The 144179-nt window shown below is 40.1% G+C and overlaps 2 protein-coding genes across 4 annotated transcripts; one reads left to right on the forward strand and one right to left on the reverse strand.

Annotated features, from left to right (window-relative positions):
* Positions 1-30510: 30510 nt before the first annotated feature.
* LOC142140654 (uncharacterized) lies at positions 30511-105038 on the reverse strand. Of its 2 annotated transcripts, XM_075198399.1 has the most exons (21): positions 104989-105038; positions 102831-103099; positions 101340-101440; positions 90698-90767; positions 90092-90222; positions 88280-88368; positions 86886-86985; positions 81724-81767; positions 80110-80187; positions 76747-76943; positions 70088-70146; positions 69452-69558; positions 67768-67873; positions 65797-65896; positions 51654-51693; positions 50667-50718; positions 46281-46392; positions 44857-44940; positions 42938-43061; positions 42411-42501; positions 30511-33140 (listed from the first exon to the last, which is right to left on the reverse strand). In XM_075198399.1, exons 2-21 carry the CDS (start codon positions 103036-103038, stop codon positions 33066-33068), a joined length of 1968 nt encoding a protein of 655 aa, XP_075054500.1. In that variant the 5' UTR covers positions 103039-103099; positions 104989-105038; the 3' UTR covers positions 30511-33065. The 2 variants fall into 2 exon arrangements, with proteins under 2 accessions (XP_075054500.1, XP_075054510.1); XM_075198409.1 differs by lacking the exons at positions 86886-86985; positions 88280-88368.
* Positions 105039-132694: 27656 nt separating this feature from the next.
* On the forward strand, positions 132695-140061 carry FGG (fibrinogen gamma chain). 2 transcript variants are annotated; one of them, XM_075198431.1, is made up of 10 exons: positions 132695-132833; positions 133112-133159; positions 133242-133425; positions 133558-133645; positions 134178-134308; positions 135032-135165; positions 136400-136584; positions 137525-137802; positions 138241-138404; positions 139897-140061. In XM_075198431.1, exons 1-10 carry the CDS (start codon positions 132768-132770, stop codon positions 139909-139911), a joined length of 1293 nt encoding a protein of 430 aa, XP_075054532.1. In that variant the 5' UTR covers positions 132695-132767; the 3' UTR covers positions 139912-140061. The 2 variants fall into 2 exon arrangements, with proteins under 2 accessions (XP_075054532.1, XP_075054523.1); XM_075198422.1 differs by lacking the exon at positions 139897-140061 and having other exon boundaries at positions 138241-138583.
* Positions 140062-144179: the final 4118 nt, after the last annotated feature.

Consider the following 144179-nt stretch of genomic DNA (forward strand, 5'->3'; position numbering starts at 1 on the left):
CCACCAAACTTGGAGGTGTGTGTGTGTGTGTGTGTGTGTATGTGTGCGTGTAGTGTAGTTGTACGGAGGTGTATGTGTGTGTGTGTGGTGTAGATGTGCGGAGGTGTGTGTGTGTGTGTGTGTGGTGTAGATGAGCGGTAGTTTGTGTGAGTGTAGTGTAGATGTGCGAAGGTGTGTGTGGTGTAGCTGTGCAGAGGTGTGTGTGTGGTGTAGATGTGCAGAGGTGTGTGTGTGGTGTAGACATGCAGAGGTGTGTGTGTGGTGTAGCTGTGCAGAGGTGTGTGTGTGGTGTAGATGTGCAGAGGTGTGTGTGTGGTGTAGACGTGCAGAGGTGTGTGTGCGGTGTAGATGTGCAGAGGTGTGTGTGTGGTGTAGATGTGCAGAGGTGTGTGTGTGGTGTAGACATGCAGAGGTGTGTGTGCGGTGTAGATGTGCAGAGGTGTGTGTGTGGTGTAGACGTGCAGAGGTGTGTGTGCGGTGTAGATGTGCAGAGGTGTGTGTGCGTGTGTATGATGTAGATGTGTGGAGGTGTGTGTATGTGTGGTGTACATGTGCGGAGGTGTGTGTGGTGTAGGTGTGCGTAGATGTGTGTGTGTGTGGTGTAGATGTGTGTATGGTGTATGTCACGAATTGGGGTCTTAGCCCTGTTTACACCACTTGGCGGTACCATATCACCGTACATATCCATTTTGGTCGAAGGCAGCATTCTAACCTGGGACAAGTGTGACTTCTGTCTGCAGTACTGGAGGCTTTCATCTTGGGTGAGACATTTACTAAACATCCTGCTGAGTCTGAACACCTGATCTCATCCACCAATTAGCTTCCTTTGCAGACTATAAGAGTCTCCTCAAACACTCAGCAAATTGCCAGTGCAACACTTTCTTACTTTCAGACTACCACGGTTGCTGTTTGTTTGTCGCTTCATCCTGTCTGCTGTCTACAGATCTCAACCATCAACTCTTCGTGTGAATTCAGCTTCATCCTGTTTGCTGCTTCATTCAGCCTGCTGTATAAAGATTTCAACCATTTACCCTCTGAGTGAATTGAGCCTCATCCTGTTGCTAATATATGGACTTCAATCATTTACTCTCTAAGTGAGTTCAGTTTTATCCTGTTTGCTGTTGTATGGATTTCAAACAATTAACCCTTTGTATGAATTTACCTTCACCTTGTTACTGTTATATGGACTTTAAACCATTAACCCTTTGTATGACGTCAGCTCCACCTTGTTGCTGTTATATGGACTTTAAACCATTAACCCTTTCTATAAATTCAGCTTCATCCTGTTTGCTGCTTCATTCAGTCTGCTGTATAAAGATTTCAACCATTTACCCTCTGAGTGAATTGAGCCTCATCCTGTTGCTATCATATGGACTTCAATCATTTACTCTCCAAGTGAGTTCAGTTTTATCCTGTTTGCTGTTGTATGGATTTCAAACAATTAACCCTTTGTATGAATTCAGCTTCACCTTGTTACTGTTATCTGGACTTTAAACCATTAACACTTTGTATGACTTCAGCTCCACCTTGTTGCTGTTATATGGACTTTAAACCATTAACCCTTTCTGTGAATTCAGCTTCACTCTGCTTGCTATGATACAAACTTTAAACTATTACCCTTTGTGTGAATTCAGCTTCACTCTGCTTGCTGAAATAAAGACTTTGGCTATTTATTCCTTGTGTGGATTCACCTTCATTCTATCTGCTCGTGTACAGTTTCAAGCTGTTACCTTCTGTGTGGATTCTCCTCTCAGTAATCTATTCCTGCCTCTCCTACTGGCTATCTGGGGTAGTAGGTTGTTGTTCTGAGTCATCCAGTTTTTGGAGCCATATCTGTGTCTCGAGGTACCGACTTCCAGTTCCAGGCCTACCTCAGGTTCTGAGTTGTCCAGGGCCAGCTCCAGGCTTATTCTGTTCAGGAGGTTGCCACCCCTTGTATAGTCTCTGCCTGAGTTCTGAGACTTCCCAGTCCCAGTTGTGGTACTATATTCCTCTGAGTTTTTGGTGGTATTGAGTTTCTGGTCGTGGGCTCAGGTCCTTCCTGTTCCCACATCCAGGTTCCAGTCCATCAGGCCCAGATTCCATTTGTTTACTCCAGTATGGAGTCCAGTCCAGCATTCCTCCTCCTAACGTCTGGTATACAGAAGATGAGCAGCAGCGTTAACCTTTTATATAGATAGATAGTAACATCTAGTTACATCAAATTGTAACTGTCATAACCGCTGTGTTGTAGCTCTTTACTGCCACCTTGTGTTTCAACAAACACATAGAAAGGTGAGGAGCAGCGTCAGGCTTATGATATATATATCTATCTTCTATATATAGATATAGATATAGATATATATATAGAAGGACAAGGCGCACAATAGTGTAGTATTTAAGTAACACAGTAATACAATGCTGTGAGAATAAGTGTGTGTACCAAAATAGAGAAGGTGTATAGGTACATTCAAACACAAATTATCACCATCAAAAATAGTTAGTTGAACCAGGAAGAATATATACACCCAAAAAGTGTGTATTAAAAAATTGGCAGGCAGTGCACACCATTCCCCACTCATGTGTAGCATCGTACCAGATGTATGATCTTATGAGGCTTGTCAGTGTAATTAGGCTGTATCAAACAGGTTTCCTCCAAATCCAAGTGAAATCATAGAGAATGTATCTCAAAAGTAGTGAACCTTACACACCATCCCCACTTATGTATAGCTGCGTACCAGACATACAATCTTTAAAGCTTATCTGTATCAATAATCTGTATCCGGGAATCCTTCAGTCTCCAGACATATACCTTATAGAATTGATCAAGAAAAATCAGATAGTGTAGTATTGTGAACACAGCAGATTATATATATATATATATATATATATATATATATATATATATATATATATATTACATGACACAAATATTATTTTCCACAAAGTCTGCTGCCTCAGTTGTTATGATGGCAATTTTTGCATATACTCCAGAATGTCATGAAGATCGGTGCAATTAATTTTAAAGTCCCTCTTTGCCATGACACTAAACATTATCCCAAAAACAACATTTCCACTACATTTCAGTCCTGCCACAAAAGAACCAGCTGATATCAGATCAGTGATTCTCTCGTTAACACAGGTGAGAGTGTTGACAAGGACAAGGCTGGAGATCACTCTGTCATGCTGATTGAGTTATAATAACAGACTGGAAGCTTTAAAAGGAGGGTGGTGCTTGAAATCATTGTTCTTCCTTTGTTGACTATGGTTACCTGCAATGAAACATTTGCAGTCATCATTGCTTTGCACAAAAAGGGCTTCAAGGATATTGCTGCTAGTAAGATTACACCTAAATCAACAATTTATGGGATCATCAAGAACTTCAAGGAGAGAGGTTCAATAGTTGTGAAGAAGGCTTCAGAGCGCCTAAGAACACCCAGAAAGCACCAGGACCGTCTCCTGAAGTTGATTCAACTGTAGGATTGGGCACCACCTATGCAGTGCTTGCTCAGGAATGCAGTAGGCAGGTGTGAGTGCATCTGCACGCACAGTGAGGTGAAGACTTTTGGAGGATGGCCTGGTATCAAGAAGGCCAGCAAAGAAGGCACTTCTCCAACATTAGGGACAGACTGATATTCTGCAAAAGGTACAGAGTGTCAGGCGCCGTCCCTGTGCTGTGTCCGTCACAGAGGGACGGACGCCTGCTTCCTCTGATGAGCGCCTGGTTGCATAGCAACTTCCGGGCAGGCGGCGGCAGCGCGTCCCGTTGCCTAGCACGCTTCTCTCTGATTCCGGCGGTAGTGTTCCACGTCACCACCGCCAATAGGTAGGACTGCCTCCTCTCCCTATAAATGGTCAGCTCTGGCACCTAGTGGGTGCCAGAGTATTAGGTCCCTCTAATCTCCAGCATTCCTGTGTTTTCATATTCCTGTGTCTCCTGTGTATGACCCGGCTTGATCTTGACTACCCATTCTCAGTGCTCCTCGTGAATTGACCCAGGCTACGTTGACTATTCTTTATCTCCTGCGCTCCTGATACCTGACCCGGCTAGTTCCTGACCACGATTATGGATTCTCCTCTTGGCATCTCCTGATTTCTCGGTTTGACCTGGCTTGCCTGACACCTCTTCCATCCTATCGCTTCACTGCAGCAAAGATCTTCCTTCCTTGCGGGGGTCCCTGGCGAAGACCTGGGACACGTTGGACTCCGCACCTCTTTGGTGAGTAGTGCTGAAACCAGTAAGCAGAATACCCCTGAGTTTCGTGACACAGGGATTGGACTGCTGAGGACTGGAGTAAAGTCATTTTCTTTGATGAATCCTCTTTCAGATTGTTTGGGGCATCTGGAAAAATGCTTGTCTGGAGAAGGAAAAGTGAGCTGTGTCATGCCAACAGTAAAGCATCCTAAGACCATTCATGTGTGGGGTTGCTTCTCAGCCAAGGGAGTGGACACACTCACAATTTTGCCTAAGAACACAGCCATGAATGGTACCAAAGCATCCTCCAAGAGCAACTTCTCCCAACCATCCAAGAACAGTTTGGTGATGAACAATGTATTTTCCTGTATGAAGGAGCACCTTGTCATAAGGCAAAAGTGATAACTAAGTGGCTCGGGGATCAGAACATCAACATTTTGGGTCCATGGCCAGGAAACTACCCAGACCTTAATCCCCTTGAGAACTTGTGGTCAATCTTCAAGAGGTGGGTGGACAACCAAAAATCCACATATTCTGACAAACTCCAAGCATTGATTAAACAAGAATGGGCGGCCATCAGTCAGTATGTGACCCAGAAGTTGATTGACAGCATGCCAGGGCGAATTGCAGAGGTCTTTAAAAAGAAGGGTCAACACTGAAAATATTAACTCTTTGCATAAACTTAATGTAATTGTCAATAAAAGCCTTCAACACTTATGAAATGCTTGTAATTTTACTTCAGTATACCATAGCAACATCTGACAAAAAGGTCTAAAAACACTGAAACGGCAAAGTTTGTCAAAACCAATACTTGTGTCATTCTCAAAACTTTTAGCCATGACTGTCAGGCCCGGCGCTACCATTAGGCAGCGTTAGGCAGCTGCCTAGGGCGCTGGGCTCTAGAGGGCGCCACTGGTGTCCGGCTCTGCTCTGTTATCCTGTGCAGGGGCAGCTGAACTGAAGCTGCTACAGCCCCTGCACAGCTTCAGATCCATGGTGGGTGGGGCGAGTGATCGCGCCCCGCCCGCACTCTGCCGATGGGAGGCTGAGAAAGTCTTATCTCTCAGTTCCATTGACCCCCCTCCCCCTCACTGCCTGTAAGCGTGACTTTATCATGTCCCGACAGGGACAGTGAGAAATGCAGCATAGAGGAGCAGCTGTGAAGAAGAGATGACAGGTAAGTAAAGAATGCTAGGGGGGAGGGGCAGTGTGAAGGAGAGGGGACAGTTTGATACAAGGGGAGGCAGTGTGAAGCAGGAAGGGGAACAATGATGGAGGGGGGTGTGTGAGGCAGGAGGGGGAATGTAATTGATGGGGGACACTGATGAAGGGGGGGCAGTGTGCTGGATAGGGGAAATTTTGATGCAAGGGGGGTCAGTGTGCTCCAGAGGGGGACATGGTCATCAGGGGGCAGTGTGCTGCAGGGGGGGGGGACATGGTGCTGCAGGAAAGGAGGACATGTCAAGCAGGGGGGGAGGCAGTGTGCTGCGGGGATGAGGACCTGGTGCTGCAGGGGAGAGGCTATGGTACTGCAGGGGGGGGGGCAGTGTGCTGCAGGAGGGTACATGGTCAAGCAGGGGGGCAGTGTGCTGCAGGGGGGGTACATGGTCAAGCAGGGTGGGTAGTGTGCTTCAGGGGGGGACATGGTCAAGCAGGAGGGGCAGTGTGCTGCAGGGGGAACATGGTCAAGCAGGGGGCCAGTGTGCTGCAGGGGGTGACATGGTCAAGCGGGGGGGCAGTGTGCTGCAGGGGGGTACATGGTCAAGCAAGGGGGCAGTGTGCTGCAGGGGGTTACATGGTCAAGCAGGGTGGGTAGTGTGCTTCAGGGGGGAACATGGTCAAGCAGGGGGGCAGTGTGCTGCAGGGGGTGACATGGTCAAGCGGGAGGGGCAGTGTGCTGCAGGGGGGTACATGGTCAAGCAAGGGGGCAGTGTGCTGCAGGGGGTGACATGGTCAAGCAGGTGGCAATGTGCTGCAGGGGGGACATGGTCAAGCAGGGGGGCAGTGTGCTGCAGGGGGGACATGGTCAAGCAGGGGGGCAGTGTGCTGCAGGGGGGACATGGTCAAGCAGGGGGGCAGTGTGCTGCAGGGGGGACATGGTCAAGCAGGGGGGCAGTGTGCTGCAGGGGGGGGCAGTGTGCTGCAGTGGGGAGATGGTCAAGCAGGGGGGCAGTGTGCTGCAGGGGGGTACATGGTCAAGCAGAGGGCGTGGTGTGCTGGGAGGGGACATTGTCAAGGGACGGAGGGGCACTGTGGGGGGGCTTGGTCAAGCAGGGGGGGGGGGGCAGTGTGCTGCAGGGGGAGCAGTGTGATAGGTAATTCTCAAAAGTTTTTGATCCCACATCTAACACTTGGATACTTCCCCTCTAGAAATCCTGTGCCGCTGGACAGCAGTGGAGTCTGGACAGCATTCTACATAAAATATCACTGCATCCAGACTGCTGGAGGAGGTAAGGCTTATCTTTTTTTTTTTATAACAAAAGTGAAGTGTGTGAGGGTCTGGGAAGTGGGTATTTGGTGTGTCGTGGCAGGAGGGGGGAGGGGGGGTTAGTTTGAAATTTTGCCTAGGGTGCCGAGAAACCTTGCATCGGCCCCGATGACTGTAGATAGTGATAAGCACAGCAAACAGATGATGGTCACTCAGATTTGCTGAACTTTATTCAAGGATGGCAGGATAGTTTAGTCAGCCAGAGGTGTAGTTCCAGCATCAAACAAAAGTATGTACAGTTGGCTAAACACTCAGGGCCTGAGTCATTAAGAAAAGCAAAGCATAAAAAAGTAGTAACTTTGCACCTGGGTAAAACCATGTTGCATTGGAGGGGGAGGTAAATTTAAAATTTGGGGACAGATTTATATTTGGGGTAGGGCATGTCCTAGATAAACTTTAAAATTCAGTGTAAAAATAAAGCTATCAAGTATTTGTGTGCTACATGAGAAAACAGCCAGTATTTAACTTATGTGCAAAATAATATACTAATTTGCACCACTTATATTATAACATGGTTTGTCCCAGAGAACATTTACTCTTTTTTTTGCCTTACTTTCCTCAGTGACTCAGGCCCTCAGTCACCAACCAACTAGTTCAGCGTTGGTCCGTTGCACTAACTACCTACTAAACCAGAAAGGAATCGCATCCATGTGCTCCACCTGTGAACCTGTGTTCTGTGTGCAGAGAGGTGTGAAGGAGTAACCCTGTCTGCAGCATGAGCCTGAGGCGGTATCTTTCTTAACAATCCTGCCCTTTTTGCCTCAATATATCAGAGGCAAACACAGGATTTAGAAGGGGGGGTTTCTGCCCCCCGGCAAAAAAAAAAATATTGCGATTGGGAGCTGCTGTACAGTACCGTTGGTTCGCGGAGGGGAGGGGTTTCTGGAGAACCAGAAACCCCCCCTGCGTGCGCCACTGTGTGTATGTATGTATTAGGGATTTATGAAATCCGAGCGCACCCGAACGTTGCGGATCCGAGTCGGATCCGAGACAGATCCGGGTATTGGCGCCAAATTCAAAAGTGAAACTGAGGCTCTGACTCATAATCCCGTTGTCGGATCTCGCGATACTCGGATCCTATAAATTCCCCGCTAGTCGCCGCCATCTTCACTCGGGCATTGATCAGGGTAGAGGGAGGGTGTGTTAGGTGGTCCTCTGTGCTGTTTAGTTCTGTGCTGTTTAGTTCTGTGCTGTTTAGTTCTGTGCTGTTTAGTTCTGTGCTGTTTAGTTCTGTGCTGTGCTGTGCTGTGCTGTGCTGTGCTGTGTTCTGCAGTATCAGTCCAGTGGTGCTGTGTGCTGTGCTCTGTCCTTCTGAGGTCAGTGGTGCTGCTGGGTCCTGTGCTGTGTCCTGTTCAGTCCAGTGGTGCTGTGTCCTGTGCTCTGTGCTTCTAAGGGCATAGTTATTTCCCCAATATTCCCCTGTGTTTAAAAAAATAAAAAAAAGTTTTTTTAAAAAATACCAAAAACTACTTTAATATTTTTTAATTACCACAAAATTTGCACAACCAATCCTGCAGTATAAGCCCATTGGTACTGCAATATTACCAAGTTCACACATTCAGCAGTAAAAGTCCAGTGGTACTGCAATATTACAAAGTTTACACATTCTGCAGTATCAGTCCAGTGGTGCTGTGTCCTGTGCTCTGTCCTGCTGAGTTCCGTAGTGCTGCTGGGTCCTGTGCTGTGTCCTGTTCAGTCCAGTGGTGCTGTGTCCTGTGCTCTGTGCTTCTAAGGGCATAGTTATTTCCCCATTATTCCCAAGTTTTTAAAAAATAAAAAAAAAGTAAAAAAAAATAAAAAATTTAAAAAAAAAAAAAATATATAATAATTATAACCAAATTTGCAAAACCAATCCAGCATTATAAGTCCATTGGTACTGCAATATTACCAAGTTCACACATTCTGCAGTATCAGTCCAGTGGTGCTGTGTCCTGTGCTCTGTCCTGCTGAGTTCCGTAGTGCTGTTGGGTCCTGTGCCGTGTCCTGTTCAGTCCAGTGGTGCTGTGTCCTGTGCTCTGTGCTTCTAAGGGCATAGTTATTTCCCCACTATTCCCAAGTTTTTTAAAAATAAAAAAAAAGTAAAAAAAAATAAAAAATTTAAAAAAAAAAAAATATATAATAATTATAACCAAATTTGCAAAACCAATCCAGCATTATAAGTCCATTGGTACTGCAATATTACCAAGTTCACACATTCTGCAGTATCAGTCCAGTGGTGCTGTGTCCTGTGCTCTGTCCTGCTGAGTTCCGTAGTGCTGCTGGGTCCTGTGCCGTGTCCTGTTCAGTCCAGTGGTGCTGTGTCCTGTGCTCTGTGCTTCTAAGGGCATAGTTATTTCCCCACTATTCCCAAGTTTTTTAAAAATAAAAAAAAAGTAAAAAAAAATAAAAAATTTAAAAAAAAATAAAAATATAATAATTATAACCAAATTTGCAAAACCAATCCAGCAGTATAAGTCCATTGGTACTGCAATATTACCAAGTTCACACATTCTGCAGTATCTTGTGCTACATATAATGGAGACCAAAAATTTGGAGGATAAAGTAGGGAAAGATCAAGACCCACTTCCTCCTAATGCTGAAGCTGCTGCCACTAGTCATGACATAGACGATGAAATGCCATCAACGTCGTCTTCCAAGCCCGATGCCCAATCTCGTAGTACCGGGCATGTAAAATCCAAAAAGCCCAAGTTAAGAAAAAGTAGCAAAAAGAGAAACTTAAAATCATCTGAGGAGAAACGTAAAGTTGCCAATATGCCATTTACGACACGGAGTGGCAAGGAACGGCTTAGGCCCTGGCCCGTGTTCATGACTAGTGGTTCAGCTTCACCCACGGATCTTAGCCCTCCTCCTCCTCCCCCCCCCTACAAAAAATTGAAGAGAGTTATGCTGTCAGCAACAAAACAGCAAACAACTCTGCCTTCTAAAGAGAAATTATCACAAATCCCCAAGGCGAGTCCAAGGGTGTTGGTGGTTGTCAAGCCTGACCTTCCCATCACTGTACGGGAAGAGGTGGCTCGGGAGGAGGCTATTGATGATGTAGCTGGCGCTGTGGAGGAACTTGATGATGAGGATGGTGATGTGGTTATTGTAAATGAGGCACCAGGGGGGGAAACAGCTGATGTCCATGGGATGAAAAAGCCCATCGTCATGCCTGGTCAGAAGACCAAAAAATGCACCTCTTCGGTCTGGAGTTATTTTTATCCAAATCCAGACAACCAATGTATGGCAATATGTAGCTTATGTAAAGCTCAAATAAGCAGGGGTAAGGATCTTGCCCACCTAGGAACATCCTCCCTTATACGTCACCTGAATAACCTTCATAGTTCAGTGGTTAGTTCAGGAACTGGGGCTAGGACCCTCATCGGTACAGGGACACCTAAATCCCGTGGTCCAGTTGGATACACACCAGCAACACCCTCCTCGTCAACTTCCTCCACAATCTCCATCAGATTCAGTCCTGCAGCCCAAGTCAGCAGCCAGACTGAGTCCTCCTCAATACGGGATTCATCCGAGGAATCCTGCAGCGGTACGCCTACTACTGCCACTGCTGCTGTTGCTGCTGTTAGTCGGTCATCTTCCCAGAGGGGAAGTCGTAAGACCGCTAAGTCTTTCACAAAACAATTGACCGTCCAACAGTCGTTTGCCATGACCACCAAATACGATAGTAGTCACCCTATTGCAAAGCGTATAACTGCGGCTGTAACTGCAATGTTGGTGTTAGACGTGCGCCCGGTGTCCGCCATCAGTGGAGTGGGATTTAGAGGGTTGATGGAGGTATTGTGTCCCCGGTACCAAATCCCCTCGAGATTCCACTTCACTAGGCAGGCGATACCAAAAATGTACAGAGAAGTACGATCAAGTGTCCTCAGTGCTCTTAAAAATGCGGTTGTACCCACTGTCCACTTAACCACGGACATGTGGACAAGTGGTTCTGGGCAAACGAAGGACTATATGACTGTGACAGCCCACTGGGTAGATGCATCCCCTTCCGCAGCAACAGCAACAGCTGCATCAGTAGCAGCATCTACAAAATGGCTGCTCATGCAAAGGCAGGCAACATTGTGCATTACAGGCTTTAATAAGAGGCACAACGCTGACAACATATTAGAGAAAATGAGGGAAATTATCTCCCAGTGGCTTACCCCACTTAGACTCTCATGGGGATTTGTGGTGTCAGACAATGCCAGTAACATTGTGCGGGCATTAAATATGGGCAATTTCCAGCACGTCCCATGTTTTGCCCACACCATTAATTTGGTGGTGCAGCATTACCTCAAGAGTGACAGGGGTGTGCAGGAGATGCTTGCGGTGGCGCGCAAAATTGCTGGACACTTTCGGCATTCAGCCAGTGCCTACCGCAGACTAGAGGCACATCAAAAAAGCATGAACCTGCCCTGCCATCACCTCAAACAAGAGGTTGTGACGCGCTGGAACTCCACCCTCTATATGCTGCAGAGGATGGAGGAGCAGCAAAAGGCCATTCAGGCCTACACAGCCACCTACGACATAGGCAAAGGAGTGGGGATGCGCCTCAGTCAAGCGCAGTGGAGACTGATTTCCGTGTTGTGCAAGGTTCTGCAGCCATTTGAACTTGCCACACGAGAAGTCAGTTCCGACACTGCCAGCTTGAGTCAGGTCATTCCCCTGATCAGGCTGTTGCAGAAGCAGCTGGAGAAAGTGAGGGAGGAGCTGGTAAGCCATTGCGATTACACCAAGCATGTAGCTCTTGTGGATGTAGCCCTTCGTACGCTTTGCCAGGATCCGAGGGTGGTCACTCTTTTAAAGTCAGAGGAATACATTCTGGCCACCGTGCTCGATCCTCGGTTTAAAGCGTATGTTGTGTCTCTGTTTCCGGCGGACACAAGTCTACAGCGGTGCAAAGACCTGCTGGTCAGGAGATTGTCCTCTGAAGAGGACCGTGACATGCCAACAGCTCCACCCTCATTTTCTTCCACATCTATGGCTGCGAGGAAAAAGCTCAGTTTTCCCAAAAGAGGCACTGGCGGGGATGCTGATAACATCTGGTCCGGACTGAAGGACCTGCCAACCATTGCAGACATGTCTACTCTCGCTGCATTGGATGCTGTCACAATAGAAAAAATTGTGGATGATTACTTTGCTGACACCATCCAAGTAGACATGTCAGACAGTCCATATATATTTACTGGCAGGAAAAAAAGGCAGTTTGGAAGCCCCTGTACAAACTGGCTCTATTTTACCTGAGTTGTCCCCCCTCCAGTGTGTACTCGGAAAGAGTTTTTAGTGCAGCGGGGAACCTGGTCAGTGAGCGGCGAAGGAGGTTGCTTCCTCACAACGTTGAAAAAATGATGTTTATAAAAATGAATAATCAATTCCTCAATGAAGTACAGCACTGCCCTCCAGATACTACAGAGGGACCTGTGGTTGTGGAGTCCAGCGGGGACGAATTGATAATGTGTGATGAGGAGGAAGTACACACTGTAGGGGGAGAGGAATCAGAGGTTGAGGATGAGGACGACATCTTGCCTCAGTAGAGCCTGTTTAGTCTGTACAGGGAGAGATGAATAGCTTTTTTTGGTGTGGGGGCCCAAACAAACCAATCATTTCAGCCAAAGTTGTTTGGTAGGCCCTGTCGCTGAAATGATTGGTTTGTTAAAGTGTGCATGTCCTATTTAAACAACATAAGGGTGGGTGTGAGGGCCCAAGGACAATTCCATCTTGGACCTTTTTTTTTGGCATTATATGACCAATCAACAGTCGTTTGCCATGTTCAAAAAGTAAAACCAAATTTTAAAAAATTCAAGAAATTAAACCAAAAGTAAAATGCCGTGTCATAATTTAAAACAAGAGGTATTGACGTGCTCTAAAACTACTGTATTGTTGTTTATATTTTATAAACACTACACTTGAAAGCTTGAGTCTTTCAATAAAAAAGTAACTGTCCATTGCACGAATATTTGCAACAGGGACAATTTTAGGGTTAAGAAAGTCAACTAATAACACTTCGACGCTGTCTGTCTTTATAAACACTACACTTGGAAGTTGGAGGAGGTATTGTGGCCCCGGCACCAAATTTACTACCGGGGCCACTCCACTGTGCAGTCCATATTTAGGTGTATCAGATATTAAACAACGGTGACAGTTGATGCCCAATTTTTTAATTATATTGTGGCCTCGGTACCAAATTGTGTACCGGGGCCACCACACTACGCAGTCCAGATACTTGTTTGGTGAAATTCAGACCAGTTGAGAGTTTTATTATTATATTGTGTGGACCACTCTATCTATACCACACTACAACTCTATACCACTCTATTTCATACTTTAATTCTATTTCATACTTTAATTCTATTTCATACTTTAATTCTATTTCATACTTTAATTCTATTTCATACTTTAATTCTATTACTAATTACCATAAAGAGGAACAAAATAAACCAATTTTACCAAAAGTATAATATGACTTAGACTTACAAACACTACACTTGAAAGATCGTGCCTTTAAATGAAAAAGTCAGTCTTCATTGCACGACTATGTGCAACAGGGACAGTTTTTTGGGTTTACAAAGTCAAACAATAACACTTTGACCCTGTCTGTCTGGGATCTCAATGACGAATTGTCTGTACCATGTTTGGAGGAGGTATTGTGGCCCCGGTATCAAATTGGGTACCGGGGCCACCCCACTATGCAGTCCAGATACTTGTTTGGTGGAATTCTGACCAGTTGAGGGTTTTATTATTATATTGTGTGGACCACTCTATCTATACCACACTACAACTCTATACCACTCTATTTCCTACTTTAATTCTATTTCATACTTTAATTCTATTTCCTACTTTAATTCTATTACTAATTAATTACCATAAAGAGGAACAAAATAAACCAATTTTACCAAAAGTATAATATGACTTAGACTTACAAACACTACACTTTAAAGATCGTGCCTTTAAATGAAAAAGTCAGTCTTCATTGCACGACTATGTGCAACAGGGACATTTTTTTGGGTTTACAAAGTCAAACAATAACACTTCGACCCTGTCTGTCTGGGGTCTCTCAATGACGAATTGTCTGTACCATGTTTGGAGGAGGTATTGTGGCCCCGGTATCAAATTGGGTACCGGGGCCACCCCACTATGCAGTCCAGATACTTGTTTGGTGGAATTCAGACACGTGGAGGGTTTTTTAATTATATTGTGGCCTCGGTACCAAATTGTGTACCGGGGCCACCACACTACGCAGTCAAGATAGATAGATGCGTATTGCGTATCATAGATAAAGTACATTCAGTGGTGTGGGGCAAATTGAAAAATATTCAAAATGCACTGACATTATCAAAAACAAGAGGTTGTCACACGCTAAAACTCCAACATGTATATGATGGAGAGGATGGAGGAGCAGCCGTATGTGTAGTGTAATGCAGATCTGTTGAAGGTTTTTTATATATTTTATTGTGGTGCCCAGTGCCCACTCCTCTACGCAGTCCAGGTACAATTATTGGTGCGAATCATAAAAGTTCAGGGTTTTTAATATATTGTGGTGACCCACTCCTCTACGCAGTCCAGGTACAATTATTGGTGCGAATCATAAAAGTTCAGGGTTTTTAAGATATTGTGGTGACCCACTCCTCTACGCAGTCCAGGTACAATTATTGGTGCGAATCATAAAAGTTCAGGGTTTTTAATATATATTGTGGTGACCCACTCCTCTACGCAGTCCAGGTACAATTATTGGTGCGAATCATAAAAGTTCAGGGTTTTTAAGATATTGTGGTGACCCACTCCTCTACGCAGTCCAGGTACAATTATTGGTGCGAATCATAGAAGTTCAGGGTTTTTAATATATTGTGGTGACCCACTCCTCTACGCAGTCCAGGTACAATTATTGGTGCGAATCATAAAAGTTCAGGGTTTTTAAGATATTGTGGTGACCCACTCCTCTACGCAGTCCAGGTACAATTATTGGTGCGAATCATAAAAGTTCAGGGTTTTTAATATATATTGTGGTGACCCACTCCTCTACGCAGTCCAGGTACATTTATTGGTGCGATTCATAAAAGTTCAGGGTTTTTAATATATATTGTGGTGACCCACTCCTCTACGCAGTCCAGAAAGATACCTTGTTGCAACGTTTTGGACTAATAACTATATTGTGAGGTGTTCAGAATACACTGTAAATTAGTGGAAATGCTTGTTATTGAATGTTATTGAGGTTAATAATAGCCTAGGAGTGAAAATAAGCCCAAAAACTTGATTTTTAAACTTTTTATGTTTTTTTCAAAAAAAATCCGAATCCAATACCTTAAATCCGAACCGAGACCTTTCCTCAAGTGTTTTGCGAGACAAATCCGAACCTCAAAAATAACGAAAATCCGGATCCAAAACACAAAACACGAGACCTCAAAAGTCGCCGGTGCACATCCCTAGTATGTATATATATATATATATATATATATATATATATATATATATATATATATATAAAAGCACACATATATTTAAGCGCTATTTTTAAGATACTTATAGAGGGAATGCTAGGGGGAAGGGGTTGTTATTGCAGGGAAAGATTTTTTGCTATTACCTGCAGACTTCCTTTATGAACTGCTATAGAATGACTCCATCAGCAATCTCTTTCATTGAGTTACTGGTGTATACTAGAGAAAAATAGCTTACTTATCTGCATAGCACAGGAAAATACAATATATAATACAATACAAAGAGAAGTTTTACAGGTATAGGGCCTGATTCATTAAGGAAAGGAAAGCAAAAAAAAAAGGAGTGACTTTGCACCTTGGGAAACCCATGTTTCATTAGAGGGGAAATTAAATTTAAAATGTGGGGACAGATTTATAATTGGGTAGGACATGTCCTAGATCAGTGATGGGCAAAATTTTTCAAGAGCGGGCCAAAAAAAAGAAAAACTTTAGGCGGGCCAATATAATTTATTAAAAAACTCAAATATCGAAATATATAATAGAAATTTTTATATACCTAATGTGATGAATGAAGCTGTGACTGCATTTCTAGAAGTTCCTCGTATCTATTTTTTTTATTTAAATATAAAAACAAATAATTATATTTTAATTATTTTATGCATATTTTGATTAAATTTTTTAAAATATTGGCGGGCCGGATAGAACCTCTAAGTGGGCCGGATCTAGCTCGCGGGCCGTAGTTTGCCCATCACTGTCCTAGATCAACCTTAAATTTCAGTGTGAAAATAAGCTATCAAGTATGTGTGTGCTACATGAAAAAACAGATCGTATTTAACTTATGTGCAAAATAATAAACTAATTTGCACACCTTGTATTGTAACATGGTTTGTCCAGGACAAAACATACTCCTTTTTGCCGTGCTTTCCTTAATGAAGGCCTAATATGTCTATATTAAGTTTGGTGGAGATGTGCTGCATTATAACACAATATGCAGAAATCTTTTTAAACATCAAAGTGATAGGTAATTGATCTACTATATTGAAAATCAATTATGACACTTACACGCCTCTGCTGGGAATAAATTAAAAAATGTTGGGTTTAATGGGGCATATGCTACTTATAATAGTCACTTCCAAAATGAATGATATATGAAAAAGTGTTACGTTTACTGTCTGATACAGTTAAATTCACCTTCCCTAAAATAAAACACTGTTTTATTGAGAGTAGCCTGGAAAATCAGATTCCACTCTTCATTATCTGGCACACAAAAAAAGAATTCAATGTGAGAAGAACAAAGTTGAATAGAATTCTGTCTTAAGTTATGCAACTGCGCTTTTTATTCAAGCACATTCAATGAAGGATGTTCTTCAGCCTATTCATTTCTTCCAAGGATATCTGTAGAGCGCATTGCTAATGAGTGCAAGCAATTTTAAATACCTGATATGTCACGTGCATAGAAAATATGGGTAGATACTAGTAATAAGTACACTGATGTAGACATTCTTTTAGTGTACATGAAGACTACCTACCCAGCTCAGACAGTGCCTCCTAAGGTGTCATTCTTTGAATCAGAGTTGTACTGAGGTCCAAGGCAACATTAATCTTCTCAGGGGTCCTTTTGTCATATGGATATAACTACATGTTGGTATGGTAAGGGTGCAGCTCCCAGAAAGATGCTAAGTGAAAAGTTATGTACATTTTTCAAACCTTTGCTGATAGTAATGAGGAATTTAGTTTGTACAGTAATTTTTACACATGTTAGGTTTGGAATTTACTAACTTTCAATGATGGCACCTGCTTCCTTGGAGAAAATTAACAGCGAGCTGTAACTTGACTTTGAGATCACAGGTCATAGTGCTGTACAGGAATCCAGCGATAGGAGACAGTTGGTCCTCTGAATTACACCAAGCAATAAAAAATACGCTTGAATATATCCACATATACCTGTACAGTACTTGGGCTTAAACATTGTATATGTGGGCATCACGGTGGCGTAGTGGTTAGCACTTCTGCCTTACAGCACTGAGTTCAACTCCCGACCATGGCTTTATCTGTGTGGAGTTTGTATGTTCTCCCCGTGTTTGCGTGGGTTTCCTCCGCGTGCTCCGATTTCCTCCCACACTCCAAAAACTTACTGGTAGGTTAATTGGCTGCTAACAAAATTGACCCTAGTCTGTGTGTGTGTGTTAGGGAATTTAGACTGTAAGCCCCAATGGGGCAGGGACTGATATGAGTGAGTTCTCTGTACAGCACTGCGGAATTAGTGGCGCTATATAAATAAATGGAGATGATGATGATATTAGTAATTGACGTGAGATTAAAATTAAGTTTCAAAGTCTTATTATATGTTGGGGGGGGATTTAAAGGAGGAACTATGAATTTTGGTTAATTGATTTTAAAGTTTGAGGCCTCCCTGTATTTCTCCAATTCACTAAAAGCAACGTAATCAGTGATTTGATCAGAGAATGAGCAACTAACGCAATTTTATAGCTTGTGAAAAGGCACCCACTTAAATACCAACAGTACGGTTGAAGTACAAGAATCCTATCACCTCAAGTTCATGACTTCAAGGTGATTAGAGATGGTATATTATTGTGTTGGATAAAGTCTAAGGGCTAGGTTTACTAAACTGCAGGTTTGAAAAAGTGGAGATGTTGCCTATAGCAACCAATCAGATTCTAGCTGTCATTTATTTAGTACATTCTGCAAAATGACAGCTAGAATCTGATTGGTTGCTATAGGCAACATCTCCACTTTTTTAAACCCGCAGTTTAGTAAATATACCGCTAAGTGTCTAGTGTGCCACAAGTAGTGATAAAACCTACTTAGTGGACATGATCTTTCCCCTCCTTGGGTATCATCGTCACAATGGTGCCTAACATAGCTTTTAGAGAGTTCTCTCCATTTAAAACATAATCTAAAAACTAAGGTAAAAGACGATGTAAGAATATTTGAAGTATAGTTCAGTGAAGCCTTCAGGCGCAGGTGCTTTATGTGATAGCAGAGTTTTAAATCCTTCCTCTGATTCTTTAGTATCCGCTCTCAGCCTCATTGCATTTGAAATGTGTGAGAAAGTCTAGACTATATAGCTTGCTATAGGAATTTCCAAATCTAACACAGATATTACAGAAATGACAAACTATAATGCAAGGGATAAAAAATAATATAACTAAATATAACAACGTGAAAAATATAATAAGTAGTTTCTTTGATCTCTCTTCTGATGGTGTGTAATCTTCTTTATTTCTTCGGTATTACCCATACTTGCCAACTCCCGGATTCCGGATGGGTCTCTATGGCAGCCTCCCGAATCTGCCTTCTTCCTAGTGAAGTGGGCAGAATTAGATCTAAAATACAGTGATTCTCAGGGAATCGCCATAATGACATGATTTACTGAGCCCCACCCCCCGCACGCCCACCTCCTCCCTGCAGCTCCCGGACGCCAACGATAAGAAGTTGGCAAGTATGAGTGTTACCATGTAAAAGAAAGAATAAGATACAAAACATAGTGTTATCTGATTGCTGAACATACATCACAATGTGATTTAAGGCGCAGGTGAATTTAAGTTTTTAATTTTCTAACACAGATATTCTCAGGGCCATATCATCTCTCCCCCCTCCCTACACAAACCCAACAGAACCGACTGATGTTTGAGCTTATCCAGCTTGTAGGCCAATAATAAATCAACCTTTCTCGCTTTAGAGCAGTACCTCTGTTTTTTCCATTACATTTGACATTCAATCTTCTGGACCAGAAACTGATTACATTAGGTTTCCCTATGGAACCTTTATGAGCAAGCTCTAGCTTCTTTACTCTGAGAGTTGGCTGATTAGTTTAATTTAAATTCTGCCTCTTATGATATGTAGAAATGCTTATAAACTCCACCCCCAATAAATGCCTTATGCACCTCACAAAGTGTAGCTATGGAAACCTTATTTGTACTATTAGTGTTAATAGTTGGTATGCTTCTATCAGACTTTGTCAATCATGATTTGATTACAGAGTGGAAATTAATTTAGTCTCCTTCTAAGAGGTGCATGGTAAGGTCAAAATGTAAAGCAACTATAAGGCACATTCTGCATTCTTAGTCCTGTGTATAAGTCTCTGATGTAATACATGGTCAATTTGTAGATAGGAATTATGTATACTTGAAAAGAAGGAGTATTCTTGTGTATCGATGTACATATCTCTATGAATCTACTGTCCCCTGACTGTTACATAAATGCTTGACATGTTTAGAATGAGCTAATTCCCTGTCCGTGAGAGATGCAGGGGTTTCATTTGATCTATCTAGTAGGGGGTTTGAAAGCATATTAAAGTCGTCACCAGCTACAATAATAAAGCCCTTTTAAGGCATCATGAAGTGTTCCGATATATGATTCAGAAAGACGCCCTGATTAGAGTTAGACACCTGTATATTGACCAAAGCAACTAGGGTGCCCCTAGGAGACCAATAAGTGTCATATATTGATCTTCAACATCAATAAATTCTGAATCATAGTGAAACATCACATTTCTGTAAATCGATAGTAACTCCTTTTGTTCTATCAACCTTAGAAGAGTGAAATATCTGTGGATATTTGTTTTATATCCAAGGACATTGCTGCCTCTCTAGATCAATTTGGTTTCCTTTAGAAAGACCATCTGTCCCCACAAACATTGTAGACCATACAGTAATAATGCTCATTTGAGAAGTTTAACCACTTCAAATTATGTGTTACATTTTATGTTATATATAGGCATAGAGCATTCCAAGCAAGAAATCCTTTCCTTTTTTTCTTTATCAATCCCAGCGACAGAGTCAACTCCCTGAGCCTTAATGTGAGGATCCACTGTAATACCAGCTACAGACCACAGGTGTTAGTGCACCCTCAGCACTGACATATGCTCATTCTTTTTCACTTACTGCATTCAACTCTTTGCTAAAGGTCAAGTCAATTAGGAATAAGAGACCACACCTATATGCAGCCTTTATAGGCCATCACTGCTACTAATCTTTGTACAAGCAAAGTTGGAATTTTGTTTCTCTGCTGTTGCTTCATAAAGTCTTGTTTTGTTTGCCTATTTATCAAGTTGGGTTTTGTCCCACACAATTCTACCTTCTCCAACACATCGACTTCAGCTTTGTCACTGATGACCCTTCCTCTCAGGACTAAACGGTTTTGGTCAATCTGATAACTACCCCAACCAAGTGGTTCCATCCTGAGAGCAACAAGCACAAAGACACTTAGCAACACAAGGACCCCCCCTGCAGGGTCAGGCTCTGGAATATACATATAAGTACACATTCTTTGGTTATATTTATGTATTGTTCTGCATTTTTTAAGGCCTACCTTATATATGAGCACTTTGCCTTCTTCAGCATCCTGGATTGTAAGTTGCTTCTCGTTGTGCAATACTAACAGGTTGAAGGGGAAACCCAACTGTGACCGGAGGGGCTTACTTTGCCACCTGGTCTGTAGGGGGGAAGGAGGAACGGAGGGATGTCCTTCCTGCACAGTTTATTTTGGTTTCCTTCTCACTGTCAGTAACCAATTGTTACTGATTACTCCTATTGGTGTCACCTTGCCACCAGACATTTGCTGACTGCGAATTCCAACAGCGCAGTAGTTGTAGGAGAATTCAGCTGCCACCACTGGACTCCTTTGCGGCATCCAGAACCACTTACTTCTGGGGTATTTGGTATAGATGTTGTAATGCCTCTTTGCTGTGGGATTTTGGTACCTCCTGACTGCTTACTATGGGTTGTGGGCAGAATGTTGACACAGAGACACTGGGTTCAACACAGAACAGCCGGGAAACGGATTAGAGTCAAATCTCGTCTGTTGGTCACAGTATACAGCAGCTAATAGTCGCAGGCAGAATCTTCAAGCAGTGATGGCTTGTTGCTCAAGAGTCCTGACAAGAACTTTTACACACCAGTTTGTGGTACTAGTCTGTACTTGAGGGGACCTCTCCTTCTTATCACACCAAGATTTTGTTGCACATTCTGGTGTCCATATTAAGTAAACTGACCTATACTTGATACATGATATGTAAGCTCTTTAAGCTATTAAATATATAAGGATCTCCATAGAATTTGCAGAGTACTGATCTTTTCAGCCAACGGTTATGACAGAGGAAGAGCACAGGTCTGAGGGTAAATCTTGTGTGTACGTATGAATCGGCATGCTGATCAGGACTATTTTTTTTCTCTCGTTTGTATAATCATTGTAGATAACACATTGTTCGGAAAATTCTGTAGTGTGTACCTAGCCTTAGAGGCATCCACATTTGCATGTATGTTACTATGTATGTAAAATTTATCATGACATATTGCATGATCTTTTTTAATAATAGAAGAGAGAATACTATTATATTTTAACCTAAAGGTGGTCAGGTGAGATAGGTGATCTGGATTCAAGGTTTGTTTGTTTGAATTTTGTCTAAAATCAATTAAGCATCCCTCTCATGTTTCTATTACATTTACAAAAATCAACACTTTAATAATAGTCAACAAAAAATTATTTACACCGTTTGCTGGAGAATCCTTCTTCCAAACTGTGTCTCTGTAGAGGCTGAAACATCAGGCAGATAATGCTTAGAAAAAGTGTGCATCGACGACCATCCGGCTGCCTTACAGATGTCGGTTGCCGATGCATGGGTTCTATGCACCCAGGAGGTCGCTACCACCCTAATTGAATGCGCCTTCAGTATCTTTGGTACCTCACACCCTTTCCCCTTGTAGGCCTGTGCAATCATTTCTCTAATCCACTTCAGGATGTGGGTTTGGATGGTGCAAGCTCCTTGCGAGAACCTTCAGGAAGTACAAATAGTTGCTTTGTATTTCTAAACTTTTTCGTCTTGACAATGTAGGTAGATATGGCTCTCACCACATCTAGAGTACGGAGATGTCTTTCCTCACTATTAGTGGGATGAGGGTAGAGAGACGGTAGTACCAATTCTTGATTGATGTGGAAGGAAGAGACAACCTTGGGTAGATATTCTGGGTTTGTCCTCAAAATCACTTTATCTTCATAAATGTTCAGGAAGGGTTCTTCACACCATTATGCGTGTATGTCCCCTATCCAACGAGCCAAAGTGATTGCCACTAGAAAGAGCACTTTCCAAGTGAGCCATTTGAGAAAAATGTCCTGCAATTATTCGAAGGGGTCAGTGGTTAAGGTGTCCAGGACAATATTACGGTCCCAAGGGGCTAAGAATGGTTCCACTCTTGGTTGTAACCTCTTCAGTGCCTGAAAGAATTGGAAGACGAGATCCTGAGATGACAGTTTAATATCAAGAAAGATGTTAAGAGCAGACATTTGCACTTTCAATGTAGACTGAGCTAGTCCTTTCACAAAACCATCTTTAAGAATTTCTAAAACATCTGGAACACTAGCGGACATGGGATCCTTCGCCATGTTTTTCGCCCAATAAATTATTTCCAAATTCTGTAATAAGTGATAGAGGAATTCTTTTTCCTTGCCTGAATTAGAATGTCTATTACCTCGTCTGAAACACCTTTGAATTTCAATAGTCCCCGCTCAGTCTCCACGCCATCAAACCAAGGTAGCCCGGATTTGGATGCAGAATTGGCCCCTGATGTATGAGGTCTGGTCTGACCGGCAACGGCCATGGGCGTTTCAGCAGCATCCTCCGTGATACCGTGAACCAAGGGCGACGCAGCCAAGACGGGAGGACTGCTATCACCACTACCTTTTCCTTCCTTATCTTCCCGAGTACCTGGAGGATGACTGGAAAAGGAGGAAACACCTACCCCAGCTTGAAGTTCCACTGTATCGACAGAGCATCTGTTCCTAGGGCCCTGTTGTCTCTGGGACAGGAGTAGAAAAGGGGTACCTTGGCATTGCTTCCTGTGGCCATTAGGTCTACTTCTGGTGCTCCAAACCTGTGTCGTATGAAAGAACTCTTTGTGCAACTCCCTTTCTCCTGAGTGGACTTAGTGTCTGTTTAAATAGTCCGCCACCACGTTGTCTTTGCCTGCCACATGAAGGGCTGAGAGAGATCTCAGATTCGTCTCTGTCTATGCCATCAGAGTGGTTATTTCGGCGAGCACTGCTCTGCTCTTGGTGCCACCCTGCTTGTTTATAAAGGCTACTACAGTCCTGTTGCCGGAGAATACTCACAGATGTGTGTCTTATAAGTAGGACTGGAAGTACTGGACTGCACGCCAGACTGCTCTCATCTCCAGGATGTTCCCCTGGAGAAGTCTCTCTTCGTCTCGCCAGGTGCCCTGTGTGAACATCGCCTGCATATGAGAACTCCAACCGACTGAACTGGCGTCTGTGGTAAGAACAAACCAGTCCGGTATCGAGAGTGTCACACGTTGCTTCCTCAAGCCTTGTAGTTGCCACCAGTCGAAGGACTTGAGAGGTTGACTTTGGAATCTAGCAACCCCACTGTATGATCCCATTCTGAGAAGAGGTTTGGTTGAAGATCTCTCATATGCCATCTTGCCCATGGAAGAATTTCTATTGTTGAGGAAAACATCCTTAGGAGGCGAAGACACGTCTGTGCCGAAACTTGAGGTTGAACCTGAATTTGATGAGCTAAGGACTGGATTTTGTCCACTCTTTCTTGAGAAAGACCTTGTCTGTTCTTATATTTATTTGTACTCCTAGGAACACAAGCTGTTTTGACGGTCTCAGGTGGCTTTTGATACACTGATTAACCGTGCTGTTGTAGAAACTGGATTACCTGGGATGAAACCTCCAGGGCCGCTTCTTCTGACTTTGCCGCAATCAGGATATTGTCCAGATACGGCCACAGACCTACTCCTCTCTCCCTGAGTGCTGCTATGAGGACTATAAGGACTTTGGTAAATGTGGAAAGGCCAAACAGAAAACAAGTAAACTGGAAGTGGCGTTCTTGAATGCAAAACCTCAGGAATTGCTGGTGATGAATCGTGACTGGGATATGAAAATATGCATCTTTAAGTCTATCGCCGTCAGAAAATCTACTGTTTCTACTGCTTTGAAGATTGAGCTGATAGACTCCATCCGAAAGTGTTTTGCTTGCACATAGCAATTCAGAGCTCGTAAATCCAATACCGTTCTGAAGGCACCTGACGCTTACTGGACACGGAACAGTCTGGAATAGAACCCCATGTTTTCCTGATTTGTCGGTACTGGCACAATAGCTTTTGTTCTCAACAGGCCTTCTAGGCCTTCCTCCAATGCTTGCTGTTCTAAGAAGGACGTGGAACTTCTTGACTGGACAAATCTGTTGCCTTTTGACCAGGTATGGAATTCTATGGCATATCCTCTGGTGACTATCTCCTGGACCCACCTGTCTTCTGTGGTCTGATTCAAAATTTTTGCAAAGCGTGATATCCTGCCGCCGACTGGGGTCAGCGGAGACTGGATCTGCAGATAGTCATTGGGTTCTTTGCTGTCCTTGTTTCCCCCTTTTCGGTCTGAAGGGCCAAAAGGGAGAAACAATGTCTGGAAAATTGTCTGCCAGGCCTATAGGCACGGGCTTCTTTAAACTGTTGCCTTGAAGAGTAAAGCTGGGTACACACTACAGAAATTTCGACCAACTTTTTATGCAGAGCGTTCGTACATGCGATCGATGATCCGATTGCTCGGTCCATGGACTGCATACACACTAGCCTTGTTTAGGACGATAAAGGGAAGAGTGGACGTCCCTTTAGCGGCTTTTTACAGCCATATTGTCGTGAGCAATGACTGTAATTTCGTACTCACTGTTGTGGATCGGTCGGAAGTTTATACACACTGCACAGCGGAAACGAGATTTGGCCAAAAATATTAAACGGTACGACCAACCAAATGAGGCGATAATCGTCCATTTGGGCAGACTTTCGACCATCGTGTCACTGCACACACTGACCCGACTTTTGAACGAGTGGTCGTATGTCGGCTGTTTGAGCCGATTATTGGATGAAAACAGTGTAGTGTGTACCCAGCTTAAGTGAAGAAACGTCTCCCCTTTCTGTCCTGTGGTAAACGATTAGCACTACCACATGCTAGCCTCTGCATCAGATTATCCAGCTTTTCTCCAAACAAGAAATTACCTTCATATAGAAGCGTTGTCAGACGGCTTTTGGACTGATGATCTGCCGAGCATGGACGTAACCAAAACGCTCTTCTTGCAACAACTGCCAAGGCCATGCTTTTGGAAGAGAAAACAATCGTATCCATTGAAGCTTCACATAAGAAATCAATGCTCTTCTGCATAACCTCTATGAACTTTAGAAGGTGCAATCTATTTGTTCTATCTTCAATATCTGCATGTAACGTGCTAGCCCACAATCTAAGGGCTCTAGCTACCGAAGCCATGGCTATCCCAGACTTTAGAGTTATGCCTGAGGAGATGTTTAATTTCCTGAAGGAAGTCTCCATTCTCCTATCCATGGCGTCTTTCAATGGTCCCCCATCATCCCAAGGGAGAATGGTCCCTGAGGATAAGCCAGCTATGGCTGAATCCACGTTAGGTACCGAATGCCATCTTAGCATATCCCCATCCTGGAAAGGGTACATGCGGTTCAGTCTCCCCATGTTAGTGTAATAGAACAGACCTTATGGGCACTTCACTCAAGTATGCAGCCGTGTACCCACCCCAGAGTTTCCACCAAAAACTCAACAATAAATACACAGTAATACACAAATGGGTACTTACACTGGCGCTTCCGTCTTAAACTCACAGAGAACCTCTAAAAAAGAGGAATGTGTCTCCTCAATCCTCTCGTCATGCGAGGTACATAATGAAAGAAGAGACAAAGAAAAAACATGGCTTAATGACGTACAACACCAAATAAAGTCCACCACCACTATGGGGTATATGGTAATCCTCAAAAATAGGTGATGTCAATGAAAACTTCCAATAAGCACCCGTGGTTTTTTCTTCAATTCTCTCCCCCTTAGGGTATATGCTTACATAACAGGAGATCAATATGCGCCTGTAGGGTTGTGCTCTGCTCCCTTAACAGTATTGCAGTATATGTTCTCTCTCACTCCGCTCCAACATGTGGACATAAAAAGAAGAAGCAAAGCAACCACAATGGTGCATTATCTCAAAGCACATTTATTTTCCATAAAAAACAATCTGAATGATTAGAGTCAATAACATGGACCCGTACCAAGTGTAAAACATCAAAGCGCATGTATATAAATATTCACTGCTGTAGCTCAGTTCCAATTTTAAACAGCACTGTCACCTGTACACACGATCATCGGGTCACCAGCCGCCAACGCGTTTCAACCCACAGTCCAGGGTCTTTCTCAAGGCATGTTAGGATGACTTTTGTCTAAGGCTTGCCACTTAGATATCAAGTTTTTAATCACCTTATGGGTATGAAACACTCTAGATTTCACTTGGTGTTCCGAAAACAGTGCATCCTGAGGTTTGACCGGGACTGTAGGTTCCTCAATGACTAGAATTTTTTTTAATATGCTTAAGTATAATATTTATGGTATCCAAATTAAACATTCTGGGATTCTCTTTCACCTCAGCCTCACTATTTGACTCGGAATCCCAGTCCTGAAGGGAACTGAATGTTTTAGAGAATGGCCCTGGCCTCACATCCTCCGTCTCTTCTGCTATTGGAGTCCTTTCCCTCTTTGCCCCCTGCTGTGAGGCCTGAAAATCCTGCATGGCCTTCACCATCACGAAAAGAACTGTTTGAATTGTTCTGGGGGGCCAGGATCTTCTATCGTTTCAGGGGTACATGACACACATAACAGATTCATGCAATCTTTCGGCAATCGGCCATCACAAGCTGCACACACTCGATTCTTAACTTTACATTTTCTTTTTCCCTTCACAAGCTCCACAGAGGTAAAGTACATAAACACCTACTTCTAAGGGCATAACTTGGGGTGTCCTTCAGCTTTTTTGCGGGGTGGGATCCTGGTCCATAGTGCACTGTATCCAGATAGCTGCTAACTCCTGCAGCATACAACCACCTATAGCAAACAACGAGCCACATTTAAAGGGCGTCAGTTGCTTTAAAAAGGTGCTTGTCCTGACATCATTAGTGTGTCTATCGCAGGATAATGTTTTCCACCTGTAATGCTTTTCACCTGTCCCTTGACAGGTGTACAGATGAATGGGAGTAGTGTTGCACGGCAACCCGCATGCGTGGACGTTCTCCATGCGCGCGTGTCCTTCCAGTCTGTACGCCCAACTTGGAAGTCCAGGCAGCATCCAGACTTAAAACAGCCCAGCTGAGAAAAACTATGCAGTTCCAGCCCATGCCCCGCTGGACTGCACATACAGCGAGCCTCATGAGGAAAAGCCAGAAACCTCGGGTAAGCCCTCTCGATTAAATAATAAAACAAAACAAAAAATGCTACACTGCACTGGCCTATCTTGCTGAGACAGGAAAAGAAGACACTGAGGAAAAGGAGGAGCTTCCTTATATAGGGTCCAGGTGGGGCAAAATTCTTCCTGTCTACACTAGGCTTATCAGGGTATTAACCCATTGTTAGGGCTGCCATAGAGTTGGGAAAGGAAAAACTGTGTATCTGTGCTTTCTATATTGAAACAGGGGTCACATCTAATCCACTATTCTAAATTAATTTAGCAATCTTGTCCTTAAGTTGTTGTGTAACTAGTAAATCTTATAACTGTTTAATTTCCATGTCCATTCCCCCGTAACTGATTTCCACATTTGACATATGAGCAAAACCAGAGCATGTTCAGAACACAAAATGTTCAAATAGGTGCATACACAGAGACTGTCATTGGTGACGTTTCAGACCAGTATGAGTGAAGACTTTATGAGGGAGTGGGAAAATGTATAATCTTTCTCCAACAATATATCACGTGAAGATCATATTGCTTACATATAAATTTTTGCACCCAAATCAAGGGGATAGAGGATCCAAAAAGGGATCTAGGATAAAATGTTTTCCGCTTATAACAGTCCCATTCTAGAATCCCGAGACCTTAGACAAAATCTTGCAAAGGGATAGATGTTGTAGTTTATTGGAAGCATATAGATTGGTCTAAATATATGTGACATTATTGATCTGGCCTATACGAAATATCTCCCCTCCCCATCCCTCTGTATATCTATGAGTTTAAATGGAACATGCTGGGTAAACAGGAAAACCTGCACCTTTGTCTTTACTAAAGGAACAGTCGCTTCTAAAGAAACAGGATAATGAGAATTTCTGAATCTAGGGGCAACATTTTGATGTGAGAGTCCTCTAAGAAAGCAATATAAATCATTAGATTAAGATAAGGATTGGAGCATACAAGGGCAAATCCATCTAGAAACCTGAGGTGCGTTGCATAGAGAGCACCTTGCAGGAAACATTCATAAACTGCATAAATATAAAAATACCATAAGGTCAATGGCAAAACTATCCAGGTAAGAAATATATAAATCTGGAAACGATGACCACAAAACAAATGCTTCATAGAAAACAGTTAATCAGTGATCTAGATTAATTAATTAATGATTTTAGTAAGTCGAAATGAGATCCTGAAAGTGCCTGGATTTCTGAAATGTCCAAAAGGGAGGAAAATCAGCGAACCCGGTGCCTACGCATAGTAAAGTGATGAAACTGCGTAAAAGACTTCATAGGTGATCCTTCCTCCAAACTACCCCCTTACTGGTCCAGCCTCCCTATGCTCACGTTTTAACTGTGTCACCCCCTCTTGTCTCAGCCTCACTCCTCCCATTACATTGCAAGTTCTCAAGAGCAGGACCCACCTTCCTCCTGTCTGCTTCTACCTTGTCCATCTGTGCATCCTTGTATCTTGCCTCCTCCATGTGCACCCTATGCCTGACAAGTATAAATTTATGCATATGCTATTTTACTTAAATGAGAGATATTTGAATAATAGATGTTTATTTAGTGGTTATGAATGCTAGCGTGTTCATATAAATATCAGTTTATTTTAAAGCAATTAACAAAATAAGGGAAAAGGGTTAAGATGTATTTATATATGAACCATAGCCAGTGCTCATCTCTGCACAGCATACACATTTTTACTTAATTTTTTATTATGAATCTAATTCTTCTATGTATTTGAATTGTTTATTTTTATGATGCATCCTATCTATTTATCTGATGTTTTTTTTTTAGAGAGGGCTTTTGTGTTTGTATATACCTATGATGACTTCACCAAGGTGGTTCTTTGTTTGGATGTATTTAACTGGCTACTGTGACATAATTAGTGTAATTACTAATATTCTTGTAAAATACTATACATTTTAATCTGAATGTTCCCAAATGGGTTTGTATAAGAATTGATATTTATTTTAATAAGGAGCTAAACTTTTTAATTGATTGGTTGAATTAAATACCCCATAGATACAATAGAGAAATGCGTCCGCTTAGAAGGTGTTCAAGGATTCCTTTGACATTTACAAGAGTGACTCTATCATCATCATCATCATCATTTTATTCATATAGCGCCACTAATTCCGCAGCGCTGTACAGAGAACTCACTCACATCAGTCCCTGCCCCATTGGGGCTTACAGTCTAAATTCCCTAACACACACACACAGACAGACAGACAGACTAGGGTCAATTTGTTAGCAGCCAATTAACCTACCAGTATGTTGGTTTTTTTTGGAGTGTGGGAGGAAACCGGAGCACCCGGAGGAAACCCACGCAAACACGGGGAGAACATACAAACTCCTCACAGATAAGGCCATGGCATGGTTGGGAATTGAACTCATGACCCCAGTGCTGTAAGGCAGAGATGCTAACCACTACGCCACCGTGGTGACTCTACTAACATCCTGCGATCCACTCCTTCACGCTCTTCTCCACTCCAGTTGCATTACGGCCACTTGAAGATATGGTGGTAATATTACATCGAGCAGTGAGAGTTATTTTACAAAGACACTATTGTTACAACATAAAGTGATATTGATAATATACCATTTTAAACTAATGTTGATGGGGGAGGGGGGGGGGGGGGGAGTCCAAAATCTGAATCTTTTATGTGCTGAAGTATTGGAGATTATACTTAGATCTGTACAAGTGGAAATAATTACCGGCTGGCTATTCTGTTACCAACAGATAGGTCTGTGTAAATTTCCATTTGAAAGTTGCATTATTTGGCAGAGTTAGACACTGTTTTGTAGAATTCCTGATTTCTAGCTATTGAAATGTTAAATACTATGCCAAGTCAAATCTCCTATGGGCATCTGCAAAGCAATATATGTATATATTTTTATTTCTCACATTTCTATGTCGTTTCAGCGTCCGTGTGATATATTGGTATAAGACCAAGGTCATTTGACAGCCCAAAAATTCTTGTTTTGTTCATTTTTGAAGACAGAAATTTCCCTCTGAGAAAAAGATTACGCATAATGTGGGAACGCTGTACATTTTATCAGTGTATGTCCAGTACCTATATACAATGAAGCATGTTTACTTTACAACTAATCATATTGGTGTATTTAATAAAACAGATACTATAAAGTAGAGAGGATTCAGAAATTTATTTTGACTACAAAATAGTGATTCAAACTGTTAAACAAAATATAACAAATAGCATGCAAATTATTGTAAAAAAATATTTCAATGAAATTATAATGCTTATAAATTGATCATGCTACAATATAAACCGTAAGCTTGTGCAGCTAAATATTAGCATCAGTTACATATTTAATAGCTAAACTCTAGATTACCACATCATCTGAACCAAATACACAAAAAATAAAATGGTGAGAATGTAAAACACAGGACTGATACATATTGACATTTAGAGGGTACCTGCACTATGTAAGTGTGAATATTTAAAGTAGAAAGTAAAATTAGCTTTATAAGGTATATCATACGAGTGCTGTTCTGGTTCCTTTGTACAAACATTTTTTGTTGTTGGTAATTCCTGGACCTGTCACATACATTTATTTAAACAAACATTTACGAGAAAGTAGCCTATTCATACGCTAGAAACCCATAACTCATGCATATTAGTCAGGCCTGACAAGTACCAGTCAGGTAGCACCTCGGTAACTTCTCTTGTTCTTAGCATAACAATAGGCTGCATATTGGTTCAATCCACATAATGGGTGCATCCACTCTGTGTAAATGACTAAATCAACTTTAAGTGGTTATTTTTGTAATGACAGTGATCCTTGTAACTGACTTAATATACTTCTGTACATATTTGTGTGCCAAGCTGTTCAGCAGTTTCCATCTAATAAAAAATATCTTCTAAGTGGAAGAAGAGCTGCCTTAATTTCCATTATTATAATTGTGCAAACATTTCACTTTATCCAGCAGCCATTTAGAACTAGTCTATGGAAGCACCTAAGAGATCTGGGTGTTGCCATTTTAACATGGAATAATTAACATAGATGAGACAATCATCTTCAACATTAATTCCAAGATAATACCAGTACGTCACAAACCTTCACTAAAACTGGAAATAATGTTCATATGTGCACTACTCTAAACTGAGCCGCGCCTTTGTACCGCTTTTACTATTTTTGTTCACTTCTCCTAGTAGAATCCTTTACACTATAACCAAAAAACTATAAATCCTGATTTCTCTCAGCAGTAAATTTACAAATAGTTTCAAGAAAACTTTTTATGAGTATGTTTTTCCTATGAAGATGGTATTACAATAATATAATAAAGTGATATGTTTGTTTTGCAAGTATATACAATTGTAAAAACCACAGATTTAGTCAAAATGAAGGCATTTTCACAGAGAGTGATGTTGAATAAGGTGTCTTAGGTGTGGCCCAATTTAAGCTAAGCTTGTGATAGTAAAATGTTGTTATTCTCATGAAAACGTTTTCAATGTTTGTGAACATAATGGCATTCTATAGGAGCATATACTGAACACATCAGCGGTGGGCAACAGGCAGCCCGTGGGCCGCTAGTGGCCCACCAAACCTAACCTGCAACCCTAAAGCCGACTGCTTCTAATCTTATCAGACCGTGACAGACAACTTTCACGTCACATGACCTCTCTGCACAGTGCAGGGAGGTGACGTGCACAGTGCTCTCCCTCCTTCTTTTGTGTGGCCCCTTTGAATGCTGAAGGCCCTTCCGCTCCTTTCATGTTGCCTCTCACTGCTCTACATTATACTGTAGAGAAGTGCTAAACACTGTTAAAAGCCAGGACAAAGTACAAGGTCTTATCTCAGCTTTTAACATGCATTGTTTCTCAACACCAGGGTGTACAAGTTCCCCAAGGAATAATCTGTCAGGACTGTGGTTTCTTCCCATTGTGCAGAGGACATGTATCGAATAAAATGGTACTTCTGTAAAGGTAAATTATATAGAGCAGAACTGAAGACACTTCTGCTGCTACCAGTAGAGCACACTCACTAAATTTGCATATAGGTGCAAAATTATCAATAAACTATAGCAACTAAATAAATACTTCGTTTAATTGTCTAACTTGCATTAATCGGTAAAATCAAACTGCTGAATGGTTACTGTGTATTAGTGAACATATCGTATAACAATAAATTAGCCCTAGCCTCTTCTTAGCTCAGCTGGCTGGTCCCCTAACTACCCTTAGCGGGGCTCCCTGTGTTCTCATCTTCGTTTTCCCACTGCCAACCTAAGGAAACTTTATGTATTTGCAATAATGCAAATAAATAATGTGCCAGTACCATCTAGTAAAAATATTTCATGAGAACCTATGTTATTCTGCTTGTTTCCCTTGTAAATATTAACTGATTTGTCAACCCAAACAAACATTGCATATAGTTTCTGTATATTATACAAAGGCAGTTTTCTAGCAAGGAACAAGTCACAGAAAACATACAAAAAAAGTACACTTGTTTTATGCTGTGGTAGGAGCATATACTGGTATGTGGTTAGTAGAACTGGTGATTATCATTCTTAGTCTAATTGTACTCTCATATTGGTGCTGTTTCATCAATATCATATAAATTATAGCTGCATACACACTCTCTTTTCCTGGTAGTAAATGTAACCATGGTTATCTTTCTCTATAAATGCACTGTGGTAACACTGTTAGATGTATTAGACACTAGTAAACAATTTGGCACAAGCATAATTAATTGCTATCAATAATCAATCTATCAATGATTTTAAATCAGGGACATTTGTTATCTCGAGGTCAAGCAGCATTTGTCCAAACGCCTTTCCCTGGAAAAAAAAAAAGAAAAGAAATAGTGAAAATTAAATAACAAAAGGAGAACATTCATGATATAATACATTTAAAATGAAATGCCGCATCCAGATGCATTCATCTCAAGCTGCCACCACAATACAGGTATGGAATACTCTCGTCCGGAAACAAGAAAGGAATCCAGAACATTCCAAGAACCACAAAGAAGAAAAAGCTGCTGTTCAAATTGAAAGTCACATGCAGACAAGACCACCAAGTACTTTCTCTTATAGTCACTGTTAGGAGCACTGCTAAATATTTAAATAAGGGGAATACAAGCAGCAGCATGGCCCGGGGAAGACAGAGATATATATATATTATTTTTTTTTTTTAAAGAATGGTTTAAGTATTTTTCTCTAAATTCCAACAAAAATCTCATATCCAAAAACCCACATATCTGCACTTGTTTTATTCTCTGGTATGTGGTTAGTAGAACGTGGTGATTAACATTCTTAGTCTAATTGTACTCTCACATTGGTGGTGTTTCATGCTTCGGGCACCCATAACAAATTATAGCTGCTCTCGTCTAGTATATATCTTTATTACGTTTAAATGACAACAGGCTTATGTATGTGTTTCATACACTGATATATTATTGCGACACACCCTCTAGCTGCTGAGAGAAGTGCGCTGATGTAGAAGCTTCCAGCTGTGGCTATATCTCCAAGTACAGCTAGAACTCTTAAACAAAAAAAACAAATCAAATTGCGGACACGTACTTGCAGTTGCACAAGTACCTCCTATTTTTTGTGACAAATGTATGGTAAAATTTAATAATCAAAAACCATTACATAAAAACAATAATATAAAAAAAATAGTCCCCTATGTGAGGTGGATAATATGCAGTGTGTAGCCACAAAGTTACATTACAACATTAATGATTGTGCTTTACCTAAGAAATAACACAAACCTTACTTAGACAAATAATCAGGTTTTGATAAAAAAAAAAAAAAGGCAAAATATTTTATTCATTTATTTATTTCATGGTATTTGAGTGAAAAAATCCCCGATCCACCATTAGAGAAATATAAGAGGAATAAGTACGGGGAGCCTGGATTCTCCCTCTTACATGTTCTCACTTGCCATTACATTTCCCCGATGACTGGAGAACGCTGCAACTCTGACATGTAGAACAAACACTTTGTAACTTAAACGATACATTTAAGCTGCTTGGAAGCGCCTTTAGTTTCTGCTTTTGGCCACAAGCAAATCAATTAACTACTTTAAAACAGCTCAACTGTCAAGGATACTTTAAGACTATAATTAACCTGCTATTATCAGTATCAGTTGGTGTACAAGTGAATGCTTCTGTCAACACACCATTGTCCATTTTCCCAATAGAAAAGTGCTTTACCTTGGTGTTAGGTTTGTAATAAGGGTTTACATATTGTTTGGCACAACAGAGGGGAGTAGAAGAAATAATAGGATCACTGAGGAGAATGACAATAACAGGGACAGCTTCTGACAAATACATTCTTGAGTAAAGCATGGTAATTTCCTCACAAAAAGCCCAAACGCTCACTAATACATACTTCCCATCATGCCCCTGATCACCAGGTATTCAATGCACTATACCTATATTTTACCCCTTCGTTTCCTGATGCAGTGACTTGCTGTGAATTAATTTACTTGATAATTAACTTGTGAATTCAGTTTTACTTACTGTGATTGAAAAATAGTTTTGAAAGAAGGGGAACATATTCTCTATCAGGTAAAATGGACGGATGTGTTAAAAGTCTAACCTTTTTTACATTTATTAAAACTTTTTAAAGTAACGGTGATGTAGACCAACACAAAAAGACAAATGGCAATCACTAACCCAGCACATTCAAATATCTCCAACACAGGACCCAACATTGTGATTGCAGAGACTTAAAAGTCCAGTGCAAGGTGTGAAATCCATTTGTCTGGACCCCTATAGTAGAGGCACATGACTCATTAAATCTGTGAATCCTAAAGCAGGAGTGGGAGAATTTGACATCTCCTACAAATACAAATTATAACTTGTATTGCAAAGTACATTTTCTCAAAAAAGCAATACAGGATATGTGGGATAATATACCCCCTACTGTAAATTATAGGGGTATTAGAAGTCACTGATGATTTCTATAATCATATAAAAAGCACGAGGTTATAGGCTGAGTGCTTTTACATAGGACATGAAACCCTAAGGTGACTTCTAATCATCATCATCATCATCATTTATTTATATAGCGCCAACATATTCCGTAGCGCTTTACAATTGGGGACAAACATAATAAACTAATAAACAAACTGGGTAAAACAGACAAAGAGGTGAGACCAACGTACAATAGAGGTTACATTATAATACATTAGCTTACATTTTCTTTTTTAATGTTATTTAACACACAGATCTATACTGAAAGAGGCTCCTACCTAGGCCGATACACAGACACACAAGGAGTGAGACTAGCACCAGGACTAACCATCTTCCGAAGCATGCGGGGCAAATGGAATTTGTTTCTGAAAATACCTCCTGCTTCTGCATAAGCACATAAATACTGGCCAGATATATTTTTACACTGAAATTTAGAGTTGAACTAGGACCCGGTCCCTACGAATATCAGAATGTGGCAATTACGCAAATATTTGCAGAAATGTCAACGGACCATTGACATATATTAAAAAAAGGTTTCTTCTTTATATTTCCAATATGACAACTTATACTGTACAAGATTTCAGAATATGGGGAAGGAAGTTGGAGTTTGAGCTAGATTTGGGGTTAGGATTAGGGCTTGAATTAATATTAGGTCTGAGGAGAAACCATGAGTAGGTTCATGTGCAGGACTTGGCCAAATATTAAGGATTTATAAGGTTTATGATTAAGTCTATTAGGGTAAAGTTTAGCTTAGTATTCTTTTTACATTTTTGTTTTATTTGACCTGGGATCTCTTTGTCAAGCAACACAATCCTATAGGAGTCTTCCATTTAAAACCAAGGGTGTCTCTTGTCTTTTTGGCACACCAGGACATCAGATACTGGTAAGTGTAATGGTTTGCCCAAGTCATAATAGCCCCAATGCCATTATTAAAGCAGCCCTGCTCCTCTCAAGTCTCAGTTGTAGAACCACAGAATCTGATTTACACTTAGTGATTTTACTTGGGTGACAATGTGACCTCTGTACTGTGTTAAATAAATGTACAGTATTCTCTCAAATGTAAGTTTACAGTAGCCATAGAGCAAAACAAAAGCAATTGTTCCCAATACAAAATGAGTAACTGGGGCAGCACGGTGGCTAAGTGGTTAGCACTTCTGCTCACAGCGCTATAGTCATGAGTTCAATTCCCGATCATGGCCTTATCTGTGTGGAGTTTGTATGTTCTCCCTGTGTTTGCGTGGGTTTCCTCCAGGTGCTCCGGTTTCCTCCCACACTCCAAAAACATACTGGTAGGTTAATTGGCTGCCATCAAAATTGACCCTAGTCTCTCTCTGTCTGTGTGTGTGTGTGTTAGGGAATTTAGACTGTAAGCTCCAATGGGATGGGGGCAGGGACTGATGTGAGTGAGTTCTCTGTACAGCGCTGCAGAATCAGTGGCGCTATATAAATAAATGGTGATGATGATGATGATGGCTGATCTCAAAATGGGATCTTATTAATATTTATTCAATCTCCTCTCTGTGGGTCTAATGTAGAGTTGGACACAATTTACGCTTACAGTGTAATCGAAACGCTTTTTACATCCAACTCTGCATGACCCCCTGTATCTTTATGTATTTCTTATATTTATGTATTTTTATGTATTTTGGATTTGTAAACCTGTATATTTAATTTAATGTTTTTTACAAGTATATTTTCCTAAACTGGAATAAGTAAGTTTGCAATCTGTCAATTCAAATATTCCTTTCTTTCATTTCCAGGCTAATTTCAGTACAGAATGTACTGAAGTTACTTTCTTGCTTTAAGCTGTATTGATCTTGGCTTCTATATAACTACTATGGTAACTTACTTCACTGAACATATGTTCCTATTGCCATTAATACAGTAATTTTAACTCTTTCTGCTCGCTGCTCAGGGAGCCGCAAGCAAAAAGCTAGCATTGAAATTACCGTATTAACGGTAATTGGCCAATATCGGTAATAGTGCACAGTCCACGTAACTTTCGTCAGTAACGCGGCCAGTTGAATTCCCCCCTAAATATATCTTAAAAGTTCAAATCTACTGAGAACATTTACAGAATCAGGACTAAAAACATCAAGAAAGATCAAGTCACATGGGTAATTCCACTACTAGACATCTGCAAATTTAATGACACTGCAACAGTAACAAGAAATAATTGTCATTAACACCCTGCCCAGCCTCCTGTAACCCATGTAAGGTAATTCTGTACACAACTGGTCCTATTGCCTGTATTCAACAGGTGGTGGCGAACCTGAAGTGTGTGGGGGTGTGAGAACGTTGTTGTGGGGCGATTCAGCAAGTCTATAACCTGTAGGATAGGTAGAGAGAGAATTTAGTGCTGGAATCGCGTGTAACCTCATACAGTAAACACCCAAAGTCACGGAAGCTGGGAGCGTGTTCGTGGCAGGTGCTAATACTTCAATGTGGGGTTGAGTTTGGGGAGAAGAAGAGCTTTTTTTTGAAAATGATTTAACATCCGGGGTATTTAGGGATAGGCATAGGTTTATTTAATAAATGTAAATGCTATTAACTAAATGCTTGGGCAAGTTGAGGGGAAATATATGTATTCAATATATGTAATACAATAATTTAATGTCTAGGCTGATTGGGGGGAATTAGATATATTTATTAAATGTAAATGCTATACATTTTTATGTCAGGCCAAATTGTGGTACATGGGTTTATTTACCAAATGTTAAAGCTATTAATTTAATGTCAGGGCATGTTGAAAGGAGCTAGATTTATTTATAAAATGTGAATACTAAGTATTTAATGTCTGGGCTAGTTGGGGGGAAATAGGTTTACTTATTACTGTGAATACAATCAATTTAAATGTTGATGATAATGATTTAACGTTGGAGCTGGCTGAAGGGGGGATGGTAGTGTTCAACATTGCAAGGGTTTCCATATTTCTTGTAACTATTTTTTATTCAAACAGGGCCCCAATATTCCAGGATCCAGACAAACAGCTACTGAGCTTTGTGGGCTGACCATGCCCCCTCTAGAGGCTGGTCATGCTTCTCTGGTTCCTGCTCACACCCCCTCTGGTCCTGGCCATGCCCCCTCAGCAATGTGTCGGCGCACTATTTCATGGTCCCTACCATTGCATTTCCCCAGTGCGCCCTGCATACCCGAGTTCAACAATGGTGCATTATGTGTTGGTGATATATAAATAAAGGTTAATAATTACGTAATAACAGATCAGACACTCAAATATTTGATGAAAAAGACAATAAACTTTGTTTATTTAAGCCCCTTACCAGCACTTTCTCACAAATATTAAATTCTACAAATCCCCAAATAAATTTACTGAGCTGTGGCATTATTCTAAACTACTGTATCAGATGCAAGAGTGAAGTAAAACATAGCAACCAATGAGGTATATGTATCTATTATTCAAATCTGCACTACAGTGAGCAAAGCTAATCATAGACTACTTGCTATTGGCACTTGCATAAGTTAACACCAATGTTAGTGAATACCTCAATCGTTTCCTAAAAAGCTGGGTTGAAGGCTGTCAGTTACAAATTATTAGTTAAATTGTTGTAATATGGCTGTAAATTCACTTTACAACAAATAACAATAATGTTATTTTTGAAGATTAATTTATCCCTACATGTTTTATTGAGAATTTATAGACAAACAAACATACACCACTTGTAAGTAGGATATTTAGGATGTAAGACAAGACATTTCACTGATGTATCTATGGCTGAATAGAAAGTATGCTTTTGGTATAAAGCTGTTTATATGCTGCTTCCACCACAGCTCAAGATAAGGGATTATAATTCCGCCTTACAAGAAATGAATAAAATGTCCTAGAGCACTCGGGCAACAAAACACGCCAGCATCAATGATTCTGTAACATTACTTAGCAAGGTGTGAAGGTCTGGCAGCAGAACCACGTGGAGATAAAGCTACATTAATGCGCCTTTCAAATGCATAATGACTAATATGAAGAAAGAAAAGGGTGTTGTAAGCACAGAGGTCATAACAGCTGGAAACAGAGGTAAACACCCACATCTACAGTAAATATAATAACCTGGAAGCCAATGTTAAGGGGTAATCTAAATGATTCAGGCTTATAAACATATTGAAGACCACTGCCATTGTGGTCGAAAATCTAACACTAGAGCTAAGGGAGTGCCTGAATCTATTGAAAAAAAGAGATCAAATTAACTCTAACAAAATGTGTTAAAGCTATACTAAACAGACCTTAAAACACAGACACTTAATTGGACAAAGCACCTAGCGCCTTGAAGAACTGAGTTTCACTGGGGACGCTCTTTGCGGCTTGATCTGTTCATGAGCAATCACAAAATCTATTTATATTCAATGCACAGAGGTGTAACTACATCAGGACTTGAGCCCCTTACAAAAACTCTCTGAACCAATAACACCACATATTAATCGGGGTTCTCAGTTTCTATCACTGCCTTTTGAGATGGGACACCTGTGACACTTAGAAGCTCCAAAGATGTTGAAACCAAAGATGAAACTGCTCTTAGAATACAGTTTCTTATGCATTTATCAGTCCATCTTCAAGATCATGTCATCTTTCCATGGTGCAGTACTTCGGGACTAGAAGTTTAGGATAATCCATCTCTGTTTTTGTCCCAGCAGTTTGGTTAACATGTTAATTCCCCTTATACCCTAGACAAATATTTTGTTAACCAACAGGTTCTATACCAGGTTTGGTGAATAGTCGACAGTGATGATGTCTACACTAAACTAATTTCAACACAGTTTTAAGGTCGACAGTCATAAAGTCTACATGTTCAGAAGGTCCACACAGTTAAAAGTGTTGACATGTAAAATATGTACAGTGCTGTAGAGTCGGCAGTCAAATGTAAACATAAATCACTAGATTTAAATGTCAATACATAAAACAAAAAAAACATGGAAAAACATGTAAAAAAAAATACAAACAGCTTAACCCACCCTAATGATGCCAGCCTAGGCTGATACTAGATAAAACGGGGGAACAAACAAAAAAAAAAAACATGGGGTTCCCCCGATTTTATATTTTACCAGCCTGGGCTGGTGGCACTGTAGCAGGGAAACCCGCTGAGTGGAGTCCCCCTGCAATAATATCAAATCAGACCCAGACTGGTCAGGACAGGGCTAGATTCCCTAGGGAGATTGGGTATGCAAAAGAACAATAACCCCCTCCCCAAGGTTTACCCAGCCACGTGCTGACAGCAACAGCCCTGGGCGGTGGGTGTGAGGTAATCATCATTTTTAGATAGTACTTGATGTAGGGCCTGATTCATTAAGGATCTTAACTTGAAAAACTTCTTATTTCAGTCTCCTGGACAAAACCATGTTACAATGCAAGGGGTGCAAATTAGTATTTTGTTTTGCACATAACTTAAATACTGACTATTTTTTCATGTAGCACACAAATACTTGATAGCTTATTTGTACACTAAAATTTAAAGTTGATATTTCTGTGCTACATGAAAAAACAGTCAGTATTTAACTTATGTGCAAAACAGAAAACTAATTTGCACCCCTTGCATTGTAACATGGTTTTGTCCAGGAGACTGAAATAAGAAGTTTCTCAAGTTAAGATCCTTAATGAATCAGGCCCGTAGTTCTTAAGTTGATTGATGCAGTAGGTATATTTGTGGTATCACTAATCTCTTGAAGGTATTTGCCAGTGTAGATTAGTATTTTATGGAGCATCCTTTGCACAGTATAGGACTGAGAGAGCTTATTATATCCTATGTAATGACATTTTACCAATTTCCATGAGACAAAATAAAAGAAAATGGCACGCAAATAGTTAATTTTATTAAAGAATTAATCAAGAACCTGGACAGAACCAGGAAACTGACCCAAGCCTGGTAATCCCAGTCAAGCACAGTGTGCAATATATATTTATTGCTGGGTCTACTTGTGAGCAGTCACGTGTATATCACATATGAAATTGCTAAATGTCTTGTGGGTATTCCCCAAAATCCCTAATTTTCCTTGTGCATATTTATTTTATTTGTATCTTATTATTTTTGTCTCATTGAACCCCACCCTCACTTAATTTCTGTACACCTATAGAAACTTATTTTTATTTATAAAGCACCTACATATTATGTAGCACTTTAAAGAGAGAATATTTAATCATTCACATCAGTCCATGTCCCAGTTCAGTATCAAATAGCATGGACCATCATCTACAATCCTTGCACTGATAGATATGAGAACACTACACCATTTTCACCCAATAAAATATATGGTGTAGTGGTGTATTATTTTATTAATATTGTATAGATAATTCTATTAATATTTTAAAGCACTCTCAAAAATGCCTCTTCACAGGTGTCGACAGAAGATAAATTGTTCCACATGCACAGTGCACTTCAAAACCAATAGGTCAAGAACCCCTAAGTTTATACAGTATGCTGTCTCATTCCAGCATTGCATTCTTACATTTTTAAACAGCTAAACAACAATTAAAAAGTTATTGGAGAGGGTGGTGCTTCTCTACCTTGCATCACTAAGAAGAATGCTCTGTACAAATTGAAAATTAGTGGATGGCATGGCCACTGATATCACAGAATATCATGGACACAGGGCATGGCCACTGATATCACAGAAGGCAGGACTCACATGCCGTTGTAGTTTGAGCTTTTTTGTTCTATACCCACACCAATGATAAATTACACTTTACCTTTTAGCAGAGGTGAAATCGAAAAATCATGGAAAGAAAAATACATTGATTCTATTTTCAAATGGAGCTCTATATTTATATATATAAAATGTTGGTTTTAGTTAAGTCAGTATATATTTGCCAATTAGTCTTTCTGATTTCTGAACACATTGCACTTATTCATTTTATTGTTACTGATATTATTATGTTAATTTTAACATGCTGAAATACTTCTTAAATCTGGGATACACTAGAGGAGTTTGAATATTTGTAAATTTGGTCATGTATAACATTTTTAAAGTATCTTTTAAAAATGTTATTATAACACCGTGTATCTATAACCTAATAAATAGACTCTACTTTTGATGGCAAAGCAGCAGTCACTGCTGTACTAAAATCTTTACATCACTGCCAAAATACACTTGTATACTGGAAGGAAACTATCTTATAAGTACATACCTGTGGGTCACTCCTCAATGATGCAATGCCTCCACCCCCAAGGGAATTCTTCAGAAAAAAGTTTAATGCATGTATTCCAGGTAGCTCATATCTGCAGACAACAAGTTCCCCATATTTACCTACAGAATTTATTTTAACACATTTGATATACGTTTTAAATGCAATTATTATTTAACTTAAACCAGGGGTGGAAAATAATCATTTTCATTCCATGATGTAAGAAATAACATGTGGAAAATGCAAAATGCATGAATACTTTATATATTCCCTGTAACTAGAATATGATAATAGGAAATAGGATTCTAGACATGTGTGGGCATTTACAAAGTAAGTAAACAGTGTGGCACATTACATTTATTTCCTGCTCCTATTTTTACACCCTATATACAAATGCAGCGATAATATGTTCTACAATCACATTTGGATCACACATCTCATGGTTTCCTGTTTTTGCCCCAATGCAATGTTTTTCTAACTCTCATTTGGCTGTTCTGTAAATCATGGAGACCACACAATACAATACATACCTCGTCACTAGCTGCTCATCTTCCTGATCTCTCTGCAGTAAATGCTGGAAATATTCTTCTACAACTTGGGATGTAAGAGCTCGTTTAAGATACGGGTAGTACAAAGGGTGACGAGCTACAACACCTAAAACACAAAATGCATTCACTGTATAAAACAAATACAAACAAACAAGAGTATAGAAACACATTATATATTTAACCTAAAAAGTGGGGTTCTGATCCTCTTTCATTTTATGCCCATCAGCTTCTCTCTTATCGACTGTCCCCAACATTATCCCCATAATCTCTACCTCTATAATATTATATCTTCCCTCTCTGCTCAGAATTAATAAATAGTGACTATTTACTGATGCTATATAACAAACGTTCATTTTAAAGGCTTGATCTTAGAAATTACCGTAGTACATACCTCCCAACATGTCCGTCCCTGACAGCTAAACAGCGGGCGAGACAGAGCCCTAAATTCTCTAAAGTTGGGAGTTATGTTGAAGTAGGTTCACAGCAAATCTCACTAATCCCTATGGCAGCACCTTTTATGCACAACTGAACACACTAAAACAATGTAACGCAAGTTTAATTGGGGGGGAGCAGTTGTGCTAACAATATTGCACTTCCCCCACATGCTACTAAAAGCACAGAAATACGAGCCACTTACAGGAACCACATGTGGACATAATATTTATTCTACAAAATGAAAAAAAAGAAAAAAATCATACTTGGCTTTTAACTATTTCATTGTTGAAGAGGCATTCAGAAGTTCAGCCTATATTCTAAAATATAGGTCTTCAGGGGCGCAAGGAGGATTTTTTAGGGGGATTTCCTCCAACCCCGGAAAAAAAAAATCCTAGAGACCTGCCGCGCATGCTCCGTTTCGGCTGCACTGTAGTATACAGCAGCCGCGGGGCTGTCAAAGAAGCGTCCGCGGCGGTGCTGTATACAATACAGCACCGCCGCGGACGCTTCTTAGACAGCGCCGCGGCTGCTGTATACTACAGTGCCGATATGTAGGGCACTTTTTAGTAGAGGGGGGGATTTCTGGAGACCCAGAAACCCCCCTTGCGTGCGCCACTGGTCTTGTAATAAATATCACTAACAGCATATTTGCCAACTCTCCCAGAATGTCCAGTAGAATTCCGAATTCCCGGTAGGTCATCCGGGAGAGTAGGGAATCATCCCGCATTTGCCCACTTCCTAGTGAAGTGGGCAGCATTAGAGCTGCAATGACGTGATTCTTGAGTAATCGCTTAATTTTGCCCCCCTCGCTTTAAAATGACATGTACGCGTCTTTATGTCACGGTTGACATTTGACAAGCCCCACCCCTTCCGCCCATCTTCTCCCTAGGAACTCCTGGAGGAGCATCTCAAACTGTTGGCAAGTATGACTAATAGTGTACATGTGCCCTAATTCCCAAGGACAGCCCAATGTTTTAAAGATTTCCCTTTTTAAAGTACATGTTGTTTAATACTGATCAATTGGCCAATACAACTTCTGTTTTGTTTCTGTACATTTGCAATCCTACCTACATATAGTTATTTGCTAGACTTTTTAAATGAATATTTATTGAAAACAAATATTTAAAAATGCTCAATATACAGTATAACCAGATTCACTAACATATCACTATGGGTATTGTAGTGTATAGAAGTTCATCTGGACATACAGGATATGATGTGCTCGATGCAAGAGCTGCAATGTGTACAATACTGCTGTGTTATACTCATACATGTCTGGTGAAGAGGATGCAATTCCTATTGGAACAGACATTCATAAAGAAACAGATATTCACCTGTCCTACCCACCAAAATGGATAAGTAAAATACACAATATTTTCTTTTCAAATCATGTGAAACAAAATTGTATTGATCCACATGCAGAAACTATAAATGTGAATGCAAATCCAATTAGAAAGTATACAAACCTATGTTTGCATTATTTCCTTTGTCTCCACTTCTTGTATAGGCCAGTTCCCCAAGGCGGTAGGCATAAGGACCAGTTGGTAGATCTGCAAATATAGGAGACAATAACCCTCTGAAAACAACACATGGTTTAGGGAAAGTTGACAAAAGGTTTGATGACACACAAAACTATAGTTGTCCTAAATTCCTAATAATGTGCCAGCCCCCAACTTTTGCTCAGTGTGTGGACTTGTAAAATGGAGTTTTGGGTAGAGTGAAATGAGTTGAAAAAAACCTCCCAAAATGATACTAGCCTTGTATGCACAGAGCCACTCTGGTCTGCCAAGCCTCTCATGGCCCCATGTCACTCTGTTCTCCACTCTTAGCAATATGCCTGAAGGAAACGGGGCAGAGTGGTGTATATGCTCCTCCCCCCAGACTTACCATTTACATAATATCATTTACATAATTTGCATGGTTTAGAATGGGAAGTGCACAACGGGACGGCACTGACACCTGCTGAGCCTGCTTTAAACATTGTGAGTGGTAGTAGTAGAGAGCTAAGCAGTGTGGACCACTACAGACACTGGGGCACAGGCAGATCCAGCTAAGGGTGCATAAAATCTTTTAATTAATGTGTTTTATTGTATTGTATTGTTTTGTTAAGCTGTAATAAAAAATATATATAGAAGCCAAGAAACTAGAAACTGATAGTTTGTGAGATGGGTGTTGCTATAGTAAAAAAAAACAGCTAGTAAGATTTGTTCTGCAATAGAAAATATCTTTTTTAACTTCAACATGCCTGGACAAGGTCCTGAATTATCTGCTGCTAACAAATTTATAAACTATTTTAAGGTTTGAACTCCACTTGAAAACATTTTTTTTTAGTTCTTTGAGACCTACCTGTAGCTAAGAGTAGAAAACCTTCTCTATTTTAAGTATTTGTTTAGATAACATAAATAAATAAAACAGCTCAACTTACAACAATGTGTACCATATATTACAGGTTGTAGATTATTTAGTCCCCTTTCCACACCATTACCAGTATATTTTCTACACATACAAGTTTAGTCAGTACCATATTTCAATAAAATTATTATAACTCACTATAAATTCAAATGCTTTTGTGTTGTTTTTTTTTGTTTTAGCAGTTTCAGTCTATAAAATGCACATGAATAGTGCATCTTTCCGATTAAAATGGAGTAAAGGATAATACAAAGACAAATAACTGAAAATGTTGTCTAACAATGTTTTAGGGACAATTGTTTTTAGAAGTTCAATTACGCCATTTTATTATTCTAAAGGCTTTTAATCCTTCTATAGATTGCATGGCAAAACTAGTACTACTCTTTATATAAAAATGTGGGTAATCATTATACTATTTATTTAGCAGTACTATTAAAATCTAAAAACTAAGAAACAAATTAGTTCAATTACATGCACATACCTTTGGGCACTTCTGGTGTTGGAGGTTGTACAAAGGAAATATATTCATCCACAGTGAAAGAGTGATCATCCACAAAATTTTCTATGTGTTTTCCATTCATGTAAATGTCAATCTGAGAGGGAAAACAAACAAACAGCATTTTCAATATGATTCTGTCAATATACATGGAGTGGACAAAAAAAGTAATTTAATAGGGCACTGGGCCACTGGGTATGCTGTCCTATATGCGCCGTGGCATTTATCCATCCAATGTCTGGAACTGTGCAGGAGAGATGCAGCTGCATTTTTCCCACAAGAAAATCACTCAACTGGCAATTTGCTGATGGTGGGGGAAAAAGCAGCTCCAGCATCATTCAAGGGCAGAAAAAAAATGCTGCAACATATTGCAAGAATCAACACAAAGCACCAATAAGAAGCAATTAGCTTTGAATGTGCCTCCTAAGGGAATGACTAAGTAATGGCATAAAACCTCACAGCACACCACCACACTGGGAAACGGGGGATGAAACGACTATATGACAGGAGTCGACTATAAAAAGGCATCTGGAGGTAAGGGACTGCCCGCTACCCAGAAACTTGGGTAAAAGTGTGAGCAGACGACCAGGTAGCCGCCAGACACAGCTGCTCAGTGAATCCAAAGATACTCAGGAACAGGCTGCTCTGCTCCACCATAAGTCTGACGGATTAGTGGCGCTATATAAATAAATGGTGATGATGATCACTGAAATCCATTTAGCAATTGTAACTTAAGAGACTGGTCAGACCTTCGCGCATCATAGAAAACCAAAAGATCCTCAGTCTTGAGTCCTGCACACATAAGTTCTCAAATCTCTGACCATATCTAGTGAAAAAAAGAGCTTCGCTGTCTAAATACCTACTCTTGGATAGAGCTGGAATGACATTGTCCTGATTAATATGAAATCTGGACACCAATTTAGGTTGGATTGAAGGTTTGGTTATATCCTCATGAAAATTAGTATAGGGGACTTGCAGGATAAGGCTGCTATCTCCGAAAGTCTCCTAGCTGTAGAAATGGCAAAAATGAAAACAGTCTTTCATGAGAGGAATTTCAAATCAACAGAAGGGTTCAAAAGAAATATGCTGCAAAGTATTCAACACCAAGTTTAAATCCCAAGGAGCCACTTGTGGAACATAGGGAGGTTGTACATTAAGTACACCCTGCAAGAACGTCTGAACATCAGTCTAAAGCTAGTCTTCTTTGAAAGAGCGGACATCTGAACATTAATAGAGCTAAGGCACAAGCCAGCATTCAGTCCATTCTGTAAGATCATAGCTAAAATGGACAACAAAAAATAATAGGTAGGGAACCCCTTTGTTTCACACCAGGCAATATACGTCCTCCAAACTCAATGTTAATTTTTGGCCAAAACTTGCTTCCAAGCCTGAAGCACGGTTTGCACCACACAGAACTATCTGACACTGGGCAGTATTTTTCACTCCAGAATGCCTTAAAAGTTGTGAGATTTCATTGTGTGCTGCACAGATTCAAGCACCTAGTGCCAGGCGCAGCGAAGGAGCTCCAAAATATAACAGAGCCCCCTCCATGTTTCACAGTAGGTATGGTGTTCTCTCTTTCACAGCTTTCATTTTTTCATCTGTGGACATATAGCTGATGTGACTTACCAAAAGGCTCCAGTTTTGACTCATCTGTCCAAATGACTGATGAAACACCTCACTGGAAAGATTCAGGTGTGATCTGTACCATTTGGAGAGGCGTTCCAACTGAAACTTCCTCACGTTTAAATGGAGCAAACTCGACCACCTCTAAGGTAGATAACCGAAGTCTGTGACAGCCAACAGAGACTCTACCATCTTTTGGAAGGTCTGAATCTTGTCTGGTGGTAAGAACGCAGTCTGTTCGAGGGTATTAAAGAAGATACCCAAAATGATCATCCACTGAGAAAGGAATCAATTTGGAATTCTTGAAGTTCAGAACCCAACTGTGGCATTCCTGGGTCTGTGCCATCACTTGAACACGGGACAGAAGCACCGCTGCTGAGTCAGCGTCCTGATAGGGATTGATTGTCACTCCACTGAACCTCAACAGAGCCGCCATTATCTTGGTGAAGACCTATGGAGTTGTAGTAAGACTAAAATGAAGAGTCCTGAACTGGTAATGTCCTGACTGAACAGCAAACCTGAGAAGGAACTGATGACCCTCCCAGATGGCAACATGTAAATACATGTCCTTGATGTCCAAAGCCACCAAGTAGTAGTTCCGTTCCATGCTGTGAGTAACTTACTTCAAGGATTATATCTTGAATTTTGACAACAGCGTAGCAGGTGTTTCCACCTTAGGAGGCATTTCACATTTACTAACATCCACAGAGAGAAGATTATAACAGGACTGCAGACAACAGACTACTGGTCTGGCGAGGGCCAAGCCTCACACAATAAATAATCCAGCTGGGAAGATGAGGGAACATAAAGTCTCAGGGACTGCCATCTCTGGGATGTCTAAGACCTGGCGCACAGACCGTATTAGCTCCTCCAGTGCCTAACTGTCGAAGGAGGAGTTCTGTTCATCCGACTCAACAAGCACTTCGACCTACTCCTAAGAAAAGCAGTCAGAATATGACTAATTTCCAGGTTGGGGCGCCATTACAGTCCTGCGATTAAGTGAGGAAGATGGCGTCATGGATTCCAACATCCTCTCTAAATAGGAGGAAACTGGAAACTGACCCTGTACTGAAGTATGACCTAAGTGGGTTCCTCTGAGACCAACAGCATGGGACTTGCAGGACCACTGAGCACTGCCAATTTGGCTGCGGAGCATAGATATAAATGTAATAAAAAGAAAATAAAGTAAAAAAATAAAACCCAGTCAAAAAAATCAGAATCTGTCTCACTGGGGCACTAAATTAAACTGAGGACTTTACATCAAAGGGGTGAAGAGCTAGTGCCGCCCCACTGTTCTCTACATTATACCCTAATGCTTCAAATGCCCTCCAATGGATGCCTGAGAAATAGAACAAATCAAAATTCTAATTACTTCAGCATCACAGAATATACTGGGATTATCCCCATTTGTGTCAATCACAGTCAGTGTTAATTATGTGCCTATTTCAGCTGGTTTATTGATTATGAAAACATTAACACATTTTTATGCCGTTCACATAAAAGATAACAATTCACTTTTGAATCAAGCATAATATTAACGTCATCACATCTCATTTATGCTATATAAATATCCCAAACACTGCTCTACTCACTGAGCTTCCTACAATTCACTTAGGTGCACTAGGGATTATTTTTGTAGTTTCCCCACATACTTGTCAGTTTAATTAATTTGACCATATCACCTTCCTCCACGGCTCAGTAGAAAACTGCCTATGCTTCTTGCACACATTCACGTGTGATGAATGGTTTATGCAATGCAACCCAACTAGGATATCCTGCTCTGCCGAGTTCTTTTCAGACCATTTTGATGAAACCAGCCGCTCCCACCAAAAGGTGAAATTTGCTGTCAATTGATCCACAGATGCTTGCTTGTTTTACATTGCACTTTAAGTAAATGCTATCATGATAGAATATCATGATCCTGGGGTATTTTCACCCATTGTTTACTGATGATGTGTTTGCTTCAGAGTTCAATGCTTACATCACCTTATAGACTTGTGAAACATTAGAAAGTGGGGCTCTTTTGGTTACTGAAGTTCTAGCCAAACGAGCTCCAACAATCACCTTCCTTTTGCAGCCACGTTAGCCATAATTACAGACAACCAGGGCAATCCAGCATATTAATACATGACTCTAGACCAGTGTTGGTTAACCTGTGACACTCCAGATCTTGTGAACCTACAAGTCCCAGCATGCTTTGCCAATATATAGCAGCTTATTGCTGGAAGGGTATGATGGGACTTGTAGTGTCACAACACCTGGAATGTCACAGGTTAGCCAACACTGCTCTAGAACAAACTGGTAAGATATATATGCATGAGCCTCACCTGTGTTGAAGCCATTTCTTTCAATATGATTGGTGTACCTCCTTTACTGACACTTTTTGACCACTACCTGTGTAATATAATAATAAACCCTATTATCATAATGAAATAAATAGGGCAGCACAATGACATAGTTGTTAGCATTGCTGCCTCACAGCACTAAAGTCATGTGTTAGATGCTGACCATGGTACTATCTGTGTGGAGTTTGTATGTTCTCTCCATGTTTGTATGGGTTTTCTCCAACAATCTAAAAACATATTGATAAGTTTAATTAGTATTGATGTGATGACCTCAGAACACATTGATAATATACAATGACATCAGAGCACACAGTTTATAGAATTATTTACTGGGGCTTACACATATATCACTTTGTATTACTGTTTATAGTAAACAGTGCACTTGTAATAAACAGCTCACCGTGACATTTTTCCTGGGGTACAGGAAGAAAAATGGTTTCAGGACTGGAGATCTATGGGGACATAGAAATAGTAACAATTTTAGTTCAACTCCTGACATTGTACCAGTCAAATTTTAAATATGTAATTTTTTTCTAAACAAAGAGAAATTATTTAAAAAGGTATACTGAAGCTATATTAACCCCACACCTTTAATGACCCTCGCTCCATAATTCTCATTTATTTTTTTATTTACACTACTCATTACACATCCAGCACTACATTATCTGAATGGTAATCAGCTGATCAAACTGTGGGCAAATACTATACCCTGCTAACCGCTCAGCTCCCAGCATTCATAGCAATGAATGTGTCATGTGTTTAGACCTACGTTTTATGCCTCTCATACAGTGTAAAGTGTTGTTTTTGAAATCTAGCACTATAAAAAAAACACAAAACACTACAGTGTATAAGAGAGGGAGGAGAGCTGCATGGAAATACAGGTTTACAGACCTGCCAAATCAATTAGAATGCAGGCAGGGAGCAGGGAGATTTGTGCAATTAGTGTTTGTACAAAACTTGATCAATTGCCTGAGTAAGTGTAGGGATTTTTCTGTGTGTGTCACAATACGGTTATACATTTACTGGAGAACGCCTTAACAAAAAAAACAAGAAAAAAGATTGAAAATGTAAAAATAATAATTGGTTCTCATGTTTTGTTTTTTAAAGTATCTCCATATATTATGTTACAAAAATGTATTTTTAGCAAAAAATAATATGGCTAATTAGTTAAATCCATTTATTAAGTGGTTAAGATAATAGGCTGAGCGTTGATGCCTTATATACAAATAACGTTCTCTGATCACATCAAAAATTATGAGATAATATAAATTTATTATAACCCACATTTCAACTGTAAATTTCATAACAAGCAAAATCGCAAAACAACTACTAGATGTGGTCCCTAATCTAACATGCAAATACAAAAAACATTGGAATAAACACTTACACTCGGGGGCGCCCGCCAACAATTGCAGTAAGACCTGGAGCTAAGAAAATAAAAAACAAGCAAAAAAACAAAAATAATGTTAAGAACAATTTCATAGAAAACGTATTACATACTGTTAGGAATCATTTAAGGATAAAAGGGAGCATTACTTGTTTTATGTTGCATAGTTTACTGTCTAAAATTGTTAATTTAAATTTTGATATATAATCTTTGAACACTCAATGTAAATAGTTCCTAAGTACCAAGACAAGAAAAGGCTATATATATATTTAATTGTTGCAGGATAATCAATACTAGTATTAATAAAAAAAGATAGATGGGTGATTTAACTATGTAGATACAAAATGGGACAATGAAAAGGAAGATGATATTTATCCTTTTTCAAAAGACAATCACCCTTTGAAAGTGGTAAAAGAACAAAACATCGCTGAACACCTTTAGTAACATCAGAAGGTATACGCAACAAATCAAACCATAGATGTGCATAAATTAAGTTTTGTGTAATGATGTGAAATGACACAGGGAAAAAGTATTGAACACATGAAGAAAGGGAGGTGCAAAAAGACATGGAAAGCCAAGACACCAGCTGAAATCTATCAGTTATTAGAAAGCAATCCTGGCAGGTGGTTCAGCCACAACTGATGTCCTATAAAAAGGTGTCTCATTATGAAGGTGTCGCACAAGAAACATCTCATGATGGGTAAAAGCAAAGAGCTCTCTCAAGACCTCAATATTGCATCCACGAACACGCGATGCGGCCCGCGCCTGTTTGCATGTGCGGATTGCAAGGGCTGTTGCTGACATTTGGTGTAAATTTCATTAGAATAGCCACATTAAATATATATTTACTGAGAAAAATGTTGATGCGTTCAATACTTATTTCACCCGCTATATGTGTGTATATGTATAATATATATATATATATATATATATATATATATATATATATATATATATATATATATATATTATACAGACAATGAATTATGAGTTTGAAAATCTACAGGTTCGCAACAACAATACTGTCTGGAACAATCTGCGTGTGTGTGTGTGTGTGTGTGTGTATGTGTATGTGTATGTATATATATATATATATATATATATATATATATATATATATATATATAATGTGATAATGGGAGCGGTTTGCTACTGGCCTCTATGAGAAAAGTTAGGTATTCAGCTGACAGTCTGCGGACAGGGTTACACATTTGTACCTACAGGTGGAGGACATGTGTGTGAGAAAATAAAAGTATAGAGTGTGATTTAACTAACATGTTTTGAGGTAGTTTGGATGCATTTTTCTAACAGCAGCCGATAGGGTATGGCTGCAGTGAGACTCATCAAACAGAGCACCTGATTATACCTCCTCTATAAAGAGCAGGCAGGAGTGCCATATGTCCATCAAACTAAGGGGGAGGAGTGTAAAGTATATTGTGCGGTGTGACCAATGCTGATCTAATTGGCCGGTGACTAGGCAAGAGTTCTATGTCTAGCCAGAGCTAGTGTCATCCTGACAAGATTGTTCTGTATTACTGGGGATTTGTATAATAAAATCACTGTTATTCAAGAGATAGCAATTTAACTACCAGAATTTAACAAAGGATTGGATGTCTTTCTTTCATACAAGAAACCTTTATCTGTAACACAAATTAGTAGAGGACATAATGGGAGGTGATTAATTCAGGGAATTTTTGTAACTGCAATATCTTGCTTATTTAAAATAAATTATATAAAGAAGAAACAAAAAAGAAAGGTTATGCAGTTCTGTTTTGTTCCTCTGTGAGACTAAAGTAGCAACAGCCACTTAATTATCTCTGGATCACTGTAATTCAAATTTATGAAAAGTTGAATATAATGGGCCTGTATCTTTTTTTCAAACTTACTATGTATCTATGTTGTAAATACATTACAGTGAAAATTAATATCAGTGAGAGCACAATAGAGAATGCAGGCATGGCCAAAAGTTTTGAGAATGACGAAAGTATTGGTTTTCACAAAGTTTGCTGCTTCAGTGTTTTTAGACCTTTTTGTCAGATGTTGCTATCATCATCATTTATCATCATTTATTTATATAGCGCCACTGATTCCGCAGCGCTGTACAGAGAACTCATTCACATCAGTCCCTGCCCCATTGGGCTAAATTCCCTAACATACACACAGACAGACAGAGAGACTAGGGTCAATTTTTTTTTTTTTTTATAGTAGCCAATTAACCTACCAGTATGTTTTTGGAGTGTGGGAGGAAACCAGAGCACCCGGAGGAAACCCATGCAAACACAGGGAGAACATACAAACTCCACACAGATAAGGCCATGGTCGGGAATTGAACTCATGACCACAGCGCTGTGAGGCAGATGTGCTAACCACTTCGCCACCGTGCTGCTATGGTATACTGAAGTCAAATTACAAGCATCTCATAAGTGTCAAAAGCTTTTATTGAAAATTACATTAAGTTTATGCAAACAGTCAATATTTGCAGTGTTGATCCTTCTTTTTGAAGACCTCTGCAATTCATCCTGGCATGCTGTCAGTCAACTTCTGGGCCACATACTGAGTGATGGTCGCCTATTTTTGCCTAATCATTGCTTGGAGTTTGTCAGAATTTGTAGGCTTTTCTTTGTCCACCCACCTCTTAAGGATTGACCACAAGTTCTCAATGGGATTAAGGTGTGGGGAGTTTCCTGGCCATGGACCCAAAATCTCGATGTTTTGATCCCTGGGCCACTTAGTTATCACTTTTGCCTAATTGCAAGGTGCTCCATCATGGTGGAAAAGGCATTGTTTGTCACCAAACTGTTCTTGGATGGTTGGAAGAAGTTGCTCTTGGAGGATGCTTTGGTACCATTCATGGCTGTGTTCTTAGGCAAAATTGTGAGTGAGCCCACTCCCTTGGCTGAGAAGCAACCCCACATGAATGGTCTCAGGATGCTTTACTGTTGGCATGACACAGGACTGATGGTAGCGCTCACCTTTCCTTTTCCGGACAAGATTTTTTTACAGACATTCTGCAGTATATGCAAATTGCCATCATAAAAACGGAGGCAGCAGACTTTGTGAAAAATAATATTTGTGTCATTCTCAAAACTTTTGGCCATGACTATATATATTCAATGACTAATATAAGTTTAGAAACTATATAAAAAAAATCAGGGTCATATATATAGTCCAACCCACTCCCATCCACAGACGCAAAAAATAAATACATTCACCAAAATACTCATCTGAGTGGAAAAAGGCAAGTAAAAGTGATTAAAAAAAAGTAATCATTGGGAACATATGTCAAGAATTGGCTAGAGTAAAAAGCGGAGCACACTAGACAATAGTAGTTCGGACGCACACATTTTTGTAAACCTTTAGCCTTTAGCAGGGAACTTGTGCATACTTGCCGACTTTCCTGGAATACCCATGTGGCTCCCAAATGTTGAGTCCTCTCGGAACAGTAGGCACCCTCCAGGGTTCACATTAGGAAACAGGGTTGGCAAGTATGAGTTTGTATGTAAATTGCAGTCCTAAGTTTTATCTAAGGAATGACCAATTGTGTTACAGGGGAGAGGCATTGCTCACTCCCTACGTAACATGGTTACACTAAATACATGAGAATTTAAACAATCTATGGCATAACTGCAAAGTAAATTCTATGTGGGTCCAAATAAAATAAACAAAAATACTACACATATTACTGAACCTTACATATTACAAACAATCCAGAGTCCCTGTACCAAAAAAAAAACCCCCAAAAAACCACACTATGCCATACTTGCAGACCTTTCAAAACTCTTCTCCGGGAGATTTTGGAGGAGAGGTCATGTGGCACGGGGTAGGAGGAGGCGTGGTGACGTTCAGGCCCGGCGCTCCCATTAGGCAACCTTAGGCAGTTGCCTAGGGCGCCGGGACCTGCAGGGCGCCGCTGACTAGATTTTCTAATCAGCGGTTCGGGAGAGAAGTGCAGCGGCGGCGGGGTGCTGTTTTTCAATGTCCGCGGCGCATCTCAAACATGATCACTGTGATCATGTGATAGTCTGTCCGGCGGCGCCTCTGAAGTATCACATTGTCTGTCACTGACAGACAGTGTGAATAAAGTTCTTCCCGACGCCCCCCTTCCCTCCCCGCATGCATCGCGAGGAGCAGCTAGAGGAAGAAAAGGTATATAAAATCTAATTATTTTTTTATTTAGTACGTTCGGGGGGGCGGGGCGACGAAATTTTGCCTAGGGCGCCGCAAACCCTAGCACCGGCCCTGGTGACGTTACTGTGTAACCGTACCCCAAACTCCCTGCTAGGAAATGTCAAAATTTGTGGCATTTTACAGCAGGGGGTGTCGATTAATGATGCAAAATTGCGCAGTTAAGCCCTGCTTCCACCACATCTGGGAGGGCTCCCCAACCTCCCGAAAAGTCTGGGAGAGTAGGCAAGTATGCACTATGCAGATTGTGTCACCCATTCTCGTGACAGCTATGACACAATAAACTACATGCTTTGATACCTAAAAAACTTTTTATCCACAAATCTACACATCAAACATAAATCAATACTGTCTTAAATGCTACACAGTAAGTGGATCAATATTCAATAAAAATTGTTCAACTATCATGGTTTCCCCTACTTATATTTTAGGACCCTGCTCACCAGTCAATATCTTCTGTGCTAGTGATGCATGAAAATGTCAAACCGGGCTATTAAATTGGGCTATGGACCCTGACTTGAACTTGCAGCTCAAAATTTGTGGCTTGCATTTCAGATTCACAATTCAGGTTTGCTGATTACATTAAAATTAGTGTTTTTAAAAAAACAACAGCAATTTTTTTAAAGCACTATCAAAACAATATTTTTTTAATTAATATAAAAAGAATTTGAATAATTCTTGAAAACGCTATTGTGTTCACAACGAAAATAAATAAATCAAATTTGAAATTCAAAAACTCAGGCGTGTGCAAAGTGGCTCAAATATGTGCGAGCTGACTAGAACATAATTCAGGGTTTCTCTGGGATCCTTGCAATCTGCTTGGTTTGATGCTACCCTACTGGGAGGTGCGGAGTCCAACAAGGGCAACAATAATCTCTCTCCAGATCTATATTTATTTCACATATACAGTATATTCATCTTCTGTAAAGGATAAGAACTTCACAAGTATCCACTAACAATGCAACCTGAGTACTTTGTCTCCCAGTAAATATTCATGTTTACATTACCATTTTAATAAAATCAAAAATGTATTTTTCCTTTTTTAATTTCAAATTGGTTTCCAAAAAGAAAGGTTCTCCTTGTGGGTAAGCAAGCGAGACCTGTTGGAGATAGCAAAGGAATCTAGAAGCAAGCAGGTACAGGTGGTGAAGGTATGCTGGTGGAGGCGATCATCTGTAGGCTGAGGTTGTTCGGTTGTCCAGGTAAAGCTGGGAAGCTTGGAGCAGGACACCAGGTGGAGCGATAGTCTGCAGGCATAGGCAGCACTGAGGTCCAGGTAAGCTGGGAAGTTTGGAGCTGGATACCAGGTGGAGCGACAGTCAAGTCACAGGATATAGGGATGATCACTCCTGATCAGGCAGGCGGGCTTGAAGATCTGGCACCATTGGAGGCACTCAGGTGCCTTAAATAGTCTGGAAGGCCTAATTAATTAGCCTATGGCTGGACTGCAAAATGAATAAAAGACAGGTCTGCGCAGAATCCAATATGGTGGCCACCATGCAAGATGCGGCGCTCAGTGCCGGAGAGAAGGCGGCGGGGGCACACAGGTCAGTATGCTGGGCCCCGACTGAGTAGTCTGCGGGTCTGGTGTGTGACAAACATGTTCAAATTTATTAGACTTTATCGATTATTTAAGTGGGTATGAAATTTGAAGAATCCCGATGAATTTCCATAAAGCTTAGCAGAACCATACCAGTTTGAGCATCTCTATTATGTACATATTATAAACATATATTAATGTGGACTAAATTATTTCCTGGCATGGTTGTACTATATACAGAATCCATATGACAGCATGTCCCACTGTGATCGCAGTGTGAATCATACAGGGGATGTATCACCGAGACAAGAGGATTTCATGATGACTTGGGACACATCTATACGCACAGACAAGAAAAGAATAGGAAAAGAAGGAGGACAGATATTGGTACCTAGGGACATTTAACATTATTTACTAAGCAAATTTCAAATGACACTTTTGTTTAATAATGCTAACATTATGCTGGGTGAATAATAATGTGGAATGGTCTTCTGTTCTTCTTTAGCACATATTGTAATGCCAATATTATACTGTGGGAAAGTGAAAAGCTCAAGTTAGAATGAATTGATATCTGTTTTAGTCAACACTGTTATTTTGCGGACATGTGTGGGGCAATACAATGTCACCAAGCCATTGCCCTTGTTGGCTAGGAGAGGTCCTGACATTGTAAACTATTATCTATAAGAATGAGGTCAAACGGGGAGCAGGTCAAACTATTAAACTTATGACTCCTATTGCAAAGTGTCTTCAACTTGTTATGTACTTATTATCAGTCATAATATTTATAAATACAGAAGCACTTTGAAATCTCATGCTACAATAACCAGCTGCCATTGTGAAGTCAAATGGAGGTCAGTGCAATGTGAATCACAGGTCAGCCGTCCAAACAGTGACTGTATGCTATGAATGCTTGTAGATATAGACTTACTTCTAACACTTAAGAAACAAATAAACACAATTTTCATGCAAACATTATCAGTTCTGTTCTGATCCACAAAGACTATAATAATTTAATGATCATTTGTACCCATGTAAAAATATCTAAAACCTTTGCGATTACAACGATACAAGTCCCACGGCTGGCAGCGGACATGCACTCTGACTCGTCTCTCAGGCACCAGACTCTTCCTAGTTGCTATATCAAGCAAAAGCAGTAGATAAAACCACCCAACAAAAAGCAGATTTAAGAAAAAATTCCAATAGCTGCATTTCTGTGGAATCTCCACTATTCCTAAGCTGCAGACCAACAAAATGACTCTTTAGCTCACAGGACTTGGGGGTAATGAATGATACTGCAGGTACAGCTGCAACATTCCTTAATAATAATAAATATAATAACCCTAGATTACAGTTGTCCTGGATATTTTCGAGTATATTAATTTCCGAAAGGAAAGCACAGAGCAATGTTAACACAAGACATCTGCAACAGTTGCAAGTTTTAGGGTATGATTATATGGTTGCACTAACAGACCTTTAAACCATGACTAAAAAATGCAATCATTTTGCTCTGCTGCTAATTAGATTTTCAAATCAGTGTGTATAATTGTTGTTGCTGCATTATGATTGTAATGCAGATTTGAATGCTTTATCACTGCCACAACATTAAGGGGGGTTGATTTTTAGGGTAACATTAGTTAGAGATGGATTGGCTGCTTGTCAATGTCCGTTGTGCGTAAAGCTAGCAAACAGCACCAACAGCTATGCAGATGTTTTTAAAATAGCATTAATGAGTGCCATGACAAGGAAGGGGGTAACTGGTATCGCTATCTTGTGGGTGCAATTTGCGGGTTGGACGTCCAAAAGTCCCAGGTTATAAAATATACAACGGTTCTTCCCCGCTATAGACCCCCTTTTTTATTTAGAGTTTGAAATCACCATATGGCAGGATCAGATCTTGGGAATGAAAGAAGGGATAAGGCGGTGTTAAAGAAATAACAATCTGAGATTGGAATTTGGTGGCATGGAACTTGTATCCTGTAATAACCTCCCTGTGACACCAGCAGGCACCCAGGATATATTAAATAAGAGAGGAAGTAAAAAAACAAGTATAAGAGAGGAGTCAATGCAGACACTTTGCACTGATTTCTGCCAGTCAAGAAAACAGCTTTGCATCTGGTCCTAAACATGTATTCCTAATGTAAGTGGAGCTACAGTTTCATTAAAATGTGAGGGCAAAGCGATATTTGGCAAAATTAATCCCTGTAGTATGCTATTATGAGCTAAAGACAAAACAAAATAGCGGTGCTTTTCACTATACTGAGGCATACTATGTGGCTGCAAACAGTATTATACCTAAGGAGAATACCAGCAATAACAGTGCTATGGAGATCCCGCTAAATAGAAACCAGATAAAGTATTGTATGGCCTCCATAAATATGAACACTATTTAAAGTGTTGGCTTACTATTAGCTACATTGGCCAGAGCAGGGAAAGGGCAGTTATCAGCATAGTCATGAAATGGAGACAGGCAGTATGGGTCAGACTGACTAAACTGACTGAAAGGGGGGAATTCAATCTGCAGCGATGAGCCGAGAAGTGCCTCCGGAATGCTCAGTGTAGGCACTCTGCGGTAATGTATCTTCACATGTTTTTCCTCTCATCCCATAGAAGTACGCAGGGAAATGAGCGGCGATTCCTTACCGTAACCAGTGGTAATGTGTACAGCCGGTGATGTCCGGCGGCATATTGCCCAAAGTGTATGAGTGTGTTCAAGAACAGTTTTATATGAAGACCTGCTCCAAGCCAACGGATAATGAGCAGGTATTGATAGCATTGATATTTGAAACACCATCCAATACTAATGTTTAGTGGTTCCTTGTACACTACTGATCCGCAGGCTGCTGTTGCCTCTGACAAGTAGTAACAAAATAAAGAGAAGCGTCAGAAAGTAATACCGTTTGATATAGCCTATACCCAGCGCCGGTGCTAGGGTTCACGGCGCCCTAGGCAAAATAACGCCGCCGCTCGCTCCCCGCCCGTCCCCCGCTCACCGCACACCCCCCGTACACCAGATAAAAGAATAATTAATTAAATGTTACTTACCTTTTCTTCCTCTAGCTGCTCCTCGCGATGCATGCTGAGAGGGGAGGGGAGAACTCAGAGGCGCCGCCGGACAGTCTATCACATGATCACTGACGTCATGTGTGACTAGTGTGAGATGGAAATACAGCGGCGGCGGTGCCCTTCTCTCCTGAACCGCTGACTAGATTAGAAAATCTAGTCAGCGGCGCCCTGCAGATCCCGGCGCCCTAGGCAACTGCCTAAGGTTGCCTAATGGGAGCGCCGGGCCTGCCTATACCTAGCCAACAGATTAGGGCAAGGAAAGTCATTTTTACTGTTGAATAATTCTCAGGCTCTATAGATAATAACAATTTAATATGAAATAGCATGTAGTTGCCATTTAAAGACACATTAGTTTGTGAAGGGTTAAGTGGCAGTGTTTTCTGATGATATGTATTATAATTAGACACCACAGCTTAAACATTTGATGTCTTATCTACACTGTGGCTGCTATTCCAACATATTGCCTGTCAGGGCAATAACAGCAACATTATTGTTTAGGAGGTTAAGGTGTGATAGGAGGTGGATGTACTCTATCAAAGTTTAGTAAGACACATACTTGCCAACTCTCCCGGAATGTCCGGGAGACTCCCGAAATCCGGGCCAGTCTCCCTCACCCCCGGGAGAGCAGGCAAGTCTCCCTCATCCGGCAAATACCTGGCCAAAATAACGCGATTTGCGGCGAATTGCGCCATTTTGGCCCCGGTCCTGCATTAAACCATCATTTTCGATATGGGGGCGGGGCCAAAATGACGTGATTCACCGCGCCATCCTGCCCCCTCTCTGGGATCTCCCGGACTTCAGTGCCTAAAAGTAGGCAAGTATGAGCAAGAGGTTTTAATCGGCAACACTTTTTTGCAATATTCATTTCAGCAAATGTATATCTAATTAGCACTGAAAACAATTTTAGAAAACTACATATGTAAATATTATTAATATTATTCTTACACCACAAAATAAAGACTTATTTTATGGTATGTCATGGAAGAAAAGTAAATATGTCAACATAAAATGCAAATGATTGAAGTATTGTATGCAATTTTAGAGTAATGGAAGCAGAGTTCTTGGGTGGGAATTCTGAGTTACATACTGCACTAAAGAACAGAACTGTCTCAAATGAGAAGCGACATAGACTTTTGTTGTGAAACTACAAATGCCAAAATCATTTTAATTTAGCATGTATGACCATTGATTGAACTTTCTTGTGTAAATATAGCTTTAAGTACACAAACACAGCCAGCTCTGTATCTTCGCAGTCCGGGGCGAGCATATTTTATAGGTCAACTTCCGAAATATCATGATTGTTAATTATGCACCAAGATAATTTTATATGTAACAATGATGGGAAAAATATGGGATAGATTTAATTAGAAAGAAAAGAAACAGCTTGAACAAGAACACACAAATATTTTTTTTATATACTGTATATACTGTAAAAAAATAGTTTCTAATTCCTCTCAATCATTGACTTGAATAACTATTTGCAGGACCGCTCTGTAAAATGTAAATTATACTTATTTCTCACAGTGATTTATTCTATAAGACATTTGGGGGTAAATGTATGAACCTCCGATTTCTGAAAGTCGTCGGTAATTGGCGAATTTCCAGGGGAATTTTAAAGCGGGAATGGCTTGTAAAGGCAAACTTGCAAATTCCAGCGACTTGCAAAAATCAGAGCTTCATACATTTACCTCTAGGGGTGGAAAGCTGATTGATAATTACAAAAATACAGCAATGCCCACTAGATACTTTGAACACATAAAAAGAGACCGGTCTATAAATAAGAAGTAATATTCTAGAAGTGTTTGAAAATTGGATCATATAATGACACATTTAGAAGAGATGTAGCTGTTTAAAGTTAATTATCACAGGGGCGCACGGAGGATTGTCGGGGGGGGGGAGGGGGGGGTGTTCTCCCCGACGACCCCCCCCAAAAAAAAACCCAGAGAGAGAGCTGCTGCGCATGCGCAGCAGCTCCGTTTCGCCAGCGCTGTCCTTTACAGCAGCCGCGGCGCTGTCTAAGAAGCATCTGCGGCGGTGCTATATACAATACAGCACCGCCGCGGACGCTTCTTTGACAGCGCCGCGGCTGCTGTATAGGACAGTGGCCACTTAGTTAGCGCAGGGGGGGGGGGGTTTCTAGAGACTCAGAAACCCCCCTGCGTGCGCCACTGTATCACTGTTTTGTTGTGTGGTGACCCATGTCACATGTAAACTATTATAATCGGTATGTATGTATAGATATAGATATATATATATATATATATATATATATATATATATATATATATATATATATATATATATATACCATATATACTTGAGTATAAGCCTAGTTTTTCAGCACATTTTTTGTGCTGAAAAAGTCCCCCCTCGGCTTATACTCGAGTGAGCTAGGTGAGCGGCATCCCTAGTGGGGAGAGAAGCGGGCAAGGTGGATGGTGGAGGTGCGGCCTGTGCAGAGTGACCTCTGACATCACGTCACACTGCGCAGAGCCATGTCGGGAACACTCTCTCAGACGCTGCCCGGCATTAGACTGCACATATGCAGTGGTTCTCTTGGGTCCCGTTGCAGACTGCTGTTCCTGATTGTCTGCGTCTTGGGCTCCGGGTGCTGCTGGGAAATGTCCATCTTTCACTGCAACCTCGGCAACTCTTGCGGCTTCCAGATAGACCCAAAAGGTGAGTGCAGTGCCTGGGACGCATCATCCATCCTCTAGTCCCCAAGCACGGAGCGCTTACTTATAAGGGGGGTTTGGTTTAAACAATCTTTATTCATTCACACTTTTCAATTGCAAACTATGAATCCAAATAAAACAGATAATGGTAATGTAAATCCATACATTGCAGTCCCTTTACTCTAGTTTTACTGAGAGAGAACCATCTCTAAACTTAGGAATTGTTCTGCAATTCCTTTATAAAGTGTCTTCCTGTGTTCTCATAATAACGTCCCCTCTTTATGTATGATGTCCAGACACTATTAAGGGCAGAATTCTGTAAGCTGTCATGGAGGCATTTATCAGGTTTAGAGAACTTGTAGCACCTGCTGTTGTACAAGTTTTAGCCTGTGGCAGCTGCTTATGGTCCAGAAGAACTGGAGAGCTGAAGGTAGCCCAAACCTGAAACATAGGCTACAGCTCATTGATTAGCAAATTGGCATAATAATATATAAAGTTGCACAGTATAAAAAAATCTATAAAAAGTCATCAAAATGGAACTGTTAATTCTATTTTTATTTTTGAAATTTACCAGTAGCTGCTGCATTTCCCACACTAGGCTTATACTCGAGTCAATAAGTTTTCATAGTTTTTTGAGGTAAAATTGGGTGCCTCGGCTTATATTCGGGTCGACTTATACTCGAGTATATACGGTATATATATATAAAGATTGGCATGCATCATATTTGTTTCTAAATAGTGTATTATGTATGTATTTATAGCGTATCTGTTATACTGTTGTGTAAATATATTTTCCATAGGGAATTTAAAAACAATATTTCAACATTTTTGATCAATGTTAATTTCTAATAGATTGCTTCATTATGTTCATTAATGTTTGAGATATGACTGGGAAGACAGCACACATTCACATTTATTATTCTCCTGTCCTATCCAAGGCTGCAAGGATCCACTTGGATCCTATAACGGCGGACTTTTGTATTTTTAAATTTGCTGCTGACAATGTTCTTGTCAGGTGTTTTATCAGATTGAGTGTTGCAGGGAAGAATGGCTGATTTCTGGGTTACATTAGGACTTCAGTAGTGGTTCCAGTGTTTGGTACACTGTCTCACCAGTGACCTGCAGCATGGAGCTGGAGAAGTAGAACTCCAGCCCTACTGTACATGCAGTGGAGGCACGTAATGTAAGATTGGCTTGCTGCTCAGTGCCTGACTGCAAGAGCGATAGATAAAGTATGCTCCCCTCAAATCAGTCATGTACGCTACTGGTGAGATCTATATCAGTACACAGTCCACTTCCCAGGAGGAGACCTTTGGCTGTGTGAGCGTTTATGTGACAGACAGTGGACCAGTAAGTCCCTTAAGTGAGGAAAACATCTAAATAAATGACAGCTGAAGGGTCTATAGTTCACTCAAGGAGAGAAAACACAGACAGGCCACTGATAAGTAATCTAATAAATCTCTTAGGACTCACCATTTCTAACCCATGCTATTTAGGGACTGTTCTATGAGCCCACTGAGGGTCCACAACAAGTTACCGCAATAACTGTGCACTGTCAGCACTGCAGTCCAGTAAAGGTGGAGTCATGGGAAAGGAGAGGCAGGGAATGGCACAAGACAAGGGACCTAATGGGGGAAAACTCTAAACCTGGGCCAGTGTTACATATAAAGTTTAGAACAATCAGATTACTGAGCAGTTCATCCAAGACTAAATATTGTGAGTTATTTTATCATTAAGCAACTATATCAGCCAACCACAAGCAATCAAAATGTTCCACATAAGCATAAATACACACTGTCCACCAGATCAGTCAGTCCTAAATGTTTAGATCATTACGTTTATAAATTTTTAAAATAAAGTGATGAAAAATTTGTTATAATGACTGAGGGCCTCCTTTACAGTTGGGGTACACCAATATTTTGGTGTAAGATATACATTTATGTACTGTGTACCAAACAGGCGTCTGTATGTAGAGGTTTGCCTATGATAGACTTGCAAACCCTTGTGCTTGGAGAGGCAGAATGGGGGTGAGCGCTCAGAATGGGGGTGAGCACTCAGTATGGGGGTAAGCAGGCGTAATCAGAATACAGTTAGGGAGCATTCATGTAATTGTGACATAATTAGACAGGGATGCATCTCCAGATACACCTCTTAGGAGGTGTATCTCTTGCAAGTACTGGAGGGCTGGTGCAAAAAAATGATGATGATGATTATGATGATGACCATCAGCAGTACTACTGACCCAATTTGGATTGGCTTATTGCTTATTGACCTCTCCAGTACTTTATTCATTAATGTTGCAGATATAATAGATCAAGCCTTGGCCGTGTATTCACATTACTTATTCATCATTCCCATGTGTACTATTGCAAGAAAGAAGATTCCCATTCGATTTTCAATGAATGGATGTAACGTTTGTATTAACGAGATACATTCGATTCAGCATACAAATGTAATTACGCATGTATTTGTGCACACATCATTTTCTATGCACGTTCGGTGCGAAAAGGAGTTCAATGCTAAATGACCCCTTGAATGTATAGGATAGCAGCATTTGTAAATTATTGTATTATTATTAAAATAAAAATGTATTTATTGTGTGCAAATGTATTTATATTTTTTTTAGTAGTAAACGCATAAAAACAAGAAGGGGGGAGGGGGTAAATACAATTTTTTTTACCCATTCCAGTGCCAGCTGGTGCAATCTCCCTTGCAAAGATTTCTAGAGCTTTTTTCTGTTTGTGATGAACACCCAGCCAAATGACCGCTTCCCGAACAAGCTGAAATGTGTCACAAAGTATTACTAACAGTGCAGAAATGGGGGACTATCAAAGGTGACAAATAAAATATTACTGGTAACAGTTTTCTCAGGCGAACATTGTTATGACATAATACATATCTATCTATCAAAAAAAGTAAGTGAAAAACAGATTATTTCAGGTGCTACTAGATGCCATAGATCCGTCCTATACTTAACAGTTGACAAGGTGTTCTTTCTTTCAAATGCTTCAGCTATCCCCCACCTCCAAATATGTCCATTGTAGCACGGTGGCTAAGTGGTTAGCATTTCTGCCTTACAGCACTGGGATCATGAGTTCAATTCCCGACTACGGCCTTATCTGTGAGGAGTTTGTATCTTCTTCCCGTGTTTGCGTGGGTTTCATCTGTGTGCTCCGGTTTCCTCCCACACTCCAAAAACATACTGGTAGGTTAATTGGCTACTAACAAATTGATCTTAGTCTGTGTCTCTGTGTGTGTGTGTTAAGGAATTTAGATTGTAAGCCCCAATGGGGCAGGGACTGATGTGAGTGAGTGAGATGATGATTGTAGTTGTGAATAAAACAGATTACTTTTTGTTTGATTAGTCCACAGCAAATGTTCTGGCTTATCTGAGTATTGTTTTACATATGTCAGAAGTTGACTTTTGTTATGAGGTTGTAGGAAAGGATTCCTTTTATCAACCCTTCCATGCACATCATGTTTGAGCAACCAACTCTAGACTACAACTGCAAAGGACAACTACAAAGGACTGCAGGTCCTTTGCAATATTACACGGGTTCTGCTTTGACACAATTTTCTGGATATTCAAGATCTTGAATGAATTCAATGACTTAAATCCCATTTCTTAATGATATCTGACAGGGTAAATATATAATCACCCCCTGCTTTGTAACTGTCAATTATGCATTATCTTAAAGTCCTAAGTCAGCTGCGTAGAGGAGCCCCTATTTGTTGAGAACAGCCCTGTGCCCAGGCTAAGGTTGGCATTATGGCAGGAGGACCCCACATGCGAGTTTCCTTGTCATGGTGTCACTAGCCCAGCCTGTAATAACCAACTGCTGGTAGTTGCTGTTCTGGGGGAGGGAGGGGGGTAGGACACACTGTTTATCCCCCTGAAATCACCATTATAGGCCCAGGTGTCTACATCATTTTTTTTCCATTTATTTATTTGAACTTTTTCTTTATTTTTTTAAACTGCAAAGATCCGTGCTCATGAACATCAGCACCAGGACCTTTGCTCCAGGGGCAGGGTCACTGTAACATAGCAGACTCCTGCGTTGGTGTATCTGCGACTATCTCTAGAGCGCAAGTACGTGAACATACCTTTATTGTACTTGGCCTACATTAGCATGCCCCTTCCATCCGCTGTTCTGCCTCTCTACACGTAAGGAGGCACAAGTCACAAAGAGTGTAATATAGACATAAGGATACACAATTTTCATACATAGTTCTAAAAAACATGTTTTACTCTTAAAACTGGCTTTGCAGATCCAAAGTGTTCTCCTTTAAACCTTAAGTCATCAAGGATAACACTTTTTGTAGCTGCAGAAAGGAAAAGCCTACAGGGAAAATAGTTATATCACAAAGGCACAAACCCAGAGAACACTAGAGCATTGCAGACCTGTGCTCCTGTTTATTTTACTAATAAATTCCTTAATTTCTTTAATTTGTGTTTTTACTGTTGTCAGCATGACGAGTATTTAAAAAACTTACTTATAACGAGACAGGTCTAAACCTTATTACAAATATTAATTACTCTATCGTCTTTTTTTATATTTATAAACAGAAGCACAGATTTTGTCATAATCCCCCCAAAAAAGTATGCTATATGCAAATTAAGTTGTATATTAATAAATGTGCTCATTCTTACGTCTTTGCCTCTAGCATGTGGTCCATATGAGTCTTCAGCACCTATAATCTGCACATTTACTGCACTGTAATCTTCCAAACCGAGCTGTGCAAACATATCTCGAGTTCTAGAAAAAAAAGTAATACACACATGAATAGAATGCAAGTCACCAAACAGCAGTGTGGCGCTGTTATATGGAGCAAAGATTCAAAAGAGCATCAAATATATCATAAACTTTTTTCTTGTTACTGTCTTTCTAATTTTCATTTCTAGTACTGGGTAGGTCCCCGTTTTCCCCCAGAAGAGCCTAGATCCTTTGTGGCATTGATCCGACAATGTACTGGAAACGTTGATACAATAGCATCACACAGATTTGGTGCCTGCACATTCATGCTGCGACTCTCCCGTTCCACCACATCCAAAATGTGCTCTATTGGACTGAGATCCAATGACTGTCTAGGCCATAGGAGTACACTTTACTCACTCTCTTGTTCCTAGAACTACGTTATCCTGCTGGAAGTAGCTATTAGAGGATGGATAGACTGTGGCCATATATAAAGGGATGCACTTGGTCAGTAACATGGTGTGGCATTTAAACGGTGCTCGATCAGTATAAAGTGACCTAATGTGTGGCAAGAAAAACATTCTCTACACCATTACATCACCACCAGCCTATACCGCTGATACAAGGCGAGATGTATCAATGGATTTATGTTGTTTATGACAAATGCAGTGCGTTGCAGCAGAAATATAGGTTGGTCAGTCCAGGCAACGTTTTTACAAACGTCAACTGTCCAGTTTTGGTGATCCTCTGTCCACTGTAGTTTAGTTTCCTGTTCTTAGCTGACAGGAGTGGAACCCAGTATGGTCTTCTGTTGCTGTGTGTTCAGGGATGACCTTCTGAATACCACTGTTGTAACACATGGTTATTTGCCTTAATGTCGCTTTTCTGCTAGCTTGAACCCGTCTGGTCATTCTCAAAGAACTGGCACTCACTGGGTGGTTTTGTTTTGGGTACAATTCCTTGTAAAATCTAGAGAGTGTTGTGAGTGAATATCTCAGGAGATCAGCAGTATCTGAGATACTCAAACCACTTAGTCTGACACCAACATTCATTCCATAATGAAAGTCACATAGATCAGATTTCTTCCCCAGTCTGGTGTGTGGTCTGAACAACAATTGAACCTCTTGACCATGTATGCATGCTTTTATGCATTTAGTTGCTGCCACATGATTGGCTGATTAGATATTTGCATTATCGAGCAGAAGCAGCTAATAAAGTGACCACTGAGTGTATCTATCTGTACAGATATGTACAGGAATAGATGTAACTTTTTCAACCCCAAAAATAGTGAGAAAGGGGAAATATCTATGGCCTAGACAGTCACTGGATCCCAGTCCAATAGACAGCTACGAAAGCCAGGAATGAAAGAAAGTAAATAATTGCTGCTGTTTTGGAGTTTACCAACTACAATCACTGTGAACTACATAGATAATGAGGGAGAGAATGCGAGAGACAGCAGGGTCATTTTTAAATGTGTTGTACATTTGCAAACCAAATTATGTTAAAACACCACATTTGGTAACACTTTTCATTTCAAAAATAGTTCCCACAAGACTATAGAGGGGCTGTTGGGGTACAGTTGAGTAAATGCCTAGAAATTAAACAGTAATGTTCTACCAAGATGAAGTCTAATGTAATTACCTCCTCAGAATGCTTTCAGCTGTACGTCTTCCTTTTTCGGCTGCCCTTGGCCCTCCCACAACACACACAGCAGTGGCTCTGAATCCATCCAGGTATGTGGCACACACCTGCTCACAGATGATTTTATTATAATTATTACAAATAAATAAATACCTGTATTTATTCTCTATGTTAGGCTACTGTATGCATGAACTATGATCAACACAACATATATACAACTTCAATATTTACGTTATTATACCAGCAGTATTATACTATAGCTCTTTGGTCTAAAATGTGAGGATGAATGTGTGTGGTTCATTAGGTCCCACCAGGAATGGTCCTCACCCAAAGCTGCTATATATATATATATGCAATGCATGCTGGGACTTGTAGTTTCACAACACCTGGAGTGTCACAGGTTAGCCAACACTGACCTAGGCTTATTAACTGAAAAGGTCTCAGTTAGACATGAAGCAAAACACGTAAGCTTGTTATCAATAACAAGCTTGTTAGTTAACTGATCGAGAGAAACATAACCAGTTATCACACACAAACATCAATAAAATGTACCAAACCACAAATGATGCTATGTATGGCACATACATGTTTTATTTCAATAGCCCTGTATAAAAATAAGTTATAAAGGGTAAACACCTTATAAGATGAAGAAGGCGCCACTCCTCGAGCACCCAGCACCTCGACTGCTTCATCATCTGAGAAAACAGAAAGCACAAGTTCAGTTATATCAAGTGAAGTCTTAACAATTGTCAGTGCTGTTCAATACACAGGTTCTGAATCCCGTTACACAGGTTTTCCTGTCATCAGCAGAACACAGACACAGCTCACTTGTATATTAAAGCTTTCAATATATTCTTTGGGCTCAAGACATGCAAGCTAAAGGTGACTTTCCCCTTATCACAGAGCCGATTATGAAATTGGACTAAAATGGGTCCTTAACCTCATCAGGAAATTCCCTAAAACACTGTACATAATTCCCTAAACGTAAACATTTTTTTTTTTTTTTTTTTTACAAGAAAATAAATGGTTATGACAGTACCAAATACTATCACAACCATAGCAATACTAACCATAACCGTATAGAGGTCATTACTGCAAACAACTCGTTAATTAATATTTTTTATTTATTATTTGCTACCGAAAACAATTCGGAAAATAAGACCCAATTTGTTTAAAGTAGAAACCAATCAGATTCTGTAATTTTTCTAGTCTAGTTTATTAAATGAAAACAAATATATAACTGGCTGGTATGAAATAAACCACATAGGGGCAATTTTATTAAACAAGCCCTATTAGGATGGTTTCTTCTGTGTGTAACCAATACTTTTTCCCCCATTGATGTTCACTTATGTTCTGAATATATTTAGTACAAACAATTCCAGCAATGTTCATCCCCTCTCCTAACCTGGATTTTGTCACTTTTTTAAAAACAAAAAAAAGATGGAAGCTGCATGGGAAACGGTGCGTTATTAGATCCGTGAGAGGCAGTAATCACACAGCTGACCAAGGCCACAGACTAACATGAGGAGGGGAGCTGACCTGCTTCAGTGATTTTGTCTTTGACAATATCTGTTCAAATCATGACTCTAAGGTAATAAAGGATCATTTGTATTTTGTGACCAAGGTTTACTACGCTGCCTTTTTATAAGCCCTGAAATATTACTTCTATTGAGTACTTGTTCTTTGCTGTTTTCAGAGGGTAATAGTTAAAAATGTGAAATTTTGGAGGAAACAGACAAGATTGAAGACAGCCTGTAAAGTTCATTTTTAGTTCATACAATGTCCAAGGGAAGTATGTACAGTAGAGATAACTTCAATTAACTAAATGAAGAATGGCAAAGGAAAAGATATTGGCTTCCTAACTGCCTCTGTTATACGTGTCAAAGCACTTGAGTCTAAAATGTATAAGAAATCTATGTATTCTCCATCAGCTCCATTTCTTGTCCAGAGAACTTTTAAAAAGTTCATGAGAAAGTTCAGTTAAAGTTCAACCATGTTATATTAGGTCTTTGTCAAGGTAAAGGTTCATTGGGAGGTTAAAATACATACACAATAACATGGGGTAAAACTCTGCAGCTATTTGTCAATATAGCATACCTCATTACTCTCTGGTAGGTAAACATTTACATTGTACATCTGCCTGAAATTCTCATACCAGTATACAGGCTGTCAGCTTTTATAAGGTATATACATAACTCACTGTGTGCACATTTCTACTTGGGAAACAATATTTTTAAATAAATGTGAGTTTATACTAGAGATGAGCGCACTCGGATTTATGAAATCCGAGCCCACCCGAACGTTGCCGATCCGAGTCGGATCAGAGACAGATCCGGGTATTGGCGCCAAATTCAAATCTGAAACTGAGGCTCTGACTCATAATCCCGTTGTCGGATCTCGCGATACTCGGATCCTATAAATTCCCCGCTAGTCGCCGCCATCTTCACTCGGGCATTGATCAGGGTAGAGGGAGGGTGTGTTAGGTGGTCCTCTGTCCTGCTATATCTCGTGCTGTTCAGTTAAGTTCTGTGCTGTTCAGTTAAGTTCTGTGCTGTGCTGTGCTGTGCTCAGTCCAGTGGTGCTGTGTCCTGTGCTCTGTCCTTCTGAGGTCAGTGGTGCTGCTGGGTCCTGTGCTGTGTCCTGTTCAGTCCAGTGGTGCTGTGTCCCATGCTCTGTGCTTCTAAGGGCATAGTTATTTCCCCAATATTCCAAAGTGTTTAAAAAAATAAAAAAAAGTTATTTAAAAAAAATACAAAAAACTAATTACATTTTTTTTTTTAATTACAACAAAATTTGCACAACCAATCCTGCAGTATAAGCCCATTGGTACTGCAATATTACCAAGTTCACACATTCAGCAGTAAAAGTCCAGTGGTTCTGCAATATTACAAAGTTCACACATTCTGCAGTATCAGTCCAGTGGTGCTGTGTCCTGTGCTCTGTCCTGCTGAGTTCAGTAGTGCTGCTGGGTCCTGCGCTGTGTCCTGTTCAGTCCAGTGGTGCTGTGTCCTGTGCTCTGTGCTTCTAAGGGCATAGTTATTTCCCCATTATTCCCAAGTTTTTAAAAAATAAATAATTATAACCAAATTTGCAAAGCCAATCCAGCAGTATATAAGCCCATTGGTACTGCAATATTACCAAGTTCACACATTCAGCAGTAAAAGTCCAGTGGTACTGCTATTACAAAGTTCACTGATTCAGCAGTATAAGTCCAGTGCTACTCTCCTGTGCCGCATATAATTTTTAAAGGCTTTGCCGAGTGTGTGTGGCTTAGGGGTATGCTCTCTTGTGCTACATATAATGGAAAACCAAAATTTGGAGGATAAAGTAGGAAAAGATCAAGACCCACTTCCTCCTAATGCTGAAGCTGCTGCCACTAGTCATGACATAGACGATGAAATGCCATCAACGTCGTCTGGCAAGCCCGATGCCCAATCTCCTAGTACAGGGCATGTAAAATCCAAAAAGCCCAAGTTCTCAAAAAATAGCAAAAAGAGAAACTTAAAATCATCTGAGGAGAAACGTAAAGTTGGCAATATGCCATTTACGACACGTAGTGGCAAGGAACGGCTTAGGCCCTGGCCCGTGTTCATGACTAGTGGTCCAGCTTCACCCAAGGATCTAAGCCCCCTCCCCCCCCCTACAAAAAATTTAAGAGAGTTATGCTGTCAGCAACAACAACAAAACAGCAAAGAACTCTGCCTTCTAAACAGATGACATCACAAATCCCCAAGGCGAGTCAAAGGGTGTTGGTGGTTGTGAACCCTGACCTTCCCATCACTGTACGGGAAGAGGTGACTCCATCCAGCATTTGCAGCACGCCCTCTGCATATGCTGGAAGGATCACCCACAGTCCAGTTACAGATTTGGCTAATGAAGGTGTCAATGTTGTACACTGGGAGGAGGATATTGATGTAGCTGGCGCTGAGGAGGATGTTGATGATTATGATGCAGACAGATACCAAATTGCCTTTCTCAATTTCTATTTATATTCTAGATTATATAACGGCTGAAAAGTTTTCTGTTTTACTCCTAGTGGAGAGGGGATCTGATGCAGACAGATACCAAACTGCCTTTGTCCATTTCTTTGTATATTTGAATTTCTAGTTCTACAGTCTATGCAGGCTGCTTTATTTATATTCAACTACAAGTGTAGGGAGGGGGGGCATAGATAGCCACCAAAGTAACGTGGTCCTTTTAATTTCACTTTCTAGCTCCACAGTCTGTGCAGCCTGCTTTTTTTTATCTTCAAAGTATTTTTATTTACAAGCCTTGCAATCTAAATTAACTAGAGGTAGTGACGTGGTAGAACTCCAAAAGGCAGTTTGGAAGCCCCTGTACAAACTGGCTCTATTTTTTAACTGAGTTGTCCCCCCTCCAGTGTGTACTCGGAAAGAGTTTTTAGTGCAGCGGGGAACCTGGTCAGTGAGCGGCGAAGGAGGTTGCTTCCTCACAATGTTGAAAAAATGATGTTTATAAAAATGAATAATCAATTCCTTAATGAAGTACAGCACTGCCCTCCAGACAGTACAGAGGGACTGTGGTTGTGGAGTCCAGCGGGGACGAATTGATAATGTGTGAGGAGGAGGAAGTACACACTGTAGGGGGAGAGGAATCAGAGGTTGAGGATGAGGACGACATCTTTCCTCAGTAGAGCCTGTTTAGTTTGTACAGGGAGAGATGAATTGTTTTATTGGTGTGGGGGCCCAAACAAACCAATCATTTCAGCCACAGTTGTTTGGTAGGCCCTGTCGCTGAAATGATTGGTTTGTTAAAGTGTGCATGTCCTATTTCAACAACATAAGGGTGGGTGGGAGGGCCCAAGGACAATTCCATCTTGCAACTTTTTTTTTGGCATTATGTGACCATTCAACAGTCGTTTGCCATGTTCAAAAAGTAAAAGAAAATGCCAACAAATTCAATAAATTAAATCAAAAGTTAAATGCCCTGTCATTATTTAAAAGAAGAGGTTTTGACCTGCTAGAATTAGTGTAGTGTTAAGATGTTATAAACACTACACTTGGAAATTGGAGGAGGTATTGTGGCCCCGGTATCAAATTGGGTACCGGGGCCACCCCACTACGCAGTCCAGATACTTGTTTGGTGGAATTCAGACCAGTTGAGGGTTTTATTATTATATTGTGGGGACCACTCTATCTATACCACACTACAACTCTATACCACTCTATTTAATACTTTAATTCTATTTAATACTTTAATTCTATTACTAATTCCCATAAAGAGGAACTGCCGCTTCTATTTAATACTTTAATTCTATTAGTAGTTACCATAAAGAGGAACAAAATAAACCAATTTTACCAAAAGTATAATATGACTTACAAACACTACACTTGAAAGATGGTGCCTTTAAATGAAAAAGTCAGTCTTTATTGCACGACTATGTGCAACAGGGACAGTTTTTTGGTTTACAAAGTCAACCAATAACACTTCGACCCTGTCTGTCTTTAACATACTTGATGGGATCTCAATGACGAATGGTCTGTACCATGTTTGGAGGAGGTATTGTGGCCCCGGTACCAAATTGGGTACCGGGGCCACTCCACTATGCAGTCCAGAAAGATACCTCGTTGCAACGTTTTGGACTAATAACTATATTTTGAGGTGTTCAGAATACACTGTAAATTAGTGGAAATGCTTGTTATTGAATGTTATTGAGGTTAATAATAGCGTAGGAGTGAAAATAAGCCCAAAAACTTGATTTTTAAACTTTTTATGTTTTTTTCAAAAAAAATCCGAATCCAAAACCTTAAATCCGAACCGAGACCTTTCGTCAAGTGTTTTGCGAAACAAATCCGAACCCCAAAAATAATGAAAATCCGGATCCAAAACACAAAACACGAGACCTCAAAAGTCGCCGGTGCACATCCCTAGTTTATACTACATAAATGCAGCATTGTAAATCACTCTTACAAATAATAGCACTGACACAGTGGGTCTTAAACGCCCATATTCATCCGCCTAGATAATAAGAAGGTGCGCACCTCCATGTTGCCCCAGAGAAAATGGGAAGTGCAAACTTTTGCATGACTATTAGTCCAGATAGAAATGGTGTCAATTAATAAAACGTTGCTTTAGCAAACTGGGCCCTTCTTATTAATTTCAACATTGTTTTCTCCCAAATGATCTTCATTTATTTTTTAAATAATAATTGAGCGCAAGTGGAGGTCAGGGCTGTCTTTATTACACATAATGCTTCCATGTATAAAGTGCATGCAAATGGAGTAAAAGACAATCCATCGAAAGTATAGGCTGAAACCCATTCCTTGTCCCCTCAAACATCACTGTAAAAATTGTTATTTTACTTGGATGTGGAGGAGAGTGTAAGCTCTGTGGCCACACACTAACCAACGGAGGTACCATAAATACGGTCTCTACACCACTTGAAGCTTGACCAGCATGCAGCATTCATAATCTGTGAATATTACGGGAAATTGTGTCTACGGACCTCTTGTTCCCAATTTTCACAATGCATCTCATCATCAGTAAAAAAAAGTGTCCATGAACATCTGAATTTAAAATTGTCAGAAAATAAATGCAATATATTGAGCCGTAACAAGGAAGGCAATATTCACTATAAACTTGCAAGTGAGAATTAGTTAGTAGAATTCAGCTGCATAGACACTGGTTTAAATAGCTTCTGTCCAAAACTCTTTTTTTTTTTTTTTTTTAACACACACAACCTGTGAAGATACCCTTTGTAGCAACGGTAAAGGATAGGTCAATGCATCAGATTATCTAAGCACTTAAGTCTGCTTTGGTTTTTAGCCTAGCCACAAAGCAACAAAATCATGACAAACCTCTAATCCTTGCAGACTGATTCTCTGTTGCTAGATAATTCTCCCAAGCAGTATTGTGGTTATCATGAATGAAGACTGACAGTAGGACATGAGAGGAGTTAAGGAGATTATGGGGCAATGGCTCTCTAGTCTAAAATACAGCATAGTAAACTATGTAACCACACCGTGTGTAATACCCACAAACTGTATCAATTATACAATTCACAAATGAATGATTGGCAGGTTATCCTAAAGAATGACATATACAAGCTACAATGTACAGCGTACATATCAGCAGCAAGTTACAAATATTTTACAAGTTCTCTCAACTGTGCGATTTACCTTCTCTGGCAGTCTAGCACATAGGTTGTATACATTTATTTCATATAAACATATATTGTGCCATTCCAGAAAACTTGAAAATGAGTCTATTGAATATATATGTATTACAGTCCCTAAACTGATGCAGCCCAATTAAGATGTTGTTTGCATACATACCTTGAACTTCAGTAATGGAAACATAGGAGAAATCACAGGACACATCTGGAAGAATATAGTGCTCAGGATCGCCAATTTCATAAACCAATTGCTCTGCCACAGTGCCAAAAGAGATAAGACCTCCGGTTTCCTGTGGCTTTGATACGGAGAACTTCCCATCAGAGGTACACTCCACTATTGGAAAGCCAATATTGTGCCTGTTAATTAAATAATTAAACTTCACTTATGGTAAGTTTTGCAGCAAACACATACAGGCAAAAGTGTGATACTGTGTGTATACATGATACATAAAGAATAAGGTGCTTTAATATGGTTACTGTTACACCTGGAGTGCAAATGAAATGTCCAATCTGGGTCAGACACCTACAATTATAACTTAAACAACACTGTTTTAACCAATAATAGCATATCCCTATGGACGTATGGGAGTGTTCTACTGAGTAAGTTTTTCCTACTATATGTATAGAGTTAAAAAATAAACATTGAGTACAGCATACAAGTTCTGATGAACTGAGCTTGGCAGATTAGGGTGTTCCTTGGAGCATGTGGGCCAGACACAGCAAACTGCCTGATTTCAGCTCCTAAATAGAAAAACGAGGTTTCGTGTTGCAGGATGAGATATTGAAATGAACTTGCGGAAGATACACACTTAGGTAAGCGGGTGTCAGCAGAGCCAATTTGATTTTCACATAGCTCTGATCTGGGGAAGTGATAGTTTTACTTTTGCCGACATCCCAGGTCTACGGGGGTAATTCTTAACAGAGAAGTGTGCAGAAAATCTTATATTAAATAGGACACTGCACTGTATAAATCGGAAGTATATTAGCTGAAAACATTCTGAGAAAATGAGGTATAATTAAAGTTACACTTTTAGGCTGGGTATACACTACAGAAAATCAGATCATCCCGATCAGCATGCCGAATCACACTAAACATGTTTTATAAGATTTACCTTCAGATCTGTGCTCTTTATCTCTCACCAAGATGGTGACTCTGCAAACTCCATAGAGATCTATGAACACTGACGGTCGTGAGTACATACACACTGCAGAATTGGAACAACATCGTTCCATCGTTGACCGGGATTTTTAGTTCAGTTTATAAATCAAATTAAGCAATATGATGTGCTATGAAAGGATAATTGTTCATTGTTGGAGCGTACACACTAATGTGATATGGGGCCAAATGGTCGTTTACCACATGATTGGTAAGATAATCGCCTGAAAACCCTGTAGTATGTACCCAGCCTTACATAAAAGAAGTCTCTCCTACACTTTAACTCTTACATTGTTTTGTGGAATGATCAGAGTGGGGATTGGTAAGAAGATCCCTATTTATAGAACACATTTGATATTTGTTCCATGTTAACATTACCACTTATATTTTATAATTTCCTCCTAATACCAGTGGCTACTAATATGTGAATGGGAAAAGGGAAAAAGATTTAGCAACATTCTAGCACTATAATTTCTGGAAACCCTATTTGTGATATCTACCACTTGGTGTGTTCACATAATGGATCTTCTACAAACTCTCTAAGCTACAGACACTATTATTGACAATTTAGGGATATTGTTTCTCAGAACAGAGAAGTTTTAAGCTAATAAAGCAGAGGGGGAAAATCCACACAGATACCAACTGCAGCACCGTTATTCATTATATGATGTTCTAACATAACTATTTAGAGCATACTTATCAACTTTGTACGGTGTGAAGTGGGAGTGCGGAAGGGGGCGGAGCAGATTGCGTCATTTTGGCGCTGCCCCTGTGACACAATGATATAACTGTCTTTTTGTTTTGTATATATATCTATAATATAAATGTCTAGTGGCGTGTGTTAGTCTGTCTGTGTGTGGAAAAAGTAAAACCAAGCTGCAGCGCCACCTGCTGGGCGGCGTTATACACTGACCTACTAAATTCTTAGTGTGTGTGGGAAAAAAAATTCAGAAAGGGCTGAAGTTTGGTATAGTAAGATGTTTTTAATTTGTTAATTTAATTTGTTAATTGTTAAAAGTGTTTATAAAGATTTAAAAAAAATATATATATATTTCTTGAAGGAGAAGTGACAGTTGGGAGTGGTTGGTGGTTGCCGGGGGTGACAGTGGGGAGTGGTTGGTGGTTGAGGCCTGGGCTATGGCCCAAATGCATGACAAGAACCTTTTTAACACCTTAAGTAGCTTGATTTGACTAGAATGCATGAGTATCATGCACGGGTTAACTTATATATATATATATATATATATATATACACATACATACTTACACACACACCTTTATATTGCCATGCAGCTGGTACCATGTTTACGGGATATACCGACCGCGGGTGTATTTCTTCATGAGGTTTTGTCTACACTTTGAATGGATTTTAAATGCCTGTATGTATACCTCTGAAGAAACTGCATCTGAGGTAATTTAGCTGAATATCATGAATCCTGGTGGAAAACTATTTTATGATGGAAATGTATTTATGATTTTCTCATTACAAGAGTTTAGAATACCAAACACCATGAAATGAACAACAAATTTCTCCTTTATAGAATAATGTTTTTGTGTAACTAAGCACACAATAACATACAAAATACACCTATATGTACATTTTAGTTCAAGAAAATAACTGAATTTTAACATAACTGTGTAAAAAATGAAGGGCTACAGTTATTTTCTTCTAAAGTGAGAGAATGATCTATAAAAATTAACTATGACCTTGTTTAAAGTCTGCCCAGAGTAGACTGCACTACACATGATATAATTACACAGCTTGTGTGCTGCTGTCTGCTCTCAGGCTTCCTGCACAAGGCAGCTGAGGTGCGATTCTCCACTGCTAGGAGGTGATTGACACAGAAGGGAAGAATGTCTGCTATCAGTCTACCACATGTGGTGACCTGCCCAGGCTAGAACACTGGTACTGATTACTCTTCAATAGGTGATTAGATAAGAGGGCAAGATAATTATACTATACATTCAACTATGCCCCCCCTTCCCTAATAAACATGTGGGGATATAAGAAACACGGTTCAACGACACTTCAGCATAAAATATGCATTGTGTATGATGAAACAACATATCTCTGCAGTTCACTCTCATTAAGACTGTCAAACTTTAAAGATCATTTCAGTCACTTAAACTTTTTTCATTCCTCCTGTTAACTTTAACAGAGATTCCTTTTTACTGAAAGTTCAAACATTTATAAAGTTATTAAAATGGCAAGAAAAAAATAAAAGGGCTCTTCTGTCAGCACTAATACTTTCTACATTAAATAGGTGACTTTGAATGAACTCCACGGGAGACAAAAAGACATTATGAAAATGAAGAAAAATAGTGATAAGAGCATTTTAGCCAAGATTAAAGCGAGTGTTTACTTACCAGTCTGGTATGAGATGCCAGTCTGTGTATATTCCGCCAGTGCACTGGGCGCCACATTCTATCAGGTGACCGGCGAGACTGCAAAAGAACGTGAGTTGTGTATTAGGCAAAAACACCACAAATATTATTTTTGCAGTATTATTTCACAGCTCTCTGTACACAATGGGCCCGATTCATCAAGGCACGTATCTGCCAATTTCCAGCGTATCGTCCGCAAATTTGATTTACGCAAGCCCAGAACTTGGCCACACGCATCTAAACACAGCAACATTCAATTCCTCTTGTTATGCAAAGGACACTTACTACAGCTTACAAATTTCTGGGAGGGAATGGGGCGGCGAAAGGGGCGTTCGCCCATAGTCAACGTACAGTAAGGGTGTGCTGAACTCAAGTCCGATTCAAGCTTTCCGCATCTCAAAGATACTCGATTTTCTGCTTCAGCTAAGAGAGTAGCATACGTCCTGATTACTAGTGACAACAGGCGCATATGCATGCTATAACATGTGTTTGCAATCAGGAGCAACTGTAAAACTGTATTTAATTAGCCATTAAATCTTCCTAATAAATGTGTTTCATGACTACAATATATATATATATATATATATATATATATATATATATATATATATATATATATATATATATATATATATATATATATATATATATAAAGCCCACCTTTTAACTGTTCTATCACTAATGCCTATATTAACAACAGTTGGCATAGTACCATATAATTATTGCCCATATCCTGCAGTGTCTTGTTTAGTAGAGCGGAGCAACCTACGCCCAAATTCATCAGCCCACGTATCTTCAGATCCACTCCTTGTTGAATTCGGGCGCGCGTATGCCTGAATTCTGTGCGTTTTAAAACTAATGTAGGTTGCGCTCAGTATGCGTTGCCTAGATGAATCAGGCCCAATATGTATAGTATCTCTTTACTTGGAAAAACCCCAATGCCAATACAATATAACAAATATGTTTAAAAAGTTTAGAAAGACCAATTTTATATGCATAAAAATAGTGCACGCTCAATTCAAAATCATCAGAAAGCGCAATGGAGTTAACATGAATATATAACAGTTATGTGCTCAAGTCCAAAGGGCTATTTCTAGACATTAGCTCTTTAAACAAACAGCATGATTTGGGGGTGGCAATGTTCTGATTTTAGACAGGAGCCTATTAGAATAAAGACAGTATATTTGAGGTATATTGGGTGGATAAGATTGTGGCTGTTTGGAAAAATATGGGTGTATGGTCCTGAGGTGAATTTTTTCCAGTCTTTTATTTTGAAATGTTGACATGAAAAGTGCAGTAAAGATTATGTTTGTTACCACCCCAAAACTCAATCCACCAGAGCCCATTTACTTACATTCTATCATTTCCACTGAACTACGGCAACCAATCAGCAATTAGCTATTTATCTGCTTAGTACAAGTTAGACAAGTGTCTGGTTAGTTGCTGTGGTTCAGAGAAAAATTTGCACTTACATGTAATGTAACTAAACAAACCCTAGTGTGTAACTTTCAATTAAACATACTATACATTAAATTAATAGAATACATAGACCTCTATAAAGCAGCCAGTATTATGTTTTGCATAAACCATATTTACCTTCCAGCTGCAAGTAAGTCAAAATCATTTCTTTTCCAACCAAACTACAAACAGATAAAGAGAAGGTTAGCCAAATTTTCTCACATGGAATTATGATTCATTAAGCAAAGTTAAGTAATAAAAATTGAGTAAGTAGTCTCCTGGACAAAACCATGTAACAATGCAAGGGGTGCAAATTAGTTTTCTATTTTGCACATAAGTTAAATGCTGTCTGTTTTTCCTGTAGCACACAAATATCAACTTTAAATTTCAGTGTACAAATAAGCTATCAAGTATTTGTGTGCTACATGAAAATACAGACAGTATTTAACTTATATGCAAAATAGAAAACTAATTTGCACCCCTTGCATTGTAACATGGTTTTGTCCAGGAGACTACTTACTCAATTTTTTTACTTAAACATTAAGGGCTAGATTTACTAAGCTGCGGGTTTGAAAAAGTGGGGATGTTGCCTATAGAAACCAATCAGATTCTAGCTATCATTTTGTAGAAGGTACTAAATAAATGAAAGCTAGAATCTGATTGGTTGCTATAGGAAACATCCCCACTTTTTCAAACCCGCAGCTTAGTAAATCTAGCCCTAAGTATCGGTCTCAAAATGTAGCATTGGACGCCGTGGGGTGTAATAAATTAGCCGCAATATTTCAGGTACTATAATACCACAACATCGCAGATTTCTTCTCAGAAATCCGCAATGTTAAATCGCATTGGAGTGCCTTCACGACCGTACCGGAGGCTCTCCGCTGCAAACTGAATACCTCCCATGGGTGCCAAAACATGTTATCACTTATTTATTTAGTAAATAATAAAGCCACTCTCAATAACACTCTCAATAACACACCTTTACCTGGTTTATAATATTTATTTAAAGTAATCCAAATGAGTTGCAGTAATTAGTTATACAGCAGATTAGGCCAGAAAAGTAAACCACGCATGAGAATTTACTATATAAGATTATTAAACGTTTGGCCAAATTACACGGCTTCAGGTTTTTAAAAGTAAACTTTACACAAATTGATCTAAATTTGTCAACTGATCAAATAAACGTAGAACACACATATGCTGCGCTACTTAGTGGGACATGCATGTAACATTGTATTTGTCTATGTCTATACCAGTGCATGCATTGCTGTAAATAGGGCAGTTATTAAAACCACTACATTTGTTATAAAACATTTTTTTTCAATACACTGAATTTAGTGCCATTAGCAGTATTGGTAAATGCCACCACCTTGTGGCGGTAGTAGGAATAGTTGTTTTCTCGGTTTGAAATTAATTACTGTAAATTTGTTTACATGTCACAAAATTATTTATGCTGGGTAACATAATTTGTGGAAATAAAAACAACACCGACATTACACAATAAAGTTAAGGGAAACTAGGTAATTGACAGAGAGCAGAGATATGTTGTTTCTAGTACTGTGTTTGCTGAAGTCTGAATTCTTGAGATCTGAGAAGGCAGTTCAGGAAGAATAGGACATGCATTGAGTGGCTGGCAGATAAATACACCTGCCCAGGTAACTGACTGCTCATCACAGCGATGCACAGACAATTCTATATAAAGCAGTTATCACTGATCGCGTTTCTGTGTAATCTCCGGAGAAAAAAGACAAGTGAACATTTTTAAGTGTCAGGAAGAGTAGATTAGGAAAAGTAGTAGTGCAGAGGTTTCACACACACATGACACTGTCTCTGGTGTACTGAAAATGGACCACAACTTAAAGATCACTCAGACACCATTGGTCCTTTGGTCATAAACAGACCATTGAAAAAAAGGACAACATAACATGATACAACTTGTGTAGAATAGTAGGCATGTTACAGCTGGGTATAGCAGATAGCAACCTTAGATGGACTGATGTTGGTGTTGTTCTAGTGGGCTAAGGAGAACAAACACTGGATGACTGGGAGAACATTGCATGGTCTGATAGATCCCAGTTTAATTCTGGTTTGTGACCTTCATCAAAGAAATACCCCCAGCCAGAAGATTTGTAAAGTCCTGGAAATGTCCAAGAACATGAGAATGCATTTTGTTTAATGAAATTGCCTTCCAGCCTGCAGAATGTAACCAAACCAAGTATCTGTGGGTTCACCAACTAATTACTATGGGACACGCTGTACGTGACATAGGCCAGTATCCTCTTGTGAGTCCAATCCCGACAGGGGCGCACGCAAGATTTTAAAACGGGGGTTTCCCCCCCCCCCCTCCCCCGGGAAAACAAAATAGAGAGAGCTGCTGTGCATGTCCAGCAGCTCCATTTCGGCGGCACTGTATTGTACAGCAGCCGTGACGCTGTCATAGAAGCGTCCGCGGTGGTGCTGTATTGTACTACAATACAGCACTGCCGCGGACGCTTCTTTGACAGCGCCGTGGCTGCTGTACAGTACTATGTAGGGGCACTGTTTAGCCTCTGATTTTCGCGATGGGGAGGGGTTTCTGGAGAACCAGAAACCCCCACTACGTGCGCCCCTGCCCGACACATTCAGGCTGTTCTAAAGAAAATGGTGTAGCAACTATGCTATTTGGTAGATGTAACTGATAAAATGGTCCCTCTGTTTATGGCCTGCCTCTACCAGAGTGTCAATACCAAACATTTTCAAGTGTGAACCGACCAACACCAAGGGGTATATTTACTAAACTGTGGGTTTGGAAAAAGTGAAGATGTTGCCTATAGCAACCAATCAGATTCTAGCTGTCATTTATCTATAGCATTCTACAAAATGACAGCTCAAATCTGATTGTTGCTATAGGCAACATCTCCACTTTTTCAAACCTGCAGTTTAGTAAATCTAGCCCCAAGAGTTTTCGGGATTGCCAGTTCAAACTACAGATGTCAGCTAGATGATGTGCTGGGGGTGCAGGAAAAGACAGAGGACTGCATACACCTGTAGATGGTGATCGACTCCATAAAAGTAATTGTTAGATGCACTCTATTAAAGAGTGCATCTAACCATCATCTACATTTAGGGCAGGGGTTGCATTTGCAAAATATATTTTGGGGTCTATTTTGCACAATTAACCCCTTAAAAATCCACAAAGTTGGACCTTTAAGAAATTACTACTTCTTTCAACATTACAATTGATTCTAATCAATTTAGACCATTGTTTCTCAGCCCTTATTTAACATGTACCTCAGTGTTATGGTAAGTGAATTTTACATTTATTAACAACACTGTAAATATACTATTCTCTCTTGTGTATCTGACACTTGATTATATTATATAAATATTGTGTCCAACTTTCTCATTTATAACCACCACTGTAAATAATCTATCCTCTGTAGTCTAACACACGTAATGTACCAATATTTCTTATTTTACTGAGACAAGCTTTGGTAGAAATGAACAACGCTATGGTTGTAATGACACAGAACATATTTCTTTGCTGTGTCTGCAAAGCTATGATATGAAATTTAGTTAGGTTATGTCCAATGTCCATGTCCAATATATGTATACACTTGCATAAAGGAACAGCAGCAACAACAGCATCAGCATAGTCCAAGGCACAAGGAGCGGATTTACAGGCCATGTCTGAGCCTCTTTGACTAGCAAGTTCAGGTCACCACCTCATGTCATACTGGAAACTCTGAAGACTGAGCCTCTCATAAGCATCTGCACAGCAATACCAGCATTATTTCCATTGTTAGGGATAAACAGGAAAAATCACATTACCCTATTTGTACACAATATTAATATAATGCATACTTGCCAACTCTCCCGGATTGTCCGGGAAACTCCAGAAATTTGAGTCTTTCCCCCGGAATCCCGGGAGAGCAGGCAATTCTCCTGATTCCCGGCAGCTCGGCAAATTAAACGGAGGGTGCAGGGCTTAGTGGTGCCATGTACGCGCCATTGTGGCACCGCCCCCTATTTTTATTGGTCGCAACAGTGATGACTGCTTTGGGGGGGCGTGGCTAACGACACATTTCTTTGAGCCCCACACACCCACCTGCCTCCCGGGACACATGTTGCCAATGTTGGCAACTATGATATAATGCAATAACTGGCCTTCGGACACATCTCTACGCTACAGATGAAGTTGGGTCAAAGTATATGCCATATGCATTTCTACACATAGAAATACTGCTATACATTCAGTATGTACCATGCACAATACATATGGAAAAACATAATGTTGTGACCTGATATTTGTGTCTATATTTCGGCCACAAAATTGTGTTCAACACTAAATAGGGTTCTTAGTGTTATATTAACTACCATTTGCATCTGTTGCACACATTAGTAGGCATCTTGACTGAAACACTGGAAATTTACATTCTGAAACAGCCAGAAAACCACAGGTTGTTTGGCCATGCTCTAGACAGTTTGTTTAACAAAGGAAGATAATGTATGTAAGTTATATTGCCTGTGGTTATTCCACATATATCAGTGTAATAACTAACATCTCCTGGAGTGCTGAGAAGTCTGGCAACGCTCCAACATGGTTACTACCACGGAAAACCTTTCCCACATTTTAATGCACGAAACTTACTGTACATTTTTGGAAACACCCCTCTTACACTAATCTTTCCCCAGCTGGACACTCTCTACCTTTCCCCCAGAGAGCCATGGCACTCTATCATATTGCAGACCGTGCATGGATCCATCATAATGTTCTTTGGCGCTCTACTGAGATCTACTGATAGACCAGCGATAAGAGCCGCAGTGGGAGGCAGGTCTCAGCATCAGATAATGGGCTATTAGATTTATATACAGGAAAGGTTAGTATGAGAGGTGGTTGACAAAAAGTTGACAAGCCCATTAATTACCTTTACATTTCTTTGTGTTCAACCTATACAAACAATAAGGTGAATACACTAGGGCTTCCAGAAACATAACTACGTGCGACCATTACTCATAGGACATTAAAATTCATAATGTACTGGACATGTACTTACTAAAGGTTTTACTGTATCTCAAGGTCCACTTTACTAAAATAGATAACTTGACAGATGCTTGTAATTGCACGTAAATCGTTACCATTCATTACTATTAATTAATCATTATTATTTTAAATACAGTGACAGTTCTGTTTTAAATGCAATGTATGTTAACCCATAAGAAAGCAGAAAATAAATATTAATGTAAAATAAAGTTATAGTCTTCAAACATAATGACTGTACCTATAATTATATCATGAAGAAACATAAGAAGATACGTACAGAGTGTATAAGAGGTCCCAGTACAATGCTGCTGTCTACACATCTTCCAGTGATAACAATGTCTGCCCCGAGATCCAGAGCTCTGCTAATTGGTCTTGCTCTGAAAGGATAAAAGAACGTTTAACATAATATTAAATTGCACGGCCAAGTAGCCTCGGGTTAGGATATGGACGGCCAAGTAGCCTCGGGTTAGGATATGGACGGCCAAGTAGCCTCGGGTTAGGATATGGACGGCCAAGTAGCCTCGGGTTAGGATATGGACGGCCAAGTAGCCTCGGGTTAGGATATGGACGGCCAAGTAGCCTAGGGTTAGGATATGGACGGCCAAGTAGCCTCGGGTTAGGATATGGACGGCCAAGTAGCCTCGGGTTAGGATATGGACGGCCAAGTAGCCTCGGGTTAGGATATGGACGGCCAAGTAGCCTCGGGTTAGGATATGGACGGCCAAGTAGCCTCGGGTTAGGATATGGACGGCCAAGTAGCCTCGGGTTAGGATATGGACGGCCAAGTAGCCTCGGGTTAGGATATGGACGGCCAAGTAGCCTCGGGTTAGGATATGGACGGCCAAGTAGCCTCAGGTTAGGATATGGATACTTAATGATACAATAATACGCGGACATTTGCACTGAATTAAACAGACACATTTGTTTATACTGGGCACAAATGAGTACCTGGAAAAAGCATAACAGGGGTATAGAAGTACAGTAAAGTGCTCGACAGGTGAGAATGAGTGTAAACAACACCATGAAATATCAATGTGTGTATTGGGTAATTAATTATATTCAGCGCAACGCCAACTTCCACAATAAGTATATTTTTGATAAACTACTGTACCTTAAATAGCTTGGAGAAATGTTTTACTAGCCGTAGGCAACCTGAAGTATAGTGATATTTTATTCCATCAGTTCCTTAATCCCTTTATCTACTCCCAGAGCCCTCCTGTCAGCCTTATTTATGTGTGATAACCCTCTCACAATAATACAGCATGTGGGTGTGATCCAGTGACAGGAGTAAAGTATACTGCTATGTTTGTGGTATGATGTCCTCAGCAGCTTAGCCAGGTAGCTGAAAACATTACAGAGGCAGGAAAGTTGAGGCAACTAAGGGAGGGAAAACATAACATTATGGGACAGATTCAATCCAGGGTGAGGTGCCGCTGGACATCAGCACCATGTCCAGACGTGCACATTGATGTCTATTACGGTGAGGTAACGCCACTTATTCTTCAGCGCACCTCTAGGGGGAGCAAGGAAAAATGAGCGAGGATTTCTCGCCTGACATCGCCTCGATGTGCCTCCGTGGGCTGTTCCAGAGAGACATCACTCATTTCAACCTCCCCCCATGTCTAGCATATGTAACACTTTTAGAAATGCACAAGGCTGTAAGTTACCCACCCTAGGTAAGCATTCATGCTCTGAATATGCTCTGGAAATGGTTTCCCGCTCTCCATATCTGTGATTCCTGCTTCCTTAAAGGAGTCTTTCTGCAAACACAAGAGCAGTATACAAAAAGAAAACACCTTTTATTAAAGAATTTTAAGTACTGAAGTGAATATGATTGATTAGCGGGGATATTCCACACCTTCGTGAAGATATTACAGTTCGGTCAGTTAAACCAAGAATTATTTTTCCTACTCTGTATACCCAAGTGAATGTCACATTGCTTTATTTTTTGGGAAACAAAGTTCTTTTTTGGTATTATATTGAAATAATTTTATAGGAAAAACAGACAAATATAGCAACATAAATACATTTAAAAAAATTAAAAATACATCTTGTTATGACTTCTCTCATAGTAATGCTTACATAAATAATGGGCAAATGGTGGGCAGCACGGTGGCTCAGTGGTTAGCACTTCTGCCTCACAGCACTGGGGTCATGACTTCAATTCCCGACCATGGCCTTATCTGTGTGGAGTCTGTATGTTCTCCCCGTTTTTGTGTGGGTTTCCTCTGGGTGCACGGGTCTCCTCCCACACTCCAAAAACATACTGGTAGGTTAATTGGCTGCTATTAAATTGACCTTAGTAACTCTTGGACTGTGTGTGTGTGTGTGTGTGTTAGGGAATTTAAATTGTAAGCCCCAATGGGGCAGGGACTGATGTGAGTGAGTTCTCTGTACAGTGCTGCGGAAGCAGTGGCGCTATATAAATAAATGGTGATGATGATGATTATGAAATAATGCAACCCTCAGAAAGTTACACAAAAATGTTAATGCATTAGCTCTCCCAAGAAATACAATATTCTCACGCTCTATGTCCTACCCGGGTAATTGCACAGCTTTAACACTCCTCTGCTGACTAACTACAATCCCAGGTAGTCACATGCAGACTCGGAATGTCTGGGTATGAAGGAGTTGGCAGTTTAGCAACAGTTTAATGCTGGAATAATTTTCCTATAAGATTAAAGGGTGTAGCTGTTAGTCACATTGGGAGTCATTCAGGTAGTGATTATATGATATGATATGAATAGCTTTTGTGCACAAAGCATGAAGAGATAATATGTACACACTTTTGAAGAAATAAATTAATTCATATCATAATCTGGAAAACATAACCCCACCTGCCCAGGCACATCACCCAAATGAAAAGAACTCTACAGCATCTGGCTAGGTCAGCAATAAAAACTACTACCAGACACAAACGGCGGGCAAAGCTTGTTGTGGAAACTTGACCACTGAGCCAGTTCTCAGCCCCCACTTAGTCACGCATATGTGAAACTTATGGTGTGTATACAGATTGTAAACAGGCCACAGGAGGAATTTGTAATATCAAAGTTGGGCCAAATCAAAGTATATAAATAAAATAAAAGCATATAATAAAAATACACCCATATTAGATATTTATATCGTCAGGGATCCACACTGTTCATGACTAACTGGTCCCTGTAAAAGAAACTATTCAGAAATAGCTGGAAGAAAAATACACCTGTTTTCCCATTAGAAATTAGGAAAAGGGGTGTTGGATAGAGGGGCACAAGCATTTGAGGTACATGGTTAAAAATTTAGGGCACAGTCACTACTAGTGCTGAAGTAACAACAACTGTAAATAAGGTGCAGGTGATGATTGGCCATGTTATTAATGGACCAACCCCAGTACCCAGGAACAGATATCTGCCTTTGATCAAAGTAAACAGCGTTTCATTAACTGTAGAATATTAACTAAATGTCTGATTTCCTGTTTCTTTTACTATAAGGTGTAGTGCTTACCTGTCCTATTAAATCGTCACCAGTAACGACTGCGATTTTCATATCAAGACCAGATTTCTTCACTATTTCTTGTAAAGCAGCAGCACATGCGAGGGGGTTTGTTCCTCCTGCATTACTGATAACACGAACACCTAGCAAAACAAAATGCAATCAACTGTACAGTCATTATCAAATACCATGGTCCTAGCCCTCTGCACCTTGTAGGCTGCATGTCCATACTTTGTAGTGCTGCATTTAAAGCATCAATCCCATGCAAAAAATGAGGTGTTCTTTTTTTTTTTTTTTACATAAATCGCTGTGACATGCTATAAGAAGAATCTTGGTATTTACCATTTTTCCTTGGTTTGTTGCTTCAGGCCGCTATTAATGATTTATAATTCTGCAAAGTGTCATGGACTACCATGACAACCACAGTCACATGATGTAGTGAGCAGAGATGTTTTAGAACACCACTCTGAGCTATGTCTGCTCTTCAGATGACATGCTGAGAGCTGTGAGCCTGTGTGTGACTGGCAGCCATACTCTGCGCCCAAAACAGATTTCGAAAAGGAGATGACTTGTAGGTTAGAAAAACTCATGCAATGTAAAAACACATGACAAAAATACCTGATTTATGAAGGTCTTTCAGATATGGAGCCATAGCGGTGTGTACAAAGTCTGGAGTAAATCCCAAGCTCTAAAATATACACAAAAGACATGATTCTTAATTGACATTTTAGTAAGTTTACTGTGAATAAAAACCAACAGAAACATCAATTACTTCATAAGAATTAGCAACTGCAATGTTATACAGAAATTTCTATGCTGGTAACATACTGCTGGAAGTATCCTAGAGCCTCAAAAATTAAGAAACAAAAAAATTATATATATATATATATATATATATATATATATATATATATATATATGCACATTTGAACGTGGGGGCACATTAGGGGTGCTTTATGGTGGCTACATTGGTGATTTATTTATTGTTTGGGATGAGGATAACATGTTGGCAATAGAATCTGCTGCACACCTACTATAAATTCTAATCACTATAATTTGAAATTCAGATATACTTTTAAACACGGTGGTAGTCACTTCACCGACTACAGAGAAACAGACAACAATTTGCCCTACATGACAACAGCGATACACTGCTCACCGACAGTCTGTTCCTGTCGACTGCTTGTAAAACAGACTTCAAACAAATGCGACGAATCAACAGCCCGTCCACCCATAATCACGTCACTATAGAGAGCGACACTGTGATTGGTGGTATTAAGGTGCTCATTTTAGGAAGCGCCACCTCTACCGGCTGTACAATGTTTTTTTTACAAAGCATTAAACATTGTACAGGCGGCGCCTCCTTAAATGAGCACCTTAATACCACCAATCACAGTGTCGCTCTCTATAGTGACGTGATTATGGGTGGACGGGCTGTTGATTCGTCGCATTTGTTTGAAGTCTGTTTTCCAAGCAGCCGACAGGAGCAGACTGTCGGTAAGCAGTGTATCGCTGTTGTCATGTAGGGCAAATTGTTGTCGGGTTTTCTGTAGTCGCTATTTAGTACCAAACCCTTTTAATCACAAAATTTCCTGGAGGTCACCTACTCGGTGCATAGCTATGTATTATCTCCTTCATGTTGTGTTCACAAAACCTATTAATATGATAATCATCATCACAACCTGAATGACAGCTACACCTCTAAATTTAAATAGATTTCAGCATTATATAATATACATGTTATTTGTATATAACATTACTGTCATACAATATGTTAGACTAATATGTATTAGTCACAAAAAATTAACATTTATAACTATAAGGAATACGCCAAAAACAAACAAATATTAAACACAAATAATGGATAAAAACAATAGATTAAGTGTGTATATTATCAAATCTTAGAGGGCAACTTGTGGCAATTATGTTTAAGATTCTAGACTGACAATTAGACTGAAACTGTTAATTAATCTATTACAGAGTGTAAAAAAACATGCTTTTGAATGACTGGTAACTTTTGGCTCTTACACTCTAGGTAGACTGCCAACTCCTTCTACATTGTAAGGCTGAAGGGCCTGATTCATTAAGGAGAGCAAAGCAAACAAAGGAGTAAATCTGATCCTAGACAAAACCATGTTACAATGCAAGGGATGCAAATTAGTTTACTATTTTGCACATAAGTTAAATAATGGCTGTTTTTTTTTTTTTTTAATGTAATCTCTTTTTATTGAAGTGAAACAGCATATACATGTGTATGCAACAGTATTAACATATAAATATAGTACTTCAAGTATTTTGTTGCATATCATCAATTGAAAGTTCACCTAAAGTGGCGTATATCTGCTTAACCTTTCTTATATAAAAAAATAATAAAAGAAAGTAAGGGGGATGGGGGATAGAAAGATATAAGGAAAGGTTGGGAGGAAAGACATGGGGGGAGGGGGGAAGTTGGGTTTCATACATTCCACTGAGCAAACAACACTGAGCCTTTAAATTCAATCCATTCTGACCACATTACGTAGAAAGCTCTATTTTTATCCTCTGCCGCATAGATTATTTCATCCATTACCATATAAAAGTCTATTCGTGTAAACCATTCTTTTATAGTGGGAACTAACGGTGATTTCCAGTGAACCGGTATCACAGCCTTGGCAGCGCTATTGAGAAATTTTACCGAGGACTTTTTGTATTGAGAGACTGGCATGTTAGTATCGTTGAGTAGCCAAAATCTCGGGCAGTTTGGTAAGTCGGTTCTCACAATTGATTTGGAGATGAGATTAACCGCATCCCAAAAAGGTCTGATTGCCGAGCATTCCCACCATATATGTAAAGGGGTGCCCGAAGCTCCTTGACATCTCCAGCTCTCCAGCAGAGATCTGGGACCCCGGGGAACATCTTTGCCAAGAGGCTTGGGCACCGGTACAATGGCTGTTTTTTTATGTAGCACACACATACGTGATAGCTTTATTTTTACACTGAATTTTTATGTTGATCTAGGACATACTCTACCCCAACTATAAATATGTCCCCACATTTTAAAAGTACCTCCCCCTCCAATGCAACATGGTTTTGCCCATGTGCAAAGTTACTATTTTTTTTTTGCTTTACTTTCCTTAATGAATCAGGCCCGTAGACTCTGATAATTATTTGCATCATTTGAGTGATCACTATAAAGTCCATTGGTTATCAACATCAAAGAGACACTTGAATAGACCAAAAGGAATTGTGTTTTACAAACAACATCTGAGGACATGGTTAGTAACTTTATTGATAGGGGGATCTTATGCATATAGCCTATTTGGATATCAAAGATCAAGAGCTGGATTTACTAAACTGCAGGTTTGAAAAGTGGAGATGTTGCCTATAGCAACCAATCAGATTCTAGCTATCATTTATTTAGTACATTCTATAAAATGACAGCTAGAATCTGATTGGTTGCCTATAGGCAACATCTCCACTTTCTCAAACCCACAGTTTAGTAAATATACCCCCAAGACAGAAGTCGGTTAAGCAAAAATAATAAAATACTTTTCATCAGACACCTTAATGCCCTTTATCTCAAAATGTAAAACTAAACCCCCAACAAATTAAAAAGATTATAAAAAAAAAAAAAAAAAAATCACTGTACAAAAACAGATTACAATTCTGAGACCTGCACTTGGTTTAAAACCTACTGTCATTTTCAAGAAGAATAAAAACTTGAAGAATCTATTACTTGAAGAATAACATGAAAACAAGAAAACCAAATTCATAGCTCCCATCCAAACCTCAAGGGTGCTTTTGTTATAAGAATTCCAGATGTATTAAATGTGGATTTATAAATAAACACTGGAAATAATTTCGAAAGTTACTAAAGAACCATGTAGAATTGTAAACTGTATAAATTGTGAGACATTTTGTATTACATATGTGTTATAATGTCCACATCTATTACTATATGTGGGCAGGACCACCGGTACTTTGAAAACACATTATACATAGCATGGTAGAATCATCATTAATAACATAACTACACACAGAGTCTCCTGATATTCTGCATTAGTCCATGAGGGAAACTCTAAGGGTTTAAATATCACAGGAAGTGAACATATAGGGTAGAATGCCAGTTTCTGTAGCGTAAAATATGCAAATTTGTACTACTCATAACCAGAGAATAAAGAATACGCTTCCTGTCGTATGCGGAGCTGACGCTTGCATCTCCTTACACTTGGAAAGCATGAATGATGGAGGGAAGGGTCAGACAATCGCAGTTCAAGTAAGTGTGTGTTAGGGAATTTAGACTGTAAGCTCCAGTGGAGCAGGGACTGATGTGAATGAGTTCTCTGTACAGCGCTGCGGAATTAGTGGCGCTATATAAATAGATTATGATGATGATGAAGGAAAGACAGGTTTGCATAACTGCAAACTAAGACAGACATTCGCAGAAACACAGATAAACAAATGCCAGTAGCCATATCACTTGTTAGTGTCTGTGTGGTGGTGGTGGTGAGGACGACGACGGTTGCCAGCACTAACTAGCCGACGTCCGGCTACGCATATTGACAGCCAATACGGTAGGAAACTCTGCTCATTTTTCTGCATACCTCTATGGGGTGTGAGGAAACATGAGCGGAGATTGCTGCCATAACATCAGCTGGACGTGTCTCTGTGGGCATTCCAGAGACACACTGAACTGAATCTCCCAATCGTGTCTATATGATATAATTTGTGGATGTATATATTTTTTTTAAAATATTTATTTTTTAACCATTCATACAAGAGAAGGAAGATTATACTTATATTATAGAGGTTTTTGCTTTACTTTAAATCAAACCTAATCAAGAATACATTTCACGCTACCAAATCAAATTTTTAAAAAATTCTTGTGCTTATGTCCTGGTTGGGTGTAAGAACACCTGACGTAGACTTGGTGCATACTCTACTGGTGCAGAGCTGTTGTGATGCCTCCAGGTGACTGTGTCTCAGGGAGGCCCTCTGGATGGCAGTGGCATTTAATAGGCTGATGTAGATATTTGTGTAGACACTTTATCTAACACACCTCCTTTTGTTTCTGTTTTTGCTCTGTTCCCTTTTTCCTTTAGTCTTCCAGGAACAACATATTTTGGCATCACACGATAAGCTAAGTGTCTGTATGCAGTGTTGGCTCTTGGAAATTATGAATATATGAATTCTGACATGCAGGGCCTGATCAACCACTAGGCTGACCAGGCTGCAGCCTGGGGCGCTGGGTTCCGGGGGGCGCGGCACTGTGGGTATTTTATTTATTTATTTATTATTTTTTTTTTATTAATTTTTTTTTTTTTTCTTCATTCATTTTTTTTTTCGGGGTGGGGGAGGGGGGGGTCGCCGCGAGGGGGGTGGAGGGCTTGACGATCAAAAGCATTGGTGGTCAGTGGTTAGCAACACACAGCCAATCGCCAGGCTGCCTGTTGCTGTGCAGCAGACAGGAAGCAGGACGTCTTCACTTCCTATCTGCTGATCTGAGGAGAGGAGCGACACTGGCACAACTACAGGTAAGTGAAGGGGGGAACTGCCCTGCATATCTATAGGGAGGGGGGAACTGCCCTGCATATCTATATGGAGGGGGGGGAAACTGCCCTGCATATCTATATGGAGGGGGGGGGGGACTGCCCTGCATATCTATATGGAGGGGGGGGGGAACTGCCCTGCATATCTATAGGGAGGGGGGGGGGAACTGCCCTGCATATCTATAGGGAGGGGGGGGGGAACTGCCCTGCATATCTATAGGGAGGGGGGGGGAACTGCCCTGCATATCTATAGGGAGGGGGGGGGAAACTGCCCTGCATATCTATAGGGAGGGGGGGGGAACTGCCCTGCATATCTATAGGGAGGGGGGAACTGCCCTGCATATCTATAGGGAGGGGGGAACTGCCCTGCATATCTATAGGGAGGGGGGGGGAACTGCCCTGCATATCTATAGGGAGGGGGGGGAACTGCCCTGCATATCTATAGGGAGGGGGGGGGGAACTGCCCTGCATATCTATAGGGAGGGGGGGGGGAACTGCCCTGCATATCTATAGGGAGGGGGGGAACTGCCCTGCATATCTATAGGGAGGGGGGGGACTGCCCTGCATATCTATAGGGAGGGGGGGAACTGCCCTGCATATCTATAGGGAGGGGGGGGGGACTGCCCTGCATATCTATAGGGAGGGGGGGGGAACTGCCCTGCATATCTATAAGGAGGGGGGGGAACTGCCCTGCATATCTATAGGGGGGGGGGGAACTGCCCTGCATATCTATAGGGCGGGGGGGAACTGCCCTGCATATCTATAGGGAGGGGGGGGGAACTGCCCTGCATATCTATAGGGAGGGGGGGGAAACTGCCCTGCATATCTATAGGGAGGGGGGGGGAACTGCCCTGCATATCTATAGGGAGGGGGGAACTGCCCTGCATATCTATAGGGGGGGGGGGAACTGCCCTGCATATCTATAGGGAGGGGGGAACTGCCCTGCATATCTATAGGGAGGGGGGGGGGAACTGCCCTGCATATCTATAGGGAGGGGGGAACTGCCCTGCATATCTATAGGGAGGGGGGGGGACTGCCCTGCATATCTATAGGGAGGGGGGGGGGACTGCCCTGCATATCTATAGGGAGGGGGGGGGGAACTGCCCTGCATATCTATAGGGAGGGGGGGGGGAACTGCCCTGCATATCTATAGGGAGGGGGGGGGGAACTGCCCTGCATATCTATAGGGAGGGGGGGGGAACTGCCCTGCATATCTATAGGGAGGGGGGGGGAACTGCCCTGCATATCTATAGGGAGGGGGGGGGAACTGCCCTGCATATCTATAGGGAGGGGGGGGGAACTGCCCTGCATATCTATAGGGAGGGGGGGGGAACTGCCCTGCATATCTATAGGGAGGGGGGGAACTGCCCTGCATATCTATAGGGAGGGGGGGGAACTGCCCTGCATATCTATAGGGAGGGGGGAACTGCCCTGCATATCTATAGGGAGGGGGGGGAACTGCCCTGCATATCTATAGGGGGGGGGAACTGACCTGTATATCTATAGGGAGGGGGGGAACTGCCCTGCATATCTATAGGGAGGGGGGGGGAACTGCCCTGCATATCTATAGGGAGGGGGGGGGAACTGCCCTGCATATCTATAGGGAGGGGGGGGGGAACTGCCCTGCATATCTATAGGGAGGGGGGGGGACTGCCCTGCATATCTATAGGGAGGGGGGGGGAACTGCCCTGCATATCTATAGGGAGGGCGGGAACTGCCCTGCATATCTATAGGGAGGGGGGGAACTGCCCTGCATATCTATAGGGAGGGGGGAACTACACTGCATATCTATAGGGAGGAAGGGGGGACTACCCTGCATATCTATAGGGAGGGAGAGGGGGGACTGTCATGCATATGTATAGGGAGGGAGAGGGGGACTGTCATACAAATCTATAGGGTGGGAGGGGGGGCTGTCATGAAAATCTATAGGGAGGTAGAGAGGTTGATATGTATGAAGGAGGGCAGAGGAGGGGGGCTGATATATGTGACTGGGGGAGTTTTGATGTGACGGGGGGGGGGGGAATAGCTAGCTAGCAGAGTGGAGGTAAGGAAAATAGCTGCAAGGGGGATGGATGCAGGGTGGGAGGTAAAGAAAATGGCTGCAGCAGGGGTTAAGGAAAATGGCTGTGGGGGGGGGGGGTGTGGTTAAGGAAAATGGCTGCAGGGGGTATTTAAAAAATAGAGCAGCTTTGGGGGGCAGAATCTCATGATTGTGTGGTGGTCACATGGGTGGTCTCAGCAATCACTAGAATACTAAATATTAGTGAGATGGGGCTGGTAGAGGTTTGTATTTGATTGACAACAAATACTCAGATATTGCTTATATATGCCTGTCCAATGGGGTACTTTTAGCTGGCCATAATGGAGTGTTTTGTTTTAACTAAAGGGCCTAATCATTCAGGGTTTGCATTATAATACATTTTTGCATTTTCAAAAAAGGACGCCAACTTTCCAGAAGCCAGCGAGAGGATAACAAAGTTGCAAGAGAGAAGAGCAAGGACAGGTAAGAGACAATGGCACAATCTGTCTAAATTTGAATGCTGGAGAATACACCTAAACATTCATATTCAGGAGTGTTCCTATACACCTATATATTCGGAGGAGGGGGGGGGGGCGCTGCGGCCGTATTAGCCTAGGGCGGCCAGAACCCTTAATCAGGCCCTGCTGACATGGGTCATTAGTGTACTGTATCTCTGAAAATGTATAATATGATAATGACTGGTAAAACCTACGAAGATCTAGATAGACAACCCCACTTGGTTTTTAACTACGCTGAATATGCATAGTCCTATACATTTTTTTTACAAAAGTATATTGAATTGTTAAAAAATAGGCAGGAAATATAAATGTGGACCAGGTAATAAGGAGAGAGCTAAAAATCCCCTGATTAAGGTGCAAAACTTATCTTTGATCCTACTGGATGTATGGTTGTTCCCAAGTGCATATCTAAGATGGTTTTAGTCCAAACTATTAATGTAGCCAAACATAGTAATATATAATATGTAACATGCAAAGGTAAGGTAATAACGAATTGCAATATGTAATACGAGAAGCTCACAGAGATCAGAGGACCAGTGAATTATGTCTACTTCTTAAACTCACCCATTCTTATATTATGGATGTATTTCATTGTATGATTAGATTACAGATTAAGGTGTCCTAGGTATTTGGGTTGCCATAAATATAGGGTTTGATTAAATATTTGATAAACGGATAAATTGAATGAATCAATTACGGTTTACTATAGATTCTGCATTGAATGATTTAGGCTCATATTGGGATTCTGCTGATATTTAATGAATATTAGGATCTATATATTATTGATTAGTATATTATAGAGTTGGCTTTTTTATTATTATATTATGTCCTTTACCCTTGTATCCAATGAGCCACTATCAGAGTAACAGCAGACTGTGAACACAGCTGCAGATTAATGAATGAAAGGTGGAGAAGCTTCATAAAAGGGGGATATATGCTAGGACTTTACCCCCATTACTTGCCAACTCTCCCGGAATGTCCGGGAGACTCCCGAAATTCGGGTCAGTCCCACAGACTCCCGGGAGAGCTGGCAAATATCCCGGATCCCGCTACAGCCATCACTAAATGACGCGATTCGCTGTGAATCGCGTAATTTTGGCCCCACCCCCGTGACAAAACATCTATTTCGTCGCCGGGGAAGGATCAAAAGGACGTGATTCACCACGCCCCGCCCCCTTCCGCCCTCCAGTCACGCCCCTCTCCCGGAAAAAGATTCTACAAAGTAGGTAAGTATGACTGACCCTCTGTTTACATATCTTTGAAAATGTCCTATAGTAAGGACAAAATGCGTCAGATAAAAGGATTTTACAAGAGGGGGATTCTACTAAGCTGATTTTCTCTCTGTATTTTACATTGCTGTGACTGAAAGGAGCACACTAATATGTAGTTTATGAACAAATCCTTACTGAGATGGAAACTACAAATTTAAGCTGACCACATACACACAGAGACGTCATTATATCAGTCACACCATCATTACTACTATTCATAGTAAGCTGGATTCAGCATTTTTACCACAGTTGTCTATGTTTTCAGGCCTCTGCTAAGTGTTCTACTTCAAAACCATGCTCAATTTGGTTGTGTGAGTCCAATGGATTTATGGGACTTGTAGATCCTAAAAAGGAATCTTATTTTATTTAAGTGGCTGCATATAATTGGCAACGGTATTATGATATATTCTGCATCATTAAAGTAGGAGAATTGTCTATGTATATTATTAGTTTTTTTTATCCAGTTGCAGCAATACACTAACACTAACGATAGCTGATCATCCAAAAAACCATAGAAAACAGTGTGTGTATATATATATATATATATATATATATATATATATATATTTATCACTTTTTTTTCAAATCCCCCTCTACTTACCTTTCAATCTCCCTGTTCAAATCCTCTCTAGTTATTATACTATAATCACTTTTTGTATTGTTTCCATGCAATATCAATAAAATGCAAATCCAAAGAGAATAATATATAATGCCCCATTAGTATTACAAGTAGAAGTATGTAGCAGGGAGATAAGGTCTCTGATGCTCCTGGACCAGGTGATTTTTATGCACTGGTCATCGTCCCTTGAAATAAAATAAAAAAATCCCCCTTAACTTACCTTATAATCGGCTTGTTCTCCGATCCTCTTCTCTTCTTTTCTCCGATTCTGTGCTGCTGATAGTTCTTCTTGAGCGGATGACTCCTCTGTGCTGTGCTCCGCAATTGATGTCGGGCGTGATGATGTCACGCCCGACATGCACTGCGAGCGCCGCACATAGGAGGACACCAGGGAGGGAGCCGGAGCGCCAGCTGACGTGACCGCAAGGTAAGTATTTTCTTTTTTTTTTTTGCAGGATTTTTTTTTTTCCATTAAAAGCCTTGCCCCCTTGCCACAACCAAGACTCTGCTGGGCCACATTTATAGGCGTGTTGGGACGCGGGTTGGACAAGCCTGGTTTAGACCCTTATGAGGCTTTAGTTATTTGGTGTACTTATTTAGTGTAGTCTTTGTGCATTTCTTCTTTTTCTTCTGGTGGAAAGAAGTGGCAATATCCCCAGTAGACAGCTGCTTTTCTATGAGGCCTGATTGTAGTATCCATCTATATTTAGCACCTGACTCGTGTTTTCCATTATATTATTTGCTATAATTATCCTGTAGTTGCCATGAAAATATGGCTTATGTTTACTGATCACATGTATGGATGAATAACTATTAATCCATTCTGTCTGATGGGAAATGGTTTCAAAGAGCAGAAACAAGGTTTTTGGATTTAGAGGTGCAGTCTATTGTTTCATGAAATATACACCCTTTACTTGATTGAATAACAATGTCCCAGTACTTGTATTGTGTTTTTTTCAAAATCATCTGAGCCTGTAAAGGAACTTTTGCTAACAAAGTAATGAAGACTCTTTCAGATCATTTCTGTTTTTATACTCCTTCCCATGTTGATACTATATAGGAAGATAAATAAACAGATTGTTAACCTGGAATCTATAACAAAGAATAAACCATAGACCCACGTTAAAGCTGGTTTTAGGGTAATGCAGAGAGGGAATCTGCCCATGGTCCAAGGGATAAAGAACCCAATGAAGCAGGATTTTGTTTTCTGTCATCTTGTACCCAGTCATGCTGGGTGAACCAACATAACACAATTTCAATGTATTTTTCTGCCAAATTGAAGTTGAGCGGGAATGTTTACTTACAGGTGACTTGGATTTTGCTGCAGACAACAGAGACATTGTTATTTCAGAGAGGTAGTCGAAAACTAAGAAATCTAATTTTCCTCCATAGAGAAGTTGTGGAACTGAAAAAAAAAAGAAAGGAATAAGGTACATTGTTAAATCAAAAGACATTACATAAACCACGTACTGGTACCTTCAGAAGGCAAATAAATGGATAATAATGCGATGGATCCATATGCCGATATGGTCACATCTGAAGCCTTATGTTTAGAGAGACGAGATAGGGGAGGGAAGAGGTGACAAGCATATGTCGAGTAAGGTGTGGGTCCGTTAACGTAACTGCAATCTAATCGGAGGCGGGTCACAGCTACAGGTACGTCTGTTTCGGAAACCTATCTCTTGCGGGTGCTGGATCCCTGGTGCAAAGTCTGTGCTGATGATCTGTGCTAAGCACCAACGCTCATTGCCTGGGCTGCTTGAGGCTTTGAGGCTTCTGTAGGGTGGAAATAATCAGTGTCGGGTCCCCACACAAATACTGCAACCAGCACCAGGCTATAACAAGCTGGGTTGGTAACATTATAATAGAGAAATCTGCAGCATTGGGTCCCTCTGTCACCAGCCTATTCAGCTGTAGCTGAATTCCCTAAAGAATTGGGCCCACAAGAAAAAGATATGTCTCCTCCGCCCCCCCAAACACACACACACACACACACATACATAAGAAAAACTGCCCCTGGGGGTGTTCCCAACAACTGTGCCTGGTGGGGTAATCACATAAAAAAAAGCATTTGTATGTGACACTGCTGGTCCCAAGCTCCTTGGTATGCAGGCTTTTGTAGAACTAAAAGTGCCAGCATGCCCAATGCTACTAGGACATGATGGGGCTTGTAAACCTAAAAAATCTAGGGCCCATGGGACTTGTAATGCCACATACTGTAAAAAAAAAAGCATCTACATAACAATACTTTATTTAAGTGGACTCCAAATTTTTCAGTTCAAGGCATTATTAGGGTCTCCAAAAAAATTTTAAGCCACCCCTAAGCCAAAATAATTACCAAGTAGTCCCCCACCTTGCTTACCACTGACCCTGGCTGAGGCCCTCCTGTGAGATCACAGAGGCACCCCAGGGAGCCTAGGTGCACAGTTTGGGAACCACTGTTTTATTTTCTTTTGAAAATTGCCCCCGTCCCCAGCTAACCAATTTATTATCCATATAAATCCACATGGATCAATCCTCTTCTTTCTTTTAGCTTTTAATATAAGTGGACTAAAAGAAACCCCTAACCTGACCAATTAGATAGTGATAAAGCAGCTCAGATTCTTTAGTTGATACGATGTGTCATTGATACATTCATTGTGTGATCTGGTCCTATGTGTATAAACTGTAACTTATGTTAATATGTGTCTGGTGCCGACATACTGTATGTGAACTTGTCTGGATATAGGTGTAACATTATAAAACATGCATCCATTTATAACAGCCATATATGGAATGCTGGGATGTAAATTTACCTGAAGCTGCAGTGTCACCCCAGAAGCCAGATGCACATCCAATTCTTACGGGAGAACGCTTCTGAACAGGGGGCGGGCAGTCCTGTACCACAGGATCTGTAGAAAGTTGTCGTGTACAGGCACGGCACAGTGTACTGTGAAGAAGCCCAGCTTCAGGCCTCCAAGATGAGACGCATCTTCTTCCTAATAGAAATATAGTCCACCCCATACTTGCGGTTGGGTACTAGGAGACTACTCCTCTATGTCTGTTTTTGCTGCCTCTATGGACCCTGAAAAATACAAAATCAACCATCATTTCTTCCAGCAAGTCCTGGCAGTTATATTGTACATAAAACAATATGTAACCTCATTCACAATTGAATTTCTTTATACTAATATTAGAGTTACCTATTTGAAGAGATAAAGTGCATTCAATGGGGCATATTCAAATAGCGGTCACAAAGGCACTCTGCAATGATGTAACATTGCGGATATCTAGTAAATTTCAGAAAATGATAACTAGGGGTCTGATTCATTAAGGATCTTAACTTAAGAAACTTCTTATTTCAGTCTCCTGGACAAAACCATGTTACATTGCAAGGGGTGCAAATTAGTATTCTGTTTTGCACATAAGTTAAATACTGACTGTTTTTTTTTCATGTAGCACACACATACTTCATAGCTTATTTGTACACTGAAATTTAAAGTTGATATTTGTGTGCTACACGAAAACACAGTCAGTATTTAACTTATGTGCAAAACAGAACACTCATTTGCACCCCTTGCATTGTAACATGGTTTTGTCAAGGAGACTGAAATAAGAAGTTTCTTCAGTTAAGACCCTTAATAAGTCAGGCCCTAGATTCTGATTGGTTGCTATGGCTGACTCCTCCCCTTTTTCTTTTTAGAAGCTTTAGTAAATCTTCCCCTTTGTGTCAGTGTTTCCTTCTTCTGGTAGATACCAGCAGGGATGCCAAGAGTTATGTCAAGCCCTGGTAAAGAAACTTCCACAGCCACCAAAGGTTGGTTACTCCTCCCACTACACAGGCAGGACAGTCCCCCCTTTACCTGCAACCTTGATATCAGTACAATTAAAGCTTATGGAGCAGATATTAAAGATCTCAGCTGCAAATCAGATGTTTCTAATTTTAATTACATCCTATATCTCCACCAAGCAGTAAGAATGTCTGTTACCTTTGAAGCTGGTCACATGATACAATGTAAAACATTACTTTCATACCTGTCATATATTAAGTTATTACGCAGAAATAATATGAACATTTCTGCCATATCTTCTTTTCCCTATGTTGAACACACACGGCAAGCTGATAAGCCTTTTATTCTAGATACCATGTACTGAACACTTACAGTCTCTTTTTTCAGATAAGCAAAGGTTTCAGTCTCTACCAATATGAACAAAACTCGCACTGCAAATGCTCATCCATCTTTGGCGGACACACAAACACACCTGGATGACAACACACACACACACACCTGGATGACAACACACACACACCCACACACAACAAAATCACGTGTGGCCACTTAGCAACCTTGCTGTCCAAATACAACTCTGCTCAGCAATGTTACAATGGCTTCTTAATAGTTTACTATATATAGCACCTAGAATGGGATTGTTATTGTCAGGACTGTTTCTATCAGCCAGTTACAGCAGTATACTTAGAGCAATAGGACAGAGCAGACCACCACTTGTTTTTCTCTATATATACATACCTTTTATTAGTATATTACTATATACTTTATATTAACAGTGTGTTGAGCTATAAAGACAGTTACAGTTTCTTAAAAAGTAAAAGATACGTATTGACAATTTATAACCACACCAATTACATAACATATGTTACACAATATATAACCAAGTCTGCAACCTCCGAACTGTGACTGTGTTATTTACAGTAACGATGTCACAATTATTGCACGGATCTTAATGGAACAATAAACTACAGTAATAGATGGTGACATTACAGTCCAAGTCCAAAACAAACATTGGATTGTGTCTCCAGTGTAGAGTCCTAGCCAAAGTGAGGCAGCAGCAACCCAATGGTCTCGTTCTATTCCCACCGCACTTCTCACTTAGCTGCAAACTACAACATTATAATGTAACACAAAGGCAGACACCGAGGAAGCTTCAGCATATTGGGAAAGTTATATTACTTACTCTGCAGAGGCTGCAGCTTGTGCGGAAGAACCTTACAGTCTCCCCCAGCCCGCACATTAAGATTGGGGGGTTAGGTAGTACTACTCAACACCAAACAAAACACCTTTAGATTAAACATTAGTATTTTTCATAAACCTTAGTAAAGACTTAATTCCTATAATGTAACTTGTTTTATTTTAGTTCAGAACACGCTAGGAACGGTTTAAATGTTGTACAGAATATTTTGGTATTACCCACATGTGTAATGGAACGGTCCGAAAAAATAAAACTAGGGCGGCTCTGATGTTATTAAAGCGTTGTCCAGTAGGTGGCAGACGAGCACCGTACATGTCCTGTATGCCGCACAAGGGCAATTAGATTAAGAAACATAATATCCTGCATATATTTTTTTACTTCCGTTTGTGGGAAGTTAGAATTATGTGCATTTGTATTATATTCCTCTGCTGTTTTATCATTATATGAAATAATGGTGCGAAAATCGCAAGAGCAAACTTTCTAAATTGACTTGCTCTGAGAGGTTTAACAATTTAAATCCTCCAAAAACAACTTTATATAGATGTTAACAGAAAAATCAATATTTTATAAAAAAAAAAATGTGAATCCTAACACCTGTAATAATATTATGTTTGAATTTGATCCATAGAAAATATTCCATGGATGTATTAAGCAGATCCTGCTTAGTTCATGTGATTTAAAATCACCAATATGGGGAGATCTAGTTGAACAGGAGCAGATTGTTTCAGCACTTTGTACAAACCATGTCATGCCATGCAATTCAGATGTGAATTTTCTTATTTTTAACATTAATATTTCTTTTGTGAATTCAATTATTAGGCAATCTATGCTTAGAGATGCGGATGGGGGAGGGAAGGCATAGGCAAAATGAGAGGGGGGAGGAAGGGGGGGGGGTCCTAGTGCCTGGAAACCCCCTTCCAAGCCTGGGGTACTGTATAATTGAGGTGGCTGGACCCTGCTCCCACTTCACACAGCTCTGCTTGAAAAGGGAGAGCAGCGTGCACCTAACAGAAGTGCATGCAGCATTGCCCATGTATATTATGGGGATAGGAAGAGTTGGAGAGCAGCCAAGCACTGTCTAATATTATAGCCACGCCCCCATGCATGCTGGTAACACCCACTGGCGGCGGGGTGTGGAAACCCCCCTCTACAAATCCTGTGTTTGCCCCTGGAAGGGGCGTGCAAGCTTGGCTGAGAACAGTAAGAGCATGTTCTTATAATTGAAATTAATTTAGACCTGCACATAGATGAATATACTCCTGGCAGGTGACGTATCGCTTGAGGGTTCTCAACCACTGGTGCAAAATACATACGTATGATGATAATTAGCTGCATAGCTAGCCGCTTCCTATTGGCTCGCTACAGATGGGCTGATTGCTCTCTCCAGCTGATTGTGCTTAATGCATTTGTGTTGCCGCTATATGATATTTATGCGTTTGGTTCTAAAACGTAAAAGTAAAAAATACAATGTGCCAAAGAAGCAGAAGATTCCAAATGCACTCATTCCTATATAGGTGACAGGAATGGCAGTATTTGTAATTAATATGTTCTTGCTTAAGTGGCGCATTTTCCTACTATCATTATAAGCACACATTATACGCAAATGTATTTTCTTAATGCTATGCTCATGAAATATTGGCTCCTACAAGGGCAACAACATTGTGTTGCTTTTGGTTTCTGCAATTTATTTTCCTGCAAACACTTCAAACATCCAATATAGGAAAGTTTTTTTCGTTTCTTAGTTTTTTTGATTTTGGGTTATTAAAAGTTTTAAAATAAATGGTAATTTTTACATATCTTAAATTATCATTTAGTGTCAGTATAACATTAGCAAGAAGTGTAAACGTGATGTTCAGAAATGTGACATGTAATACACCAGAAAGATCCACATGGCTGATTGTAGTGTATGTTGCTAGGTAATTAATTACTTGTTTGCAGGGGCGGGCTGGGCCGCTCAGTCAGACCGCTATTAGGGCCGGGGGGGTAGGCCAGCCGGCCGCCCCCCGGATGCAATATACCACATTGCCACCGGCGGCCGCATCTGATGACATGGGATGCGGCCGCGTCAGTGCACAGGCGGCCGCATCACATGACAGGCGATGCGGCTGCATCGTCAATGACGCGGCCGCATCCCGTGTCGTGATGCGGCCGCTTGTGTGCCCCACATGGGTCAATAATATACCAACTCTGAGCTAGCTTCTAGGAGCTATTTTCATTGAGAAATAGGCATGCATTCTGCTCTGAGTCTTTACAAAGATTCTTTCGCTGGCCACATATGCAGAGGTGGATGCAAGCATGGTTAATATCTGCCTCAACATTGCATACCTGGACATATCTCGTTCAACTGCATTTTTTTTTTTTTTTTAAATCTCCTTATTTTCAACAACAACATGTATGACAACAGCTAAAGAAAACAAAGAGGTAGCCATTGGTCAATGCAGTGACAGTGGAACACATCCTGGGAAGATGTACAAAGCATTAGACCTGAACAGATGTGGTCAACAGGCTATATGGCGCTCTCTCTCTCTCTCTCTCTCTCTATCTATCTATATATATATATATATATATATATATATATATGTATATAATTTGCTAAAACAAATTCTGAAATAAAACCAACAAAAACATATAACAGCACAACTGTCCTGATAGTAGGTATCTGCCCAACACGCCCTCCCCCCCCCCCCCTGGATCTTGTAGAGGGCAATAGTGCGAAGTTGGCAGGTATGTAAATGGAGGATGCCATTTGCCATCAGAAAATGATGTGGACTGTGGCCATAAAGTAATGCATATGGTCAGCAACAATACTCAAGTAGGCTGTGGCATTTAAACAATGCACAATTGGAATTAATGTGTGCCAAGAAGACATTACACACACCATTACACCATCAGCAGCCTGTTAACACAAGGCAGGGTGGCTCCATGGAATCATGTAGCTTACACCAAATTCTGACTCTGACAGCTAAATGTTGCAGCAGAAATTAAAATTTATCAGACCAGATGGCGTTTTCCAATCTTCTACTGTCCAGTTTTGGTGAGCTTGTGCCCACTGTAGCCTCAGTTTTCTGTTCTTACAGGAGTGGAACCCTGTGTAATCTTGAGCTACTGTAACTCATTCATGTCAAGGTTTAAAGTGCTGTACATTCAGAGATGCTCTTTTGCATACCACTGTTGTAATCCGGGCTGCTATCAGAAATTGTGGGGCCTGAACAAATGAAACAGGCAGGGCCCCCTCCGAAATTCACTTTAGCATGCCCACATCATTCATCCAAAATTCCTTCCACATGCCAACCCTTCCCATCCACTTAAAATTCACAGGCAATGTTGGGTGTACCTAACAGATTCCCCTTCACGACCAGTAGAGTTTGAAACAGGACATACCTGCCAACTATCCTTGTAGTCAAGGGCGGGACAGTCACTGAAAATTGGGACTGCCCCACCAGAAAAGACAGTTGGCAGATTGTCCGGCTCTCTCTTACCTGTTATTGAAGTTTTCACTACCTGCTGCTGTCTTGAGCTCAGTTGCTACTTGTCTGGAACATGAAATGTTGTGGGGAAAAAAATGTACATGATATATGAAAGTCTAGTAATGATTGAACCCTCTAAACCTCCCTCCTCCAGCCGTTAAATCCATAGCACCCAAATTTTATAATTAGGCCCTCCTCCCTGTATCCAACCCAACATAAAATTAATATCATTCAAATTTAATAAATACACCTATTCCCCCACCAATAGCCCCAACATTAAATAATTATTATTTACATTTAATAAATAGACCTACCCCTTCAAATAGCCCAACATTAAATTAATTGCATTTACATTTAATAAATAAACATATCTCCCCCAAAGAGCCCTGACATTAAATTAATATATTCACATTTAATAATTAAACCTATTTCCCCCCTATACTGTACGGACATTAAACAGTTTGTATTCGCATTTGATAAATAGATCTCCACCCCAAACTCAGCCTCACATTTAATTAATAGCCCCAAAACTACCCCAGCATTTAATAAATAGTCCAGAACCTGCATAAATAAATTGGCATTACATTGACCCCACTATTAAATTTACTAGGTCCCACCATTAATGGTGGGAGCTATTGAATTTAATAGTGGTGTTATTGTGTTTACTAATAAATAAGTATCTCCCACCTCATCATTAAATTAATAGTCCAGTCTCTAACCCCATTACAGTAAGAGCCTTACTCAGACTTGTTCTTCTCCCTTCAGTTTTCCTGGTTCCGTCTTCTGTTTTGTGCTGTATGTTTTCTCGGACTCCTTCTTCCAGCCAGTGCAGTGTTTTAAAGTCAAGGAGGAGCTTGACCTTGAACCTGGGTAAATGGAATATGAAAGTCTTGTGTGAGGCCTGCTAACATAAATGAAGCAGGGATTATAGGTAAATTCTTAATACTAGAATTTTGCCAGGGTGGTAATTGATGCAACCAAGATTGAAAATGAACGATTAAACCGCCTATAATAAATGGCAAATCCTAGCAACTTTTGGGTGGCTTTTAGGTTGGTGGGTTGAACCCATCTAGGATGACCTGAAATTTACTGAGTCCCACAGAAAAGCCTTCAGGGTAGATAATGTACAACTGATGCTCCCAGATTTTCTGAAGGACTTTCTTGACTTGAAGCTGATGTAATTCTAGAAATAGAGAATAAACTAATATATCATCCAAATACACAATCATAATTTTACCCAGGGATTCTTGAAATACTTCACAGCATTGCAAAGATCAAAGGGCATCACAAGAATATCCTGCTTGACTATTGAATGCAGTCTTCCATTCATCTCTATCTTTTACCCAGATTAAATTATAAACCCCACAGAGGACTATTTTAGAAAAAATTGTAGACTCCTTAAGTTATTCAAAAGTACCGAGATCAATGGTCATGGATAAGTATTCTTGATGGTAATACTATTTATTCCCCTAAAATCAATACAGGGTCGAGGATGCCAATCTTTTTTAGAAACATAAACAACCCTGCTCCAGCGGGTGATTTTGAAGGCCTTTCAAAGCCTTTCCTGAGGTCCTCTGGATTTATTCTTCTAGGGCCTGATTCATTAAGGATCTTAAATGAAGAGGTATCTTATTTCAGTCTCCTGGACAAAACCATGTTACAATGCAAGGGGTGCAAACTAGTTTTCTGTTTTGCACATAAGTTAAATACTGACTGTTTTTTCATGTAGCACACAAATATCAACTTTAAATTTCAGTGTACAAATGAGCTATCAAGTATTTGTGTGCTACATGAAAAAACAGTATTTAACTTATGTGCAAAACACAAAACTAGTTTGCACCCCTTGCAATGTAACATGGTTAGAGAAGACATAAAGGAATTCTTGGTATGGAAGAGGAAGAATGGAACAGGCTAGATAATCTGTATGGATAAAACAAGAGGCAGCATAAGTAGACCCCGAACAAACTATTTCACGATTAGTCCAGTCGATAACTGGATTAGGATCAAATAACCACGGTTGGCCTAAAATGAGAGGAATCGTGGGACAAATATTTCGGTATAAGGATGTCAGGCGCCGTCTCCGCACTGACACTTGGGGCAGGAGACGGACGCCTGCACCTTCTCAGCAACCACGTCCTGTTGCCTAGCAGCGGGACGCTATCTCTGCTCACCTATCTGCAGCCAGCATGTCTTACCGCTAAAATCTCTCTAACCCAATCAGGAGGCACCTTAGGGTATATAAAGCAGCCTCTGACACATGTCTAGTGCCAGAGTATTTGTTCTTCAGCCTTGCTCCAGCTTTTGTTCCTGTGTTGCTGTTATTTGGATTCTGACCCCTTGTTCCTGACTTCTTCTTTGGTTCCTGATTCTGGCTTAAAGTGATATTTGTTACTGACCCGGCTTCCTGACCATTCTCCTGCTTCTGATTTGGCTATATCCGTTCCTCTGGTTGTGACCCGGCTTGCTGACTACTCTTCCATCCTGGCTCCTGGTGGGCTGTCACTGCTGCCTCAATTGTTACCTCGCCAGCTAACTGATACTGAGGGCCGCGACCTGCACGTCCCTTGCAGCAAAGTCCATACCTCCTTGCGGGAGTTCCTGGTGAAAACCAGGGGCGTGTTAGATTCCGCGCCTCAGTACTCAGTAGCGCCAACTGCTGGCAGGTATCATCAATTCCACCTAGTGATTCTAACAAAGTGTCCAAAATGCAGACCTGGTAGATACATGTATAAGTGGAGTCTTGTGCAACATTTTACCCCCAGCTAGGGGATTAATATATAGACCACATACTGTGATGATAGGGTCCATTTTGAGGATAGGAATTTTTAGCATCTCAGCAAGCCCAGTATCCAAGACATTTCCAGCAGCCCTACTATCCAGGAAGGCAGAGACATCAGCAAATGTATTATTAAAAAATAGGAGGAGGAACAAGATGATCATTTTTGGAAGATTGTAATTGTAAGAGTAGATTCCCCTTCTAAACCCACTTAGGTTGGTTTTTTCCTGGCTTATTGGGAGGTGCATGCCAAGTGATCCTTGGCAACACAATGTAATCCCAATAAGTCCCAATAATAAGTCCCAAAAATTGTCTCCTGGACTTCTCCTCCAGAGAAAGTCTGTTTAGCCATGAGAGGAGAAGATATGAGACTACTAAAAATAAGATAACGCCTCAATTTTGCTTTCCTTAATGCGTCTGTTGACCTTAGTAGCTAATTGCATTCATTTTTCCAAAGTATCACAAATGGGGCACTGGACCATGGAGTCTTTAACCTGTTCCGAAAGTCCTAAATGGAATTGGCAGCACAAAATTGAATCATTCCACTCCCTGTCTGTGGACCAGTATCTGAATTCAACACTTTATTCCTCCGCTGTCCTGAGGCCTTGAGGGCTGCATGTGATTGGTTTGCGCCACATATCCTAGACTTTTTGGGGTTGTTTGTCTGTCCTGAGGCCTTGTTTGAGAGATCACAGATGACTTTCAGCAGAGGCTAACTTGTCGAAGTCATCATATAATAAACTAGAGATGGGCGGGTCCGGTTCTCCGAGAACCGAACCCACCCGAACTTTGGGTATCCGAGTACCGAGCTGAGCAGCTCGGTACTCTCCCGCCCGTTCCGAATCCAAATCGAGGCCGAACGTCATCGTGACGTCGTCGGATCTCGGGGCTCGGTTCTCGCGATACTTTAACTTTATAAATACCCGCCTCCACAGCAATCTATCGCCATTTGACAGAGGGAGAGAGCAGGGTGTAGTCATAGGCTGATTAGAGCAGGGACAGAGAATACAACATTGTTCTTGCAATTGCTCTAACCAAAATCGCTAGTGCAGAGAGGAGGATAGAGGTTTATTATTTTTTCTTAATATTTGGCACTCCCCAGCGCTTTTGGGGTGTCCCCCATAATTGTGCATAAATATTTCTGGCTGTCAAAAGTCATATCTGTCAGCAGTATCTACCAAATAATTTTTAACACTCCTAAGTGCTTTTGGGGTGTCCTCCCTAATTGTGCATTAATATTTCTGGCTGTCAAAAGTCATAACTGTCAGCAGTATCTACTAAATAATTTTTAGCACTCCTCAGTGCTTTTGGGGTGTCCTCCCTAATTGTGCATTAATATTTCTGGCTGTCAAAAGTCATATCTGTCAGCAGTATCTACTAAATAATTTTTAGCACTCCTCAGTGATTTTGGGGTGTCCTCCCTAATTGTGCATTAATATTTCTGGCTGTCAAAAGTCATATCTGTCAGCAGTATCTACTAAATAATTTTTAGCACTCCTCAGTGCTTTTGGGGTGTCCTCCCTAATTGTGCATTAATATTTCTGGCTGTCAAAAGTCATAACTGTCAGCAGTATCTACTAAATAATTTTTAGCACTCCTCAGTGCTTTTGGGGTGTCCTCTCTAATTGTGCATTAATATTTCTGGCTGTCAAAAGTCATATCTGTCAGCAGTATCTACTAAATAATTTTTAGCACTCCTTAGTGCTTTTGGGGTGTCCTCCCTAATTGTGCATTAATATTTCTGGCTGTCAAAAGTCATATCTGTCAGCAGTATCTACTAAATAATTTTTAGCACTCCTCAGTGCTTTTGGGGTGTCCTCCCTAATTGTGCATTAATATTTCTGGCTGTCAAAAGTCATATCTGTCAGCAGTATCTACTAAATAATTTTTACCACTCCTCAGTGCTTTTGGGGTGTCCTCCCTAATTGTGCATTAATATTTCTGGCTGTCAAAAGTCATATCTGTCAGCAGTATCTACCAAATAATTTTTAGCACTCCCCAGTGGTTTGCGCTCAGAATGGATTCAAAGCAGTCCACATATGATCTGAATGAGCAACCAGGTTCTGTCACCAGTCCTGATGTTAGTGTTCCCAGTATGTCATCTGGCCAAGGCGATGTCAAACAACAGAGTGTTTTCAAATTAGTGCAAAAAACAAAAACATTTTTTTTTTTTACTGTATTGAAGCGAAAAAGAAGTGTAACTGAGCAAAAGACAAGAAAAAGGCCATTGTCATGCCTGGGCATAAAACAAAAAAATCCACTTCTTATGTGTGAAATTATTTCTACCCAAATCCAGACAGCAATTGTATAGCCATTTGTAGTGTATGTCAAGCCACAGTCAGTCGAGGGAGGGACCTTAACCATCTTGGAACCTCGTCTATGTTACGCCATTTAACGAGAGTTCATGGCAAAGTGTTGGGAAAAGCTGAAAGTTCTTCCCAAAAGAATACAAGCACTCCCTCATCAGCTAAGACCCTCCGCTCACCGACATACCGACGGCTACAAAATACACCCACCACACCATCCTCATCAATATCCTCAGTAGCGCTCGGAGTTAGCCCGGCATCCCACTTAAGGCTGGATGACTCCGGCACTATTATTGATTTCTCTGAAGAAAGCTTTAGTCCTGCTGCTGCTGTTGCTGCTGCTGGGGGTGAATCGTCATCCCAGAGGCAGGTTAATAAAATGAGCAGTCCTACATTTCAGCAATTAACTGTGAAACAATCATTTGCGAGGGGAAGCAAATATTACAGCAGTCACCCAGTCGCCAAGCGAATCACAGACGCCATGGCTGCAATGTTAGTGTTAGATCTGCGTCCAATCTCCACAATAAACGCAGCTGGTTTTTCACAGTTTATTGAGGTTTTGTGTCCGCGTTACAGAATTCCATCGCGACACCATTTCTCCCGTAAAGCTATTCCACAACTATACCAAAAAGTGTGTAAAAATGTAGAGATTGCGCTGAAAAATGCCATTCTGCCCACTGTTCACTTAACCACAGATATGTGGACAGGTGGAAGTGGCCAAACCAAAGACTATATGACTGTGACAGCCCACTGGGTTGGTCATTCACCTTCACCAGCAGGAACAGCAGCAGCATGTACACCACTACGTAACATTTGTCACAGGCAGGCCACTCTTTCTATCACCGGCTTCACTAACAGGCATACGGCTGACAATTTGTTACGCAAACTGAGAGATGTGATTTATGCATGGCTTATACCACTCGGACTCTCCCCAGGGTATGTCATTTAAGATAACGCCAACAATATAGTGCGAGCATTACAGCTGGGTGATTTCCAACATATTCCCTGTTTTGCTCACACCATCAACTTGGTGGTGCAGAGCTTCCTACGAAATAACCGTGAGGTGCAGGAGATGCTTTAGGTGGCCCGTAAAATTTCAGGCCATTTCAGGCATTCAGCCACAGCATGTAGGAGATTACAGCAGCTCCAAGAGCAGTTTAACTTGCCCTGTCACCAACTTAAGCAAGAGGTGGTAGCTCGGTGGAATTCCACCCTGTACATGCTTCAGAGGATGGAGGAACAGCGCAAAGCCATCCAAGCATATTGCACAAGCCATGACATTGGGAAAGGAGGGGGGATGTATTTCACTCTTGCACAGTGGGGAATCCTTTCAGTGCTGTGCAAGGTGCTGAAACCATTTGAAGTTGTGACGTGTGAGGTGAGTGCAGACTCTGCTAGTTTGAGCCAAGTCATTCCTTTAATTAGACTATTGGAAAAGCAGCTTGAGAAAATGAAGGAGGAGCTGAAAGCAAGCAATTCAGCAAAGTATGTTGGCCTTGTCGATCAAGTACTTAATTCGCTTCACAATGATCCTCGAGTTATTAAGATCTTGAACTCGGATCAGTACGTTTTGGCCACTGTGCTTGATCCAATGTTTAAAACCTACATTGAGTCTTTACTTGTAAATGAGCGAGATGTGAACTTTTGCAAGGAGCTATTGCTCAGCAAGTTGGCCGCTGAACTGGGCCTCGGCTTGACGACGTGTCCTCCTTCACTTTCTCAAGCTGTTGCTCGTAAAAAATTAAATTTCCAAAAAAGAAGCAGGGAAGACACAGGGGGCAGACCAGAACAATTTAACATCTGGGCTGGTTTGAAGGATTTTTCAAAAAAATGTGTCACTTTGCCCATAACTCCATCCAATATGAGTATAAACATGCAAAGGATGGTGGAGGATTACTTTCAAGAGGTAGTTGATATGGAAATGTCACACAGTCCCTTTCCTTACTGGGAAGAAAAGCAGGCCATTTGGAAACCCATGTACAAACTTGCTTTGCAATACCTAAGCTGCCCACCCTCCAGTGTGTACTCTGAACGAGTGTTCAGCACAGCAGGGAACTTAGTCAGTGATCGCCGTAGAAGGTTACTTCCCAAAAATGTGGAGAAAATGATGTTTATAAAAATAAACTACATCTTCCACGAGGAAGGCCTTCACCATCCAAGACATCCAAGCACTGACTGTTCTCTAATGGCGGATTCAAGCGGCGATGAATTGATAGTCTGTGATGATGACGTACACACTGATGAGGGTGAGGATTAAGCTGAAGATGATGCCGATAACATCTTTTTAAAACTTTCTATGTAAGTGTAGGGTGCAATCTACCCCCAAAGAGGAAAGGGACTTGTGGCATTTCCATATCACATACCATCTTGAAAGGCTGCTGTTAGGGCAATTTATCCTTAAGGGTAGGGTGTCATAGACAGAGTGACCCTAAACTGGCTTTCTCCTTTTTTCATAATATTGTACAGTCTATAATGGCTGAATTTTTGGGTATTTTATACAAGTGGAGGGGGGCCTAGAGAGACAGAAACCAAACTGGCTTTCTCCATGTCAATTAATATTGTACAGTCTATAATGGCTGAATTTTTTGGTATTTTATACAAGTGGAGGGGGGCCTAGAGAGACAGAAACCAAACTGGCTTTCTCCATGTCAATTAATATTGTACAGTCTATAATGGCTGAATTTTTTAGTATTTTATACAAGTGGAGGGGGGCCTAGAGAGACAGAAACCAAACTGGCTTTCTCCATGTCAATTAATATTGTACAGTCTATAATGGCTGAATTTTTTGGTATTTTATACAAGTGGAGGGGGGCCTTGAGAGACAGAAACCAAACTGGCTTTTTCCATTTCTTTACATATTTAACTATAAGTGTAGGGTGTAATATACATTCAAAGACGATGGCTGCATTGCCAATATACATAGATGGAGAGGAAGACAATCTGTTTTGTGTGTAGAATAGGCCTACCAACGAAGAATTAAACTGTTTTTTTGGATGATTTATTACCTCAACAATTAGATTACTTGTCTCTAAAACAGTTGGAGCACTAAATTGAGTTAATTTAGGCCCAAAAACATGGATTTTCCAAAAAAATAGCAAAACAAAACCAAACAAAACCAAAACCAAAACCAAAACACGCAATGGCGGTTTTGCAAAACCAAAACCAAAACCAAAACATGACGGTAATCCAGATCCAAAACCGAATCCAAAACCAAAACACGGGGGTCAGTGACCATCTCTATAATAAACTGAGGGCTTCAATAAATGCATATTCTGTGAGTAGTGCTGGATTGTTAGGGCCCATGTTTGTGGGTCTTTCTGGAATAAGGAGATAACAATTCCCACCTTTTGTGGTTCAGATCCAGAAGAATTAGGCCTCAGTCTGAAATATAATTTGCAACTCTCCTTTAAGTTTCAGAAGAGCTTATGTTCCCCGGAGAAACGGTCAGGGAGGTTCAATTTAGGCTCCACTACCGGACTTCTGGTAGCTTGAGTTTGCCTGGAAGCCTCCTCTTGACAGGACAAATGAACTGAGAGCTTCTGTACCACATGCAAGAGTGTCTGGATTTGAGCAGGCACTTGAGCAGGACTTGGTGGTCCAGTATCCATGGGAACTCTATTCCCTATTTTTTGTGGCTGGTTATAATTTTACAGGTCCCACTGGAAACCTGGATTGAACAGGACATGAGTTAGGTCTTTACCTTTAGCAAGCCACCTTTCCCATAGAGAGCAATATTCTCACAGGTACTCAGACGCCTCCAGGATTTAACCTCAAAGTAGTAAAAGTTTATCTCAGGCACCTGGAAGCGGTATGAGGTATAGAGACTGGCTACAGATACAGAGGATAACCAGTACCAATGCAGATCGTCGAGGGCAGGTAGCAATAAAAGTACAGAGGTCAAGCCAGGAGGTCAGGGTGATGTAGCAAGCAAGAGAGGTCCAGAAACAAAGCCAAGGCTCTAGACGAGCAGCAGCCAAGGAGTATCCAAGAAGAAGCAGGGTCAGGCAACAGGTAATCAATCAAAATATCAATTTATACATTAAATATGAATAATACATGGCATAAACAATATATCCGAGCCCTCCTTGCCATTTAAACTAATGGGGGCCAATTAGAATGCTCCATTGGGAGCCAACCCCCCCACACAGTGATTGGATGAAGCTTTCCGACTGCCTGGTAATCAGCTGGGATGGAAGAGGCAGTCTGCCCAAGAGATTAGGGTCCCGGCTACTAGGCAACAACCGGGACATAGAAACAATAACCTGATTGATTAAATATTTGTTCTCACAGAAATAAGGCTACAATAGTGTAAAAGCACAATGCAAATGCTGTTTTGTGACGTCATGCACATACTTTGGAAAAAATTTAATATTATGCACATGATTTGCATGGATTTGCGGGCCACGATGAGATTGCACTGTGTGATAGAAGGATTTGGGGCATTCTTTGCCTTACTTTTGCATCCACATGCAAAAATTTGAATATTTAAATAAAGGAGCATTTATGTGTGCGTTCCCTGATTTGCAGTAGGACTCACAGTTTTTATCCACCACCTTTGACTCGCAAAAAACTTTCAGCGGGACACATAGATGGGCCAATTTATCATTCCACGGCAATAAGGCTGATTTTTCACCACCTCTTAATGCAGCAATAGAATATTAAGATATGCGTATGTATGACCCGGCTGAACAGTTCAAATAATAAAGCATCATTTAATTGCCTTCTGCTGTCACCAATAACAGCAGAAGAATTGCGGCTAGTATGAAATAGGTACAGTTGCATTCTGTGACTATTTACATGAACATTTTAAACCTATATCAAAGCATTTGGTTTAAACATAGGGGCGTACTTTCTTTAATGTTGCTATGTGAATAAATGAACCCATAGCAGCCAATCAAATGCTAGCTGATATATTTCTATGACAATTTAGAAAAATTAAAGCAAATGCCTGATTGGTTTTCGTGGGCTGCACCAGCTTTGTGCATGTAGCATTATTACAGTAAATAAGCCCCTTGAGTAAGAAGAGCAATACAACAGAGGTCAATGCCACTCAGTTTTGGAATATTGCACTGTACATACTACCGCAGTAGATATATGTTAGATTACATAAAAGGATGCTGCATCTTTAAGTTAAGAGCTATACTTATTAGTTTGCTAATGCTATGCACATATCTACTAACTTTTTACTCTTTCCCTCCTGGAGATCCCAGAAGGAAGGTGAAAGGTGAGGACGGAGGGGGACGGGGCCCAACGAATCAAGTCATTTTGGGCCCCGTCCCAGAGACACAATTATATCAAAGTATCATTTTGCGTCATGGAGGCTCCCATTCTGCCCACTACACTAGGAAGTGGGCAGGATACAGGAGAATGGCCTGCTCTCCTGGGCATCCGGGAGGCCTACCTGGAATTCTGGAGTCTCCCGGGCATTCCAGGAGAGTGGGCAAGTATGGCTATGCATTGAAATTAATTTTTACATCTTAAGAGAATTTACTGCAAATATGGGGACATGCAGTAAATCCCAACTTCTTTGACACCAATAAACATAGTAACCATGTTCCGAAAGCACTGGGCATGTCTCATTACAGAGAACTGCACATAACAGCAGTTAATGGATGTTCAATCTTTATTTCCCCTGTCTATTGTTGGCTATTTACAGATTGCAGTTTGAAATGTTTTTTTGACGCCTGCAACTACAAGTAAACAGCATTGATTGTATGTATGAATTTTATGTACACATTTTATATGTACTTAGTTCATACTTGCCAACTCCCGGAAACTTTTTTCCGGGAGAGGGGGCGTGACTGGAGGGGGAGAGGGGGCGTGACTGGAGGGCGGGAGGGGGCGTGACTGGAGGGCGGGAGGGGACGGGGCGAGGCCAATCGCGTCATATTGGCCCCGCCCCGCGAAACCATAATTTGCATTGTGGGGGGCGGGGCCAAAATGACGTGATTGGCCTTGCCCCGCCCCCTCCCGCCCTCCAAAATGCCGTGATTCTCGGTGATATTCAGGATCCGGGAGAAATGCCAGCTCGCCCGGGAGACTGACCCGAATTTCGGGAGTCTCCCGGACTTTCCGGGAGACTTGGCAAGTATGGCTTAGTTGTGACAAAACAGGAAACTGTCTTGTTAAAGCTAAACACATGTGAACACAGAATTTTGAGGCAGGTAACAAGACTTTCTCAATCATCCAGTTTCATAATACACAGTAAATATTTGAATGTTACTTTTTTGTAAAATCAGCACATTAGACCTTTGTTTGAGTAACAGAGTTCAGTAAACTACAAATCTCAAGGTAATATAATGTGGTTTAATTCATCAGATATGCAGGATGATTATCATTGGTTTCTATCTTCCTAGATTGTTCAGTAATGGAAATACTCCAGTGTTCTCAAAATGTAAATATCAATGACATTACTGATCCCCGAAATGTAAAAATAGATTTTTTTATGCTTCTTTGTTTGGCAGAGTTTTCTATAGAGAAAACACATGTCTGTCTTAAAGCCATATTCCATATTTCTTGGATACAGAGTACTTGCTTTTCAAGTTTACAGACCTAAGTCATTAAGGAGAGCAAAGCATAAAAAAAGGAGTAACTTTGCACCTGGGCAAAACCATGTTGCATTGGAGGGGAAAGTAAATTTAAAATGTGGGGACAGATTTATAGTATGGGCAGGGCATATCCTAGATCAACTTTAAATGTCAGTGTACAAATAAAGCTATCAAGTATTTGTGTGCTACATGAAAAAACAGCTAGTATTTAACTTATGTGCAAAATAAAAAAAATAATTTGCACTTGCATTGTAACATGGTTCGTCCCGGAGAACATTTACTCCATCACAAAATCCTCTTTGGTGTAGCTATGTACCTCAATTTGTGCAAATGATGCTAGGTTATTGCTACTGCGCATAGCTCTATGGTCAAGATGGCTGAGTTTGCAAATGAGAAGACATTTGCACCAGCAGATGAAAGGAATGGAGGGCATTCATTTTGTGGAGCAATGTAAGAATAAAAGTTCATTTTACAGAATGAGAGTATTGAAATTAGTTAAAGGGGTTGATAGGGATAGGAGACATTTTTAGAGCGCTCCTCACTCTCATGGTTAAGACATACATGTGGCTAAACAGAGCAGTATTTTAGGAGAAAAACTGGGTAGTTCTGAAGTTGTAGAAGGTTCTAGTTTTCATGTGATGTTTATACTTTTGCAGAGTACATCATAGGCAAACCGAGGGGGGGGGGGGGGTCCAAGTGCCTGGAAACCCCCTTCCAAGCCTGGGGCACTGTATAATTGAGGTGACTGGACCCTGCCCCCGCTTCACATGGCTCTGGAGTTTATGCAGTATTGCCCATGTATATTATAGGGATAGGTAGAGTTGGAGAGCAGCCAAGCACTGTCTAATATTATACTCATGCCCCCATGCATGCTGGCCATGGCCACTGGTGGCGTGATGTTGAATCCCACCTCTACAAATCCTGCATTTGCCCCTGTACATCTTCTGATATTCCATCTCTCCACACAGGTAGGTGCACTTCTACTTTGCAGTGGTATTTTCTTTTAGTGAAGAGAAGGTGGGCAATGTAGGCGCAACGTTTCTGAGGAAATGGGATTCATTCAAGTGCGCACAGGTTGTCGTAATCCAGTCCCCTCCCAATTCAGCACTGTAGTCTGGTTCTTCTGTGCAGAAGCAGGTAGGATCTCACTGCTTGTGCCCTCAAAACCCATGCACCCTAGACTGCAGCCTAGTCAGCCTAGCCGCTGCAAGGCGGTGCATATCCAATGTGCACAATAAATGAGGTCCACTGTTTTGCCTCTCTAAACGTGTACCCAAATATTTTTATAAAATGCCACATTAAATTAGAATATCATTGTATACTAATGGTTAAAATGAAAACTGTGTTTATGTATATATCTCTAGCATACTACACAGCACTTTAAAATTGTGCTGAAACACAAGATTGGAAATTAACAGACATACAAAGAGCTAAGAGGGCCTGCTCACGAGATTGTAATGTGCTCATGTTTCATAAACCATTATAACTATGTTTGGTAAAACTTTGTTTTTAAATGCAAAACTTAACATTTGAATGCTGCTCACCAAAAGTAAACAGTTGTAACCTTCATGTTAAAGTGTGTTAATAGGCGCATCACCAGAGCAAACACTGCAATCTCTACAACTGCAGGCCCACACTAAAGCAAACACAGTTTAAGAAACCGCTGCAATAGCCAAAATGTTTTGTTCTTGTAAAGCTGTCATTTCCCGTATTTAAAAAAAATAAATAAAAAATATCAGTTTCATCATGTTCACATAAGAACTTTACTACCTTTGTTCGTTTTGCCTGATCTTCATGCTTAAATAATAAGTGCAATGTCCTTACATTTATGTAGTTAACAATAACATTACTGAAAGCAACATATTGTACAATAATGATTGTTTATTTGGCTTGATGATGATGAGAGAGCAGCAATACAGCGACATGTATACAATTGTTGTGATCATGATAAGGTCTTCCAATGCGGCTTGCTGGTGTTTTGAATGGGTTCATTACAGAGTATAATGGGTCATGAATGGTATTTTAGAGACTATATAGATTTGAAACAAAATATGAAATAACCAAGCAATTGTAGGACATTTGGTATCTAAATGTACTTGTGAGGTGAGGAGGGCACTATCCACTACTGTCTTCTTCTACCATTGAGAATACAGTTTATTTAGTTTTGTACAAATTTGTTCAAAGCTTAGCGATTAGATACAAATGATAAAACAACACACATTACATTAAAATGAACACAACACAAGCAGGTTCTCGTGCCCTGGTGGACAAGTGTACATTATAGGGCCCAATCCGTGGTCGCCAAGTGTACAATATAGGGCCCAATCCGTGGTCGCCAAGTGTACAATATAGGGCCCAATCCGTGGTCGCCAAGTGTACATTATAGGGCCCAATCCGTGGTCGCCAAGTGTACAATATAGGGCCCAATCCGTGGTCGCCAAGTGTACAATATAGGGCCCAATCCGTGGTCGCCAAGTGTACAATATAGGGCCCAATCCGTGGTCGCCAAGTGTACAATATAGGGCCCAATCCGTGGTCGCCAAGTGTACAATCCGGGCCGGACTGGGACTAAAAATCAGCCGTGGCATTTAAAAGCATAGAGGCCCACCTGCTGTGGGCTCCATGCACAATATTGTTGCACGCTGAAGTGGCGTTGCTGGTGCAGTGCAACATGAAGCATCAGCACAAACTTACGCATCACACTTGGTCATCTGCCCACCCTGATCATTTCCCTTCTTGTGCAAAACTCCTGGAGCACTGGGAAAATGCACAAAACCATCATTTTTAAAACAATTATTCTTAAAATACAATGTATAATGTCCATGCTACTTCCCCCTGAACCATATAAGACAGGATTTTTTTTGAGACGCCATGGCCATGGTAATTTAATGAATCATAAATCATATGTATACTATACATAAGCCACAGTATCAAACCAAAACTAACTTAAGTAATTTATGTAACATATAAAATTAACATGTAAATCATAACCATTGCACAGAACTGCAATAAAGTACCTATTTACTGCAATTTAAACAAACCATGGGGGGAATTCAATTGGCCACGTTACTTGAAAAAGTAACGCGGCCTGTGCACCATTACCGTTATTACGGTAATAGTGCACGAAAATACCGTTATTACGGTAATAGTGAGCATAAATACTCTTATTGTGTTAGTTTTAGCGCTGGCTTTTTGCTCGCAGGAAGCCGGGTTAGTATTACCGTGATAACGATAATGCCTTTTATGCCGCGGTACTGAATTGAATTCCCCCCCATAAGTCACCAGATTCTCCAACATGACCCCTTCCACCAGGTACAAGAGGCTCTGCTCCTGGACTTCCTACACCATTTATTGTTGCTGTCACCTTTGCTGTAACTTTTATTAGGTATATTCAACATAGCCTGAAATTACCTTTAAGTTTCAAAATAATTCAAAGAGACTTATTTGGACATCAGATGGTAAGAATAAGCTTAAGCTATTTCTAAAGGATACAACATTGTACTGAATTATATAGCGGTATAGTTATTGCTTCTAATTTCTCCAGTGCGGGCGAGGAGTGATGTAAATGTTGTATCCTTTACATATATTGCTTAAGCTATTTCCAAATAAGTCACTTAGGATCATGTTAATACTTGAAGGTAATTTCAGGCTATGTTAAATATACCTAATGAAAGTTATACTTTAGATTTGCTATTTGTTTATAGGAATCAATAAATATAACAAAAGAACAAATTTCGGCACTGAGCTTTCTTCTTTCCAGTTGGAAAATTAAGTAGCAGCTGTAATAGAGGACCTTGCTGTATGTCCCAACTCAAGACAGGAAAATTAAAAATTACTGCTCTGGCAGAAAAATAAATTTGATTAAACTCACTAGGACAGAATAAATGAATGGAATGGTTCTCTGCAACAATTAAACATACTACAACTCACTAATAACAGCCTTAGCGGCAAAACAATAACCCAGTAACACAGAGAGTAAATACATACTGACACACCAAATTAATTCCCATATCAGTTTGAACGAGAAAGAAAGAATCCACAGGAGACATACTGGGTCTGAGTCATTAAGGAGAGCTAAGCATAAAAAAGAAGTAACTTTGCACCTTGGCAAAACCATGTTGCATTGGAGGGGGAGGTAAATTTAAAATGTGGGGACAGATTTATAGTTGGGATAAGGCATGTTAATGTACTTTAAATGTCAGTGTAAAAATAAAGCTATCACGTATTTGTTTGTTACATGAAAAAAAAGCCAGTATTTTCCTTTTGTGCAAAATAATAAACAAATTTGCACCCCTTGCATTGTAACATGGTTTGTTCAGGAGCAAACTTACTTCTTATTTTGCTTTGCTCTCCTTATTGACTCAGGCCCATATAATTTAACACAATAGACGTAAATTCAAAAATAAAAAAATAAAAAACATTCTAAAATAAATAACTAATCCGACACATAGCATACACTAAAAGACTAAATCAGCAAAAATACTGCACAACCAACAATGTGTTAAAAAAGTTGCATACCCAACAATAGTTAAAGCAATTGAAACAAATATGTTACTGAATACTCCTAAATATGAATATTCATAAGTATTCTCCAGCATTCACATTTAGACAGATTGCGCCGTTGTCTCTTACCTGTTCTGGCTCTTCTCTCTTGCAGCTTTGTTGTCCTCTCGCTGGCTTGTGAAAGTTGGTGTCCTGTATTGAAAATGCAAAATGTTAACAAACCCTGAATTATTAGGCTTCTTAGTTCAAACAAAATACTCCATTAAGGCCAGATAAAACTACCCCATTGTACAGGCATATATAGGAAATATCTGAACATTTGTGGTCAATCAAATATTAACCTCTACCAGCCACATCTCACTAGTATTTAATATTCTAGTGATCGCTTAGACCACAGAGAGCATCCATGTAACCGCCACACAATAAAGATATCATGCCCCCCAAAGCTGCTCTATTTTTTAAATCCCCCTAAGACATTTCATTACCCCTACAGGTATTTTCATTACCACAATAAAAACTTCAAACAGGGAATAAATTCATATATACACAAAAATAAATTGTGTACTTCCAAAATATTGATTACTTCCCACTGCAGCTGTTAAAATGGTCTATTGCGCTCCCTCTAACTAAACCATGCATCTAAACACAAAAAAAACCAGCACTGTGGGGAGTAAACTGTATAAAGATGTATATAATTGATAATATATATATCTACATATCTATATATATCTATATATCTATCTATATATATATATATATATATATATATATATATATATATATATATATATAAAAATTCTTAATTAATAATAGCAAAATTCAGTTAACTGCCCACCTTCAGCCATTTTCATTTCCCCCTCCTAAAGACATTGCCCCTCCTTGCAATCATTTTTACTTATGCCCCCCCGAGGTATTTCCTTACAGCCCCCCTATAGTAATTTCCTTATACCCCCTCTGCAGTCATCACCATTTTCCTTACCCCCCCCCAAATGAATTACATAAAAAAAAGTACTCTTTTTGCCTAAAACTAAGGACGAACACATATTAGTAAACAAATTACCTCAGCAGGCTGCCGGCATTCACTGTGCGCACCCAGCGCACCCAGAAGCGGAGCCGCACATTCAGAGGGTCGGAAGGGAAACAATGCAGTTTTCAAGCAGAGCATCGGAAGCTCTGGGAGCCGGATCGGGGGGAGCCGGGAGCCGGATCGGGGGTGAGCCAGGAGCCAGACCTGGGGGGAGCCAGGAGCCGGACTGGCCCATCTTGCCAGCGGCCCTTCTAGCAAATGCCAGAAGTGCCAGATGGCCAGTACAGTACAATATAGACTCCAGTGTAAATTTAGAGCTCATTCCCTTATGGCCTGGTTGAAGTGCTCCTTTCAGGTCACAGAGCTGCTATTAACCTCTATTATATTGGTAGATAGATGCTCCATGACTTCTCCTCCATTGAACTTCAGCAGCCAATCGAGTTTAGTTTAGGAGAGGAAACTAAACGCTATCAGCCAATTATTAAACAGTCTGATAATGTTACATATCCTGTCCTGCACTGCTCTGCATAGAGGAGGAAACTGTTCCCAAAGCAGCTGCCTACCCTACGTCTGATAAACAATAGCACTTACTTCCACACTTAAAATGCATTAGACAATTTTGGGATGCTGATCATGAGTTCACTTATATCCAGCCCTGCAAAAGCTGAAATTGTTGTTTTCATAAAGCATGACATTGAGAAGTATGGTGCTACAGCAAGTTTATTCCTGAAAAAAATAACAATACTTCACCTACTTTCAGGCAGTGAAGTCCGGGAGATCCCAGGAAGGGGGCGTGACTAGTGGGCGGGAGGGGGTGGTGTGCGGTCAATCGCATAATTTTTTTCTGCGCCGTAAATGACATTTTGTCACAAGGGCGGGGCTAAAATGAAGCGATTCACAGCGAATCGCGTTATTTTGGCCAGCGAATTGCGGGATGCGGTAGACTTGCCTGCTCTCCCGGGAGCCCGACCCGGATTTTGTGAGTCTCCCGGACATTCCGGGAGTGTTGGCAAGTATGCCAAAGTATCCAAATCACTGAAGTGGTTTTGCTTTATGACATGGTCATATAATAGAAATAAAGGTGATGCGAAAATTTCTAGTTTTGAGCTACTAAGGCCGTAAACTGTATACTATGTAATGAGTGAGATAGGAAAAGGTGAATAAGTATTTAAGAAATTAACATTTTTGGAGTCCAAATGCTTCCTTTTCTACCTGCTTCAAAATAAGGTTAAATTCCTTGTTTCATCTAAAATAAACTTATTAACGCTGATGGGTATTGTTTCTTGTACATCTGCATAGGTGGTTGTTAGGTCTTTTTGTGCTTTTGTGTGTTTTTTTTATTGCATTCGCTAATGAGATGATATTACTACTCAAATCAGTCTCCCAGAATAATATAATGTCATTGGTATGCTGTTGGTTATTAGCCAGGAAAGTTTTCAAGCTATAGTCTAGAAACTTGTTCATCTGACAGTGCAAGTATAACAGGGAGTCTCTATGTTTAAAGTTAAGGAAGACCACACCAAGGCAAGATCTGAGATTAAAATTGGTTCAAAATGTATCCTAACATGGAGAATGGGCCAGAAACATTAGAGAGGCAGATATAACATCATCATTGTGTGTAGTTTGTCAAATGTCCACCAGGTAGAGCTGTGTACTAACATAGTATATACCAAGTTTAAGACATTTTTATTTTGATTTCTTGTTGTCTATCTGTCCAAAACTGTATCAGCTATAATATTAAAATCACCACCCAAGGTAACCTGACCAGCAGGGAAATTATATTACAAACTACACAATATTAATCTTCTATTATGCATGGAACTATGAAGTATATAATGACCTTAGGATCAGTTATACTACTAATGGTATATCTCAGCTTTGGAATCAAATAAAGCAATTGCTATATTATTATAGCATTTATTACAAAATGTTTTATTCTCCTGATCGGCCAAATGGGTTTCTTGCAACAGTGGTATGTAATGTCTATATTTTTATTTTATATAAATAATTAATGATAGAGGATTTATACCTGCAAAATCTCATATAACAAGTTTCATCTCAGTCATGCAGAGGATCAAGAGAACTTAAAAGGTAAAATATGGCAATTAAATTGACCAATGTTGTGCTCATTGAGAAATCTGGTATATTGTTTGATATAACCTTGAGTTTTAAACCTCACGCCCAACAGACTCCACCTTGCACTCCGTGATCCCAGTGTGTGAAGAAGAGAAAATATATTAACTCATATCATAGGCAAACCGAGGAGGGGTTTTCTAGTGCCTGGAAACCCCCCTCCAAGCCTGGGTCACTGTATAATTGAGGTGGCTGTACCCTGCCCCCGCTTCACACGGCTCTGCTTGAAAAGGGAGAGCTGTGTGCACCTAACAGTAGCGCACGCAGAATTGCCCATGTATATTATGGGGATAGGAAGAGTTGGAGAGCAGCCAAGCACTGTCTAAAATGATAGCACCGCCCCCATGCATGCTGGTCACGCCCACTGGCGGCATGGTGTGGAAACCCCCCTCTACAAATCCTGCGTTTGCCCCTGCATATTTTTCTTAACTTAGCTTCCTCACCCCCATGATATAGCTGCTAAAGACAGACCTAGTGATCATGATCAACTTACTTGTGAAGTATATACAACTGCATATTTAAAGCTTACATTTTATATTAACTGGTGCCAAATTATTGTATAATCAATTCAAACTATACAGCGACTAGTATAATTAAATTTATTTAGCAATTTAGACATAAAGCAGCAAAACTACTTCATCGATTATCATTGGAGAACAAACTAGGTGGAAACATAAAAGAATAACAAAGCTCATTGCACCTAGTAATCAGAAAATAAACAGAACAAAAGTCAACACTCCTACAACATTTTTACAATCTGTGTTTAATGTTTACTATAGTCTGATTAGAACTAGTGGTGCCTCAGACGGGGTAAATTCTGTTTCCTAACAGTTCTGCATAGGAACAGTCAGGTTGTGGATTTAGGGGCATACAGGACCAGTGATACCATTAGCCAAACCTAGGCGGATGCCTAGGGAACCAGATGTTGGGGGCGCATAAAACACTAAATAAGTGACATAATGGTGCTCATCCAGTGTCCACATGGATAGCCAGCCACTGACAAGGGGGTGAAGCAATAATAAGCAATGAGGTAGGGCACAATGCCTCTAAGGGGGGACACCTCTGAAGGGGTGAGAGGCACCACCTACTCTACTATAGGGATCTTTATCACAGTGCCCACTATATTAAAATGGTAACCAGCTCTCATTACCTCAGTAGGGAAATCTTACAACAAGAACAGTTTCTCTTCCTCACATATGATATTTCCTACTTTTATATATGCATCCCATTTTCTGACTGTTCAGCAAAATGTAAATATGTGAAAGTCACAACTCTTGTACATGTATTTCATGGACCTCTTGGTCCATTCTGTTTGTCCTTTTTATCAAAAGGGCAAAATATTAAACCTTCCAGCTGTCCTGATTTAGGTAGAAAAGTCCCATTTCTAGGGGTCTATCCCACTGTCTGGACAGTCAGAACTTTTGTTCTGACATTTGGGAATGTTGGGAGGTACGTCCTCTCACCTCGGTTAGCGCGTGCCATGCACACCTGCCACTGGGGCGCGAGCAAGTACAAGGATGTGCTTAGGGGAATGGTCTAGAGCTTCAGGAGTGCTAGACACACTCACCCAGCATAGCACGACTATCATCATCATCATCAACATTTATTTATATAGCGCCAGCAAATCCCGTAGCGCTTTACAATTGGGAACAAACATTAATAAAACAATACTGGGTAATACATACAGACAGAGAGGTAAGAGAACCTGCTCGCAAGCTTGCAATCTATGACCCCTTTTCTTAATGAAACAATTGTATTTCTAGGATGTTTTAAAAAATTATTTTAATGTTAATAACCACACTGACTAACAATTCCAACCCAGAATTGGAAAATCTTAGTTCCAATTGATGGACTAAGAAGAAATTGTATTATATTTTTGCAATTAGAGTCCCATGAACCAGCAGCTGTCCAACTGCGCACCGGGCCTGCAATGCAAATGTGCTTTGTGCTCTGTAGGTCAAAATTGTAATGTGTTAAATTTGACAGCTTGATCAAAAAAATAAAATAAAATAATTTTGCTATATATGAGACAGTAGCCTGAATACCGGAATTGTTTTTTGATGTGATTGTAAAGATTTAAAAAAATAAAATAAAATTGCGCGTGTGTGGTCAGCTTGAGGGATGGTTGTTAATGCTGGTTAAGAAAGAGAAGCACAGAACAAAAATGACCAAGATTTTAAATTTGTTTCCAAGAGCATTTTTATGCTGTATTCCATCGTAGCACAGTGGTTAGAATTGCTATCTTGCTACATTGGGGTCGTGGGCACACCTACCAACATGTATTCAGGCAAAATCGTGACAAAAAAAAGCCCTGGCCCTGATCCATGAAACCACATACCCAATCCCAAATTTCAGCCCAATCATGCCCACTTGCACCCCACACCCATATACAATGAGTTTTTGGAGGCATTTTTTTCACGCAAACCTATTTAAAAGCGTTCAAATGTATTGTTCAAAATACCCGAGCATAAGTGATTAGAATATCAGGAGACTATCATTGCTTACATGATATACTACAGTGCAGAACCAAAGACATATATATGGGGGTAAATTTATCAAACTGTGGGTTTGAAAAATTGGAGATATTGCCTATAGCAACCAATCAGATTCTAGCTATCATGTATTTAGTACAATCTACAAAATGACAGCTAGAATCTGATTGGTTGCTATAGGCAACATCTCTACTTTTTCAATCCCGCAGGTTGATAAATTTACCCCCTGGAGTCTGAGAAGGAGAATATGCAGCAACTAACTCAGAGGCATTTTCTTTCTCTTGTACTCCTACATTACTGCAAAGGCAGACATAGAAAAGTCCCTGTAGCAGCTTATATAGGAACTTCAAAAAATGTAATTTGAAATTGATTCGAATGTTTTACTTTCAAAACAAATATATACTTTTAAGCAGCAGTCACTGCATATATATATAATTTAAAATACCAAATCTGTACTATTGATTTTGTAATTATCCAAAAAAATACAGATCACAACAGTATCACATTGCTTGGCAAATAATATTATTGTGATAAAAAGCTTTCAATGCTATATTAGAGCAAACTGGTACAATTTATAATTGTTCTTTCAGAAAACTATACATTTGTTAAATGTCAAATCTGTGACAGGACAGAAAAATACAGGGGCCCAATTCTAAAATATCAATTTATGTTTGGTGTCCCCAAGGCTTGTGTCTAACATTCTATCCTAAACATCTTATATACCGCCCCATAAACCAAGGAAACCTCTGAATATGTTTAGTATATGAATATGTTTAATACATGAATAGCTGGTTTTCTTCTGTTTCTTAAGGAAGTGCAAGAAAAATGAAAAAAAATTGGATTTACAAATATACAACAAATAAGAAAACAAACTTTTTTGGAATATTCTGGATGAATAACTTGGTGGTTAGTTCCCAACTCCTGATTCTAGGTTACTTTTGTCCCTTCTGCCTGAATGTTGGGAGGTATGACCAACTCACCGCCAGTCTGCACCATAGAGCAGTGGTGAATAGTTGTCGCACCCTTCATGTGTGTGCACTCGGCAATGCAGAGGTGTTTTTAATGGAGGGGTGTTTGGGGCAGCCTAGTGCGATAGACGTTCTAGACAAGCTCCCATGGGACATAACCACATTGCAAACAAGGTTTGACCACGCACCCTTTTTGCGTAGTGACCTTATTTGAGTAGTGTTATAAAATCTCAGGGGATTTTTCTCTAGTTGTTTATGTCAGGTGGGAATAATTTACGGATAGCGTGAAATATTAGTAAAGAATAATTAAAACAAATGTTATTTAGGAACCTCAGGAGAACCAAAGAGGACCCAGTTTTACAATATACCCCAAGATAAATTCCTTGGGAGGTCTACTTTGCTAGATGGGGTCATCTCTCTGATGGTTTGGCACTGCACTGCAGTGCAAGACATTCAACTTAGCAACAAATGATCTCTGAAAGACAAAATGCACATTGTTACTATGCTCTATGACATGTTCAGACAGAGAGTGAAATGCCCATGTCACAACGAAAAATCCCACTGAAATGCAGTGATATTTTTTGTTTTTTACATTAACGTCCAATGAGTCTGAGAAAACTATCAATTTATCAAACTACTGGTTTATGAATAGCTACTTTTCTATATGGAATGATCGTGTTTTTTGTTCTATTGTCTTGGAACATTTGCAGTCGTGGTATGTTGTAAAACATAAGTACATAAAAGATAAAATACTTTATATATACCATATAACATTGCCAAATCTTTAATAAAGGACACACATATTTGGGTTCCTTGTAATACAAATATGTTGGGGAATACATTTTTGGGGTGTATTATACAGTTGACCTGATTATTTAAAAGGTTTACTGGTGAAAATTGGATAAGTGCAATTTGTTTCCATATTATATCTATCATGTATAATAAAAACAATAAACTGGCTATTTATTAAAATATGGCATTAAAAACTATCCTGAAATAGAATTATGGTCACAGTGTTACAATACAACTCCTTTTATGAAAATGTTATCTTGTTGCTGTGTGTTAGGCATAGATCCAGTATGAAGTATAAGAGGAATTTTACTCTGCCGTTTATCACTAATGAAAAATAGGGACATGTCCAGGGGCAAATGGTTAAATCCTTGGACCATCCCCAGAAATTACGAGCAGATGGTAACTATAGAGACTTTAATACATTAGTGTCACTAGAGCCTGGGTTACATTGCAATTAGTGGTACCCAGTAGACAATTGTGCAATTCCCTGAAATCGGTCTTTAAAGAGTTAATGTCCTATGATGTTAATGTTCAATGGATTTTAAGTGACTAATGTCCTCTTCTTCTGAGTGTCATCACTTCATTAGCTCCTCCCCTCTGCCCTTTACTTTGACCTTTGGACAACTCATTGTCCATGTCTGCAGTGTTACTGCTGGACAGAGGGAGCACATAAAACAGCAGCTCCCTCCAGGCTCACTTCATTTGTGAACTATCCAACCAAGCAGGTGCAGGACAGAAAGAGACCTGCAACAATGACACGATTATACCAGCAGGGGGTACTGTTCCTCCAGTCCGTACTTCTCTTCTCCAGCACTTCTGTGAGTATAAATACCACTATAGTGGGATTGCTGCAGGGTGTCGGAAAATCCTACATACATGTAGCTTTATTGTGCACAGAAATCACAGCTTTGTATGGTTAGTTTTCATTATTGCAGATTGCCATCGGGGGAAATTATATTTAATGAATACATTTATTCTAGAAATCTTCAATGTTATTCACATTTTAAACAGAAAATAAATGACAGTGAGAAAACGAATGTGGGATAATTCCTCATTCACCCCTTATAATATTTTATTACCTACTTTTTTTTTGCAGGGTCTAGTACCAAACAGAGATAACTGCTGCATATTAGATGACCGATTTGTAAGTACATTTCATTTTCAAGTGTTTTACAGTAAAAACCTAAGGTGTCATTACGTTAATGGTTTGTCTGCTGTACTTGTAGGGAGAATATTGCCCAACCACGTGTGGAGTCTCCGACTTCTTCAACAGATATCACTCAGAAATAGAAACACAGTTGCAGGTCTATGAGAGACTCCTCGGCCAAATTAGTAATGATACAAGCGATACTACTGTCATTGTGACAGACATAAGAGAAATTGGGAAAAAGCCTTCAACAGCCCCACAAGGTAAGAAACAGGAAATGTACTATAACAATCTATCATATGCTTGTGTACAAATGACAGTAAAAAAAATACTTAAATAACTCTGTTATTACTTAAATTCTGCACATATTTATTTTTGTACATGTTATTTTTTAGTTTTAGACCCTACTCAGAAATCCAGAAGCATGCTGGATGAAATAACAAGATATGAACAGACGGTTACACAGAATGAGCAGCATATACAGTAGGTATTCCTTAAGGGTGAGGATTAATGTATACCCAGCTTTAGTGTGTTGTGCAGATTGCTGTTCACTGTTCTCTATTCAGCCCACAACTGACCGGCACAAGGGGCTAGACCAGCTCCTGGTTCACCCCTTATCATTACGATACACTAGTAACAAGTTTCCTAGGAGACATACTCAGCTCAGTGTGGACTCCTGATCATCTTAGCGCAGCACAAACCTGAACTTTTGGCTTCCAATAATCAGGCAACTTCTATAGTAAAAATGTTAATCCCCCCCACCCCAGACGGACGTAATAACGTTACTTTATCAAAAAAACAGATTACATGTATTAAATCAATTGTATTCCTTCCGAGACATGTTAATAAATGTAAAAATGTTTACTATATCAAAAGTGTGTGTATATAATAAGCTATGAAAGAAAGTTGTTTCATGTTAGATCTATCAACTTTCCAGTTTTATAACACCTCCAGCTTTCAAACATTTTATAAAGAGTTGAACCAACCACTGAAATCCTGTCTCTCTTTTCCACAGGTACCTACAAGAAGTACTGAGTTCAAACACACAAAAAATTTCCGTGCTGAAACAGAAGATAGCGCAATTGGAAACACAGTGCCAACAGCCGTGCAAAGACACTGTCCAAATACAGGAATTAACAGGAAAAGGTACTTGTCAAGATATGAAAAGATTTGTAGCCAGTGAGAGAGTGAAGCAGCAGGAATGTTGTTTTATCTCTATTTTTGTGTCTGTCTTTATATCTTTGATGCAGTTTTTGCAGACTAGCTTGGTGAAGGAGCAGCGGCAGGTTGCTGTGGACATAAACAGTGAAAGTGTTAACTGCTTTGTTTTGCAGTGACATGTCATGTGCACATACAAGTTACATATTATATGGGGATTTGGGGCATTCTTCTGGCAGCATATTTTAATAAATATCTTTAGAATTATGTGGGAAGGTAATTTACTTGCTTAATAGGAACAGGAACAGGCAGACCCTAATTTTGCCTTATTGTGTTGGGGAAGGACATTTTTTATCTCTAATATTTATATGTGTAATTTTATTTATATATTATTGTTGATTTTTTTTTAAACTGTTCTTTTGTTTTACTTTTTTCATATCAGAAAAGACAATTTTGCTTCCATCGGTAGATCGCCGGTTAATATTAAAGCTGCACTCCTAGATAGCCATGGAAGTTATTTCTGCTTAACACATTTAAATGGCAGAGAAGGGGGGTTTGAATGGCGGGGCCAATCCTCCCGCGCAGTCTCCCTCCTTCCCCTCCGCAGCAGCATACAGCCATGGTTTTCAGCTGGTGAGAAGAGAACCGTGAAGCAAGATGGCTGCACAGATCAGGCAATATTGATGGAGAGAAAATGTATTTGTTTTTCAGATTGTCAGGAAGTTGCTAATAAAGGAGCGCGAGTAAGCGGCCTCTACTATATCAAACCTCTGAAAGCCAAGCAGCAGTTCCTGGTTTATTGTGAAATTGGCCCATCAGGCAGTGCATGGACTGTGTTACAAAGAGTAAGTGACTGTGGCTTAAGTCAAAGCCAGAGACAGTTTTAGTAATATATAAGATACTTGTTGTAAATATAACACTTTGTTCCAAAGTGGAGATGTCCATCCATACTACATGAAGGTTAACTCCCGCTCGCCAAACAGCTGAATGTCTGGGGTTTGATGTCTATGGCCCATAAGCTTGGTAAACACTTTCCCCATAACAGAATTTTGAACTTCTCTAATGCTGATACCTCTTGAGTTGGGAGCGAGAGACGGCCAAATAGTCAGGTGTTATGGGGCAGCATGGTGGCTAAGTGGTTAGCACTTCTGCTTTACAGCACTGGGGTCATGAGTTCAATTCCTGACCATGGCCCTAACTGTGAGGAGTTTGTATGTTCTCCCTGTGTTTGCGTGGGTTTCCTCCAGATGTTCCGGTTTCCTCCCACACTCCAAAAACATACTGGTAGGTTAATTGGCTGCTATCAAATTGACCCTAGTCTGTGTGTCTGTTTGTGTGTGTGTGTGTGTTCGGGAATTTAGACTGTAAGTCCCAATGGGGCAGGGACTCATATGAGTGAGTTCTCTGTACAGCGCAGTGGAAATAGTGGCGCTATATAAATAAATGATGATGATGATGGTCACTAGAATATCATCAGTGGTGAAATCTAGAATTCCGTGGCTGGTCTCTGGTAAACCCTGACAATAGAATTATTTTTTGCAGAGAATTTCCTTATGGCAGGTATCCTTCAAGGGAGTGGGTTTAAGTGAATGAACATGTATTTTTATTTTTCTCCCACCCTCTTATTGGATGTGTAAATAGGTAATTGAAAGAACATGCCAGAGGATGATTCAGTAGTTCATTTTGCTGCTAAATTATATAAACTATATATATATATATATATATATATATATATATATATATATATATATATATATATATATATGTGTGTGTGTTTAGTATCAATGCATATAGTACAAAAAAGGAAATTTATCTACGATTGAGGAGTAAAAGGGGTGTCAGCCTTTTGACAACTGCTCTATGTATTTTAGTTTTAAAAAAACAACTACTTAATTCTTTAGTGTTTTCCTGGTTGTGAAATCTGAGAAGATTTGTCAACTCTCAGCTGATGACAAATATAAGATTATATACAAGAAAACATTTTAGTGTTGGACACAGCAAGCTTCATGGTTTATAACACAACACCAGCCTTACAGATATCATCCAGATAAACAGAATCTTTAATTTTCTTTTCCCCAGAGACTTGATGGCAGTGTGGACTTTAACAAGAACTGGAACCAATACAAAGAAGGATTTGGATATTTGTCACCAACTGACACAACAGAGTTTTGGTTGGGTAATGAAAAGATTCACCAAATTACCACCCAGAGTACCACTCCATATGTTTTACGGATAGATATGGAAGACTGGAGCGGTCAGAAGAGGTAAATGCAAACACTGACATCTGTGGTTTTGTCACAGAGGAGTCAATTTAATGAACAAATATTATGATCAAATATTCCTATAAGAATAATGCCATTAATGTTACTGTATAACAAGAGCCAACTAAAAATGCAGAAGTAACTTGAAAAGATTACTGCAGCTACATGTCATATTGTATAATAATGTATACCAATGGAGGAAAATGGGCATGAGATCACTTATCTTCAACACTGTCTTGAATGTCAGTTAATTTTATTTTGAGTGAAACATTTAAGGAAAACCTCCCAAATTAAGAGAACCCATCTGGCTCCTTGTTCCCCTCAATAGCTGTGTTCTCCAGGCATTCCTTGTAATTGTACTGTGTACCAGTGCAGTCCCTCTTCCCCTGACATGATGTCTTCTGGAGCAAGTTAACACACACTAGCTTTATTTCAAACTTATTTAATTGCAAAACTAGTTGTGATTGATTGGTTGATTGCTTAAATAAAGTGTAGAGAGTTTATTCTAGAAGATAATATCCAGCTTATTAAATATATTTAGATTTTTCCATAAATAATTCTGAGGTTGTTGATTTACACCATGGGGTAAATGTATCAATCTGAGAGTTTTCCGGCGGATTTGAAAAACCAATCAGATTCTAGCTATCATTTATTAAGTGCATTCTACAAAATGATAGTTAGAATCTGATTGGTTGCTTTAGGCAACATCTCTACTTTTCAAACCCTGCCGGAAAACTCTCAGTTTGATACATTTACCCCCATATGGTTATTAACCAACCCTACACAAAACATCATTTTTTGTCCAGTCTAATGCATAAAATGGGAAATAAACAGGGAGAATTGTCTAGTAGGTAAGGTATTTTTGTGGGAAAAACAGCATGGAAAATAAATCTCTGAAGCTCACTTACATGTTGACTTGAAATTCTTCTTATTCTCCATTTAGCACAGCAGACTATAGCACATTCAGAGTAAATCCTGAGAAGGACAATTACCGGCTGACGTATGCGTACTTCATTGATGGTGACGCGGGAGATGCATTTGATGGCTTTGATTTTGGAGATGATGCCAGTGACAAGTTCTTCACCTCCCACAATGGCATGCAGTTCAGTACTTATGACAGAGATAACGATAAATTTGATGGAAATTGCGCTGAACAAGATGGCTCCGGTTGGTGGATGAACAGATGCCATGCCGGTCATCTCAACGGCAAATATTACCAAGGTAAGGTTATTGAACACCTAAAGCAACTAAAATAACTTAAGTTACTCAGATTGCCATTTCACAACAAATACCCATCAATAAATGTTAAGTTTAATATTTGGAATTTGCATACGCATACAAATCATCTTTATCCCCTTCTTTTCAAATTACATTCTCATATTTTTTAAATTAAATAATGACAGACTAATATCAAGTTAACCTGACAAACACCATAATGTTTGAAGAGAGAAATTCTAATTGATATTATAATTATTAAACATATTATTTTCAATCATAGTTTCATATTTCAGACAAATAGAAAAATAAAATGAGCCTCTCTACACTGATTGCATAATTCTACTAATATTGTAAATGTAGAATAAATTACATGATGCATTCTCCGGGGATCTGATGTGCAAAGAGACTGCAAATAACTGGTATCCTTTGTATTCCCTGAAGGTGGTACCTATTCCGAGTCTGAAACAAAAGGGTTCGACAATGGGATTACTTGGGCAACATTCCGCAGCCGTTGGTACTCACTGAAGAGAGTATCAATGAAAATCATTCCTTTCAATCGATATGGAACAGAAGAGGAGCAGTTTCAGAACGTAAAAGGGAAAAAGGTCGGGTCCCCAGGCCGAGGGGATTACTAAAATCTTAAACTTGTTTGCATTTTCCACACCGCACATTTACAGTATATCAGCATTGAAGCTTATCCACAATACCTAATGTCTTTCCCTAGATTCTGTTTACAAATAAAATGTTAAATGTTATATAAAGAACTGTTTTACTTTTGCTAAAAGCCTGTGGATTCTCTCATGGAAAATACACAAACATTTTGTTATTTTTTTGTTACAGTTATTTGCTTTTGGAATAGCATTAAGCAATAGCGACACACTTTCAAATTTATTTGAATATGTAATTTGTCTTCTCAGTCATTTAAGTAACTAAAGTAATAAGTGCAGTAAATATATTTTATACACAATGGCTGGCGCTTCTAAATGACTTGAATTATCTATTCCAAAACAGTAACTTGCTGTCGATCCTTCCTTAGGAAACAAAATATAAGCACCATCTAAAAGTGAACATGCACTCAAAGAAGTTCAGCTAATCTAAATATATCTTATTCTAATTAACACTTATGGGTAGCTTTAGCAAACTTTCTAAAAAAGGACAAGTAGTTATGTTGCCCAAACCAACCAATCAGCTTGCAGGTATCATGTATCTAGTACCTTCTTGAAAATTATAGCCAAAATCTGATTGGTTGCTATGGGCATCTACCCAAAATAAGCTGAACTCCTTTGAGATATCTCAGAATATATAAGCATGTTTGACATACCACTTAGTAACTACAGCTTAATAACTAGACGATGGTCTGTGATAGTCTAAGTAAATCAATTATTTCTACTCTGTATTTCCTCTGTAATGGCATCTCCTATAGACCGTGCATTGTGTTGGTACTGGAGTACATCATAGTTAAATATATATTTTTAAAGGAAATAACGCTTTGTATAACACAGCATAAGACAAATTCTTACTGTATCAAACTCTAAAGAGTACATGTCCAATGCACCAGGGAATGGGCTTGCTCAGGTCCGAACAGGAACATTGCATTTTATTTTATTGACCAGGCATATATTTTTTTCTATTTGAGTCACCTCTCCTTGACTTTAGTAGTAAAACATTATTTGGTACTTGCTATCAGTTTGGTTGATTTAACAATCCATTAATAGGAGTGCATCTCAAACTGACTTTAGAAAACCTCCTGAATTAAAAACATACAAAATTAACACAATTAAGTTACAATAAATACAATGCAACATTATCTGTAAACAAGTGCATTGCTATTAGTTATTCCATATCACATGTAATTGCCAGCTGAAATAACCCTTCAGTGTGAGCTACTGTAAAAGGCAGAGAAAATCAAATTCACAATTGTTATTGAAAACCCAACATAAATAATATGAATGATACAATGCTGTAGAGGTGTTTCCTTGTAAGTGCTATGCCTTTATACATGCTCAACATATTAGCTTTCCTGCTGGTGTACTTTCTTCTTCTTTAATCTATAGCCAAGAATACAGTATTTTAATATATTGTTCTCTTTCATTGTAGGGTGGAGACATTTAAATTGACAGATTTAAATAAAAGCACCAGATTTCTTGGATGCGGAATGTGCCAACTCTTTGATCTGTAAAATTGCACTATGCCCAATAAGATAAAAAAAAATGAAATAACATTTCAAACATTGAAATAAAGTCTTTATATTTTATTCCAAAAGATTTTGTGGTTCCATATCAACCGTTCAGCACTTTCTTATCTGTTTTTAACCTACACCTACCAGGTGTAAATGAAATATGATGGAAGATATCATTATGTAATATATTACATATTGCACCATAAGACAACTTAAATGTATTGATGTGAATTGCTGTAACGTTTACTAAATGCAATGCTTTGGCTTTCTGCCTTTCTTCTGTGCTTTTCATGGATGACAATATATCATCAGATTTTTTTATATTTATTTTTTTGTTGCATCTGGATATTACACAGCTCTGCTTTCTTCACAATAAACAACTCTCCTCACAGTATTGATACAGAAAGAGAAATCAATGTGTTTAGTAACTGCTGTATAAGGGTATATACACGTCAGTGAATGAAATTAATCTGAATGTGGAAAACCATTTTAAGGAAAAGCAGAAAAACATTACATGAATAAACTTGTAGGGCTTTACAACTAGAATATTGGAACACATGCAACCCCCCGCATTTTTTTTTATCCTTGGCCACCCGGTAGCCTCTACTATTTCAGAATATTGGTTCAGACATGTGTTTCTCCTATGAAAGCCCTGCTAGTGTAAAAAAAAGGAAAATAATTTAGACTTGTAGGGATTCTTAGAAGATGCCATCTGTGGCCCTGGTTATGCCTGGAAATTAGCGTACAGCACATGGTTCAGATGCAAATCTTACGTCACATTTATTATTTATAACTTTGGTGGAAGATAAAGATCAGTTGATCAATCTAGTTTGCTCATTTTATTTGTAACACCTTATAAGCCACCTAGTCATTGCTGCCCCCCCCCCTTACACAGACTCCAAACACACAAACCTTAAATCTTATAATAAAATGAAGATCAGGAGATGTATTTGTCGAAAAGAGGCCACATGTGAAATGATTGCCTAGAAAGCAAGATCAAACCAGCAGCTCCAGACAAAATAACAAATAAAACATTGGGGGCAGCCAGAACTCATTCTCCCTGGCTTTGTACCTCTGTCCCCAACACAAACTACTCAATGACTGCAATAACTGTCCTTTGATCTTCATCCATGACAGCAATGTCACTAGTGCCTCTCTAAAACCTCCTCAGTATAATGTATGGACACATAAACTAAGTATTGGATCACAGAGCCCCAAAAGCAGTCAAATCAGCCTTTATATTAAAAATAAGATCAATGGTCATCTTCTTCCTAAGGTCGTTTCCACCTAATTGCACAAATAAAATGCAGGGACTACTAAATCTCTTCACCGCGCCATCCAGCAGGCTTCTAAATCTACTCCAACACATGCCCCTCTTCCCCAACCATCTGATAACCTTAGCCCCATGGTAGATGGTCATGTTCTATTGCCACTGCATTCTTTGAAGCCAAGTGAACATAAGAATGTCCCACAATCCAAACTTGTCAAAGTCTTGCAGCCCCACCTGTAGAGGATGAATTCATCTGTTACCAACTGTACCACGAAACGTACCACTGTCTGATAATACAGAAACATAAACGAGGCACTGCCAGCTTGGGAAAGGGGGAGTTAACCCAGATGGAGGTAAAATAACCCTAAAAAACCTCTGAGATCCACGAGCCAATCAGGATCTCTTGAAGAAGGAAGATTCAGGTAAAATCCCTTCATGCTTCCACAATCATTTTGGAAGATAAGATTAGCTCACGCAGTGTTTTTACTCGAGATGTGCGTGGACCCCCAGATCTTGGTTTCGGCTCTAAAACTTCCTGAAAGGTTTTGGTTGTGGATCTCAATTTAATTAAACATTTTGAAAGCTAGGTAAAATTATCTAATATTGAGCTGTTTTTGCTCCTATATTGTTTTTTATAGCATTAACATTCATTTACAGTCTATTTTCTAATGATCTCTTCACAACTGTCCAAATATTCACCTATTTTGGGCAAAGGCTGCAGTAAGCTGGCTGGCTAATATTAATGACAGAGCAGCGGCACAAAAACATGACGGTTTAATAAAAGATACAATCCCTAGACTAGGCAGCCCGGAATGATGGAGGGGTCTGGCCGGGCCCCCTACAGCTGTACATCCTGTACCCCCCTGATGGACGCACTGAATGCAAGACCCGAGCTGCACATAAAGAGAACCCGATGTGCCTCTGTGTGTGTCTTAGCATGAACTGGAGAGAAAGAAAATGGTTTGAATTGATGGACACGGTGTCATAATAGTCGTGAAGGAAGACAACAGCAGCTTCTGTGACTGACATCTTCAAATAACTGTGGGTCAATATCCAGCTGGTAAGCTGAGTACAGTGAGGACTGTTTAGATGTTATATTTCCTGTGCCACTAATCTTACATGATCGTTAAGAGCCAGTGTGATGAATGTATCAGATTTTCTACAGCTTGATGGCGTCACAGATATTTTCACTGACACACGGTACATAGACGATAAAACAAAATCTACCATTGCAGTGAAAGATGCAACAAATAAACCTCTGGATAACTTTACGATCCCTAAGATAAAAAGAGATACTGAAAAAGACTGTCTTGTCCGTTGTATGCCGAACCAAAGAGAATTCATTGACATCTTGGATGCTTTCAATAAGGAAAGACTAAATATGGGTTGCAAGATGAAGTCTTGTGGAATTGTAAAGGAATTGTGGATTTTTTTTTAGAGATGAAACTTGTTATCAATAAGGGTTTAGAGCAAAAGAGAGCAGAGATGAAAGAATTTGGAAGCCATGGAAGTGAGCTAGAGAAAAAGTTGCAACAGATATTTCTAACTGTGGTTTAACTGCGGGAAATATGGCAACAAGCGTGCTGGGCAATCCAGCAATGGGAGTTTATTAGTTCAGACATATTGATGTTGCACTGAATCTTGCTCATCGGAGAAATAGGGTTTCAAACGTAGTGGTCATTATTAAAGTGCTGTGTGGCAAAGTTAAGAAAAGTAACACAAGTTCAAGCACAATTCAAAAACACAAATTATTTTAGAAGAGGATTTTCAGAAACTGTTTTGTCCACTGTGACATGGAACTTTACAAATATTGAGCAACAGCTCAAAATCTTATCCAAAGTTCTGTGTATACTAGCTGTACAGAGTCCAAATGAAGTTTATTCACATGATTTTTTCATGATTAACATCTGAGTTACACTCAGTAAAATCTAAGATTCTCTATCATCAGCAGCGGGGTTTGCAACCAGAAAAAAAATGATTACTTAATAAAACAGCATTTCTTTTATGAAGATATTTTTATTTTTATTTTTTACTTTTTTACATTTTTTTTCTGAGTCTAAAATTTGAAGCACAAGTCCGGGCATCCAGTTCCAGTGTGCATAAGAGAGCCAGCTCACTCATGTGCAGAGGGACAATGTACTGACCTGTTAAGATATAAGAGTCCTCTTACCGCTGCCAGCCAGCATGACCAGAGAGCTAAGAATGGCTCAGCTGCCCCAGCAACCTCTTCTACATAAATTGGGTGAAAGAAGATTGTCTCAAATCGTACCAATTAACCATTCATTCCGGTCTCTGTTCATACATGTTTCCCTTGGTTTTCACTCCCTGCATTCACTTGCTGGTCTGAACTGAGTATGCGCACACTTGGTCTTTTCAAAACTTACTGCATTCATTTGATTGGCTAATTGCCTGTCAGCCCTGTTTATTTAAAGCACCTGCATCTCTACTAAGGTGCCAGATCTTCAGGTCTCCTTACCTGTTAGAATGTCTCCTCCTCTGGCTCCTGTTTATTGGTTTCACATCATTAGTCGTTGGATTCAGCAACCACGCTGCAGATCATTGCGCATCACCTCTGATGCTGCTCCAGGGCTTCCAGCTCATCACAGGGGCTGATCCAGGGGGGGTGATCAGGGCGATCGCCCCCCTACCAGGGGCTTGCTGCCGACGGCTGCACAGTATGTGCAGGTCCTTTCGGCAGTGACAGTGTGCTGCCCGGCTGCTCTGATTGTGTTTTAAACACAATCAGAGCAGCCGGGCAGCACATTGTCACTGCCGAACGGACCTGCACATAGTGTGCAGCCGCCGGCAGCCTTAGATGTCGGGAAGGGGGCGGGGCCTAACAATTTTCTAGATCCACCCCTGGCTCATCAGGACCTAAGTGCTTCATCATCCTGCAGCCTATTACTCTCATGTGTATACCTGTATCTGCTC

This window comes from Mixophyes fleayi, chromosome 1 (assembly GCF_038048845.1).
Source record: "Mixophyes fleayi isolate aMixFle1 chromosome 1, aMixFle1.hap1, whole genome shotgun sequence".
Lineage (NCBI taxonomy): Eukaryota > Metazoa > Chordata > Amphibia > Anura > Limnodynastidae > Mixophyes > Mixophyes fleayi.

What these genes read in the sequence shown, in the direction of transcription:
- LOC142140654 (XM_075198399.1), bottom strand. Translation starts at nt 103,038, where the DNA reads ATGGGGTGGACTATATTTCTATTAGGAAGAAGATGCGTCTCATCTTGG. An exon ending in GGGTGACACTGCAGCTTCAG is followed by an intron (nt 101,441 to 102,830) that starts GTAAATTTACAT and finishes TTTTTTTTTCAG; the next exon opens with TTCCACAACTTCTCTATGGA. An exon ending in CATTGAGGAGTGACCCACAG is followed by an intron (nt 33,141 to 42,410) that starts GTATGTACTTAT and finishes TTTTTTTTCCAG; the next exon opens with GGAAAGGCGTTTGGACAAAT.
- FGG (XM_075198422.1), top strand. Translation starts at nt 132,768, where the DNA reads ATGACACGATTATACCAGCAGGGGGTACTGTTCCTCCAGTCCGTACTT. An exon ending in GCCTTCAACAGCCCCACAAG is followed by an intron (nt 133,426 to 133,557) that starts GTAAGAAACAGG and finishes GTTATTTTTTAG; the next exon opens with TTTTAGACCCTACTCAGAAA. An exon ending in CAACGGCAAATATTACCAAG is followed by an intron (nt 137,803 to 138,240) that starts GTAAGGTTATTG and finishes TATTCCCTGAAG; the next exon opens with GTGGTACCTATTCCGAGTCT.